The sequence below is a fragment of the Rhinoderma darwinii genome, chromosome 3, assembly GCF_050947455.1.
Source record: "Rhinoderma darwinii isolate aRhiDar2 chromosome 3, aRhiDar2.hap1, whole genome shotgun sequence".
NCBI classification, from domain to species: Eukaryota; Metazoa; Chordata; class Amphibia; order Anura; family Rhinodermatidae; genus Rhinoderma; species Rhinoderma darwinii.
In genome coordinates, this window is record NC_134689.1 from 371,317,017 (window position 1) to 371,436,717 (window position 119,701).

Here is a 119,701-nt window from a genome sequence, read left to right on the forward strand (position 1 = left end):
TAGTTTACATTTCAGAGCCTGCAAAATCTGAGTGACGATCCTTTATGGGATCTTTATTAGCGGTCATATTAGATCACACTTCCTTCCTAGGAACAGATATGCTATATGGTCAAAAGTATGTGGACTCCCCTTCTAATTATTGGGTACAGGTATTTTAACCACACCCATTGCAAACAGGTGTAGAAAATCAAGCACACGGCCATGTAATCTCCATAGATAAACATTGGTAATAGTATGAGTTGTACTGTAGAGCTCAGGGACTTTAAAGAGGCTCTGTCACCAGATTTTGCAACCCCTATCTCCTATTGCAGCAGATCGGCGCTGCAATGTAGATTACAGTAACGTTTTTATTTTTAAAAAACGAGCATTTTTGGCCAAGTTATGACCATTTTCGTATTTATGCAAATGAGGCTTGCAAAAGTACAACTGGGCGTGTTGAAAAGTAAAAGTCCAAGTGGGCGTGTATTATGTGCGTACATCGGGGCGTGTTTGTTGGGGATTTGAAAATCTGTAGCAAATCTGAAAAATCCACTACATGTGAATAGAGTTTTGAGAAACCCTGTTCACATGTATTGTACTGTACTTTTTTGGAGCTTTTCATTACAGGAGGGCACGCCGAAGATATGAAAGAATCCACCGCTATCTGACTGTGGCGTTAAATAGGTTGCCCAGCCCCTTGAAACCTTTTACAAACAGCTGACAATGACATAAAATAACAAAAGGAGTAATACTCACCTTACCCTGTCGCTCCCGTGCCGACGCTTCCCTGGTACCCCACCGGCCTTTGTTTACCTGGCTCCAGCAATAACGAGTTGACGTGACCGCTGCAGCCTATCATGGGCTATAACAATGGTGTGTCGACCACACTGATGTCACTTCAACGTCCAGTAATTGTTTGGAAAACCCCTTTAAGGAGCTTCCACATAACATAGCTGATAATAATGTATATTCTACATGTTTTATGACTGTGTGTACGCAGAATGACAATGAGATCTCACAGAAAGAAACGCTTGGACAATTAAGAAGCTTACAAGGTTCCCAGAAGTTTATTCTCTTTTAAGTTTATGCTGTAAGTTATTGACCTAAGTCTCTTTCAGAAAGTTAAAGGGTAACTAAATGTTCAACAAACTTCTGACTTGTCATAGTGACATGTCAGAAGTTTGGATTTGTGGGGGTCCAAGCACTGAGACCCCCCACCAATCGCTAAAACGAAGCAGCAGAAGTGCTCGTGCGAGTGCTCAGCCGCTTCGTTTCTGTTCGGCTTTTTCCGGAAAGCCGATGTATCAGAGTACGGGCTCATAGACTTCCTATTGAGCCCGTACACCGCTGCATCGATTGATGGAGCATGCCACAACTTTTTTCTTGCAGAATCCATCAAAAAAAAAAAACTACTTCATTTTTTGTGTAAAATCAGAGGCACAGGGCCCATAGGAGGATATGGGCGCTGTATTACTCATTCGTGGCAAACAAATCTGTAATACCACCATTTGCACAAGTCCTTATGTGCATAGGGGAAGTATCATCACACAATGAATGTATTTTCTATCTGACGGTCCCTTATTTTAGATGTCAATTTGTACAAGGTTTAGATTACATAATAAATTACATTTAATATAGTGTTTTGTTTTGTGTTTGCTTTTCAGAGAAAACGATCTTGAGATCCATATTCTAGTTCCAGGATATATTTACTGGGTGTGAATCCATCTATAGTGGAATTTCATAATACATACTTTCCAAATTCCATATCTATACTGTGTTACAGTTAAGTCTATAAGTGCCGACCTTAGTGGCTCGTGGGGAGGGCGGGGGGGGGGGGTGTGACTGCAGCGGATTGTTTGTACTGTATGTCGTGGTCATACTGATTGTTGGGATACATACATCACTCTGCATGAATGTATCCCACCTATATAGCAACCTGTATGTATGAGATGTATGGAAAACTGCAATACTCTCCCACAGCCACAGGCCTGTTTTTATGGGGTGTAGGAGGTGATATAGGCAAAATACCAGAGAAACCCTATAAGACAATATGACATTTAATGGGGTTGATGGTTGTGTTTCGGATCATTGTTCCACGTAACCTTATAAATTCAGAAAGGGCTCCAACCTTATTGGCTGTATTAGCAGTCTGCAAGGTTTTAATAGCTGTCAGAATGCCCTGTGTGTGGGTGCAGAGATCGCCCACAGATTCACACTAACCACAAAGAAAGTAATGGCTAAACTGATGAATTGTTATAAATACTTTATGTATAACAAATTGTGAGAATACTAATATAATCCCAGAACACATATCTATAAATAAGAAAGGGAACATAGAATAAAACACTATTACACTAGTGCACTATTACCACTTTAGTACATTATTATCACTACTTTCCAGTAAAGGGCGCAGTATCATGTAAAAAATGGTTGTCGCCAATGCTTTCCGCCTCGGAGTGCCCATGTTATCTTCTGTAGTTGGGTTTTGCAGCCTGAAATAAGATCAATAACGTGTCATGTCATTGGATAAAATTAGATAAAAATAAAAATCTAATAACCTGATGTTTGTGGGGATTTTAGGAAATTAAAGGGGTTGTTTCAAAAAGATCCACATTAAGGTGTATAGATGTCCCAGACATGTGTCCCATGCTTCGACTTGTAACATTTGCAATATGAAGCTTAGACACCGAGGAATGCACAAGGAAAACCCAAGAAAGCTGTTTAGCTCTTGTTTCCACAGTTACTCCAATGGGGAAACCCACATAATTGAAATGAGATGTAAAAAAGAAAACCCTACACTGTGGTTCAGTGGCTACTGTTTTGCTATAAAAGCTATTTATCTATCTATCTATCTATCTATCTATCTATCTATCTATCTATCTATCTATCTATCTATCTATCTATCTATCTAATTGTCACGTACTCCCTTCCTGCGGTTCCCTCGGTCTCCAGGATGTCGAGAGTCACTCGCTCAGACGTCGGCCGGCCTGGCAGACTGAGGCAGTCTGCAGCCAATAGGAGTTCAGGAGCGTCAGGCCAATCAAAGCCTGGCTGATGTTCCTGAGCTCCCGCCCTCTCCTTATTTAGTGCAGCATGGGATAGTTAGCCTTTGCCTGTAATTAGAGTTTCCTTGCCTGGTGCTTTAACTTGCTTCAGACTCCCCTGAGCGAATTGCATTTTGACTCCTTTGTGACCCCTGACCCCGGCTGGACTCCTGAGTTTTCTTTGCCTTCTGACTTTTTGTTTTTCCGCACTCTCCCGGTTTGACCCTGCCTGCCTGACTTCGCCTTTTGCGCCCGGACATTTCCGTGGTGCAATTGCTTTGCCACTCCCTCCGTGTACTTCCCAGGTGACCCTTTGTTATTTCGTACTGTCTCTGTCTTATCCGTTTGTCAGTTTCACTTGTACTAGTATAGGGAACGCCGCCCAGTTGTGCGCCGTCGTTTAGGTCGGGTTGTACAAGTAGGTAGGGACAGAGGTTTGGGAAGAACAGGGATCTCACTGTTTACCACGTATTTGTCCGCGACAGAATTACAGGCCGTTTACCTGCTCTTCCCTGTTGTCTGGCATTGTTTCCCATGGACCCCATGGTAGTGTTAACAGAGCAAATGCAGGGTCTCACCCAATTGGTGCAGGATCTGGCCCAGAGAGTCTACCAAAAGGAGCATGCCCCGCAGGTGGCCGCCCCTGTGTTTTGTTTAAAGATTGGTTCAATTCACTTTGAGGAATGTACTATGTTTATACTTAAGGGTCTACCCACCGAGATTTTATTAGGTCTCCCCTGGTTGTGCAAGCATAACCCCGTCTTTGATTGGGTGACAGGGGAACTTGTTACTTGGGGTAAGAAGTGTTTGTCATTTTGTATGTCCACCTTAAGGGTCAGTCTCGTTGGGGAGGGGAACACTCTTCTTGAATTTATTCAGGACTTCAGTGACGTCTTTTCTAAAAAAGCCTCTGAAGAGTTACCTCCTCATCGAGTACACGATTGCGTAATCGACCTGGTACCTGGACCAAGCTCCCCAAAGGTAGAATCTTTAATCTATCTTGCCCTGAGCATGAAGCAATGAGGGAGTATATCCAGGCCAAGGGGTACAGCCCCTCTTCATCACCTGTAGGTGCTGGTTTCTTCTTTGTGGGGAAGAAAGACGGGGGGCTCCGATCCTGTATCGACTACCGTCAGCTTAACAATATTACCATAAAGAACCAACACCCACTTCCGCTCATCCCCGATCTCTTTAATCAGGTTCAGGGGGCCTAAAGGTTCTGTAAGTTTGACCTGCGGGGGGCCTATAACCTGATTAGAGTTCGTAAGGGGGATGAGTGGAAGACTGCCTTTAACACCCCCGAAGGTCACTTTGAGTACCTGGTGATGCCCTTCGGTCTATGTAATGCGCTAGCTGTGTTCCAGACTTTCGTAAATTATATTTTTAGAGACTATCTGGGGCTCTTCTTGGTGGTATACTTGGATGACATTTTGGTGTTTTCCAAAGACTGGGGCTCACGCGTCAAACATGTCAGGACTGTCCTCCACATTCTCAGGGAGAATAATTTGTTTGCTAAATTTGAAAAATTTATTTTTGATATTCAAGAGATGCCTTTCTTGGGACACATCCTTACCCCTGAGGATTTCCGCATGGATCCTGCCAAGGTCCAGGCGGTATCTGAATGGGTCCGTCCTGCTTCCCTGAAAGCCCTCCAAAGGTTTTTAGGGTTCGCAAATTACTACAGACGTTTTATCCCAAATTTTACAGTAACCTTACTGACCTCACCCGCAAAGGTGCGGATCTCCGCCACTGGTCTCTGGAGGCAGTCTGAGCCTTTGAGCTCCTTAAGGGGTGCTTTTCCTCCGCCCTGGTACTAATCCAACTGCATCAAACTGAACCCTTTATTGTGGAGGTGGATGCTTCCGAGGTGGGTGTGGGAGCAGTATTGTCTCAGGGTCCCACTTCTCACACTCCCCTCCGACCCTGTGCCTTCTTTTCCCATAAGTTCTCTCCCACTGAGCAAAACTACGATGTGGGTAATCGGGAACTGCTGGCCATCAAATGTGCTTTAGAGGAATGGTGCCATTTTCTCGAAGGTGCAAGACATTGGGTCACGGTCCTCACTGACCATGAAAATTTGGTCTTTTTAGAAGATGGGCTCTATTTTTTACCAGGTTCAATTTTGTTGTTACCTACAGGCCTGGTTCAAAGAATATTAAAGTGGATGCTCTGTCCCGTAGTTTTCTGGCCACCCCTCCGCCTGAGACCAAACCCGAAGGAGTATTGCTTCCTGGTGCGGTAGTGGCAACTGAAGACTCTGACCTGACCACAGAGGTCACGGCTAGCCAGGACTCTGCCCCTGAAGCCCTTCCAGAAGGCAAACTGTTTGTACTCTTACACCTCCGGCTGAGGCTCCTCCAGGAGTGTCATGATTCAGTCCTGTCAGGTCACCCAGGCATCTCTGGTACCAGTGATCTTGTCACCCATGGTTTCTGATGGCCAGGGCTGCTACGGGATGTCCAAGCCTACGTGGTCTCATGTGAGACCTGCGCCCAGTCTAAAACTCCCAGATCCCGACCTGCATGCTTGCTGTGTCCTTTGCTGGTGCCCCAAGCACCCTGGACACATCTAGCCATGGATTTTATCACCAATCTCCCTTCGTCCCAGGGCAGGTCGGTGATCTGGGTAGTGGTAGACCGGTTTATGTAAAATGGCCCACTTCATTCCGCTGAAGAAATTGCCCAATACTAAAGAACTAGTTAACCTCTTAATTAAACATATTTTACGTTTGCACGGGGTACCTGTTAACATCGTCTCTGACAGGGGGGTCCAATTTGTATCATTGTTTTGGAGGGCGTTCTGCAAGCAATTAGGACTAGACTTGTCTTTTTCATCGGCCTTCCATCCAGAAACTAATGGCCAGACTGAGAGGACCAATCAGTCTCTGGAACAGTATCTCAGATGCTTCGTGGCTGACGTTCAGGATAAATGGTGCCGGTTTTTGACGCTTGCGGAATTTGCCCTCAATAATCACATCAGCACATCTTCAGGAGTTTCTTCATTCTTTGCTAAATATGGTTTTAATCCCCGGTTTTCTTCATTTTCCCCATGTGTATCAGATAACCCTGAAGTGGAGCTTCTCCCTGGGAACTTGAGGGTCATTTGGGACCAGGTCCAGAGTAATCTCAGGCAGCCCAGGACCGCTAGCGGTTTCGAGCCAATAAAAGGCGTTCGGCCAATCCTTATTTCTTGGTGGGAGATCGGATTTGGTTATCTTCCAAGAACCTCCGCCTGAGGGTACCCTCCAGAAATTTCGCCCCGAGGTACATCGGTCCTTATGAGGTCAAGGAGAGGATCAACCCGGTCTCCTTCCGCTTAAAATTGCCCCCCTCCTTCCGCATCCATGATGTGTTTCATTCCTCCCTTCTGAAGAGATTTGTTCCCCCCATCCTTCCCATAGGGAAACCTCCCGTCCCAGTATTGACACCCGAGGGACAGGAGTTCCAGGTAGCCAGGTTGCTGGACAGTAGAAAGTTTCAGGGGTCTATCCAGTACCTGGTCCATTGGAAAGGATATGGTCAAGAGGAGAGGACTTGGGTCCCAGTCCGAGACATCCACGCTCGGACCCTTATAAATAACTTTCATAATTTTTTTTAGAATAAACCTAGTGGCCCCTCGTAAAAGAGGGGGTACTGTCATGTACTCCCTTCCTGCAGCTCCCTCTGTCTCCAGGACGTTGAGAGTCACTCGCTCGGGCGTCGCCCGGCCTGGCAGACTGAGGCAGTCTGCAGCCAATAGGAGCTCAGGAGCATCAGGCCAATCAAAGCCTGGCTGATGTTCCTGAGCTCCCGCCCTCTCCTTATTTAGTTCAGCCTGGGGTAGAAGGCCTTTGTCTGTAATTAGACTTACCTAGCCTGGTGCTTTCCCTTGTTTCAGACTCCCCTGAGCGACTTGCATTTTAACTCCTTTGTGACCCCAGCTGGACTCCTGAGTTTTCTTTGCCTTCTGACTTTTTGTTTTCCCGCACTCTCCCTGTTTGACCCTGTCTGCCTGATTTGTCCATGGCGCAATTGCCCTGCCTCTCCCTCCGTGTAATTCCCAGGTGACCCTTTGTTATTTCGTACTGTCTCTGTCTTATCCGTTTGTCAGTTTCACTTGTACTAGTATAGGGTACGTAGCCCAGTTGTGCACCGTCATTTAGGTCGGATCGTACAAGTAGGTAGGGACAGAGGTTTGGGAAGAACAGAGACCTCACTGTTTACCGTTTATTTGCCTGTGACACTAATCTATCTATCTATCTATCTATCTATCTATCTATCTATCTATCTATCTATCTATCTATCTATCTATCTATCTATCTAATCTATTTCATGCTTTCTAGCCATTACTTTTTGTATTAATATTACTCATATTATTTATATCTAACTTTCAGGAAAGTGAACTATGTCAATAAGTAAGTATACACTGTGGCATATATATGAGAAAGAAAGAGTCATAAGCTATATATAAAGTACAAAAAAACAATTTTATTACATATAATTACATATAATTTACATGAGTAATTTGATAAAAACATGGCGAGGTTTCTAAAAAGAAGAAATATGCCTGTGGGTCACATTTGGAAAGTATACGACCATGGGCACACTAGTATAGTAGAATATGGGTGACACAGGAGCATACAAATATATAGTATAATGGTAAGTATTTATAAGAAGTAAACTGCTATTTTTCAAGTTTGTAGCTCACATTAATGTGTCACCATCATCCCAAAAGAGGGAAGATAGATCATCCAGGGAAAATCACTCATTGCTCAAATGCACAGCTAGCAATTTAATCAGCACTTTAATCAGCAATTTAAACAGCCAGGGGTGGCCTTTCACTGTCTGTGGATCACGACTCTTATGTTTTCAACCATGGGTGAGTGTACGCTCTCTGGCTCTATCTGGTGACTCCGGAGTAATAGCCGTGCATATTATGCATATTTTGCACACAGAGTGCAGTCAGGACAACAAGTCTTTGGACTCTTTAGATTGGATGGCACTTTGTACTATTATTGGGGATCTTCCTGCACGGCACATTCATTTTTTTGACATCAAGATCTTCTTTCCCCTGAACATCAGTAGTGCTGATTAAATTGCTAGCTGTGCATTTGAGCAATGAGTGATTTTCCCTGGATGATCTATCTTCCCTCTTTTGGGATGATGGTGACACATTAATGTGAGCTACAAACTTGAAAAATAGCAGTTTACTTCTTATAAATACTTACCATTATACTATATATTTGTATGCTCCTGTGTCACCCATATTCTACTATACTAGTGTGCCCATGGTCGTATACTTTCCAAATGTGACCCACAGGCATATTTCTTCTTTTTAGAAACCTCGCCATGTTTTTATCAAATTACTCATGTAAATTATATGTAATTATATGTAATAAAATTGTTTTTTTGTACTTTATATATAGCTTATGACTCTTTCTTTCTCATATATATGCCATGCTATCAGTGAGTTTGCTATCTCATGACATTGTGGGGGTACTTTATACCAATGTGGGTTGTACCCAACCATTTACCTGTCCCTGTGAGACATCTGTTTATAATAAGTATACACTGTACCTGTGGTGGGATCGGGGGATACATTGGTCTGTGAGGAGGGGTGGCAACTGCCTGAAATTAAACAAAAACACAATAAAATCAGAGCAGGGCACTAAGATTTGTTTGCATTCTCATGCTGTTCCTCTAACCAAATTTATTAAAGACATGCACCATTTTGTAAGACACATTTTTTTGTGTACATGAACATGAAATGTGTGTAACTGATCACGAGTTGTGCCAAATATATTATACTGATAAATTTGGCGTCATTTTTGCTGACATGTAAATTCATGCACTGTACATCACTCTTGATCGATTTCCTTATACTGACTATACAGGTTAGCAATGTAAAAAAAAAAAAACACAAGCTAAGACGGTAAATGTAATCTGTTCTAGAGAGAGGTGTAACTATAGGGGTTCTGCTTTGTACAATACAGCTTGTATGTGTCATTTATACATAGAAACGATATCGTTCTCTCTAATAAAAGTCAATTTGAACATTGCTTAACAACACATAACACATTGATTTAAGGGGGGATTCACACGAGCGTGTATTGGGTCCGTGCCACGCACAGACCAATACAAGTTTATGGGGCAGTACAGACAATCCGTGCTTTTTGCGCAGCGTTTGTCAGCTGCGCAAAAAGAGCGACATGCTCAATATCTCCGCGTATTTCGTGCATCACGCACCCATTGAAGTCAATGGGTGCGTGAAAACCACGCAGGTCGCACGGAAGCACTTCCGTGCGAACCGACTGAAACAGCGCACCAGCTGTCAAAAGGATGAATGTAAACAGAAAAGCACCACGTGCTTTTCTGTTTCCAAACATCCAAACGGAGTGTCTTTGAGATGAGCGAACCCGGACAACCGAACCGAACTTCACCGGGTTCGGCCGAACTCGTTTTGGCCGAACCCGGCAAAAAAATTTCCGGTACGCGACGTCAGGAGATAGTCACTGTCCAGGGTGCTGAAAGAGTTAAACTGTTTCAGCACCATGGACAGTGACTTCAGATCCCAATATACATGAACCTGCAAAAAAAAAACGAAGTTCTGACTTACCGATAACTCCCGGCTTCTTCCTCCAGTCTGACCTCCCGGGATGACAATTCAGTCCAAGTGACAGCTCCAGCCAATCACAGGCCAAGCACAGGCTGCAGCGGTCACATGGACTGCCGCGTCATCCAGGGAGGTGGGGCCCGATGTCAAGAGAGGCGCGTCACCAAGGACGCGTCACCAAGGCAACGGCCGGGAGGGAAGTTCTCGGTAAGTACGAACTTTTTCTTTTTTTTTAACAGGTTTCTCGATATTGTGTTCGGCATTCACTGTCGAGGGTGCTGTAAGAGTTACTGCCGATCAGTTAGCTCTTTCAGCACCTTGGACAGTGACGGGCGTCGACTAGCCTCATCTCTATGATGGCGGCTGCGCGAAAATCACGCAGCCGCGCATCATACACGGATGACACACGCAGCTGTCAAGTGGTTTTTGCGCGCTCAAAACGCCGCGTTTTTTGCGCGCGCAAAAACGCAACGTTCGTCTGAATCTGCCCTAATAGTAAATAAAATCCTTCCAAAGTTTATTTTTACCTGCAGAAGATACTCAACCCTCTAAAAAAAGAAGATAGCGCCCCCTACTATAGATTTGTAACTTACAAAACTTTCTGTTCTGTCTGTAGCCTACAACGATAGTAAAATACAACAGTACTTATTTGATATTAAAGTTTTGGTTTTATTTTGTTGTATATGTGTTTATACAACAAAAATAACACCTACAATAGTACAACACCTACTATAAATATTTTTTATTAGTTTATATCAGTGGTAAATACTTAGTATTAAGTTCCTGTTATGTATCAACAGTCTCCAGAAAACTGTTAGCTCTTGGGTGCACTATTTTCTGCCCCGTACTTACATGCGGGAACTTTGGTTTCTGAGCCTGGGGAGGAGGGTAAGGGGGTTGTGCTGCATTTCCATAATACATCTGTGTTCAAAAACAATAAAGCAGAAAGTTATTGCTATGTATAAAACATAATAAACAACATTATTGCTGGTAGCAATCAATGTTTCCAATAAGCCTTTGTAGCCAGTGAGTGAATTTAAAGCAGAGCCCAGATAAATATTGCCATACTGTGCCAATATAATTAGTGCCTTACAACACCCAAATTGTTATTAGTACAGCAGCCAGATGCAGAATGCCACTCATCATCCACATCAAAGCGTATATAGGGTTGAATTAAATAGTGTCATACAGCATACAGATAGTGTCATACAGCATCCAGATAAATAGTGTCATACAGCATCCAGATAAATAGTGTCATACAGCATCCAGATAAATAGTGTCATACAGCATCCAGATAAATAGTGCAGCGTGCAGAAAAAAATGGATCATATAGCATACAGATAAATCATCATCTAGATAATGTCCTACAGTATCCAAATAAATAAACTGATAATACATTCCTATGGTCAGAATTAAGAAAAAATTTGTGATGGGTTCCAGATGATATGATATATTTTTTTCCAACGTAGACTCTTAAGCATTGCCCATTAGAAGCTCTTTGCTCAGGTCTTCTATTCTGATATATCTACTGAAATTCATGCCATGGTGTCATGAATACATTTTGTCTGCACTATGCCCTTCGCTGTCTCTCTCGCTTTGCTATACCCTGCGTTGTCTCTCTCTGCACCCTCTCCTGCACTTTTTCTACCTGCATTATACCTTGTCTGTCCCTGCACTATGCCCTCCAGTGACCATGCTTGTGCTATGCCCAGTGCTGTCCTTCACTGCATTATGCCCTGTACTAATGGCCATCCTTAGCGTTGTGGGAATGATTAGAATTACCCCTGACTAACTTAATAGAATCATAATGCAAGACGACTGGCCAGATGGATTGTCTTTCTTCATTTATGGGAGCTCACAGAAGTAGGACCACATACTGTAATTGATAAATCATTAGTGAAAGCTGGTGAGAACAACAACAATAATACCTGAGGCTTCTGCGACTGAGCTGGTGGTTGTGGTGGATACATTGGTTTTCTAGGGTAATACTGCAAGTGTAAGAAAAGAAGGTGACGTCATGTTATATATAAGAACCTGTACTTGAAAGAGTGATAAGAGAATGATGAGAGAATCAGTCAGTCCAATGGAACCTACAAAAGCTCATGGGCCACTTACCAACCACTATAGCCATGGTACACTTGGTTTGGGACAATAAATTGCATTGGAGGAGCATTTATCACACACATTTATTTTAGGCAGACAAAGTTCCTCTCAAATGGTCATTCTGCCTCTGATTGAATGGGTTGATTTAATGAAAAAGTACCAAAAACTTAGTAGTACATTGGTCCAGAGTATACTAATGGCAAAGAAGATATTGTAATCTAGTTAACTGTCTTACTTGTGGATTGTAGGGATGAGAATTCGGTTGCTGAGGAGTCTGATTTTGGATGTTGAATGTAGGGTTGGTTACTCCTGAGCCAGTTTCGGCAGATCTACTGCGACAAGAGAAGAATGTGATATGTCATATTTATATCATATTAAATAACTGCAAACCATGTACTTTCCAGGATCTTCTTCCATATAGAACCCTTTTCAAGCATTTTCTACATGGTCTTCCAAAGTGATAATCTCCCTCTACCTGTTCTCAAACAGTCCACAATATTAGAAGGCCACCCATTGACTTCCTACTTTGAAGGCGTATATTGATTGAAAACACTCAGTAAAAAGTGGTGAGAACCATTTATGCATAGGGAACCCCTTTAACCACCCTAACAATCAAAACTTCAGGGGAACGCTTAGTGGATGCACCTACTAGAGCAACCCTTGTAGAGTATCTTGCCTAATTTAGGGTCTTAGGCTGCCTTCACATCTGTGTCGGGACTCCGATCATAGGTTCCGTCTGACCTTTCCGTCAGGGGAAACCATGAACGGAATCCAAACTGAAACAAACGGAAACCATAGGTTTCCGTTTGCATCACCATTGATTTCAATGGTGACGGATCCGGCGCAAATTGTTTATGTTGTGTAAGGGTTCCGTTGTTTTGACGGAATCAATAGCGCAGTCAACTACGGTATTGATTCTGTCAAAACAACGGAACCCTTACATAACAGTGAAAAACGGAAACCATTTGCACCGGATCCGTCACCATTGAAATCAATGGTGATGCAAAAGAAAACCTATGGAAAGGTCAGACGGAACCCATGAACAGAGTTCCGACGCAGATGTGAACGCAGCCTTATAAAGTCCTAATGACAGATGCCCTATGAAGCAGAGCCTATGAACACATTAGATTATATATGTTGACACCACACATTATGCTCTACAAGCCTTGCTCCCAAAGATGTGGCCCGGAAATCGCTAGAAAGACAGAGTTTTCTAATTTCCTTGAGACATCCACTGGACACTCGACACTTGATACTTGGTACAACAGCTAATATATTACTGGTGCGTCTATATAAATGACATGCCCGTTTCTTTTTTAGTCCCTGTGTCCCACACTTTCTCTTTGTTACAGCCTGTATTAACCCAGTATGTTCTCCATTTTCCCCTTCGCTTCCACTGCTGGTCATACCTCTGCTTCTTCCTCTGAGACCTCTTATAGAGCACAAAAACACCAACAACCAATATGAGGACCACGATAACGACGATGACAGCAATTGCAATTGAGCCGTAGTCTGTAGGGGCAGAAAGTAGGCGAACAAAGTTAAAGAATGTACAGTACAAGAACTTATATGAAATGTTTGGCTTTAAAAGTGAAGTTGTCTGTAGCAGCCAATCAGAATCCAGATCTCATTTTTCTAATCTCTGCTAGAAAATTATAACAATGACCTGATTTCAGTTTACACCAGTTTTGATGAATCTCTCCCAATTTGCCTCATATATAAAACTAGTGCAGACAAAAAGTGACAGTGTTGCCCATGGCCACCAATCCGACCACTGATATTAATATCTAACCTGTACTGGAAAGTTAAAAGTGGCCAACACTGACCGGGAGGGAGTGACTAAGGAACTTGCATAGGAATAGAGCAAGAATGATGAGTTTTGATTAACAGGAAGCCAGTTTGGAAATCGGACAGTGCCCAGTGCGCTCGCCCTGTTCTCCTCCATTTATTCAATGGGCTGCAGGGGGGGGGGGTTTCTGGTCAATCTGCTAAGTATCTTACCACAACCATAGCGGCTCTACTAGTTTCAATCCGGAGGCCACGGTGCTATTAGTCTACCCCTGTATGGCAGTGCCATATGGGTCAGATGTAAGTTTCCATTGATTTTTTTAGTATGGTTTTTATGAGATCCTCATATTTTTTATATATATTTATCAATTTTGTACTTACTATAGTCAACTCTGGCATCACAGTTGGGCGGTGCCCAGCCTTCGTCACACTGACACAGCAGCTCATGGTCACAAACCTGTAACAGAAATAATTTTAAATATACATTTCTGATTTTATTAAGATCGGGGCCATATCAGTGCCATGCAAAAATGGGTAGATACCAGGGCCCACATGGTGATCTTGGTAGGTTTGCTCTACGTTTATCAACCCAAGAGTAAAGTAGACAGGAGGCCCACTGGGACCATGTTCCACATACACCTGGAACCAGCACTGACAAAGTTAATAAAGAAGTAAAGTGTGTTCAAATTGAAATAAATAATTGAGATGGGGAAACCCATACAGAAATATCTGCACAAACCTAGTCCTGCCCACACAACTGCAGTTTGTTGCAATGTATAGTGTAGGTAAGAGCTTTCAACTTGGAGCTAGAAACCAAGATATTCTATTTGGGAGAATTCATTTGATTCAATTCACTAACATCAAGCAAAGATATTTTAAATGGTAAATAATTAAAACACAAAGTATATCAGAAAGATGCATAACTTTCCATTCTATAATGATTAAGCTTTATGTTTATTTGCATATAGCCTTTTGTTCACATTTTGGGTGAATTAGGTTACTATTTTTTTCTATTATTACATCAAAATTATAATGCTTATTATGCTTTGTGTAAAAATTGGATGACAGCCAATATAGCTGCCATTTCAAATCCCACGGGGGCTATGACCTGGCTATCCCAGATTTCTGAATGATTTTAATCTGTCCAGTTATACCGTGATACATAGGCAGGTTTGTTTTATCGGAATCTGGGGAAGCCAGAAAAATAGTAGCCATATTAGTTGCCACCTAGATAAAAATAAAAACTGATAAATCTATTATTTTATTCTTTATTTTAGGCTGAAATGTTCTGTTCTAAATTCATACATAATCTGAGTAACATGAGATAAATAAAGAACAAGCACATTACAATACACGTCCATACAGAACCGATAAAAACACAGGGACATATACAAAAACACCGAAAAAGGCCATACTTACAAATGGACACAGCCAGGCCAGAAATGCTGATGAAAGGGCGAGCAGGTGCTTTAAATAATAATAGCCACTCCCACTAGTCTTGAGGGGAGTGGTGTGTGGTGCATGGGAGGTGTAGTAAGAAATAATAAATGAATAGTGTGTGTGCAAGTGTAATACACGTCCATACAACCGGGCCTCACCGAATGTCCGGGGCACTTGGCGGAGCATTCTGCAGATAGGATGAAATTTGGAATTTCACGGCATCGCCCATTTATACAAATCTAGAAAATGACAATTTGTTCTGTGTTAGAGATAGAAAAAAATCATCCAAACAAACAAGATCCATTAGAGGAACTGTCAGCCCTAACTTTATATAACCTACACCTACTAAAATTCCATATTTTGGGCGAGAAAACTGAAAAATAAACATATTGCAAGTGTTGACATTATGTATTTCTGCACCTTAATTTGGGAGCGTTTTTAATTAAATGTCATCCCATGACCCTTTGCTCAGCACTAGTGACCACTACTGTTCCAGTGGATGATATAGGTATTACGGTAGTCACCCGTGCATCATGGGGAGGTGTTATGGGGCAGGTTATTATTACAGCCGATGTACAACCGCCAAGTTGTTTGGAGTCATTTTATACAGAGGTATCAGTTATTTCTGCTGGATTCCATATGAATCAGGCAAAAAAAAAAGGCATTCTCCATCAGAGTATATTTTCATAAAAACATTGCTTCTAGTGGAGAAAAATTTGGAAATACGACGCTGCTTGGAGCCCGATACGAGGTATGTCTGTAGAACGGAGCTGCATGGACTCCGTGTGCTGCTGTACAGCCTCCTGTACTCGGTTCTGATGTGTGTATGAGACTAAGGAACGTCTGCTCCTCAAGGTCAATATGTTCCTTTGAGCCTATCAGCTGCATACATAAGATTAATTTTCTATTGTTTCTGGTTATCTGGCCTACATTTTGCACTGCCTGATTTCCACCTGCATTATTGACTTTCTTGGTACATCATTACATGAGCGTGACATATCCTGACTTCTGTCTGATACTCAACCTTGAGAAAACTTTGCAAGTCTTGACTACATATCCACCTGTTGATTTGGTACCATGCTTTGAATCCCAATGGCAGGAGCGTTCACACCTCCATTCGGGGCTTAAAGTTATAGTGCACCCTTGAACGCCATTTTTAAAAAAAAAATTAAATAGTGGCAGATTAATTTCTCAATTTACCATTATAGCAGATAAAAATTTTTGATACAGAGCCCCATATGCGCAAAAAGGCATATCATTAGTGTATAATGATACGCCCAGTGCATTGCACGGGCACATCCGCAGTGGGTGCCAGCTATAACATATTTCAATGGTGACAGTGGCATCAAAGTGGCTATAAAAAGAGGGGGCTCCCTCGGTCACCCCATCGGTGCCCGGCGACACGACCAAGGGGTGCAGATGGGTTGCAGTGGCAACTGGGTGCCTATTAAAGGCTCCCAAACTTGCCCTGGCTATATGCCTATTAGACTGTGCCTAAGTCACGTTCTAATAAATTGCCTGTCGGTTTTACACTGACAGGCAATAATGCTTTGGTATACTGAGTATACCAAAGCATTATATAAGCGATCAGTAGATCACATTTTAAGGTCCCCTAGTGGGAGTTTAAGGCCTAGTTCACATGGGTTCTGGCACTGTTTTTGACGCAGAAACCGCGTCGGAAAGCGTGCCAAAAAACAGCCGAAATTGGCTCCCATTGATTTCAATGGGAGGCGGAGAAAGCGTTTTTTGCGGCATATTTTGCCAGCGCCGCTCTATGGCTGCGGCCAAAAAACGCTGTGAAAACGCTGCAAAAAATGCGGCAAAGAGAGTGCAGGCAGATCAAATTCTGCCTCAAAATTCCTGAAGAAATTTTGAGCCAGATTTTTCTGCCTGCAAAAAACATACCCTAATGAAGTTTATTAGGAAAAAAAATGTTCATAGTGAAAATACAATAAATCCATTATTTCCATAATAACTGGCTTATTTTAGCAAGTCACATATATGGTATTGCCGGGATCGTAACGACCCGTATCAACACATTTTTTAAACCAAAGGATGAGCGGTGTAAAAGAAAAACACAAAAAGCAAAAGAAAAACAGCGGAATGGCTTTTTTTCAATCCCCCCAAAAAAGTATAAAAATGAATCAATAAATTATATGTACCTAAAAATAATTCCATTAAAAAAAATATGACTCGTCCAGCAAAAAACAGGCCCTCATACGGCCACATTGATGAAAAAATAAAAAAGTTATGGCTCTTGAAATGCGGCGACATAAAAACATTTTTGTTTCCTATGAAATGTGCTGTTATTGTGCCAAAGTAGTAAAACATTAAAAAAAACTATACATATTTGGTAGCTTTTTAATCGTAAGGACCTATATAATAAAGGTAATACGTTATTTATCCCCCTCAAAAAAGGTTTATAAAAGTTAATCTAGGTTACCATTAAGAAATACAACTGGTCCTGCAGAAAACAGGCCGTCATATCTACGTCAATGGAAAAATGAAAAGTTATGGCCCTCGGAAAGGAGTGATGAGAAAACAAAAATAATCGCTGAGTCCTCAAGGTGTCAAATGATAATATTCAAGATCCCTATAGTCACCACTAGAAGGGGCTCAGGAGCTTATTCAATACTGTTTACACAGTATGCAGTAAACTCCTTACCTCCCCCTAGTGGCGGATACAGGTGGCCAGAAATGTGACATTGAGCTACCCAAAACTGGTGATTTGGAGTTATGTATCAGAAACATGCAGCACTGATGGCTTCCTCATACTTTATCACTATGGATATCTATAAAACTTACTCTTTCATCTTCACATTTTGTTCCACTTTCCACCAACACTTCTGGTTTAAGAGTCTTACATTCTGAGTAACTGCAGTAACCAAACGTCCGAATGACGGGTTGTCTGTTTCCTTGAGAACAGTACAAAACACCACATGACCCGTACCTGAAAATTTTAAGAGAAATAAAAAATTAGACATGCTTTACCATAAGAAACAGAATGATTTAAAGGCTATGAACACCTTTGAGGGCTTTTTTTTTTTTTTTTTTTATAAATAGATTAGTCAGTGTGTTATGTAACTTTGTAAATACTTTTTATTAAAAAAAATCGTTTTACTTTTGGAGATACAGCTGTTCTGTGTTCTCTTTGCAGAACAACTGTATCACTCGTTTTACACTGAATCCATCAGTCCCGCGGACCAGACTTAGATGTGATTGTTTACAAGTGGATCCTGTGTGTCAGAGACAAGCAGGACCTGCTGACACTGAACCCGACAGGTCCGCGAGACTGACGGAATCAGTGTAAAGCGAACGATATAGCTGTTCTGTATAGAGAATACAGAACAGCTGTATCTCCAAAAGTAAGGAGCTTGAAAAAGGTCCTGTGAGAGGACTGAAACGTAGCTTGTCTTTGAAACATGGAATAATAAACCACATCTTTGTTTGACATCAACTTTTGGAGTGCTGCGGTCATTTCTACATATACCTATAGGACCGTTGGATCGAGGTCAGGATCGCATAGCACCAACATATACAAATACGAAGTGCTGCTTTTTTCTTCTACCTTGCTATATATATATATATATATATATATATATATATATATATATATATATTTAAAAAAAAGCCCTCAAAGGTGTACATAGCCTTTAACATACCTTAGTAATCCGCAGGCAATACTTACCTAGGCTGGGGGCAATAATTTCGGCTGGTATCATAGCAGGAACTCTCTGCTGCCTTAGACCCTAGTACATGGACAAGATATAAGCTTTTAAAAAGTGAACATTTCTTAAAGGCAAATACAAAAATCCCGGGAGTTAAAAAGGAAACAAGACCCTCTAAAAAGACATATGCACACCTATACCCTTCTAATTTATAGTATGAAGGAACAACCATTTATAAGGAGTTAAAATATAAGGGTATGTGCACACGATAACTGCATTTATGTCTGAAATTACGGAGCTGTTTTCAGGAGAAAACAGCTCCGTAATTTGAGACGTAATTGCGTGTACTCGCGTTTTGTGAGGCGTCAATTACGGCCGTAATTTGGAGCTGTTCTTCATTGGAATCAATGAAAACGGCTCAAATTACGTCTCAAGAAGTGTCCTGCACTTCTTTTGACGAGCCCTCTTTTTTACGCGTCGTCGTTTGACAGCGACGCGTAAATGACAGGTCGTCGGCACAGTACGTCGGCAAACCCTTTCAAATGAATGGGCAGATGTTTGCCGACGTATTGGAGCCGTACTTTCAGACGTAAATCGAGGCGTAAAACGCCTCGTTTACGTCTGAAAATAGGTCGTGTGAACCCAGCCTAATAGATTTCCTATAATTATGTCATATAAAAGTGGACTTCTAAAGGGTTGTGGGCCTTAGATGGGGGCTGTGTACAACTCCTAAGCATTGGTCTTAGAAGCTTTATAAGGTGATCAGGGTTAGATGACCTGAGCTCAGCTTTTAAATCCCAGTTAAGCTGCTAGTAGTAGACGTCTCTGCAGCAAATAACCACTCTAAGGCCTTGTTTACACTGTACAGATTTTATGCAGATTTTGCATGTATTTTTAACCCAAAACCAGGAACGGAGCCTAAACAGAAGAAATATATAAAGGAAGGCCTTAAAGTGTCTATTTTCTGGATCCAATTCTAGTTTAGGCTTAAAAAATGCATGCAAAATCTGTATCAAATCTACACTGTGTGAACAAGGCCTAAAGAAACTTTGTAAGCAAGGCCTCAGTCAGAAAACTGGGAAGCTTAAGTTGAACACCATATCATTTTAAAAGGCCTCTTCTAGGACAGAATTGAGCTTAAAATGCCTATTTCCTTAAAGGACTATGCACTTTCCTCTACAATATCTATGTCAGACCATTTTGAAGTTGAGATTGTATGATTTACCTGCTCCCCAGTAAGTTTCACACTGGTTCTTAAGGGTGGGACATTTCCCATTATAGCAATAACCCTCTCCATCCTTGCAAGGAGATCCATTCACCCGGAAGCGATCAGAGGGACATGTGGCAGATTTTCCATCACACATATCAGACAAATCACAGTCGTCTTTGGCACTTCTACACACAGAACCTGCTGTTTTCAGCTGTAGGTGGAAAACAATAATTAAGCCGAAGATTATTATAATATTCACTCAGCTTTAATGAACATTTCCTTTTATCTACTTTTTATTATAATTTTCTATTATATATCTTTTTCTTTTGCATTGAAATTTTTCTTAACAAAATCAGAGTCAGAAATATTTCATAAATGAGGTCATCCCCTACTCAGGGACCACTTTATTATCTCACAACAACAATCCCTGGCAAACCTGGCCAATCTATACATTACATAGTTGGCATGTAATTCTAAATTTCCCCTGTAGTGGCCAGTGCAGGAGAAATATATGGTTGGATGTGGCTGACCCCAACGATCAGCTGTGATGGCTGGGGGTAGCCACATCCAACCATACATTTCCCCTGCAAGGGCCACTACAGGGGACGTTAGAGAATTTAGATCTGCGGTGAAGCCCTTATTGCAGGGCTGGCTTCTATTTAAAAAGGGTACTTCTTCATAAACGTATAAGGATATCATTAGTAGTAATTTATGTGTACATATATACGTTCTTACTTTCATGGAACTCAAAGTTCTGATGGTAATTTTCCCTCATTAGACAAATGTGAAATCCTAATTAAAGGCTATGACTACAAATCAAGTCTGATGTAGCCCTACCTGGAGGTACTGCAATAGTTAATGTCCATCTTTTAGCATCATGTAATTTGTGGTTTGAACATTTTGTGATGATGGGTTTGTTAATGTAGACTTTATGGACAAAAGTATGTGGACTCCCCTTCTAATTGTTGAATTCAGGTGTTTCAGCCATACCCATTGCAAACAGGAGCATAAACTCAAGCACACAGCCATGCAATCTCCATAGACAAACATTGGTAATAGTATGTGTCTAACTCAGGAACAGTAACCATGACACTGTCATAGGATGCCACCTTTACCACGAGCCAGTTTGTGAAATTTCTGATCTGCCTGGTCACATGTAAGTGCTATTATTGTAAAGTGGAAGCATTTAGGAATAACAACAGCTCAGCCATGAAGTGGTAGACCACACAAACTCATAGAGCGGGGCAGCCGAATGATGAAGTGCATGTCTTGTAAAAATCACCAATACATCTGTTATAATACTCACTACAGAGATCCACACTGCCTCTAGAAGTGACATCAGGACAAGAACTGTGCGTTCGAAGCTTCATGAGATAGGTTTCGATAGTAGCTGCGCACAAGCCTAAGATCACCAAGCCCAATGCCAAGCGTTAGCTGGAGTGATATAAAGCACGCGACACTGGATTCTGGAGCATTGGGTTCTTGATGATATAAATTACGGTTCAGTATCTGTCGGTCTGATGGATGATCTGGGTTTGGTGGATGTCAGGGGAACGCTGTCTGACGGAATGTATAGTGAGTATTCTAGAATTTAGTGGAGGAGGGATAAGCGTCTTGAAATGTTTTTGTTTTTTTTCTTGTTTTGGCCCCTTTTCCTAGTGAAGGGTTATGTTAATTCTTCAGCATACAAAAACATTTTACACAAGTGTAGCTTCCAGCCTTGTGACAAAGTTTGGAGAAGGCCCTTTCCTGTTGCCGCATGAATGTGCCCTAGTATGCAAAGTTGGGTTCATCAAGATATGGTGTGAGGAGTATAATAAGGTGGAACTTGACTGGCCCGCACAGAGCCCTGACCCTAACCCCAACAAACATCTTTGGGATGAACTAGAACGGAGATTGCGAGCCAGACCCTCTTGTCCCACATCAGTTCCTTCCCAGGAGAGTAAAGTCTCACCATTTGGAATGGGATGTCCAACGTGCTCATATAGGTGTGATGGTCAGGTGTCCACATACTTTTGGCCACATAGAGAATTTCTATAGCGGTCAGAGCTCTTTACTTTGAAACAGAGACCCAAATGTCCTGCAATAAAGCAATAAAATAGAATACCTCCGCAATGTCACTCACCTGACAGTTTGAACAGCATTCACCCTCTGAGCACTGGGCACGTTGTTTAAGTTTGCAGGTGGCAGCATCACAGCATTTGTCAGTACATTCCTGCAATGAAGAGGAGATAGAGTGTGTAAACAAGGCAACGATCAGACGATACACGAGCAAACGCTCATTCATCGGCTGATGTGCACATTTATTCAGCAAATAAAATGGTCGTTAGTCGGCAGCACATCTCCCTATGTAAACGGGTAGATGTGCTGCCAACATAATTTAAATGAGCGATCATTGCAAATGAGCGCCGATCAATGAGCTGTCTCATTGAGTGGTGCTCGTTTTCACAGCTCGATCATCTGCTGGTTGTATCGTTTTAAAAAAGGGAAATATTATCGTTTTCGGCAGCACATCTCCCTGTAAACAGGGAGACGCGCTGCCGACATGATTATAATGTATGGGGACGAGCGATCGGAGTAACGACCGCTCGTCCCCATCCATAGCTCCTTGTGACATGAGCAAACGAGCGCCGATCAGCGATATCTCGTTGATCGGCGGTCACTGCACTGGCCGCCTATCGGCCGGTGTAAAAGGGCTTTAACTCACATAACCAACTATTTACTCAACTAAGATAAATGGTTGCTGACAATGGGGGGGGGGGGGGGGGGTAAGTTACCTCCACAGTGCCACAGTCACATTCTTCTCCTCTTTCTGTGAATTTATTGCCACACACAGAATTCGACTGGATTTCATCCATATTTGGCTTGTCCTTCATGCATAGAGGCATATGTTGCAGGATAAAGTTCTGATAGTCCTGCCGACTACAGGAACTGAAGGTTCTCGGGGGGATTTGACTGTGTGGATAGAGCAGAAACAGAAGGGAGATACTTACTATCTGTTGGACTGTATTACTTTGTGGAGCCCATACACAACGACGGCCGATGTTTACAGTGTCAAATTTCTTTACTTCATTTTATATATATATATAGTTCAGACAGTGGCGGATTAAGTAGACCATAGGCCCTGGGCTATTCCACAAACTTGGGCCCCCCTTCCCCACCGCCGCTCTGCTGTGTCTATAGTGAACACCACCTTTCTGTGCGAGCATTGACAAATTGTTGTTATGATTCCCCTTGTAAAAGGGCTGTGTCCCTACATACTGACAGTCTCCAACCATCGCTGACAGTATCACACTGTGTAGGGAGACATCCTCCTGACAATGAGAATGGTAACATGCATTTGTCTATTAGTCCTGGGTATAGAAAGACTTTATGTGGAATACAAGGATTTCCTACAACAGACAGAGGGGACAGATCCTCTATAGATCCAGTGACTCACAAGTGACGTCTTCTCTGATGGGAATCGTTCTCTTTTCTTCTACATCTGACACAGACCGGTATGGTGACTTCTCCTGGTGAGACATATTTGCTCCTCGCTTCTGCAGCCATTTCCAGCCTCTATAGAAACACACAAATTCAGACACCAAGGCCCAGGCCCATACATTAAAGGGGTTGTCCGGGCACGGACCGGTTTTTATTCTGATGACCTATCGATGTGCCCGGACAACCCCTTTTACTCAGACTAATAAATTCGGATCCCAGACTAGATCATAGTATACATACAGACCCCAGACCTTCTAAACTATTGCATTCCCCAGATCAGACCCCCCTAAGCAAATACAGACTGCAGAACAAGCACCCTTAATAAATACAGACCTCAGACCGTACCCCTAAATACAGACCCCAGACCCGACCCCTACACTAATAATGACCCCAGACCTTACTCCCTTAAGTAATACAGACCCCAAGACCAGACCCCCTAAACTAATACAGACCCCTAAATACAGACCCCTAAATAAAGACCCCCTAAACTAATACAGACCCTAGACCAGGCCCCAACATACAGACCCCATAAACTAATACAGACACCAGACCCTTAAATACAGACCCCAGACCAGACCCCCTAAATACAGACCTCAAACTAATACAGACTCCAAACATGACCCCCTCCACTAATAATGACCGCAGACCTGTCTTCTTTAAAGGGAAGGTGTCATGATTATTATTTTTTTGCAATTATATTGCTTTTTATATAATGTCAACAAAAATGTTATTTATTTATGTTGTCACTTTCAACTTTTTAATGTATTCATACTTTTACTTCTCTATGGGGGCTGCCATTTTTTTTCCATCTCTGTATGTGTCGATTAATGACACATACTATCTATACGGCACATACAATCCCATAGAGAATGCGAACGGGAGCCGTTCCCACACAGACCAGAATGAAGCTCGTTCGTAGAGCGAAATCCGGCGCCATTTTCATGTGGAACGGAAGCCGCTGCCGGACAGTAAGATGACGACTGCCCGCCGCGGCTTCCGGCCATATGTTCAATGAAGCGAAGGCACAAGGAAGAGGAGTGTAGGCGGCAAGAACTTGTGTGTGTGTGTAGCAGAGCTGAGTGTGTGTCTGTATGTAGCAGAGCTGAGTATGTGTCTGTCTGTAGCAGTGCTGTGTGTGTGGGTGTGTGTGCAGCAGAGCTGAGTGTGTCTGTATGTAGCAGAGCTGAGTATGTGTCTGTATGTAGCAGTGCTGTGTGCGTGTGTGCAGCAGAGCTGAGTGTGTGTGTGCAGCAGAACTGAGTGTGCGTCTATGTAGCAGAGCTGAGTGTCTGTATGTAGCAAAGCTGAGAGTGTGTGTGTGTGTAGCAGAGCTGAGTGTGTGCATCAGAGCTGAGTGTGTGTCTGTATGTAGCAGCGCTGAGTGTGTGTGTAGCAGAGCTGAGTGTGTGTCTGTATGTAGCAGATCTGAGTGTGTGTGTGTGTGTGTGTGTGTGTGTGTGCGCAGCAGAGCTGAGTGTGTGTCTGTGTGTAGCAGTTCTGAGTTTGTGTGTGTAGCAGAGCTGAGTGTGTGTTTGTATGTAGCAGTGCTTTGTGTGTGTGCGCACGTGCAGCAGGCCTGTGTGTGTAGTGTGCGCAGCAGAGCTGTGTCCTATTTATGTGCAGCGGAGTATGCACGGGCGCTGGTGATCCTTCATAGCCGCTTATCAGCTGTTTTGAAGAATCAGCGGCAAGCACCCCCCCACACACACACAAATACCCCCAAACATGCAAAATCAAGCGTAATCAAGCGTTTTTTGTTGCGGTTTTTGGCACGCAAAATGCGCAAAAAAAACTTGTCAAATATGCCGTGTGAACCTGTCAACTGAAAATTCATTCACTTCACTTTCATCATTCTAAGGGTATGTTCACACAAAGTGTTTTCAGTCGTTTTTCATGCCGTAAACGTCCCGAAAAATGGCAGAAAAATCGGAAGCAGAACGCCTACAAACATCTACCCATTTGGGAAATACATCGTTCTGTTCCAAAAACGGCACGTAAAGAGACGCCCGCCAAAAAAAAGTGCATATCACTTCTTGGGACGTTTTTGGAGCCGTTTTTCATTGACTCTATAGAAAAACAGCTCCAAAAACGGCCGTAAAAAAACGCCACCAAAAACGTGAGTTTGATTAAAAAATGGCTGAAAATCAGGAGCTGTTTTCCCTTTGTTTAGTAAGCGTGTGAACATACCCTTAGCCTTTTGGTGTGTCCTATAGCTTCTGCCAGCTACATTTGTACTATCAAAATGGCAGCCGGACTGTAAAGGATCTGCCAGGCACAGCTTCTGTATCAACGCCCATAGGTAATCAGTCTGCACCAGCTTCTATGTCTGTGAGACTGACTCCATCTTCCACCACTCAGGATGGCAGGCTTAGGAGTGGGAGAGCCTATCACAGCCTGGCCAGACGTAGCTAGCTCCCGCCCTCTGTCTATTTATACCTGCCTTTCCTGTTCCTCCTTGCTTGTGATTCTTCTCTGTTGGTTTCCTGGCCCTGCTGCAGCTTCTTGAACTATTTTTCCCTGCTTCATATTGACCCTGGCTTACTGACTACTCTCCTGCTCTGTGTTTGGTACCTCGTACACTCCTGGTTTGACTCGACTTGTTCACTACTCTCCTGCTCTGCGTTTGGTACCTCGTACACTCCTGGTTTGACTCTGCTCGTTCACTACTCTTGTTGCTCACGGTGTTGCCGTGGGCAGCTGCCCCATTTCCCTTAGCTTCTGTGTACCCTTGTCTGTTGGTCTGTCGTGCAATTATCGAGCGCGGGGACCGTCGCCCAGTTGTGCCCCGTCGCCTTGGGCGGGTCGTTGCAGGTGGGCAGGGACTGAGTGGTGGGTAGATTGGGGCTCACTTGTCTGTTTCCCTACCCCCATCATTACACGGACACTGCTTAGCAATTTGAAGACACCTTTTCCTGGCTTGTAGGAGGGGGGGGGGGTGATATTCCCTCCCACATTTACAGCAGCTGTGAGTCAGGTTGCTTTGCCTTATTCGCCTTGCTGTAATTCTGGGAAGAGCTCCCTCTGGTGGCCAACATAGGAAAACATGTCAAATTATTATTTTAAAATACATCAAAAAACGTAAAAAATATAATAGAAATAAGTAACTTACTTAAAAAAATATTTAATTTGCGACACATTCCCTTTAAGTAATGCAGAACCCAGACCTCAAACTAATACAGACCCCCTAAATACAGACCCCAGACCTGACCCTCTACACTAATAATGACCCCAGACTTGACTCCCTTAAGTAATACAGACCCTAGCCCAGGCCCCCTAAATACAGACCCCATAAATTAATACATGCCCCAGAGCAGACCCCCTAAATACAGACCCCAGACCTGACCCTCTACACTAATAATGACCCCAGACCAGACCCCTTAAACTAATGCAGACCCTAGACCAGGCCCTCTAAATACAGACCTCATAAACTGATAAAGACCCCAGACCACACCCCCTAAATACAGACCCCAGACATCAAACTAATACAGACCCCCTAAATACAGACCCCAGACCCCTTAAACTAATACAGACCCCAGACCAGACCCCTAAATATACAGATCCTAAACCACTTAAACTGATACAGACACCTGACCCCTTAAACTAATACAGACACCAGACCTCATAAATACTGTCCCCAAACCAGACCCCCCACATCAGACCCTTTAAACATAGACCCCCTAAATACAGACCCCCTAAAACAGACCCCTTAATCAAATCCATCCCTTTTTACTTACATAGCAGCTCACCTCAGTCTTCTCTGTGGAATTTTGCTGCTGTTCAAGGGCATGCGGTCATGTGACCAGCAGGTCTCTAAACAGTAGTTAGGCCTCGTGCACACTTCCAACACCGTTTTCACGGCCGTCTTTGACGGATCCGTGTGCCCGTTTTAGCGGCCGTGTGCCCTCCGTGTTTCCGAGAGCCGAGCATGGTACTGTCCAGGGTGCTGAAAGAGTTAATGGGCTGCACTGATCGGCAGCACCCTGGACAGTACCATGATCGGCGCTTGGAAAATAAAATTTTAATGAAATAAAAAATAAAAAAAATACGTTCATACTTACTTTCCTCCTGTCCGGCCTCCAGGGATGACGTTTCATCCCATGTCACCGCTGCAGCCAATCACAGGCTGTAGTGGCGGTCACGCACGTCAGGATGACGTCAGAAGGCCGACCTCTAGGGATGACGCTTCATCCCACGTGACCGCCTCTGCAGCCAATCACAGGCTGCAGCGGCCTCTGCAGCCAATCACAGGCTGCCGCATCATACAGGAAGGTCAGACTGGAGGAAGAAGAGGGACTCGTCACCAAGACAACGACCGGGTACGTATGAACTGCTTTTTATTTTATTTTTAATCAGCAGCCTCTTTTCTCTATCAGTGATTGATAGAGACAAGTGGCTGCCGATTAGTGTAGGCAACGGCTCCGTCACACACGGACGGCACACGGATGCCTTCCGTGTGCCTTAAGTTTTTTTGAGGGCCCCATTGACTTGCATGGGCCTCACGGTCACGGAATCTCGGACCAAAGTAGGACATGCTCTACTTTGGATCGGAACGGAGCTACGGGACCGTCAAAAAAACTGAAGTGTGCATGGCCCTATTGAAATGAATGGGTCAGGGTGCTAGCCGTCAGAAAAACGGCTAGCACCCTGAAGAAAAAGACTGAAGTGGGCATGAGGCCTAAGAATTTCAGAGATAAGGTCATGTGACCTTATGTCTAAAGGTCCCTTTGCAGGACATACACAATGCAGTTTTGTCGCGGTTTTTGCCGCGATTCGCGGCAATAACGCGACAAAACTACATTGTACTTTGGGCGGCTATGGACCCCCCGGGAGCCTCGGGCCCCGGGCAGCCGCCCAAAATGCCCTATGATGATCTGCCATTGAGTCCAGGGTCAATGCAGCTCTCTACCAGGACATTTTCGAGCACTTCATGCTTCCCTCTGCTGACAAGCTTTATGGAGATGCTGATTTCATTTTCCAGCAGGACTTGGCACCTGCCCAAACTGCCAATAGTACCAATACATGGTTTACTAACCACAGTATCACTGCGCTTGATTGGCCAGCAAACTCACCTGACCTAAACCCCATAGAGAATCTATGGGGTATTGTCAAGAGGAAGATGAGAGACTCCAGACCCAATAATGCAGAAGATGCTGAAGGCCACTATCAAAGCAACCTGGGCTTCCATAACACCTCAGCAGTGCCACAGACTGATCGCCTCTGTGCCACGCCGCATTGATAACACCTCAGCAGTGCCACAGGCTGACCACCTCCATGCCACGCCGCATTGATAAAACCTCAGCAGTGCCACAGGCTGATCGCCTCCATGCCACGCCGCATTGATAACACCTCAGCAGTGCCACAGGCTGATCGCCTCCATGCCACGCCGCATTGATAACACCTCAGCAGTGCCACAGGCTGATCGCCTCCATGCCACGCCGCATTGATGCAGTAATTCATGCAAAAGGAGCCCCGACCAAGTATTGAGTGCAAATACTGTACATACATTTCAGTAGGCCAACATTTCGGTATTAAAAATAATTTCTGAAATTGGGCTTATATAACATTCTAGTTTTCTGAGATACTAAATTTTGGGTTTTCATTAACTGTTACCATAATCATCAACATTAAAAGAAAAAACATGCTGGAAATAGATCCCTCTGTGTGTAATGAATCTATATAATATACGAGTCTCGCTTTTTGAATTAAATTACTGAAATAAATAAATTTTTTGATGATGTTTCAATTCATTGAGTGGGACTAGTATATATATGTGTGTGAGTGTGAGAGTGAGTGTGTGTGTGTGTGTGTGTGTGTTGTTTTTTTACACAGCTCCCATTTACTTCTTACTCCTAGAAACAGCTCCTGATTTTCAGACGTTTTTGCAGCAACTCGCATTTTTCGCAGCGTTTTTTTACGGCCGTTATTGGAGCTGTTTTTCAATGGAGTCAATGAAAAACAGGTCCAAAAACGTCCCAAGAAGTCTGTGGGCGTCTTTTTACGCCCCATATTTGACAGCGACGCGTAAAATTACACCTTGTGGGAACAGAACACCGTAAAACCCATTGTAAGCAATGGGCAGATGTTTGTAGGAGCCGTTTTTTTCAGGCATAATTCGAGGCGTAATACGTCCAAAATACTTCTGAAAACACTGCGTGTGAACATACCCTAAGGGCTACATCCTAACCTGTACTTTAACCCTAATCTACAAAGCACTGTCCAACTTTGCTGCATTTCTTTACTAATCTACCCAGTGTTGGACTAAGGTACATTGGGTCCACCAGAGGAAATCATTTTTAGGGCCCACACCATTTTAAAAAAAAATGTGCAAGTCACTGTCAACATTATGGTTTTCTTTGTTGTTATTATTGCACACTTAAGATCTAATAGTGATCTTCTGCTGGACCTTAAAGGTCCTGTTGTATTAGGGTGTACATTTTTGTGCCTGAGCCTTGGCCCACCGGAGGATGCTCTGGTACTCTAGTGGGCCTACTGGAAGATAGTACTGTCAGTCTGGTGAGCCAGTCCAGCTTTATCTGAGCCCACTGTATAAACTTCTGGTACTCTGTAGGTCAGTCCAACCCTACCCACTACTACATGTCGAACCTTGGTTCTGTCCATTCCTACCTTTTCTCTGCTTCTCTAATGACCTTCTCACTCTTGTATGTAGGACATTTTGTCTTACCTCTTCCTTGGAATTCCCTTCCGCAAGCAATTCACCTCTCAAGCCCCCAAACCCTCAAAAACAACTTGAAAACCTGCAACCTTCAGACAAGCCTATTATCTATCTCAAGGTGTCCCCTCAATAACTCTCCCAAAAAAAGTGAGAACACTAACTTATCTCTATCTCCTGTATTTACTTATGTTGTAAGATTTTAAATAATCAACAGGAAACAATATATAAATGGATAAAAAAAGATAATGTAGAAATTTGTTTTCTCATTTGTTTACATTCACCCACCTTAAAACTGGTGCCATGATACAAGATGTGGTACTACAGGAGCAATCATTATCGTGATTCATTCCCAAGTTGTGTCCTAATTCATGAGCAAGAGTTGCGGCAACAGGAAAATATTCAGCACTGTGGTCCTGAGAACATAATATTATAACCTGATGATCTGAAGTTTACACTTATTGTAACATTTTATAACAGGGATTACTAAAAGTAAAGTTACTGTCACCTCTGGACACCAGGAAGTGCAACCTTCACACGAGCGCAGCCCACCCGTTTTCCACGTCCGAGGTGGATCCGTGCGGGACGCGTTGTCACGGATGCCCCACAGACTACAGTCTATGGAGGGATGCGTGACACGCAGTAAAATAGGACATGTGTGCATGCTCTGTTGAAACAACGGTCGTGTGCACGGCCCCATTGAAATGCATGAATCCGTGTGACGGCCGTTGTTTTAACGGCTGTCACACGGACGTTATTCACACTCGTGTGAATGAAGCCTAATACTCCCCCACCGGACACCAAGGAATGTAGCATCCATCTCTTCGTCATTGGACACCACAGACAAAAACGTTCTGCTCCCATTCGACATGAGAGGAGAATAACCTTCCAACACCATTAGCCACCAGGGAGCATAAACTCTCCTCCCACTGGACACCAGAGAGCATAACCTCTCCTCCCACTAGAGAACAGAGTGCATAACTTCTCCTCCCACTGGACACCAGGAAATATAACTACTCCTACCCAGAACACCAGGGGGATAGACATGCTTTTTTTTGTTTTTATATATATAATTGATGTAAGCTGTAATATATTTACTACAGATTTATTGGGACCATGTATTGTTCTCTTTACAATTTGACTAATATACTTGACACCAAATGTTTTTGACTGATAGAATTCACATGAAGACTAAATTGTCGGTGACTTTCCAAAGGAGTAGATCCCCATCAAAATGAGTGGATCACTAGAGATGATGGCAACCCCCCTCACATCAGCACACACGTACGCACACACTAGTCCACTAAGGATCACAAGTTCACTCTGCTGCACCACCAGGACTTAGAAATCCTTACAGTGGATCAATGGGATTTACATGGTTCTCACTGCACTACAAGGAAATACAACCTCCAAACTACAACAGTAGAACTTTAGGCATTACAACCCCCCCCCCCTCATTAATTCTCAGACACCGGCCCTCTGCTGAAGCTCCCCCACTGGACCATCAGGGATTACAATGTTTCCCACAAAAGACCACAAGGAATTATACATGAATTATACATCTACTAAATATATTTTTTATACTATCACTCGTTTGGGTTTATTGGGTGTAGGCCATGAAAAAAAATATTTATAAAGTAATGTATGTCACTACATGGTGTTTTTGTTTTTTTTTGGTCTCTCCTAATAATATATGTCTTACCTGTACAATTCCTGCAGAATTGGTATTACTACAAAGTGTGCCGATCCATGCAAGTCCCACAGTGCTGCCATCGAAATCAATGCTCCTGAGAAACACAAGGTGGACAGCTGTCACAGACTACAATAAATGACTTAAAAAGGAAAAAAAGAAAGACTTTGTATTTGAACATTTGAATAGTTTTGCAAATCATTTGGTTTTTTAAATTTTTTTGAGTTACAAGATGTTTTTTTTTACTGTTCATCTCTACAGCTAAATTCATACTCAATCTCTGCTGGTTTCCTTTTAGCAGGGAGCAGTGCATTGTGGGAGTTCAGGTGACAGTTACACAGCGCTAAGCTGTTCAGTCACATGACTGAAAGTGTGCAAATAAATTGTTGTCAGTTTCCAAGGGCAGCTAGCTGATTTTTGAAAGCCGCTATATAAATATGAATGGAGAATACAATCAGAAATAACTCAAAATCACTACAAAAACAGTATAGAAAAGGATTTGCACATTTACTACATTTTTTTACATAGCTTATATCTGAGAAATATAACAGTTATATTTTTTATATATTCTTCATGAAGAAACCTTATGTTGTTTGGTGTTATGGTTACAGTACTAGTATGTAACCCGTTGGGTAGTCTTTATGCATGCCACTAATGATTGGTGTTTATCCAAGTTTTTTTCTACACTAATATTATATATTTTATTTACTTTTCTCTAATTCTTTTCTTCTATAATTTTTATACATGATGGTAACAGTAAAATAATGCACAAATAATTCAGAATAATTCAGAATGTTCTTGGCAGACGCAGCTTTCCTCTGGTGGGTGTGTGCATGTGCAACTACCAGACTTTTAAAGGACCAGTGCTCCCTAACTGCACCTGTCTTCAGACTATGCCCTTTCACACCATATTTTTAAGGACCCATCCCCACCTCTCCTTGCTTGAACAACAGGTTTTGTTTCTTCCAGTTCTGTGCTGAAGCATATCGTCTGTTGTGAATACTTGTTATTGACCTAGCTTATACCCGACTACATCTTTGTCTGCCGCCAGCCTTGACTCATGCCCGACTTCTGTTTACGACTGAACTCTCCCTGTCCTGACCTGTGCCCATCTGACTACTGTCTAGGTCCCACATCATGGTAACTTCTTTCTCTGCTACATCAGCTGTTGATATGAGAGACTACTCCTGGGGTAGTGACCTGGGAATTTCCGACAGCAAAGTCCAGAACCCTATATAGGGGCTAAAGGGTAACAAACAGGAATTTCCTTAGACTCCATTATCGGGTTTAGCCCAAAGTCAGATCCAAAGCAACCCAGTGAATCTACATCCACTACTACAGGTGCGTAATGCCCAACTCTTAAACATAATCAGAAAATTGCAAAATAAACATTTCTTCTTTTATCTCTTACATGTTAACATGGTAAACACCATTATACATTCTGGATTTTTACAGGAGCAACCTACGTTAGGAGCTGAGCGTTGTCATTAGGTTTTCGGGGCAGTAAGTCTTTCGCCCTCCAGTCTGAGAAGCGCCTCAGATTGATGTCAGCGGAGGTCTCCACTTGAAATTGGTCTTTAATGTCCCAAATTTCCAATCCAGTTAGAGCCACAAAAACTTTTAAGGGCTTATACACCTAAGAATGAGGTTAGATATAATCCCATGGAGGATGAGGGACATTGTCATAAAATACAGATATTAAAATCACCAGATTTAGATTCATTATTCGAGTAAAATGACATCGACCGTCCACTGTGAGCTGGTGAGCGCTCCTGTAACTTACTGCTCCTGAACTTAGAGCAGCCTTCTTAACAAAGGTGGGAACGGACAACATTCCGACCCCAGCTGTTAAACCCTTTGATCGCCGTGGTCTATGACCGCGGCATGAATAAAGGGAACTCCCCTCTTCGATCACATCACTGGAAACCCGGTGACGTGATCGAAGACCGAGGAATCTCTCTGCAATCAGCCCTGGGGACGTAGAAAGGACCCCTGGACTGTCTGTTTAGTTTGCCTGCTGTTAGGGCACACTATATGCTGCCTTAACAAAAGCCTGTGTCATAGTGATACTGTGACAGTGTAATGTATTAGCATACAAGGGTATGATAATACATTATAAGTAAAAAATAAAGTTGTACATAAAGCTATCTCTTAGGGGGATAAAAAAAAAATGAACAAAAAAATAAATAAACAAAAAAAAATGTCCCAAAAAAAGTTCTTTTTTTGCATAAAATATATTTTATCGCCCACATAAACACGAATAAAACCTACACATTAAGTATCTGCAGAACCGTAATAACCTGAAGAATTAATTTAACGGGTTATTTAGCTATAACAAGTAAACAAAAAAAAAACATTTCAGGGAATTGCTTTTTCCTATATTCACTAAACCATATAACATACACAGTGAATTTTTTCTACCCCCAAACCGCGCAAAAAAAATAAATTATTTCTTCCGCATAAAATAAGGCCGCATACAGCCAGGTCAATAAAAAATAAAAAAGTTATGGCTGCTGAAAGGCAGAGAGGCAAAAACTTAAAAATGTAGCTGGTCATTAAGGCCTTTTCAGGCCCGGTCGTTGAGGGATTAACATCAGGTAACGGTAATCATCTGTGAAAAGGGCCAGCCCATGTAGACAAGGTATTCACTTAGATTTCCCATTACCATTAAAATAATTTGCTTATGTAGAAAGTACCAATATGAAGGTTCCTAAAATACAGGACACCTATAGATGAAGATAACCCCATTATAAATAGGAACTGGCCTGGCTAGCCTGGCCATACACTCATGTTGCCCACTCAAACACGCACGCGCGCACGCGCGCACACACACACACACACACACACACACATACCTCACTGCATTAACTCACCTGGTTGACAAAATTAACAATGCCATATACCCTTTGCCTGATTTCATCTTTATTTCGGTTAAATCTTTTGTACTGGAAGAAAGGAGATCACTGATAAGATTTCTCAGCTTTAGGCCTCGTTTACACGAGCGTGATATACGTCCGTGCGACGCGCGTGCTTTTCACGCGTGTCGTACGCGCCTGTATTAGTCTATGGGGCAGTGCAGACAGTCTGTGAGTTTTGCTCAGCGTGAGTCCACTGGAAAAAACTCACGACATGTCCTATCTTTGTGCGCTGTTCGCGCATCACGCACCCATTGAAGTCAATGGGTGCGTGAAAACCACGCATGCCGCACGGAAGCACTTCCGTGCGAACAGCGTGATTCGCGCAACAGCTGTCAAACTCTGAATGAAAACAGAAAAGCACCACGTGCTTTTCTGTTTACAAACATCCAAACGGAGTGTCATAATGATGGCGGCTGTGAGAAAATCACGCAGCCGCGCATCATACACTGATGACACACGGAGCTGCTAAGTGCCTTTTGCGCATGCAAAACGCCGCGTTTTTTGCGTGCCCAAAATGCACACGCTCGTGTAAATCAGGCCTTATTTTCAATAATAATCATATGAATAGAATACAAACATCTACAGATATGGTTCATGTATAAAGAAATAATATGAATAAATATAATATGTCAATGTCTTAGAGCTATAGCCTTAGGGTATGTTCACACGCAGAGTCACAAACGTCTCAAAATACGGAGCTGTTTTCAAGAGAAAACAGCTCCTGATTTTCAGACGTTTTTTGTGCCGTCTTTGGAGCTTTTTTCAATAGAGTCTACACACCAGTGGAAATTTGGATCGTTCTTTCTGCATGCTAGCTGAGGGGAAGGTCAAACCCTTGATGGACACTTCAGACTTTACATCTACAACTGTCTGAGCGGTAAAAAACTATCATTTTGTCTATGGAAAACGGCTCCATAAACTTCCCAAGAAGTGTCCTGCACTTCCTTTTTGCTGCCGTTTTTTTACACGTAAACGGAACAGAACGCCGTTTTCCCATTGAAATCAATGGGCAGATGTTTGGAGGCGTTCTGCTTCCGATTTTTCTGCCGTTTTTCGGGCGTTTACGGCCTGAAAAACGGCTGAAAATAGGTAGTGTGAACATACCCTTACCTTGCATTCTGTAGTTCGATGTTATATGGCCAGCAAATATGGCTATTATTAAAGATAATGTTAAGTATCCTAATAGTCACTATATTGCTAGTTGCTATTAGATTTAGTAATGAGCTTTCCAATAACCCGCATGCATTTTAGGCTGGGTTCACACGACCTATTTTCAGGCGTAATGGAGGAGTTTTACACCTCGAATTACGCCTGAAAACACGGCTCCAATACGTTGGCAAACATCTGCCCATTCATTTCAATGGGTTTGCCGATGTACTGTACTGACGACCTGTAATTTTACGCGTCGCTGTCAAAAGACGGCGCGTAAAATAACAGCCTCGTCAAAGAAGTGCAGGACACTTCTTGGGACATAATTGGAGCCGTTTTTTATTGATTCCAATGAACAGCTCTAAATTACGTCCGTAATGGACGCCCCGCAAAACGCGAGTGCGAGCAATTACGTCTGAAATTCAGGAGCTGTTTTCTCCTGAAAACAGCTCCGTAAATTCAGACGTAAATGCAGTTAGGGTATGTGCACACGATTAAATACCTGTAATGTCTTTACTACATACCATAGATGTTAAGAATATTTTTAGCCTAGAATCACTACAATCTTACCATAGAATTATCTGCGACTATATAGAGCTGGATATATTTCCTTGCCTGCAGGAACTCTTCTTTCTGTGGAGATAAAGCAGAAGAGCGTCAACAGTCAGTAATAAATATACACCATAGTCAGGAGAGTGGCTATAGAGGGGGCAGAGCTAGCAGATGCCCGAGGGAGCCTAAAGATACATAAGAAGAAACCAGTATTATAAATGGAAGGTGGGGAGCCCTGTTACAGATTTTTCCCAAGTCACGCCTCTGTTTACTTCATAGTCAGTAAAACCGTTATTGGATAGGATGCTGGGAATAATTGATCTACATTGATTCCATTTGATCCTAATCCCAATCATACAGGTTTATGTCTAAACAAATGATGCAGTTTAAAGAGGCTCTGCCACTAGTTTAGTAATGCCCTATCTCCTAGCTAATGCAATAGGCGCTGTCACACTGATAAAGATAGTGAAAATTCTGTCCCAAAACGTTTATTATTTTAAAAGTTATGAGCTTTTTTCTAAATATGCAAATGAGGCTATACTAGCCAAGTGGGCATCAACACCAGCGAGTCTTCTGGGTTGGGGCTATCTCATAGCCTCTCACCATTGTTCTAGGTGGTCCAAAGCCAGAGATATGGCTATTAGAAGTGATCCCCCCTCCTTCCATCCTCAGTCTCTCACACTGTGTGAAGCAGCTTCATGCTGATAGGACAGTGTCAGAGGCTGTGAGGTAGCTCCACCTCAGGAGAATCACAGGCGTTGACGCCCACTTGGCTAGTATAGCCTCATTTGCATATTTAGAAAACATAAACCTGTATGATTGCGATTAGGATGAAATGGAATCCATGTCAATCATTTATTCCCAGCATGTGGACGTTACTCAACTAGTGATAGATCCTCTTTAAAGAGGATCTGTCACCACATTATAAGTGCCCTATCTCCTATATAAGGAGATGGGCGCTGTAATGTAGATGACAGCAATGCTTTTTATTTAAAAAAACGATCTTTTTTCACAAAGTTAGGAGCGATTTAAGTTTATGCTAATGAGCTTTCTTAATGCCCAAGTGGGCGTACTTTTACTTTCGACCAAGTGGGCATCATGCACTCCTCTCCATTCATTTACACAGCACTAGCGATATAGATATATCGCTATGTGCAGCCTCATACACAAGCCCTAACATTACTACAGTGTCCTGATAATGAATACACATGAAATCCAGCCTGGACGTCATGTGTACTCAGAATCCTGACATTTCTGACTCTTTTCTGTGAGATTCCAGCAACGGATACGAAATCTCGCGAGATCTCGGAGCTAAACGAGATTTGGTTTCACTTGCCGGAATCTCACAAAAAAAAGAGTCAGAAGTGTCAGGATTCTGAGTACACATGACGTCCAGGCTGGATGGTCATGTGTATTCATTATCAGGACACTGTAGTAATGTTAGTGTGTGTGTATGTAGCTGCACATTGTGATATATCTATATCGCTAGTGCAGTGTAAATGAATGGAGAGGAGTGCATGATGCCGATTGGTCAGCGTCATGCACTCCTCTGTACAACGCCCACTTGGTCGAAAGTAAAAGTACGCCCACTTGGGCATTAAGAAAGCTCATTAGCATAAACTTAAATCGCTCCTAACTTTGTGAAAAAAGATCGTTTTTTTAAATAAAAAGCATTACTGTCACCTACATTATAGCGCTGATCTCCTTATGTAGGAGACAGAGCACTTATAATGTGGTGACAGAGTCTCTTTAATGACTGTCAAAGTGAGAGGGAAAGTATGTCAGACAAGGTCCTTGTAGGAGAAGTAAAGCAGCAAAACAACAAGTATTTTCAATATTAATACATGCTGACATCTTTATATCTGGACAGATGGAATTAACAAAATCAAATAAATTGATTTGTTCTTAGTTGTAGATAGATAGACAGACAGACAGACAGACAGACAGATAGATAGACAGATAGATAGACAGATAGATAGACAGACAGATAGATAGATAGATAGATAGATAGATAGATAGATAGATAGATAGATAGATAGATAGATAGATAGATAGATAGATAGATAGATAGATAGATAGATAGATAGATAGATAGATAGATACATGGCCGGCCTTAGATATGTTCGACCAGTGCGGTCACACAGTGCGCCAGCCGCCACACTGCAAGAGGGGCGCCAGCGGGTGTGTGTATCCCCGCGCCGTTGCAACTACCAGCGGTTCAGGTGCCACTCGCTAACTGCACCCAGGGCCGGCCTTAGGCAGTCGCCTTTCTGCCCGGGCGCTTCTTCACTTAGTGGCCATCACTACCGCTGTAGCAGCCACAGTGGCTGCTAGCAGCGACACCGGGCATGAGGGCGGTGGGGCCGCTACCAGCCGCTGCGGCTGCTATAGCGGTAGCGACGGCACTATAGCAGAGCAGGGAGGTATCTCCCTGCTCTGCTATCTACTAGCGCCACTGTAGCTCCCTGAAAGAGTGGAATCTCCATGTGGCCGGGGATTCTGCTCCTGGAGCGCTCCTTGATGTCTCTGGATGTATATGGACAGTGACATCAGGGAAAACTCCTGAAGCGGAATGCCCAGTCACAGCGTTGCCGACGCTGTGACCGGGGATTCCACTCCAGGAGAAGCAAATTACGTCATGGACACAGACAACAGGAGCTTCTCCTGGAGTAGAATCGACGGTCACAGCGTCGGCAACGCTGTGGATGGGGATTCCGCTTCAGGAGTTTCCCCTGATATCACTGTCCATATATGGACAGAGACATCAAGGAGTGCTCCAGGAGTGGAATCCCCGACCACACGGGGATTCCGCTCCTTCAGGGAGCTACAGTGGCGCTATCCACACTCGAAGGGGGGGGGGTTCTATTTACAAGGGGGCTGTGGGCTGTGTGGCACTAGCTACAAAAAAGGACAACTGTGCAGGAGCACACAAAATACCCAGCTTTCCTGGCTATCAAATAAATGTGTCGAAATAAACTAAGATCTAACTTTTATTTAATCTACATAAAATGATTAATCTTTTAGCAAGTCTAAATAAAGGTTATATCTTAGTTTATTTCCACACATTTATTTGATAGCCAGGAAAGCTGGGTATTTTGTGTGCTCCTGCACAGTTGTCTTTTTTTGAATGTCTATTGCCCGCCAGCTATCAGGGTAATTTCGTAGTACCTAGAAGGGGGCTGTGGGCAGTGTGGCAATACCTACCAGGGGGCTGTGGGCTGTGTGGCACTACCAATGAGGGGGCTGTGGGCTGTGTGGCACTACCAACCAGGGGGCTGTGGGCTGTGTGGCACTACCAACCAGCGGGCGGTGGGCTGTGTGGCACTACCAACCAGGGGGCTGTGTGGCACTCCCTACCAGAGGGCTGTGGGATGTGTGGCACTCCCTACCAGGGGGCTGTGCGGCACTCCCTACCAGGGGACTGTGCGGCACTCCCTACCAGGGGGCTGTGCAGCATTCCATAGCAGGGGGCTGTGCGTCCCTCCCTACCAGGGCGCTACCTACAAGGGGGATATCTGGCGCTACCTACAAGGGGACTGTATGGTGCTACCTACAAGGGGGCTGTCCGGCACTACCTACAAGTGGGCTGTGTGGTGCTACCTACAAGGGGCTGTGTGGTGCTACCCACAAGGGGGCTGTGTGGCGCTACCCACAAGGGGCTGTGTGGCGCTACCTACATGGGGCTGTGTGGCGCAACCTACAGGAGGAATCTGTGAGTGGTGGTCTGATGGTCATTTCACTGTGAGTGGTGGGCTGATGGTCATTTTACTGTGAGTTGGGGTCTGATGGTCATTTTACTGTGAGTGGGGACTGATGGTCTTCAAGAAAATACCTGCGGCGCCCGTTTGGAGCTTTTTTTTCCTGCGTCTTTTGCATTCGCTTCAACGGCTTTATAAAAAGCACAAAAAAAAGGTCACACAACGCTGTCAGTTGCTGAAGGAATTTTGAGGCAGATTTTTTTTGCCTTACAAAAAAAGTGTGTGAACATACCCTATGAGTGTAGTGCTTGTTCTTAGCCGTTTTCTGTCTTTCTTGAAACAATTTTTGGTAGGGGGGCCCTGAGGAAATTTTATTTTTCCAGTGCTGCCTCGAGTCCCGAAAAGGTTGGGAAACTTTGTACTAGGCTACAGGATGACGCCGTGGAGCATCTCAGTTCGTCAATTTTTGTTTTTGTTTGGGGGCACTGTCTACAAGGGGGAGGTGGGAGACTGTATGGCACTGTCTACAAGAGAGAGGTGGGTGCACTGTATAGCACGATCTACAAAAAGGAGATGGGGATTATGGCACTGTCTACAGGGAGGCTATATGGCAAAATCTACAGGGGGGCACTATACTGTGCGGGGGCCACTAAGCGGACATTATATTGTGTAGGGGTACTACAGGTGGCATAATACTGTGGGCACAATTAGAGGACAAAATACTGTGTCCTTGAAGGGGTTGTAATATATTATTAAATATTAATATTATTATTATACTGATTACACTAAAGGGGCATTATAATTTTTTTATGGGGAATTTTTTTTTAATGATGCGGTGGGGCGCCGAAAGATCATTTCGCACAGGGCGCCATCTATCCTAGGGCCGGCCTTGGATAGATAGATAGATAGATAGATAGATAGATAGATAGATATGAGATAAAGGGACTAGAGAGATAGAAGCTGGGAAGCACTAGCAGAATATAGTGAAGAGATATCCTGCATGACCAATTCCTTAAAAAATTAAGCTTTATTCCAAATTGAATAAAATCTAGCGGAGGGGTGAAGTAGATTGTTTTGAAGCAGATTTGTGCTTTAATTTACGCCAATTTCTGCCCCGTCTCTTTTGCTAAGCCCCACACCAGGGGCGTAGCTAGGTGGGGCAGGCGGGGCAACCTGAAGGATACGGATAGGGGGTCGCCAAAGAGCAGCTGATCGCTTCTGACAGGTGCCCCGTATTACGGTGTTCTGACTGGGCTCTGTGACGGCCAGGGAGTGGACCAGTCCAGTCACCTGACCTCACGTCAGTGACAAGAGGTCAGATGACTCAGGTCAGGGGGCAGGTCCACTCCCGTGCTGCAGCCTTCCTGCATGTGCTCTGTGCTCTGCCGAGAAGCAGAGAGGAAGCTCCGCACACAACCCGTCCTGAACTGTCAGCAAGGAGACATGGTGAGTGTGTGTGTATATGTGTGTGTAATGTGTGTCTCTGTGTTTGTATGTGCATATGTTACAGTGTGTGTGTGTGTGTGTATGCGTGTGTGTGTGTGTGTGTGTGTGTGTGTGTGTGTGTCTGTGTCTCTGCATGTGTTTGTCTCTTACATCTACTACATTATCTGTACTCTGAGAGTTATCTCTGTGTTATCTGTGGTGTTACATAGGACTGCAGGTAACACTACTATCTGTATTTAGAGAGTTATCACTGTGTTATCTGTGGTGTTACAAGGGACTGCAGATAACACTACTACATTATCTGTACTCAGAGAGATATGACTGTGTTATCTGTGGTGTTACATAGGACTGCAGGGAACATCTACTACATTATCTGTACTGTGTGCTAAATTACAATCTCAGCTCTGCTACACAGTACAGATAATGTAGTAGATGTTACCTGCAGTCCTATGTTACACCACAGATAACAGTGATATCTCTCTGAGTACAGATAATGCAGTAGTGTTACCTGCAGTCCTATGTAACACCACAGATAACACAGTGATAACGCTCTGAGTACAGATAATGTAGTAGATGTTATCTTCAGTCCTATGTAACACCACAGATAACAGTGATATCTCTCTGAGAACAGATAATGTAGTAGTGTTACCTGCAGTCCTATGTAACACCACAGATAACACAGTGATAACTCTTTAAATACAGATAGTAGTGTTACCTGCAGTCCTACGTAACACCACAGATAACACAGTGATAACTCTCTGAGTACAGATAATGTAGTAGTTGTTGCCTGCAGTCCTATGTAACACCACAGATAACACATTGTGCTAAATTACAATCTCAGCTCTGCTACAATGTGTTATCTGTGGTGTTACATAGGACTGCAGGCAACAGCTACTACATTATCTGTACTCAGAGAGTTATCACTGTGTTATCTGTGGTGTTACATAGGACTGCAGGTAACACTACTATCTGTAAGGAAGGGGGTAGGGAAACAGACAAGTGAGCCCTAATCTACCCGCCACTCAGTCCCTGCCTACTTGCAACTACCTGCCCTAGGCGACGGGGTACAACTGGGCGACGGTCCCTACGCTCAGTAAGTGCACGACAGACAAACAGACAAGGGTACACAAAACTAAGGGAAATGGGGCAGTTGCCCACGGCAACACCGTGAGCAACAAGAGTGGTGAACGAGCCGAGTCAAACCAAGAGTGTACGAGGTACCAAACGCAGAGCAGGAGAGTAGTGAACAAGCCGAGTCAAACCAAGAGTGTACGAGGTACCAAACGCAGAGCAGGAGAGTAGTCCGTAAGCCAGGGTCAGTATGAAGCAGGGTCAAATAGTTCAGAAGCTGCAGCAGGGCCAGGAAACCAAACGAGAAGAATCACAAGCAAGGAGGAACAGGAAAGGCAGGTATAAATAGACAGAGGGCGGGAGCTAGCTCCGTCTGGCCAGGCTGTGATAGGCTCTCCCACTCCTAAGCCTGCCATCCTGAGTGGTGGAAGATGGAGTCAGTCTCACAGACATAGAAGCAGGTGCAGACTGATTACCTATGGGCCTTGACACAGAAGCTCTGCCTGGCAGATCCTTTACACTATCTGTATTTTGAGAGTTATCACTGTGTTATCTGTGTTGTTACATAGGACTGCAGGTAACATCTACTACATTATCTGTGCTGTGTACATATGTGCCTGTGTGCGTATATATGAGTCTGTTTGTAAATGTGTCTTTGTGCTTGTATATTTGTGCCTTTTATGTATTTGCATATGTTCCTGTCTGTGTATTTATCTGCCGGTGTCTGTGTATATGTGTCTGTACGTCTATATATTTACCTGTTTGTATATATTCCAGAATGTGTGTATGTATATTTGCCTGTATGTCTAAATATCTGTCTTTATGTATGTACAGTATATATGTTCCAGCGTGTCCATATATGTGGTTCATTTTTGGTTTGTGTAGGGGGCGGCAATAGAGAGACCCGCACAAGGCGCCATCCAAGCTAAGGCCGGCCCTGGCTGTCACCAACCCTAGTCAGAAGAAATTCCGCCGCTGCCTGCGCCGAATGACCTCCTCGGCTCCTCCGGTAAGTCACACCAGGCAGAGCGGAGAGTGGTAGCGGTAGGCTACTGCCCACCGGTCTGTTCACAGTGTGGCACTATTTAAAAGGGGTGGGAGTGTGGCGCTATTTAAAAGAGGTGGGAGTATGGCGCTATTTAAAAGGGGGGGAGTGTGGCGCTATTTGCAAAGGGGCAGCGGGCTGTGTGTGGCACTATCTACAAGGGCGGCTGTGTGTGGCACTATTTAGAAGGGGGGCTTTGTGTGGCACTATCTACTGGGGGCTGTGTGTGGCACTATCTACTGGGGGCTGTGTGTGGCACTATCTACAGGGGGCTGTGTGTGGCCTCTTTAATTTATTTTCTTTTAATTTATTTTTATGTTAATTACATTATAGAACTATATCGCTTGTAAAATGTAGAAATGCTTTTATACTCAAGTTACATTAAAAAAATTGTGAACAAAAAATTACATCTCATTGATTGGTAGGGAAAGAAAACATGGCGAGGGGGAAGGAGATGTCGGGAAATAAGTTGGGGGGGTGGGCGCCAATCTGAATCTTTGCCCCGGGTGCAGGAGAACCTAGCTACGCCTCTGCCCACACAGTTTTTGGTAAAGTGACATGAGCGACGCCAAAAGCGTAATATACTGTGTTAATGGAGACTTTTGTGGCATTTGCTCCTTTTCTACACCAGAAAACTGGCATAGAACGATTAATAAATTCCTCCCGCTCACCTCTTTACTGCTGATTGAGAAATCGATCTTGGTCATGATTGTCTCATTGGCACTTGTGTCATCCACACCACAGGTTTTTGGGGTCTCCTGGGCTTGATACTGGTAAACAGCATGTTCTCCAGTCTCCGACATCTTCAGAGGTTGAATCAAGAATTTATTTTCTTGTGTCGTAATAATGCCCCTAAAAGAAAATATTCATATATCTTTTGAGTCATTTGCCATATTCACCTCGGACCATGGCATGAACGTTCCTAGTGGCATGTAAAGTTATTGCTTCCCATGTAATAAAGCACTTCAGAATATTCTACTGCTTTATAAATAAAGATCATGATTATTGTCTCACCTTAATCCATTGCATGTGCTCAGGCTGACCTGTGAACTGTTGTCATTCTTCACATACCCTTGATAAAAGCAGTGATCCTACAAGATGCAAAAATAAGTAATCATCACCTGCATTAAAAACTTAAGCTGGTCATACTCATATAATGAGAAAAGTCGTCAGAATCCGCCTATATTGATGGGCTTGGCCAATGAGTTTATGTGTATGGTGGCCTCCTGTCATATCAGACGTCGAGGGAAAGAAGGGTCACGCCTGTTGGAGATAAGCCCCTGCCAGAGGGATCTGGTAGCAGCCCTTTCCCCTCTGCCCATTGAAATAACAAATCTGCTTGGTCCAACCAAGCGTGCATATTTATGAGAGAGTCGGGTGAAATAACTCTCACCAAAATGAGTGTTTAAGGCTAGGGCTAGATGGCAAATTTGGCTGCGTCTAAAGGGAGCACAACCAAAGATTGCTATGGCACTCCGCGTACATCGAAGTAATGTAAGTAAATATGGCCGTGTTGCGACCCGCAAGTTACCGTGACCAGTCGCAAGTAATACAAAAAGTTAGGATTTCTTGTGACAGTCGCGGCAACTTGCGGGTCACAATAAGGCCACATTGACTTACATTACTTAAATGTACACAGTGCAACACATCGATCTTTAGATTCGTAGCTTGTGTTTTGGCCAAAGTTGCCATGTAGCTCTAGCTATGGCTGGCTTTAGGACTATATCTTCCAAACCTGTGTCATAGATCTGGGGAGCACAGTAGCACCCCTGCTGACTAGTAGGACTAGGGCCATGGGTTCAAACCCAGTAAGAGACCCATTTCTCTAGAGTTTGCAGAACCTGATCAAGGTTGGTGGAGGCCCCTGCCTGAAAAATGTGGTGGGTGGCCCCTGTTCAGTAACAATGTCATATAATACATAGCTAACATACACATTAGATAATTTTTGGCAGAGCCCCTTAAATTTAAAATGCTTTATCTTTTCTTCATCCAGCATGTCATGCTGCTGGGAAAGGTTTTGTCACGAAACGGGTTAGTGGACCCACTAGGCCGTACCGCCGCAGCGGGGAGGTAGCTGGCCAAACAACAGGACACCCCAGAAATACAATGTCCCGCACAAGGGTACATGAATAGTCCAGATGGTGGCCGCAGCTCTGGCACAGATGAGATGGGTGCAGCAGATGGCGCCAAACGTGGCGGATGACACAGGAGCCGCAAGTTGCGCGAGACGTGGCGGATTCCTCCGGATGTGGCAGATAACACAGGACGTGGTGGATTCCTCCGGACGTGGCGGATTCCTCCGGACGTGGCAGATGACACAGGACGTGGTGGATTCCTCCGGACGTGGCAGATGACACAGGACGTGGCGGATTCCTCCGGACGTGGCAGATGACACAGAAAGTAGCGGATTCCTCCAGACGTGGCAGATGACACGGGATGTGGCAGATGACACGGGACGTGGCAGATTCCTCTGGACGTGGCAGATGACACAGGACGTGGCACGACTAGATACTAGGGCAAAGCACGGGAAACAGGAACGGGGAACAAGGTACGGGTAACAACAGGAACGGGAAACACTAAGGGACCATTTGCAAGACAGACTGGGAAAACTAACAACGCTCAGGCATCGAACTAGGGGGCTGGACCCCTCTTATAGCCCAGGGTACTCACGGGTCAAAGGTCGTTCAAGATGTCCGGTGCGCGCGCTGCCCCTTTAAGAACAGGGACGAGCGTGCGCGCGCACCCTGCGGGCTCCGGCGGAGGTGAGTGGATGCAAGCGCTGGCGTCTCCTGAGGAGGAGGCTGGGGCCAGCGCTTGCCGACTTGTGGCTACGGCTGTCAGCGGGAGGCTGGAGCTGACAGCCCGCAGCCACGGACATTACAGTATCCCCCCTCTTACGCCCCCTCTTCTTGGGACCGGAGCGAGAGAGAAACTTCTTTAGAAGAGTAGGGACATTGAGGTTCCCCTCTGGCTCCCAGGACCTCTCTTCGGGACCAAACCCCCTCCAATCCACCAAATACAAGGTCTTTCCTCTCACTCTCTTGGTGTCCAAGATCTCCTTTACCTCAAAGATGTCCGAGGAGCCGCTGGGAGCAACCGCAGGGCTGGGAGTCTTGGAATAGCGGTTTAGCATCACAGGCTTCAGGAGGGAGACGTGGAAGGAGTTGGGAATCCTGAGGGTAGGAGGAAGCCGAAGCTTGTAGGCGACAGGGTTGATCTGCTGCAGGACCTCGAATGGTCCAAGGAACCTGGGAGCGAACTTGTATGAGGGCATCTTCAAGTGAATGTTCCGAGAGGACAGCCAGACTTTAGTCCCCGGAAGATACTGAGGCGGCTCTCTTCTCTTAGTATCTGCCTTTCGCTTCATGCAATCTACTGCCAGCAAAATAGAGGACCGGGTCTGTTGCCAGATTTGCAGGAAGTCCCCATATGCAGAGTCAGCAGCGGGAACCTGGGATGAAGTCGACACAGGAAGAGGGACTCTGGGATGTTGACTGTAGACAATGTGAAATGGAGAGGAAGTGGTGGACTCACTTGTGTGGTTGTTGTAAGAAAATTCGGCCCATGGTAGAAGCTGTACCCAGTTATCGTGCTGTGAAGAGATGAAATGGCGGAGATAATTTTCCATGATCTGGTTGATCCTCTCAACTTGCCCATTGGACTGGGGGTGATAGGCAGAGGAAAAGTCCAATCTCACATCCAGGAGTTTACAGAGGGCTCTCCAGAACTTAGAGGTAAACTGAACCCCCCGGTCGGACACAATGTGAAGAGGCAAGCCATGCAAGCGGAAGATGTGCTGGATGAAGAGACTTGCCAGACGAGGAGCAGAAGGTAGGCCGGTCAACGGGATAAAATGAGCCATCTTAGAGAACCGGTCCACCACCACCCAGACAGTGTTACATCCTGCTGAGGGGGGAAGGTCAGTGACGAAGTCCATCGCAATGTGCTGCCAGGGGGCATTGGGCACAGGCAGAGGTTGAAGCAGGCCGGCAGGCTTGCTGTGAGTCACTTTGTTATAGGCACACACCGTGCAAGAAAAGACAAAGTCCAGAACATCCTTATGTAGCGTGGGCCACCAAAAGTGACGAGCGATCAGGTCTCGGGTTTTACAGACACCGGCGTGCCCAGCAAGTTTAGAACTATGTCCCCAGCGGCGAATTCTTCTCCTGTCCGCCAACCTAACAAAAGTCCTCCCAGGAGTGATGTCTCTAACCTGCAGAGGATTAGCAGTGACGATGCAGGACGGGTCTATGATGGTCTGGAGGGACTCCACCGTGTCTACCGTCTCAAACGATCTGGACAGGGCATCTGCCCTCACATTCTTGTCCGCGGGACGGTAGTGGAGCGCAAACAGAAAACGGGTGAAGAACAGCGACCACCTGGCTTGACAAGGATTAAGTCTTTGAGCGGACTGAAGGTAAGTGAGGTTCTTGTGGTCGGTGAAGATCAGGATGGGGTGAGCAGCGCCCTCCAGAAGATGTCTCCACTCCTCCAGAGCCAATTTGATGGCCAGCAGCTCCCGATCTCCAATGGAGTAATTGCGCTCAGCAGAGGAAAACAGTCTAGAGTAGTAGCCACATACTACAGCCTTTCCTTTGGAGCTCATCTGGAACAGAAGTGCACCTGCACCGACAGAGGAAGCGTCCACTTCCAGTGAGAACTGCCGAGATACGTCAGGGTGATGGAGGATCGAGGCTGAAGTGAAGGCACTCTTCAGGCTATTAAATGCAGACTCTGCCTCTAGAGTCCACACTTTGGCGTTCACACCCTTCTTGGTAAGGGTCGAGATGGGAGACGTCAGAGAAGAGAAGTTAGGAATAAACTGCCGGTAGAAATTGGCGAATCCCAGGAACCGCTGTATGGCCCTTAAGCCTTGGGGACGTGGCCACTCCAGGACAGCCTTCACTTTCTCAGGATCTATCTTGAGGCCTTGATCCGAGATGATGTAGCCCAGGAAGGGCAGAGAACTCTTCTCAAAGACGCACTTCTCCAGCTTGGCGTATAAATGATTCTCCCTCAATCGTAGTAGAACCTGACGAACATGCCTCCGATGAGTCGTCTGATCTGGGGAGAAAATCAAAATATCATGGAGATAAACAACAACACAGACATAGAGTAGATCTCGGAAGATGTCGTTAACGAACTCCTGAAACACTGCTGGAGCGTTACACAGTCCGAAGGGCATCACCAGGTATTCGTAGTGCCCGTCCCGGGTGTTAAATGCCGTCTTCCATTCGTCACCCCGGCGAATCCGGACTAGATTGTAAGCCCCATGCAGGTCTAGCTTAGAAAAAATTTTGGCCCCACGTATGCGATCAAATAGCTCAGAGATGAGTGGCAACGGGTATTTGTTCTTGACTGTGATCAGGTTGAGGCCTCTGTAGTCAATGCAGGGACTAAGGGATCCATCCTTCTTTTTAACGAAGAAGAATCCAGCCCCGGCCGGGGAGGAAGATTTTCGTATAAAACCCCTCTCCAGATTCTCCTTTATATAGGCCGACATGGATAGAGACTCAGGCAAGGAGAGAGGATATACCCGTCCACGGGGAAGAGAGGCATTAGGAACCAGTTCAATGGGGCAGTTATAGGTGCGATGTGGAGGCAGCGTCTCAGCCTCCTTTTTGCTGAAAACATCTGCATACTGAGCAAAATGGGGAGGCAGTCCCGACAGCGACTGAGGCAGAGAAGGCTTGACAGGATGGATCTGCAACAGACAACGACCATGGCACTTGGAGCCCCATTGGAGAACCTCTCCAGAATTCCAGTCCAGGACTGGGGCATGAAGTCGAAGCCAAGGCAGGCCCAGCAGAACAGGATTGATGGCCTTGGGCAAAACAAGGAACGAAATAAATTCAGAGTGAAGTACTCCAACCTGGAGCTTCAACGACTTGGTTTTAGAGATAATGGGATCAGGCAGAGGCAGTCCATTAACTGAGGCCACAGCCAAAGATGTCTCCAGGGAAACTGTGGGCAGCTGAAGATGGTCCACAAGCTCTTTCTGGATGAAATTTGCAGCAGAGCCAGAGTCAAGATAGGCAGAGACTTGATGCGTCCTGTCGCCGGATACCAGGGTCACAGGAATAGTCAGTTTGGAAGCGAATCCTCTGTTAGATTCTGTTCCACCTAGTGTTGTCTCTCCAACCAATCCTAGGCAATGGGGTCTCTCCGGCCTCTGGGGGCACAGACGCACAATATGGCCTCCATGGCCGCAATACAAACAAAGTCCAGAAGTGCGTCTGTCTTGTTTCTCCTGGGTAGACAATTTAACATAATTACTCTGCATCGGGTACTCTGGTGGGACGACTGAGGAGGATTGCGGGATTGCCGAATCCAGCCTAGGAAGTTCTCTCTCCCGGAGAACCTCTTGGAAACGTTCCCAGATCCTCATGTCGACGCGGGAGGCGAGTAGGATAAGATCGTCCAGGATAGATGGCAGATCGCGAGCAGCCAGCTCGTCCTTGATCCCTGAAGACAGTCCCTGCCAGAATGTAGCCACCAAAGCCTCGTTGTTCCAGGTCAATTCAGCAGCCAGGATACGGAACTGAATGGCATACTCGCCCACGGAGAGGTCTCCCTGGTGTAGGGTTAGCAGGGATGCAGCAGCAGAAGAAACTCTTCCGGGCTCCTCAAAGATGGAGCGGAAGGTCCGTAAGAAGCACTGCAAGTCCCGGGTCTCAGGTCCCTGATGTTCCCACAGAGGATTGGCCCATGCCAGGACTTTGCCGGTAAGGAGAGAGATGATAAAGGCGATCCGGACGTCATCCGAGCAGAAGGACCTGGCATGTAGTCTGAAATGGATCAGGCACTGATTCAAAAATCCCCTGCAGGACCTCGGATCTCCGTCATAGCGTGGAGGTAGCGGCAAGAAACACAGGGGGTTGGTACCGGTACAGACAGGAGGTGTAGCAGGCGGAACCGCAGGAACGGGTGCAGTGATGACTGTGGACGGAGCAAGCAGCCGATGGGCTTAGGCGTTCACCGACAGGAGGAGCTGGTCTTGTCGCGACTGGAGATCCTCCATCTCAGCCAGCATGGCTTGTGTAGTCAACGTCTCAGGTTGACCAGCGGGGTCCATGGCCTGAGCATACTGTCACGAAGCGGGTTAGTGGACCCACTAGGCCGTACCGCCGCAGCGGGGAGGTAGCTGGCCAAACATCAGGACACCCCAGAAATACAATGTCCCGCACAAGGGTACCTGAATAGTCCAGATGGTGGCCGCAGCTCTGGCACAGATGAGATGGGTGCAGCAGATGGCGCCAAACGTGGCGGATGACACAGGAGCCGCAATTTGCGCCAGACGTGGCGGATTCCTCCGGATGTGGCAGATAACACAGGACGTGGTGGATTCCTCCGGACGTGGCGGATTCCTCCGGACGTGGCAGATGACACAGGACGTGGCGGATTCCTCCGGACGTGGCAGGTGACACAGGACGTGGCGGATTCCTCCGGACATGGCAGATGACACAGAAAGTAGCGGATTCCTCCGGACGTGGCAGATGACACGGGACGTGGCAGATGACACGGGACGTGGAAGATTCCTCTGGACGTGGCAGATGACACAGGACGTGGCACGACTAGATACTAGGGCAAAGCACGGGAAACAGGAACGGGGAACAAGGTACGGGTAACAACAGGAACGGGAAACACTAAGGGACCATTTGCAAGACAGACTGGGAAAACTAACAACGCTCAGGCATCGAACTAGGGGGCTGGACCCCTCTTATAGCCCAGGGTACTCACGGGTCAAAGGTCGTTCAAGATGTCCGGTGCGCGCGCTGCCCTTTTAAGAGCGGGGACGAGCGTGCGCGCGCACCCTGCGGGCTCCGGCGGAGGTGAGTGGATGCAAGCGCTGGCGTCTCCTGAGGAGGAGGCTGGGGCCAGCGCTTGCCGACTTGTGACTGCGGCTGTCAGCGGGAGGCTGGAGCTGACAGCCCGCAGCCACGGACATTACAGGTTTGATGGACAAGAGGAAACTGGGTTGTTTAGAAGGCCCCTAAGTGGTGAAGGCCCCAGGGCATTTGCCCCTTTTGACCTCCCTATGTTCTGGCCCTGGGGATTTGTATGCCAATGTTTTTTTCATAGAAGATTTTTAGAACCGAACCAAATGAATGTAAATACATACAACATAGATTTTTCAAGATGCCTCAACACTGTATGTTTATAGACCTTACAGAAGAGATGAGGGCTTTGATATGGAATTAGTATATTCTCCCTGTGCTCATGTTGGTATCTCAGGTTTCCTCCCACACTCTTATGAAAATTGTCTATAACATGTGTGTATATTTGGCATACAGGGAGAATATTTCCGAAGACCCTCTTAGTGATAGGAAAGACCTTACCTTCATCTCAGGACTGGTGGTAACTGGGGAACCATCTTTCAGGTAATGAGTCTCTGTGTAATTCTCAGATATTAAGTCTCTGTAAGAAGAGCAGGAAATGTATTAGAATACATCGCAGAGTAACAGGCCAGGGACCAAGTCTAAGGCCGAGGGGTCAACTAATTATCTCCTTTGATTTTTTATCTCATGCAATGGGTTGCTTTTAGGTTATGTGTCAAGGGGAGGGATAATACAGCACAGGGTAAATGCTGGGAAAATTTTGATAGTATCAAGGGAAGGCGGTAGTTTAATACGCCTAACAGAATATTAAAATAATTTATAAAACTTTTTATAATGGCCTTTTTATATAGGACATATTGGACCAGCAGCGAACACTCACTCATTCTTTTCTAGATGAAGAACCATTGGTTTACCATTCACTTCTAGCCCGTACTGCACCAGGTCTGGATATTCACTCTGTTAAGAGAAGCACATTTACAATATACTTACTAATATGGAAGTGGCAGGTAAAGAGAGGACATGTTTTGAAGGGTTTACCAAAAACATATTGATCTGAACACATTAAAAACGTTGTCAGAACAGTGAGTGGCTACAAAGAGTGTCTCTTGCGCTGGAGGACGTGTAATGTCCATGTATCTCACAGACAGACAGTGTAAGGTTTAATTTCCCCAGTGGTGGCGCTGCAGGGAAATTGAACATTGCTGCCAGGTTCCTCCACAGACATTGGCTGATTGCTGAGGACAGCAGCAGATGACCCTGTGATCTGCTTATAGTTGGGTATTTTTTTTTTTTTAACAAAAAAGGACATCACTTTTAAGCTGGGCAAAAAGGAAAATTTTTTCTCTTCTCAGTTTTCTCATATTTTTCATGATTGAATACAGCTATTCTTACATGAATGCCCATAATTTTATCTAAATTGGTCTAATATATATGGGTCAGCACTACATTTTGTGGTTGCAGAATCAAAATTCCTTGAGTGGTCATGCTCAATGACAAAAATCAGGCTACATACAGCTACCACCAGGGGGAGTTCACTACATACTTATTGCTCCCATTCGATTCTATAATAAAACCTTATGCAGTAAGCTCCCCCTAGTGGTGGGAGTCAGTATGTTACCATATTAACTCAATGACGGTAAAACAGGAAGCAGGGGACGAGCTCTGAAACAAAATAACTGAATGTATGCAAGTAACCAAAAAAGCATTTTGGACCTAAAAATGAAATTATTTTAATAAGTAGAAATTCACTTTAAACAGAAAACGTATTAACAATATTTCCCTACATTGGGAATGATCTCCCTATAAAAAATCCTTTCCTTGCATTGCTCCACAATGTTAATTCTTGATCAATTGTAGATAAACTATTGCACCTTCATTAATGACAAATGTCAGATAAATATTGTAACTGTTTTGGTAATATAGACATGCTGTTATTATCAGTCATAGTGGGGGAAAATAGCGCCATCCATTGCCACTTTTAGACATGACTTTCCTATAAACATTCATTTACTTGTGAAAGAGTACTACATTGAAGAACACAAAGTATAAACCAGTCAGGCATTACCAGGAAATGGAGGTACGTCTCAAATATAACCACACCAGCAGTAACTGAGCACAGAATACACCACAACTATAGAAATATCCAGATCAGTGGTTCTGCACAAAACATATTTACCTGTCATAGCAAAGCATCAAAACGTAGGCATAAAGTCAGCCTATATATACAGACTATACATGGAATACATGCAAAAGGTAATATCAATTGGTAATTGGTAGAGAGATATAAAATAGATATGAGATAGATCCGATAGAAATAGAAGATAGAGATAGATGATAGATAGATAGATAGATAGATAGATAGATAGATAGATAGATAGATAGATAGATAGATAGATAGATAGATAGATAGATAGATAGATAGATAGATAGATGATAGAGAGAGAGATAGATAGATAGATAGATAGATAGATAGATAGATAGATAGATAGATAGATAGATAGATAGATAGATAGATAGATAGACATAGAAAATAGAGAGAGATAGAAGATAGAGAGAGAGAGAGACACTGTGTGCACAATTATTAGGCAAGTTGTATTTTTGAGGATTAGTTTTATTATTGAACAACTCTAGTGCTGTCGGTCAATCCAAAATGTTAATAAACCTCAAACCTGAATATTTCTAAGTAAAAGTGAGGTTTTGGCTTTCTTAGGAGAATATCTATGTGTGTAGAATTATTATGTAACTAAATGAAAAAGGAACATTTTCCCATCTCACTTCTTTATTTTCATCTATCTGCAAAGTGAGAATAATAAACAAATAACTCAAAATTTACAAATAAACATTTCTGACATTTAAAAAAATAAAAAAACCCAGTGCCCAATATAGCCCCCCTTCTTTTGAATAACAGTCATAAGCCGTCCATCCATGGCGTCTGTCAGTTTCTTAATCTGTAGATGATCAACTTTTTGTGCAGCAGCAACCACAGCCCCCCAGACAATGATCAGAGGGGTGTCCTGTTCTCCATCACCGTAAATCTGCCGTGTAAGAAGGGCCCACAAGTTCTCAATAGGGTTTAGGTCCAGTGAGGGAGGGGGCCATGTCATTATTCTTTAATCTTTAAAGAGGCTCTGTCACCGGTTTAATACTTCTCTATCTCCTACCTAATCTAATAAACGCTTTGATGTAGATAACTACTGTTTTTTTTTGTTTTTTTTTAAAAACGTTTATTATTGACAAAGTTCTGATCATTTTTAGATTTATTTTTAAAATCAATTTTTTTTTAAATGCCCTACTGGGCGTTTTTTTTTTAGTTTCACCAAGTGGGCGTTGTAAAGCAAAGTGTATGACGCTGACCAATCAGCGTCATACACTTCTCTTCATTCATGCCCAGCTTTATTCACAGCACAGCGTGATCTCGCAAGATATTCCCGTCACTCCAGTGAAGGACCTGCAGGAGTAAGTGACGTCACAACTTGATCTCGTGAGATCACGCTCTGCTGTGAATAAAGCTGGGCATGAATGAAGAGAACTGCATGATGCTGATTGGTCAGCGTAATACACTTTGATTTACATCGCCCACTTGGTAAAACGAAAAAAAAAAACCGCCCATTTGGGCATTTAGAAAAATTTCGAATAAATCTAAAAATGATCAGAACATTGTCAATAATAAATGTTTTAAAAAAACAAATTCAGCATCAAAGCGTTTATTAGATGAGGTAGAAGATAGAGAAGATTTAAACTGGTGACAGAGCCTCTTTAAACCCTTTATTGGCTAGCCATGTAGTGGAGTACTTCGATGCATGCGATGGAGCATTGTCCTGCATAAAAATCATGGTTTTCTTGAAAGATGCAGACTTTTTCCTGTACCACTGCTTGATGAAAGTGTCTTCTAAAAACTGGCAGTAGGTTTGGGAGTTGATTTTTTGTCCATCTTCAACATGAAAAAGGTCCAACTAGCTCATCGTTAATAATACCAGCCCATAGCAGTACCCCACCTCCACATTGCTGGCGTCTGAGTCAAAGTGGGGCTCTCTGCCCGTTACTGATCCAGCCACGGGTCCATGCATCTGGTCCTTCAAGAGTCACTCATCTCATCAGTCCATAAAACCTTTGAAAAAAATGTGTCTTCAGATATTCCTTGGTCCAGTCTTGACATTTCATCTTCTGTGTCTTGTTCAGTGGTGGTCGGGTTTCAGGCTTCCTTACCTTGGCCAGGTCTCTGAGCACTGAACACCTTTTACTTCTGGGCACTCCAGGGAGGTTGCAGCTCTGGAATATGACAGCACTGGAGGACAATGGGTTCCTGGTCGCTTCACGTTTGAGTCTACTCAAATCTTTGGTAGTTCATTAGCATTTTTTTTCCTCAATACTTTTATTCCGACCATGTTGACTATTTGCAACAAAACCTTTGATGGTTCTGTGATCACGCCCCAATATCTCAGCAATTTCAAGAGTGCGGCAACCCTCTGAAAGACTTAACAATTTTTGACTTTTCAGAGTCAGTTAAATCTCTTTTATTGGCCCATTTTGCCAGAAGAAAACAAGCGCCCTAATAATTCTGCACACCTTGATGTAGGGTCCTGATCTCCTTAGGCCATATTCACACGACAGGGTTTCCCGGCCGTGTGACAGCTGTTCACAAAACGTCCGTCACACGGCCGCAGTAGGAACAATAGACCCCAAATGGAGCTATTCACACGACCAATTTTTTGACGGCCCGGGAAACGCGGCTGTCAAAAAATGGGACATGCCCTATTTTCGGCCACTCTCCCGGCCGCCCGGCTCCCATAGAAGTCTATGGGGCCGGGTAATACATGGTCATCACTGGAATGTGTCCCGAGTGACGGTCGTGTCTTCCATCGCTCTCTCTCCTTCTCCTCCTCACAGTGCGAAGTGCATGTGAGGAGGAGGAGGGTATTTTTTTGCTCCCTGTAGAAGCGGAATCCCCAATCCCCGGCCACAGCTTCGGCAACGCTGTGGCTGAGGATTGGGGATTCAGCTTCAGGAGAAGTCCCTGACTTCACTGTCGATATATGGACACAGTGACTTTAGGCACTTCTGAAGCGGAATCCCCGACCCTGTTGCCGGTGTTTCCGCTCCAGGAGAAGTCCCTGAGTTCACTGTCCATATATGGACACAGTGACGTCAGGCACTTCTGAAGCGGAATCCTGTGGCCGGTGTTTCCGCTCCAGGAGAAGTCCCTGACTTCACAGTCTATACATGGACAGTGAAGTTAGTAACTTCTCCTGGAAGGGGGGGGTGGGGGTGCTATGTAAAAGGTCCCTGTGTATAACTACCTACAGGGGGCTGTGTGGCATTACCTTCAGGGGGCTGTGTGGCATTACCTACAGGGGGTTGTGTCGCACGACTTACAGGGGTGTTGTGTGGCACTACCAACAAGGGGGGCTGTGTGTCACTACCTACAGGGGAGCTGTGGCAGTATCTACAGAGGGCAGTGTGTGGCATTATCTACAGAGGGCAGTGCATGGCAAAAATGTTACAAATTAAATTCATCCGATTTTAAAACGGACAGGGAAAAAAACGGATGCAAAACAGGTCAAAATCGGCCGTTAAAAATGGCAACACGGCCTTGAACGGGATCGGAACGGATGCAAAATAGATGCAAAACGTCCGTTTTTATCGGCCGACACTCGGACCCTGTCGTGTGAATAGAGCCTTAGGCTGCGCCGTCCCTCATTACACAAATACACATCACCTGATATGCTTCATCCAATAAGCAGTCAAGTTTATACAGCTTGGAGTTGGAAAATATGCATAAAAATGATGATATGGTCAAAATACTCACTTGCCTAATAATTGTGTACACAGTGTAGAAGAGAAAAAGATAGAGATAGATAGATAGATAGATAGATAGATAGATAGATAGATAGATAGATAGATAGATAGATAGATAGATAGATAGATAGATAGATAGATAGATAGATAGATAGATAGATAGATATGAGATACATGGATAGATAGATAGATAGATAGATAGATAGATAGATAGATAGATAGATAGATAGATAGATAGATAGATAGATTCAATAATGATGATGATGATGATGATGATGAAGATTGACAGATATATATTAATAATGATGATGATGATGATCAGGGCCGCCATCAGGAATTTCAGGGCCCCCTACAGCTAAATTTTCTGGGCCCCCCTACCGTGGCACCGCCTGTTAACGGTACTCCGTCCAGCACTATATCATGGTACCCAGGGCCGCCATCAGGGGGGGTATTAGGGGTACTGATGTGAGAGGCCCGGCCAAACCTAATTGAAAGGGGGGCCCGGCAAACTGCCGCGACTTGCCTTTGGTAGAAAAAAAACAGGCCCCTGCAATGGGGCCCGTTTTTTTCACCAAAAGAATGTCATGAGCTGCGGGCCCCCCTTTCAATTAGGTTTGGCCAGGCCTCTCACATCAGTACCCCTAATACCCCCCCTGATGGCGGCCCTGGGTAGCATGGGGGCCGTCAAACACCGCCGCCCGTGCGACCGATCGCGCGCACCCGCAAACTCCCGCGCATGCGCTCCGGCGACCGCCTGGAACCGCGCACCGAATTTTGAGGCAGATTTTGACCTGCCCACACTATCTTGCCGCGTTTTTTGCCTGCAGCGATTGAGGACAGCAGACAGAAAACGCAGCGAAAAATGCATTTTCTGCCTCCCATTGATTTCGATGGCAGGTCAGAGGCGGAACCGCGGCAAGAAAGGACGTGCTGCTTTTTCTTTTTTCCGCGACTGGCTCCCATTGATTTCAGATTAAATCAATGGGAGGCGGTTTTGGAAGTTGTTTGGTGCTGATTCTGACGCAGTGTCCGAGTCAATATCAAGGGCCAAAAACTCTGTGAACTGGGCCTTATTGTTAGGGCTTATTCAGACGATCGTGTAATACGTCCGTGCAACGCGCGTGATTTTCACGCGCCTCGCACGGACCTGTTACTCTATGGGGCCGTGCAGACTGTCAGTGATTTTCATGCAGCGTGAGTCCGCTGCGTAAAACTCACGACATGTCCGATATTTGTGCATTGTTCGCGCATCACGCACCCATTGAAGTCAATGGGTGCGTGAAAATCCCGCCCAGCACTTCCGCAGCCATATAAACTATGAATGAAAACAGAAAAGCACCACGTGCTACAAACATACAAACAGAGTGTCATAATGATGGCGGCTGCGGGAAAATCACGCAGCCGCGCATCATACGCTGCTGCCACACAGAGCTGTTATGGACCTTTTGCAAGCGCAAAACGCCACGTTTTTGCGCGCGCAAAAAGCACACGCTTGTGTGAATCCGGCCTTAGGGTAGGAACACACTAGGCATGAACACTGCGGATTTTATGCAACACATTTTATTGTGGAAAATCCGCAGTGTATTACAGTCGCAGCAGAGGGGATGAGATTTAAACAAATCTCATCCGCACGCTGAAATTTTTTTTTACATGCTGCGGCTTTTTGGCTTTTTAAGCCGCAGCATGTCAATGTATTCTGCAGAATCGCTGCTCCTCTGTTGCGGAAATGCTGCGGTTCTGCCGCAAAAATCACACATGAGAAGAAAAAAAAAAGGCACTTTTTTAAATTTATAAAAAAGTTTAGACTTACCCCGGCCGTAGTCCTGGTGACGCGATTCTCTATTCTTAGCGCAGCCCCGCCTCCTGTCATGACGTTTCATCCCATGTGACCGCTGCAGCAGTCACATGGTCTACAGCGTCATCCCAGGAGGCGGGGCTACGTTCAGAAGAGAGAGATGCGTCACCTAAACTACAGCCGGGGTAAGTCTAAACTTTTTTTCCCTGCAGGATTTCCGCAGCGGACACGCCTCACCAAACCTGCGCCACTATTTGGTGCGGTTTTGCTGGCGGAATTCCCTGCGGCTACCAGGGCGGATAAGCTGTGGAGTTTTACTCAGCATATCCGCCTAGTGTGTCCCTTATGATGTCGCTCCTGGAGCTGCTGCCGCTCTCTAAATAGGCAGTTGGTCCAGTAGAATTTGGAATTATTTTTTTTTGTGAACCAGCTTAAAAAAATACAAAACTTTTGTGTTAGGGCCTGTTCACATCACCGTTCGCTTCCGTTCCGGGGTTCCGTCTGAGGTTTCTGTCGGGTGAACCCCGCAACGGAAAGTGATAGTGATAGCACAGCTTCCGTTTCCATCACCATTAGCGCAGTCGACTGCGCTATTGATTCCGTCCGAAAACCAGCCGGAATGGTGACGAACGGAAACCATTAGCGATATTTCCGTCACTATTGAGATCAATGGTGACTGAAACGGAAGCTGTGCTGTCACTTTCACTTGCGGGGTTCACCCGACGGAAACCTCAGACGGAGCCCCGGAACGGAAGCGAACGGTGATGTGAACAGGCCCTAACACAAAAGTTTTGTATTTTTTTAAGCTGGTTCACAAAAGAAAATAATTCCAAATTCTACTGGACCAACTGCCTATTTAGAGACCGGCAGCAGCTCCAGGAGCGACATCATAAGGGACACACTAGGCGGATATGCTGAGTAAGTCTACACAGCTTATCCGCCCTGGTAGCCACAGGGAATTCTGCCAGCAAAACCGCACCAAATAGTGGCGCAGGTTTCGGGAGGCATGTCCGCTGCGGGAATCCTGTAGAGAAAAAAAAGTTTAGACTTGCCCCGGCCGTAGTTTAGGTGACGCATCTCTCTCTTCTGAACGTAGCCCCGCCTCCTGGGATGACGCTGTAGACCATGTGACCGCTGCAGCAGTCACATGGGATGAAACGTCATGACAGGAGGCGGGGCTGCGCTAAGAATAGAGGATCGCGTCACCAGGACTACGGCCGGGGTAAGTCTAAACTTTATCAATTTAAAAAAGTACCTTTTTTTTTTTCTCATGTGTGATTTTTGCGGCAGAACCGCAGCATTTCCGCAACAGAGGAGCGGCGATTCCACAGAATACATTGACATGCTGCGGCTTAAAAAGCCAAAAACCACACTGCAGGTCCATTTTTTTTGCAGCGTGTGGATGAGATTTGTTAAAATCTCATCCGCTCTGCTGCGACTGTAATACGCTGCGGATTATCCGCAATAAAATGTGTTGCATAAAATCCGCAGTGTTCATGCCTAGTGTGTTCCTACCCTAAGGCCAGATTTACACGAGCGTGTGCTTTTTGCACGCGCAAAAAACGTGGCGTTTAGCGCATGCAAAAGGTCCATAACAGCTCCGTGTGTCAGCTGCGTATGATGCGTGGCTGTGTGATTTTCGCGCAGCCGCCATCATTATGACACTCTGTTTGTATGTTTGTAGCACGTGGTGCTTTTCTGTTTTCATTCATAGTTTATACGGCTGCGGAAGTGCTGGGCGTGATTTTCACCCACCCATTGACTTCAATGGGTGCGTGATGCGCGAACAATGCACAAATATCGGACATGTCGTGAGTTTTACGCAGCGGACACACGGACACACGCTGCGTGAAAATCACTGACAGTCTGAACGGCCCCATAGAGTAACATAGGTCCGTGCGAGGCGCGTGAAAATCACGCGCGTTGCACGGATGTATTACACGTTCGTCTGAATAAGCCCTAACATTAAGGCCCAGTTCACAGAGTTTTTGGCCTTGATATTGACTCGGACACTGCGTCAGAATCAGCACCAAAAAACTTCCAAAACCGCATCCCATTGATTTAATCTGAAATCAATGGGAGCCAGTCGCGGAAAAAAGAAAAAGCAGCATGTCCTTTCTTGCCGCGGTTCCGCCTCTGACCTCCCATCGAAATCAATGGGAGGCAGAAAATGCATTTTTCGCTGCGTTTTTTGTCTGCTGTCCTCAATCGCCGCGGGCAAAAAACGCAGCAAAAAAACGCGGCAAGATAGTGTGGGCAGGTCAAAATCTGCCTCAAAATTCTTTTGAGGCAGATTTTTTTTTGCCTGCAAAATACTGTGTGAACAGGGCCATAAATGATCAGCACTTTGAGATAATTTACTCACTGTGTCAGAAGAGCTGCTGCTCCCACTCCAGTCCTCTTCCGGCGATGTCTTCCAGGCGAGGTCTTCGGTCCAGACGTCCAGTCCTTCACCTCCAGCCAGGCTCCAGGTAAGTTTTGTCCATGTGTGTCCGCGGCTGCGCGCGCTTCGTTCGCGGGTGCGCGCGCGGCCGATCGCGGGTGCGCGCGCGGGCGGTCTCCAGTGCGGGCGTTCGTGGGTGCGCGCTCTGGAGTTTCCTTGGGCGAGCGATCGGGTGCGCGCGCGCGGGCGGACGGTTTGACGGCCCCCCATGACGAGGGGAGGGGGCCCGCAGCAGCAGCAGCAGCTCACGACATTCTTTTAGTGAAAAAAACGGGCCCCATTGCAGGGGCCCGTTTTTTCCTACCAAAAGAATGTCGCGGCAGTTGCCGGGCCCCCCTTTCAATTAGGTTTCGCCGGGCCCCTCACACTACTACCCCTAATACCCCCCTGATGGCGGCCCTGATGATGATAGATAGATAGATAGATAGATAGATAGATAGATAGATAGATAGATAGATAGATAGATAGATAGATAGATAGATAGATAGATAGATAGATAGATAGATAGATAGATAGATAGATAGATAGATAGATAGATAGATAGATTTAATACTTCCCTTTCTGCTCTGATCTACGTTTGCAACAACATATCAATAGTCAGTGAAATATTTTCTTTACCATGTGAGGAGTACTGTACCTGAGTGTCTCTCTTGTGATGTGCATGAAGTTTTCGAGGGAAGACCACCTCATATTTCTGTCCCACTGGTATTTTATTAAAGCCTGCAGGAAATCACCATCGTATTATTGATATTTGAAGATTAGACTTTGAAATGGTTTCTGGTTTCATGTAACTATTATTAGCTTTGCACCATTCTCACCAAACGCACAATGAGCTGTCAATCAAAAGTTAGGAGCTGTGGGTAACTCGGAAAGACTTGAGGAATAAAGATACGACTCTTTTCAAACGAAGATATGACTCGTTTATGCTCTTTAGCATACGATGCCGGAACACTAAAAGACGGAATACTAAAGCTACAGAGCCGACTAAGAAGACAATTATAGGTTACAGATGTAGCTATCTTTACCTTCACTCTGATAACTTGCTGCAGCGTGATATCACACAACAAAAGCCCAATGTCATTGAAAAAGTCAAGATAAGAGATCTAGCCACTGTTGATTTAATGCGTTAAAAGTCAAGGTAAAGATGGCTACATCTGTACATAAAAATGATTTTTCACCCACTTCCACCAGGTATTGCTGGTTTAATAGGTGAAATGCTGGTGGGAGGTTCCCTTTAAGCTTTCTGAGAATTGTTTAAAGGGATCATATCATGAACACGTAAGTGATGGAAGCCTGGTATATAGTCGTGGGTCCGGATTCACAAACCCCTAGTGATCAGCTTTTATTGCTGGGTCACGCTCCCCTGCAGTGCATTCCAGAATTATATGGCGGCCATTAAATAAATGCAACCCCTTTTAAGTTGATTTCATACAGCCATGCAGATGTAGCCAAGTTTATCTTGACTCTGACGCAGCGTGATATTACACAACAAAAGCCGTTGAAAAGTCATTGAAAAAGTTAAGTTAAAGTTTCTTGACAAATCAAAAGTCAAGATAAAGACGGCTACATCTGTATAACAGACACATTTTAAGGGTGCATATTATGGCCCCAACAACCACCCAGTTTCTAGGGAACCAAACTTAAATCAAAATAGGCTACTACAGTGATCTGAAATTTGTTCAGTAGAACAGTGGGGGTCCAGGTGTTGGGCCTTATTACCTGTGAAACAAGCTTTTGGCTTCATTCTCACAGTTCAGATTTGGTCAGTATTTTGCATCTGTATTTTTAAAAATCGCTTGCATATATCTTGCGATTGACTTTAATGGTAAGAAGCTGTGTAGTGCATGCAAGATACACCTCTTTATAAAGAAACACTTCAAAAATACTTGGCAAATCTGTCTCCAAAACGCCTCGTATTTTTTTGGCCTCATGCATATACCGTGTGAACATGCCCTTAGACTGGATACAATTGTAAGCACAGTTGCACACGACCGACATCAGGCCGTGAAAAACGTTCCGAATGTTGGCTGGATTTCCCAGCCCGACCACAGTACGGGCCAGATCACACGTTGCGTAAAACGCTTGGCATAATAGACATATTATGATGCTAGGACTCAACAGCGATTCCGTAAGGAGGCAGAAACTCCTAGCATCATAAATGTCTATGATGCCAGGAGTCCAGTTCACCTGTGCTGTGGTCGGGCCGGGAAATCCGTCAGACACACGGACCGTTTTTCACCCCCCGAACTCGTTCGTGCGCAAGAGGTGTAAGTGATTAAAAAGGATGAAGCAATATTCTGGTAATGAGCAAGTAGCTGTGTCTGTGACACGATATGTGGAGATATTGAGGAAGAAACTGGCTGTGAAGAGTTTTCCTCTTCAGATTCATCACTTCCTATTTTACACTCGGTGGTTTGTCATGTCATGAGTTACTAGTTGGGTGAAATGTCTTCTGAGAAACTCAGTCCCACAAAAAAGTTCTGAAGAGCAAAAATTCTGAGATATAAACTTCTTTTAGTTTCCAGTTTACTTTACACTTGGCCATTTAAAACATGTGGCTTTTTTTGCAGCAATTTTTACGAAGAACATGAAAAAAATACCATGTGTGACATACCCTAATACACTCAGGGTCAGACTGTCCCACCAAAGTATCAAGCGATCCTTCGGTAGACCCAGACTCTGGCACAATAATGGGCCCAAAGGTCCAGCAAAAAGGAACCACATTTGGAGGTGACGTTGGAGCTGACCTTACTTGCCACTAAAGTCTATTTCTTATGGGATAAGTCACAAAAAAAAACAATAAACCTTATCGATGTGTCCAGCGTGTGCGAAGACCCCCAGGTCTGCCTCTAGTTAATGCCTGTTAGGTCATGGCCTAACCGATTGTGGCGGAACGGGTGACGGTTACAGGCATTGTACCCGCCATCCGGGTGCCATAGCTTAGATGGCGCCCGGTGCTAGATGGGGATATGTCCCCTCAAACTGCATTACGTTATGTTTGATAACCAGTTGATTTATATTATATTGTATTCAGTGCTGCTTCACTGTCCTCCCCTCTAGGGTTAATCTTATACTGTAGGAGAGTGAGTCACAGGCTGCAAGCGGGAACTTGTCTGAATGTAAATAAGAAAAAGGAGGGGGCAAGAGCAGAAAGCACATGGCCTGATTCCTGAGGGAGGGGTGAGTGAGGGAGATAGTGGTGCTGTGTGAGATCTCAGTTAGTTCCTGTCCAGGAAAGGATGAGATAGCAGTGTGAGCTGCAGGCAGGAGCTATCTACCTCAGAGATGGTACCTGACCTAGGGACAGTAATAGAGGGCAAGTGCTGGAGTCCCATCTAACTAAGGAGGATATGGAGACACCCCAAAGGATGAAAGGTACAGTGGAGAGACCCCATAGTGAGGTAGCCTGTCCCATCCAGCCCAGAGGGGAGAAGCAGCGGTGCCTTGTTTCTGTGTGTGTCTGTCCCTGTTAATAAACGCGCCTCTGTGGCTTGTCCCCTGTTAATCTGTGTCGCCTGAATCTATCGCCCACATTCTCTAGGCGTAAACCGACCCCCACTGACCCGGTTTCGCCACATTTGGTGGCAGCGGTGGGATAGATTCAGCCCGTTCTAGGGGAAGCGGCAGGGGATAGGTACCCTGGTACCATCCGGCGCTTCGCGGCCAGACCTCAAGGGCGGACTGCCACACGTGCTGCAGTACAGGGGGACCACAGGCACCTAAATCCCCAGTCATGGAGTCTGACTCTATGGATCCTCCCGGCGGAGCAGAGGCTGTCCCCTATGGCAGCTACCTCCGAATTACACTCCAAGAGCTGTGCCGGTTCCGGCGCATTGCCTTCTCGTCCCGCGACATCAAGGATCGGCTGATTGAGAAGCTCCAGGCCTGGGACCTGGCGAACCCGGCCAAGATGGGAGAGATGGCCGAGGGTGACGTTGACTACTGCCCCGAAGAACCGGCCAGTCGCCAGGGAACCGGCCGTAGCGCCATCTCGGACGCCCAGGCCCTGCGGATGGGGGATCTGCTGACCGCTCTGGGGCCTCAAAGCTCCGAGGCTGAGCGCCTGATCATCTTTGGGGCCGTGGCCCGTGCAGTGGCACCCCCAGAACCAACAACCCCAATCCCTGCCGGGCCCCGAAGACCCCAACTACGATACAACGATCTCCCCAAGTTGGATCCTTCGTCCACGGACATCGATGCGCACCTAACCATGCTGGAGACACAGCTACAGGTGCATGACATCCCCACCACCGAATGGGCTCGCTACGTGGGGCCCAGCCTGCAAGGGAGGGCCCTTGAAGTCTACCGGAGCCTAGGTCCAGAGGACGGACGGGACTACGGTTGCCTCCGGGACGCCCTGCTGAAGAGGTATGCGATCACCCCAGAGACTTACAGAGAGCGGTTCCGTAATTTGACGCTCGCCGGCCAGGGTACCCATGTGGAACTGGCAGCCCAGCTCCGCTTAAGCTGCTCCAGGTGGGCCGAGGGGAAGAAGGCCTTCAGTCGGGAGGCCCTGGAGGACCTCGTCATTTTGGAGCAACTCCTCTCCAGGATGGAGGTCCCCGTTCGTGCCTGGGTCGCGGACCGCCACCCCAGCACCCCTGAAGATGCCGCCACCCTGGCCGACGAGTTCTTGGCCCACCGACCCCAGTGGAGAAGCCTTCCGCGCCAGGACCAACGCCGAGAGCTCCGAGCCCCTACCAAAATAGCGGAACCACCCCGGCCAACTTCGATGAGACCCCAGCCAGAGCCTACGGACTCCCGCCAGTGTTATGGGTGCCACCAGCCAGGGCACATCCGACGGGACTGCCCCCTGGCCCAATCAACGGTGCCCTTTCCCAGACCAACCCCAACCTGGGTCGCCTTTTGCCCGGAGGCGGGCGACCCCGATGAGTGTGACCACCTCCTAGATGCACCAGAGGTGGAGGAGGGGGTCTACCACATAGAGCTTACGAGACTCGTGACGAACCAGGTCCCTGCCAACATGCAGGGCCACCGACAGCCCGTGGTGCTGGGACGCCGCACCGTCCAGGGACTCCGTGACTCGGGGGCAACCCTCACCCTGGTAAGAGCGGACCTGGTTCCCCAGTCTAAGGTTCTTCCCCAGCGATTAGCCCGGATTGCCCTGGCGGACGAACAGCAGCGGTCCATTCCCCGCGCGAGAGTCTACCTGGACTGGGGCCCCGGAAAAGGGGAGGTCGAAGTCGGGCTCATGCCGGATCTCCCCGCCGATGTCTTATTGGGGAACGACCTTGGGAACGGTCTCACCAGTCAGTTCGCTGGGGCCGTGACCCGCAGCCAAGCCCGGGAGAACCTTTACCGGCCTCCACCACCGACCAGTGTAACCACCGAGGCTCCTCTCCCGGAAGCCCCGCTCCCCGAACCGCCGGTGGTAAGTACCCAAGCCCCTGACGCCTCACAACTGACCGACCCGACGAACCCCCCGACAGACCTGGGGAGGTGGATAGGGTCGCTTTTAGTGAGGCCCAGCATACGGATCCTTCCCTGTCCTCTGCCCGTAGCCTGGCCGATCGACCACCCAGTGGAGGGGCCCAGGCAGGGTTCCAGTGGGACAACGGGCTGTTGTACCGGGTCGAAGCCCCGACCAAGCCCGATTTGCCCTGGACCGCCTCCAAACAGCTGCTTGTTCCCCAAGCCTATCGTGCACGACTGTTAGCCCTGGCCCACGATATACCCGCGGCGGGTCACACTGGGACCAGGTCCACCAGGGCCCGGCTCTCGAAGGCTTTCTTTTGGCCAGGGCTGACTGAGGACGTGCGGCGGTACCGAGCTTCGTGCCCTGTCTGCCAACGGGTGGCGGGGGCCCCGCGCAAGGTGCCGCTCAAGCAGCTGCTCCTCATCTGAGAGCCCTTCCAGCGGGTGGCCATAGATCTAGTTGGCCCCATTAATCCCCCCAGCCGAGGGGGAAAGCGTTACATCCTAACCCTGGTAGACTTCGCTACCAGATACCCGGACGCAGTGGCTCTGTCCTCCATAGATGCCGAGCACGTCGCCCAGGGACTCATGGACATCTTCAGCCGGGTGGGGTTCCCGCGTGAGGTACTCACAGACCAGGGATCTAAATTCCAGGGAGAACTCATGCAGGATTTCTGGAATCGGCACGGGGTGAGTTCTCTAAGAACCACCACCTACCACCCCCAAACGAACGGACTGTGTGAAAGGTTCAACGGTACCCTCAAGCAGTTGCTACTCCGATACGTCCACTCGGAGGGGACAGACTGGGATCGCTCCTTGCAGCAGCTTCTCTTTGCCTATCGAGAGGTGCCGCAGGAGTCTACCGGGCACTCCCCATTCGAGTTGCTGTTTGCGAGGCGGGTCCGGGGACCCTTGGACTTAGTCCGGGAAGGTTGGGAAGGGAAGTTTGCAAACCCGGAGATCCCGGTAGTAGACTATGTGAGCCAAATGCGGGAGCGCCTAGCACGGCTGATGGATTTGGCCCATCAGCGATTGGAAGTAGCTCGAAGCCGTCAACGGGACGAGTACAACCGTAGTGCCCGACCCCGAGAGCTGGGGGTGGGGTAGAAGGTACTGGTCCTCGCGCCAGTACGAGCTAACAAGTTGCAGGCCAATTGGGCTGGACCGTACACTGTAGTGGGGCGACAGGGGACGACGAACTACCTAGTAGCCCACGACAAGGCAGAAAAGCGGGTACGGAACTACCACATAAACCGGCTCAAGGCCTATGTGGTAAGGGAGGTAGGAGCGGTCGCGATATGCTGCCCGCCCATGGACAACCCTGACGTGGACCATATCCCTGACCTACTGACAGAGGCCCGACGCCAGACAGGGCTGGCAGATGTGCAGCTTGAAGTCCAGCTATCGCGCTTGCAGAGTAGGGAGATGGGGGAGGTGTTAGCAGCCCAGGAGGCCCTGTTCACCGCGTCCCCCGGACGTACCTCCCTAGTCGCTCGCGAGGTCGACACTGGCGGAGCCCGACCCCTGAGGCAGCCCGCGTTCCGAGTGGCTCCCTCAGTGCTGACCGCGATGAGAAAAGAAGTAGGAGAAATGCTGGAGATGGGGGTCATTGTACCATCTCACAGTCCTTGGGCCGCCGGCGTTGTGTTGGTCCCTAAAAAGGACAAAACCACGAGGTTCTGTGTAGACTACCGGCGGCTGAACGAGGTAACCGTTACGGATGCCTATCCGATGCCCCGGATTGATGAGCTGCTCGATAGGCTGGGAGGGGAACGCTTCGTGTCCACTCTGGATCTCAGCAAGGGCTACTGGCAGATTCCTCTGACCAAGGAAGCCCAAGAGCGCTCGGCGTTCATCACCCCGTTCGGCCTGTTTGAATTTACGTGCATGCCGTTCGGGATGAAGAAAGCCCCCGCGACCTTCCAGAGGGTGGTCGACCGGATCCTCGTGGGGTATCAGGAGTTTGCCCAGGCCTACCTCGACGATATCGCTATCTTTAGCGAGACATGGGTGGAACACTTGGGGCACGTGGCGCAGATCCTGGAGCGCATCCGGTACGCCGGCCTCACCATCCGCCCCGACAAGTGCCAGATGGGGATGGCAGAAGTCGCCTACCTGGGGCGCCGAGTGGGCAGCGGACAGATCCGCCCCGAGCCGGCCAAGGTGGAGGCCATTCTCCAATGGCCCCGGCCGGCCAACCAGAAGCAGGTTAGGGCCTTTCTGGGAGTCACAGGGTACTACCGAAAATTCATCCCACAGTATAGTACCCTGGCCAAGCCCTTGACCGACTTGACGTCCAAAAGGTTCAGTCGACTGATGCCCTGGTCCCCTGACTGTGAGGCGGCCTTCGGGAGCCTTAAGACTGCCCTCTCCACCTCCCCTGTCCTGGCTGCCCCTGACTTCCACCGGCGGTTCATAGTCCAAACCGATGCCTCAGATGTCGGGCTGGGAGCGGTACTGAGCCAAGTGGACCAGGCGGGCCACGAACAACCGGTCGCGTACCTCTCCCGGAAGCTGCTGGACCGATAGAGGGCATACGCAACCATTGAGAAGGAGTGCCTGCCTGTCGTGTGGGCTCTAAAGAAGCTCCAGCCCTACGTTTATGGGAGGGAGTTCACAATAGTCACAGACCACAGTCCTCTCAGTTGGTTGAACCGAACCGCCGGGGACAATGGGCGTTTACTACGGTGGAGCCTGGCCTTACAATCCTATAACTTTACCATCTCTCATAAAAAGGGCCGGGACCACGGGAATGCTGATGGACTCTCTCGGCAGCAGGACACTGATGGGCGGAGACTGACAGCACCGGGCCCAGATCTCATCACTGACCCGACAGAGGGTCAGCAGGACTGATTCTGGATCTAAGCTGGGGGAGGTCTGTGGCGGAACGGGTGACGGTTACAGGCATTGTACCCAAATAAAGGTTAAGCCTGCCGCAAACCGTCGCACTCCCGCCATCCGGGTGCCATAGCTTAGATGGCGCCCGGTGCTAGATGGGGATATGTCCCCTCAAACTGCATTACGTTATGTTTGATAACCAGTTGATTTATATTATATTGTATTCAGTGCTGCTTCACTGTCCTCCCCTCTAGGGTTAATCTTATACTGTAGGAGAGTGAGTCACAGGCGGCAAGCGGGAACTTGTCTGAATGTAAATAAGAAAAAGGCGGGGGCAAGAGCAGAAAGCACATGGCCTGATTCCTGAGGGAGGGGTGAGTGAGGGAGATAGTGGTGCTGTATGAGATCTCAGTTAGTTCCTGTCCAGGAGAGGATGAGATAGCAGTGTGAGCTGCAGGCAGGAGCTATCTACCTCAGAGATGGTACCTGACCTAGGGACAGTAATAGAGGGCAAGTGCTGGAGTCCCATCTAACTAAGGAGGATCTGGAGACACCCCAAAGGATGAAAGGTACAGTGGAGAGACCCCATAGTGAGGTAGCCTGTCCCATCCAGCCCAGAGGGGAGAAGCAGCGGTGCCTTGTTTCTGTGTGTGTCTGTCCCTGTTAATAAACGCGCCTCTGTGGCTTGTTCCCTGTTAATCTGTGTCGCCTGAATCTATCGCCCACATTCTCTAGGCGTAAACCGACCCCCACTGACCCGGTTTCGCCACACCGATGTCTGCCAGTTTTACACAGGGAGTAATACACTGCAATACAGATAAAAGTGATCAAATAATCACATAGTGAAGTCCCCTAATGAAGTTTATAATAAATAAATAAAAATAACAAGTAAAAAAAATGAAAAACCCACTTTTTCCCCTTACAAAATGCTTTATTATGAAAAAAAAAGAAGTAAAAAACGTACACATATTTGGTATCGCCGCGTCCGTAACAAACCCAACTATAAAGCTATTACATTATTTAACCTGCATGGTTAACGCCTTAAAGGGAATGTGTTGCCAGAAAAACATGTGTTTTTTTTTTTAATTAAACATTTAGTGTGTAGGTGATTAAACATTGTTCAAATTTTTTTTATTTTTTTCACGAGTCAGGAAATATTATAAATTAGATTCTAATTTATAATATTTCCCATTGCTGGTCACTAGATGGAGCTATTCCCAAAATTGCAGCATTGCAAAATTGGGTAAAAAGCCCTCGCTCTAGTGAGCTCTCAGCATCCCCCCCTCCTTTATCCTGGCTAGTGCCGGGATAAACGAGGGGTTTGAACGGTCTATCCTCCTACACTGTGTGTCGCCATTTTTTGAGCTAACACACAGTGTAGTAGGTTTACATACAGTAGTAAACGTACACAAACACGAACATACATTGAAATCTCTTACCTGCTCCTGCCGCCGCGGCTCCCTCCGGCCCGTCCGCTCCGTCTGCTGCCGCTGGTCCAAGTGCACAAGTCCGGAAGCCGCGACCGGAAGTAGTAATCTTACTGTCCGGCCGCGACTTCCGGTCCACAGGAAAATGGCGCCGGACGGCGCCAATTTCAAATTGGACTGTGTGGGAGCGGCGCATGCGCAGTTCCCACACAGACGGCGTACACAGAAGTGGATGGGACGGGAGCCGTTCGCAGTCCCTATGGGACTGTGGCTGCCGTATTCCATGTCTGTATGTGTCGTTAATCGACACATACAGAAATGGAACAAAAAATGGCAGCCCCCATAGGGAAGAAAAAGTGTAAAAATAAGAAAAAGTAAAACACAAACACACAAATAAATATAAACGTTTTTAATAAAGCACTAACATCTTTAACATATGAAAAAAAAAATTGTGATGACACTGTTCCTTTAAAAAATAAAATAAAAAAACAATGCCAGAATTGTTTTCTGTTCATCCTGCCTTCAAAAAGTTTTGCTAAAGAGTGACTTCAAAAGTGACTCTAAAATAGTACCAATAAAAACGACAAGTGTTCCCGCAAAAAAAAAAGCCCTCGTACAGCTGCATCGGTGAAAAAATAGAAAAGATATGACTCCTAAAATATGGTGACACAAAAGCAAATAATTAAAAAGTGTTTTTACTGTGTAAAAGTAGTAAAACATAAGAAAACCATATACATTTGATATTGTTGCAATAATAAAGACCCGCTGAATAAAGTTATGTTATCTATACCACACGGTAAACGGCGTAAATTTAGGGTGCAAAAAAGTGTGGCGAAATTGCTGGGTCTTTTTCTGTTCTCCCTACAAAAAAGTTAAACAAGTTATACAACTTATACAACTTGTCCCGCAAAAAAGCTGTTGACGCAAAAATAAAAGTTATAGCTCTTTGAATGCGTCAATGGCAAAACATAAAAAATCGCTTGGTCATTAAAGCCTAAAATAGGCTGGACACTAAGGGGTTAAAGCAGGGGCGTAGCTAGGGGGGGCAGGCCGGGTGCAACTGGGAGGGAAGGAATGAGGGTGCGCTTGGTGGAACTGGCATAGTTGCGAACAGTCCTGAATTTTCCGGGACTGTTCCGAATTTACAGAAACAGTCCTGACAAATTACTCTCCCGGACATCACCCGGCAACTGTCATATTCAATTGTTCCCAGGACATGGATACAATGGAATGCTATGGCAGAGCGGGAAACTATCCGCTCTCCCTGCCATGACATTCACTACTTGTGCGGAATCCCTGGCCACAGCATTGCTGACAAGGGGGTGTGTAGAACTATCTACAAGGGGGGGGGGGGCTGTGCGGTAGTATCTACAAGAGGGAGATGTGTGGCTGTATCTACAAGCGGGGTGTGTGGCACTGTCTACAGGGGGCTGTGTGGCACTATCTACTAGGAGGGATGTGGCACTGCTTGCAACTATATACAAGTGGGGGGTGTGGCACTATTTACAAGCGGGGTGTGTGGCACTATCTACAGGGGGGCTCTGTGGCACTATCTACAAGGGGTCTGTGCGGTAGGATCTACAAGAGGAGGCGGTTTATTATCTCACCATAAAGTTTCATTAACCTCACTTATACAATCTGTTTTAATCGGGCACTGACCACTTTAATTTATTTTCTTTTAATTTATTGTTATGGTAACTCCCTTATAGAACTATATCGCTTGTAAAATGTATAAATGGTTTTATGCTCGAGTTACATAATAAAAATTTGAAAAAAAAATTACATCTCATTGATTTCTAGAGAAAGCAAACATGGCGAGGGGGAAAGAGATGTCGGGAAAGAAGTGGAGGGGGGGGGGGACTAAATCTATTCCCCGGGTGCAGGAGAACCTAGCTACACCTATGCTTAACACCCTAAACGCTCGATGACCTACTATTAGGTCATGCTAACTATAGCGTTCGCGCTCAGTGACCTAATAGTAGGTCACTGTCCTTTATTTTTAAATATAAATAAATAAACAAATAAACTATACATAATTGGTATCGCCGCGTCCGTAACGGCCTGAACTACAAAATGATGTCGTTATTTATCCCGCACGGTGAACGCCGTAAAAGAAAATAATAATAAACCGTACCACAATCACAATTGTTTGGTCACTTCACCTCCCAAAAAATGGAATAAAAAGAGATCAAAAAGTCGCATGTACCTAAAAATGGTACTGATCAAAACTGCAGTTCATTACGCAAAAAATAAGTCCTCGCACGGCTTTATTGATGGAAAAATAAAAAAGTTCTGGCTCTTAGAATAAGGTAACACAAAAAGTGAATGATTTTTTACAAAACGTATTTTATTGTGCAAACGCCATAAGACCTAAAAAAAAACTATAAACATCTGGTATCGCCGTAATCGTATCGCCCCGCAGAATAAAGTGAATATGTCATTTATAGCGCACGGTGAACGTTGTAAAAAAAATCGAACAAAGAAACAATAGTAGAATTGCTGTTTTTTAGTCACCATGCCTCTTAAAAATAGAATAAAAACTGATCAAAAAGCCGCATGCATCCCAAGAAAACTACAATGAAATCCTCAAGGGGTCTAGTTTCCAAAATGGGGTCACTTTTGGGGGGTTTTCACTGTTTTGGCACCACAAGACCTCTTCAAACCGGACATGGTGCCTAATAAAAAAGAGGCCTCAAAATCCACTAGGTGCTCCTTTGCTTCGGAGGCCGGTGCTTCCGTCCATTATCGCACTAGGGCCACATGTGGGATATTTCTCAAAACTGCAGAATCTGGGCAATAAGTATTGAGCTGAGTTTCTCTGATAAAACTTTTTGTGTTATAAAAAAAATGGTATAAAGAGGATTTTCTGACAAAAAAAAAAATGTAAATTTCACCTCTACTTTGCTCTAAATTTCTGTGAAACACCTAAAGGGTTAATAAACTTTCTAAATGCTGTTGTGAATACTTTGAGGGGTCTAGTTTCTAAAATGGGGTGTTTGATAGGTGTTTCTAATATATGGGCCCCTCAAAGCAACTTCAGAACTGAACTGGAACCTAAAAAAATAAATAAATTAGACAATACTTCGCTTCTTACATTATACTGATAATGAGCCGTGCCCACCCCGAGATGACCCCAGTTTTGACCGTTTGTATAAACAGAGACCCCTATTAGACCGTTTCAGTGCCCGGTTTTCCCAAGCATACTCCCCCCGAGAAGTGTATTTCTATTGATGAGTCCTTGGTAGATTTTAAAGGGAGGGTTCAATTCCACGAGTACCTGCCGGGTAAGAGGGCAAGGTATGGCGTGAAGATGTATAAGCTGTGCGAGAGTGCATCAGGGTATACCTACAGATCTAGGATATATGAAGGGAAGGACACAAGTATTCAGCCCCCAGAATGCCCACCCTTACTGGAGATAATGCAAAAATTGTGTGGGATTTGGTGCTGCTGGACCAGGGTTACCACCTCTACCTGGATAATTGTTATACCAGCGTCCCACTCTTCAACTGCCTCGCTTCCAGAAGTCCTGCGGCATGCGGCACTGCTAGAAGAAATCTGAGAGGCCTCCCTAAGACACTGCTTGGGCAAACACTCAGAAGGGGTGAGAGCAGGGCACAATCCAGCAGCAACATATTGTGTGTCAAGTACAAGGACAAGAGAGATGCCACACCAGTACCCATGTACCTGTACGAGGTCCGAGTACAGAGACCCCCAAACCAGACTGCATCCTGGACTACAATAGGTACATGGGAGGGGTGGACTTGTCAGATCAAGTCCTGAAGCCCTGCAGCGCCATGCGGTGTGGTATAAGAAGCTGGCCGTGCACATCATACAGATGGCTTTGTACAATGTGTACGTGCTACGTCGATGTGCAGGCCAGAGGGGAACGTTCCTGGAATTTCAAGAGGTGATTATCAAGAACCTAATCTTTAGGGACCAAGAAGGGGGGGGCACCCAGTACTTCTGGAAGAGGGGGCACCTAGTACTTCTGGAAGCGGGGCCACACGCATCGTACCAGGGCGGCAACACTTTCCAGGAGAAGTTCCCCAAACTGGCAAGAAGAGAAAAAGTCAAGAGGTACAAAGTCTGCTATAAGAGGGGGATAAGGGAGGACACAATATATCAATGTGACACGTGTCCCGAAAAACCAGAGCTCTGTATGAAAGAGTGTTTTAAAATTTATCATACATCCCTTGGTTTATAATTGACCCCAATTTTACTTACCCTGATGTACTCCGCACAGCTTACCCCCCCCTCGTCTTTCCCCTCTGGGCCCTGCTGTGTGCCCAGGCAGCTGATAACAGCCACATGTAGGGTATTGCCATACCCAGGAGAACCCACATTACAGTTTATGGGGTGTATGTCTCCTGTCAAAATGCTCACTACACCTCTAGATGAATGCCTTAAGGGTGTAGTTTTTAAAACGGGGTCACTTCTTGCGGGTTTCAACTGTACTGGTACCTCAGGGGCTTCTGCATACATGACTTCGCACCAGAAAATCCCCAGTAGGCCAAATGGTGGTCCTTTCCTTCTGAGCCCTCCCATGGGCCCAAACCATAGTTTATCACCACAAATGGGGTATTGCCGCATTCAGGACAAATTGGGCAACAAAATGGAGTATTTTATTTCTTGTAAAAATAAAAAATTTTGAGCCAATACCACATATTATTGGAAAAAATATATTATTTTTTAATTCCCAGCCCAATTCAAATAAGTTCTGTGAATAAACGATGGGGTCAAAATGGTCACAACACCCATAAATGAATTCCTTGAGGGGTGTAGTTTCCAAAATGGGGTCATTTCTGATTGGTTTCCATTGCTTCAATACCTCTGGGGCTCTGCAAATGCGACATGGCACCCGAAAACCAATCCAGCTAATCTGGACTCCAACAAACACATAGCGCTCCTTTCCTTCTGAGCCCTCCCATGGGCCCAAACGGCAGTTTATCACCACAAATGGGGTATTGCCGCACTAAGGACAAATTGGGCAACAAAATGGGGTATTTTGTTCCCTGTGAAAATAAGAAATTTTGATCACAAATGACATCTTATTGGAAAAAATGAAATTTTTTAATTTCACAGCCCAATTCAAATAGGTGCTGTGAAAAAACTGTGTGTTCAAAATGGTAACAACAACCATAAATGAATTCCTTGAGGGGTGTAGTTTCCAAAATGGGGTCACTATTGGGGTATTCCTACTGTTTTGGCACCTCAACACCTTTTCAAACCTGGCATGCTGCCTAAAATATATTCTAATAAAAAAGAGGCCTCAAAATGCACTAGGTGCTTCCTTGCTTCTAGGGCTTGTGTTTTATTCCACGAGTACACTAGAGCCACATGTGGGACATTTCTAAAAACTGCAGAATCTGGACAATACATATTTAGTAGTGTTTCTCTGGTAAAACCTTCTGTGTTACAGAATTTTTTTTAATAAAATTGAAATTCAGCAAGAAAAATTAAATTTGCAAATTTCACCTCCACTTTGCTTTAATTCCTGTGAAATGCCTGAAGGGTTAAAAAACTTTCAAAATGCTGTTTTGAATACTTTGAGGGGTCTAGTTATTAAAATGGGGTGTTTTATCAGGGTTTCTAATACATAGGCCCCTCAAAGCCACTTCAGAACTGAAGAGGTACCTTAAAAAAAAGGCTTTTGACATTTTCTTATAAATATGAGAAATTGCTGTTTATGTTCTAAGCCTTGTAACGTCTAAGAAAAATAAAATAATGCTCAAAAAACGATGCCAATCTAAAGTAGACATATGGGAAATGTGAACTAGTAACTATTTTGGGTGGTATAACCGTCTGTTTTAGAAGCAGATGCATTTAAATTCTGAAAAATGCTATTTTTTCAAAATTTTCTCTAAATTTTGCAATTTTTCACCAATAAACACTGAATATATCGACCAAATTTTACCACGAACATGAAACCCAATGTGTCACGAGAAAACAATCTCAGAATCGCTTGGATAGGTTTAAGCATTCCGACGTTATGTCAGATTTGAAAAATGGGCTCTGAGCCTTAAGGCCCAAACTAGGCTGCGTCCTTAACCCCTTAAGGACGCAGCCTAGTTTGGGCCTTAAGGCTCAGAGCCCATTTTTCAAATCTGACATATTTCACTTTATGTGGTAATAACGTCGGAATGCTTAAACCTATCCAAGCGATTCTGAGATTGTTTTCTCGTGACACTTTGGGCTTCATGTTCGTGGTAAAATTTGGTCGATATATTCAGTCTTTATTTGTGAAAAATTGCAAAATTTAGAGAAAATTTACAAAAAATAGCATTTTTCAGAATTTAAATGCATCTGCTTGAAAAACAGACGGTTATACCACCCAAAATAGTTACTAGTTCACATTTCCCATATGTCTACTTTTGATTGGCATCGTTTTTTGAACATTCTTTTATTTTTCTTGGACGTTACAAGGCTTAGAACATAAACAGCAATTTCTCATATTCTTAAGAAAATTTCAAAAGCCTTTTTTTGAAGGTGCCAGTTCAGTTCTGAAGTGGATTTGAGGGGACTATGTGTTAGAAACCCCCATAAAACACCCCATTTTAAAAACTAGACCCCTCAAAGTATTCAAAACAGCATATAGAAAGTTTTTTAACCCTTCAGGCATTTCACAGGAATTAAAGCAAAGTGGAAATTAAATTTGCAAATTTCATTTTTTCTGCTGAATTTCAATTTTATTCAATTTTTTTTTAGTAACAGAGAAGGTTTTACCAGAGAAACACTACTAAATATGTATTGTCCAGATTCTGCAGTTTTTAGAAATGTCCCACATGTGGCCCTACTGCGCTCGTGGACTAAAACACAAGCCCTAGAAGCAAAGAAGCACCTAGTGCATTTTGAGGCCTCTTTTTTATTAGAATATATTTTAGGCAGCATGCCAGGTTTGAAGAGGCGTTGAGGTATCAAAACAATGGAAACCCACCAGAAGTGACCCCATTTTGGAAATTACACCCCTCAAGGAATTCATTTATGGTTTTTGTTATCATTTTGACCGCACAGTTTTTTCACAGCACCTATTTGAATTGGGCTGTGAAATGAAAAAAATGATATTTTTTCCAATAAAATGTCATTTTTGATCAAATTTTCTTATTTTCACAGGGAACAACATACCCCATTTTGTTGCCCAATTTGTCCTTAGTGCGGCAATACCCCATTTGTGGTGATAAACTGCCGTTTGGGCCCATGGGAGGGCTCAGAAGGAAAGGAGCGCTATGTGTTTGTTGGAGTCCAGATTTTGCTGGATTGGTTTTCGGGTGCCATGTCGCATTTGCAGAGCCCCAGAGGTATCAAAGCAATGGAAACCCACCAGAAGTGACCCCATTTTGGAAACTACACCCCTCAAGGAATTCATTTATGGTTTTTGTTATCATTTTGACCGCACAGGTTTTTCACAGCACCTATTTGAATTGGGCTGTGAAATGAAAAAAATTATATTTTTTCCAATAAGATGTCATTTTTGATCAAAATTTCTTATTTTCACAGGGAACAACATACCCCATTTTGTTGCCCAATTTGTCCTTAGTGCGGCAATACCCCATTTGTGGTGATAAACTGCCGTTTGGGCCCATGGGAGGGCTCAGACGGAAAGGAGCGCTATGTGTTTGTTGGAGTCCAGATTTTGCTGGATTGGTTTTCGGGTGCCATGTTGCATTTGCAGAGCCCCAGAGGTATCAAAGCAATGGAAACCCACCAGAAGTGACCCCATTTTGGAAACTACACCCCTCAAGGAATTCATTTATGGTTTTTGTTATCATTTTGACCGCACAGTTTTTTCACAGCACCTATTTGAATTGGGCTGTGAAATGAAAAAAATGATATTTTTTCCAATAAGATGTCATTTTTGATCAAAATTTCTTATTTTCACAAGGAACAACATACCCCATTTTGTTGCCCAATTTGTCCTTAGTGCGGCAATACCCCATTTGTGGTGATAAACTGCCCTTTGGGCCCATGGGAGGGCTCAGAAGGAAAGGACCACCATTTGGCCTACTGGAGCTTTTCTGGTGCTAAGTCATGTGTGCAGAAGCCCCTGAGGTACCAGTACAGTTGAAACCCCCGAGAAGTGACCCCATTTTAAAAACTACACCCCTTAAGACATTCATCTAGAGGTGTAGTGAGCATTTTGACCCCACAGGTACTGTGTAAAAGATAATGCGCAGCAGATGGTGCAGTGTGAGATTTGCAATTTTATATATGTATATGCCATTTCAGTGTCCAATATAGTGTGCCCAGCATGCGCCACCGGAGATATACACCCCTTAAATTGTAATGTGGGTTCTCCTGGGTACGACAATACCCTACATGTGGCTGTTATGAGCTGCCTGGGCATACGGCAGGGCTCAGAAGGGAAAGATGAGGGGGGTAAGCTGTGCGGAGTGCATCAGGGTAAATTGAAAATCAAGGGATGTATGATACATTTTAAAACAATCTTTTATACAGAGCCCTGGTTTTTCGGGACACGTGTCACATTGGTATATTGTGTTCTTCCTTATCCCCCTCTTATAGCAGACTCTGCACCTCTTTTGACTCTTTCCCTTTCCACCGGTTTGGGGACCTTCTCCTGGAAAGTGTTGCCCTGGTACGATGCGCCCCCCCTTCCTGGTCCCTAAAGATTAGATCTTGAAATTCCAGGAAAGTTCCCCTCTGGCCTGCACATCGACGTAGCACATACGCATTGTACAAAGCCATCTGTATGATGTGCCCGGCCAGCTTCTTATACCTCACCGCATGGCGCTGTAGGGCTTCAGGACTTGATTTGACAAGTCCATCCCTCCCATGTACCTATTGTAGTCCAGGATGCAGTCTGGTTTGGGGGTGGCCTTTCATTCATATATCCTAAACCTGTAGGTATACCCTGATGCACTCTCGCAGCTTATACATCTTCACGCCATACCTTGCCCTCTTACCTGGCAGGTACTGGCGGAATTGAACCCTCCCTTTAAAATGTACCAGGGACTCATCAATAGAAAAACACTTCTCGGGGGTGTATGCTTGGGAAAACCGGGCACTGGAACGGTCTAATAGGGGTCTCCGTTTATACAAACGGTCAAAACTGGGGTCATCTCGGAGTGGGCACGGCTCATTATCAGTATAATGTAAGAAGCGAAGTATTGCCTCATTTATTTATTTTTTTAGGTTCCAGTTCATTTCTGAAGTTGCTTTGAGGGGCCCATATATTAGAAACCCCTATCAAACACCCCATTTTAGAAACTAGACCCCTCAAAGTATTCACAACAGCATTTAGAAAGTTTATGAACCCTTTAGGTGTTTCACAGAAATTTAGAGCAAAGTAGAGGTGACATTTACTCTTTTTATACCATTTTTTTTATAACACAAAAGGATTTATCAGAGAAACGCAACTCAATACTTATTGCCCAGATTCTGCAGTTTAGAGAAATATCCCACATGTGGCCCTCGGGCGGTAATGGACTGAAGCACCGGCCTCCGAAGCAAAGGAGCACCTAGCGGATTTTGAGCCCTCTTTTTTATTAGGCACCATGTCCGGTTTGAAGAGGTCTTGTGGTGCCAAAACATTGGAAACCCCCCAAAAGTGACCCCAATTTGGAAACTAGACCCCTTGAGGAATCCATTGTAGTTTTCATGGGGTGCATGCGGCTTTTTGATCAGTTTTTATTCCATTTTTAGGTGGCGTGGTGACTAATAAACAGCAATTGTACTATTGTTTTTGTATACTTTTTTTTTTACAGCGTTCACCGTGCGCTATAAATGATATATTAACTTTATTCTGCGGGGCGATACGATCACGGCGATACCAGATGTTTATAGTTTTTTTTTATGTCTTATGGCGTTTGCACAATAAAGTACGTTTTGTAAACAATCATTCACTTTTTGTGTTACCTTATTCTAAGAGCCATAACGTTTTTATTTTTCAATCAATAAAGCCGTGCGAGGACTTATTTTTTGCGTAACGAACTGTATTTTCCATCAGTACCATTTTTAGGTACATGCGACTTTTTGATCTCTTTTTATTCCATTTTTTGGGAGGTGAAGTGACCAAACAATTGTGATTGTGGTACGGTTTCTTAATATTTTTTTTTACGGCGTTCACCGTGCGGGATAAATAACAAAATAATTTTGTAGTTCAGGCCGTTACGGACGCGGCGATACCAATTATGTATAGTTTATTTGTTTGTTTATATATTTTTATTAATAATAAAGGCCTGATAAGGGAAAAAGTGGGACTTTTACTTTTATTACTTTTAAAACTTTTATTTTCTTATTTTTACACATCTTTTTTTAACTTTTTTTTTACTTTATTACTTTGTCCCACTAGGGGACATGAGGGCAGGAGGCCCTGATCGCTATTCTAATACACTGCACTACATGCGTAGTGCAGTGTATTAGAACTGTCAGCTACTCACTGACAGCAAGCATAGTGGGTCCTGACGTTGTCAGGACCCACTAGGCTTCCGTCTATGGCATAGCCGGACGCCATTATTTGGTGTCCGGTTGCCATAGTCACCATCGCCGGCCGCTATCGCGTAGCAGGCCGGCGATGGCAGCTTAACCCCTAAAAAGCCGCGATCTCTATAGAACGCGGCTTTTAAGGGGTTAATCAGCGGGGACACAGCGATCGGTCCCCGCTGTAGGAGCTGTGACAGCTGCTGAACAAGGCAGCAGCGTCACAGCTCCTGTATGTGTCGGGAGGACGGCCGAAACGGCCGTTACTCCCGAGACGTACTATTACGGCATGGAGCGCGAACGATACAGCTGCCATGACGTAATAGTACGTCAAGGAGCGGGAAGGGGTTAAGGGGTTAAAGTTTAGATCCACTTTTACTAAAATTTTTCCGGCGATATTGCTGTATGAGGGCTTGTTTTTTGCGGGACGAGTCGTCGTTTTTCACGGCACCATTTATTGTACCATATAATGTACTGGGAAACTCGAAAAAAAATATCTGGAGTGGAATGGAAAAAAACCAGCGATTCCATCCTTTCGTTGTTTTTTGGGTTTCGTTTTTACGGCATTCACTGTGTTATAAAAATGACATGTCAGTTTTATTCCACGTGTCTATACGATTATGGCAATACCAAATGTATATTGTTGTTTTTAATGTTTTACTACATTTACAAGGAAAAAACAAATTGTTTAAAAACAAAGTTATTTTGAGTGCCATAACTGTTTCCGTCGATGGAGCAGTGTGAGAGCTTGTTTTTTGCGGAGTCACCTGTAGCTTTCATTGGTAGCATTTTTAGGGAAAATACATTTTTAAATCCCCTTTTATTCAATTTTTTGTGGGAGATGACGTGATCGAAAAACAGTGATTCTGGCGGTTTAATTTTTTTTACGCCATTTAACGTAAGGGATAAATAATGTTATATATTTAGTATGGCCATAATCATATCGACTTATAGAATGAAGTTCTAACATACAGTGCATTGCATAAAGAAACCTGCAAAAAACAGTGGCAAAATTGCATTTTCTTTCCACTCTCCCTCCCCCAATTTTTTTTTAATAAAAGTTATTCAATAAATTAAATATACCACGAAATGGTACCAATAGAAACTACTTGTCCAGCAAAAAACAAGCTCTCATACAGTTTTGTCGATGGAAAAATAAAAATTTTATGGGTCTTGGACTATAGCTGCAGAAATTTTTATTTTTTTAAAAAAACATTAAAAAACTATATAGATTTAGTATTGTCATAATCATACCGACCCATAGAATAAATTAAATATGCCACAAAATGGTGCCAATAAAAACTACAAGCCCACGAACAGCTTTGTTGATGGAAAACTAAAAAAGTTATAGGAATGCGTCAAAGAAAAAAAAAAGAAAAAATATCTCAGTCCAGAAGGCCCAAAATAGGCTGGTCCATAAAGGGTTTAATTTTTTTTTTAAACTAAAAAGATTCATATTCTCTACAGCTCACTGCTGGTTACAAATTCATAACAATTTTGTTTATTATCAAGGTTTTAGACTAATATTGGGTGACAACATTTTTGGTCAATACCCTAAATATCACGTCAACATAAGTTTTATGTCTATGGCTAGATTTAATTTGAGAAAGGAGCATAATAAAGGTCCACCAGGCACCAGCATAGAGGGTATATGCACAAGTAGGACATACTGTGTGACCTGCGGGTTGGCACTTCACTGGTAATACATTCACTAGTATAACTTTATTAAGGTACATTGATAAAGAAAAGGGTTCTCCAGGACTTTAACATTAACGGCCTATCCTTAGGCAAGGCCATCAATGTTTTATCAGTGGGGGTCCGAACTCTGGGACCCCTGCTGATCAACACAATGGGGCTGTGGTGCTCCCTCCTTCTTCATTGTTTACACAGTGGCTTGGGGGTACAGGGCCCTGTGCCTAGTACTGCAGCTCGTATTATTCCTTTGAACGGGACCAGCTGCAGTACCATGCACAGCCGCCTGTACAGAAGATCATTGTAGGAAGATCATTGTCCCATCATTGTGCTGATCAGTGGTGGTCCCAGGGGTCCTAGTGATAGGCCATCAATGTTAAAGTCCTGCTGGAGAATTCCGTTAAATTTAAAGAGGTGAATGTCCACCCTTGAACAAAGGCTCTGGCTGCCTGCAGCCACCACTAGGAGGCGCTTACTGAACTCCATAATAAAACAGTATATGGTGAGCTCCTAAGCACCCCCCCCCCCCTCCCCCCTAGTGGCAGCAGAAGACAGACAGAATTATATCATTTAATTCTATGGTGTTGCAGGAAATCTGAAGCTCTGTATCAGAAAAATGGAGCCCTGGCAGATAATGTTGGATCTAAAAATAACATGGTGTTAAAAGGTAGACTTTACCCCTTTATTATTTTTTCGCCTATTTTTCTGTTATGTATGTATAACATGATATGAGATGTAATATGATGTATACCTACTTGTTCAGACATATGTCTTTTTGTTTTGTTGAAAAATTTTAAATAAAAAATAAAAATTTAAAAAAGGTAGACTTTAACTTTAAAGGGTGTCCCGGATTTATGTCAATAAAGCGTAATTCACTTTATAAATGAAAACCCCTTTAAGGTCTATTGAACCTTTTGATAAAACTTACATTCTGTAAAAAGTATCCCGTGGATATGCCTTAAAGGGGTTTTCCCCTTGATCTTCCAGCAATAAATTATAATCTAGATAAAAGATGTAAATCACTTATAGATCTGTTGTTCTTGTTAGAGGAACGAGTATATTCCGAAAATATAGTTATAAAGAATACCCCAATATACAGGCAGTGTGACACATGAGGGTGGAGGATATGAGGGAACTTAGAGGTAGAATGAGGTATATGGTCAACATAGTGTTTGCAATAAATGTTGTTATGTAGTAACAGTGTTCTGAATATGTCTATGTTTTAACCTTTAGTTATGTGTATCTCATTGTATATTTAAAAAAAAAAAAAAAAAAAAAGGGGTTTTCCCATGAAGGACATTTATGACATATCCATAGGATATGTCATACATGCAGATAGACTAGCTCTAGAACGGGGCCCCCTAATCACCGTTCTAGCTTTTTGTGCTCACGTTGACTCCCGGCCACTTCTTGATTACATGGTCGGGACATGGTTGGGAGTTACGAAAATAGCATATCTCGCTGAGCTACGCTGTTCCCATAACTCCCATAGTAGTGAATGGCAGTTACGGAAGCAGGCATACGAGCTATGCTGTTTCCGTAAATACTATTGTGCTGTTCAAACTTTTGTGTTGTTTATGTGATTCATATATGTGGGGTTCCTACCATCCCCAGATATATGTACAGTGGAGGAAATAAGTATTTGATCCCTTGCTGATTTTGTAAGTTTGCCCACTGTCAAAGTCATGAACAGTCTAGAATTTTTAGGCTAGGTTAATTTTACCAGTGAGAGATAGATTATATATATAAAAAAAAAAGAAAATCACATTGTCAAAATGATATATATTTATTTGCATTGTGCACAGAGAAATAAGTATTTGATCCCCTACCAACCATTAAGAGTTCAGCCTCCTCCAGACCAGTTACACGCTCCAAATCAACTTGGTGCCTGCAGTAAAGACAGCTGTCTTACATGGTCACCTGTATAAAAGACTCCTGTCCACAGACTCAATTAATCAGTCTGACTCTAACCTCTACAACATGGGCAAGACCAAAGAGCTTTCTAATGATGTCAGGGACAAGATCATAGACCTGCACAAGGCTGGAATGGGCTACAAAACCATAAGTAAGACGCTGGGTGAGAAGGAGACAACTGTTGGTGCAATAGTAAGAAAATGGAAGACATACAAAATGACTGTCAATCGACATCGATCTGGGGCTCCATGCAAAATCTCACCTCGTGGGGTATCCTTGATCCTGAGGAAGGTGAGAGCTCAGCCGAAAACTACACGGGGGGAAATTGTTAATGATCTCAAGGCAGCTGGGACCACAGTCACCAAGAAAACCATTGGTAACACATTACGCCGTAATGGATTAAAATCCTGCAGTGCCCGCAAGGTCCCCCTGCTCAAGAAGGCACATGTACAGGCCCGTCTGAAGTTTGCAAATGAACATCTGGATGATTTTGAGAGTGATTGGGAGAAGGTGCTGTGGTCAGATGAGACTAAAATTGAGCTCTTTGGCATTAACTCAACTCGCCGTTTTTGGAGGAAGAGAAATGCTGCCTATGACCCAAAGAACACCGTCCCCACTGTCAAGCATGGAGGTGGAAACATTATGTTTTGGGGGTGTTTCTCTGCTAAGGGCACAGGACTACTTCACCGCATCAATGGGAGAATGGATGGAGCCATGTACCGTCAAATCTTGAGTGACAATCTCCTTCCCTTCACCAGGACATTAAAAATGGCTCGTGGCTGGGTCTTCCAGCACGACAATGACCCGAAACATACAGCCAAGGCAACAAAGGAGTGGCTCAAAAAGAAGCACATTAAGGTCATGGAGTGGCCTAGCCAGTCTCCAGACCTTAATCCCATCGAAAATTTATGGAGGGAGCTGAAGATCCGAGTTGCCAAGCGACAGCCTCGAAATCTTAACGATTTACAGATGATCTGCAAAGAGGAGTGGGCCAAAATTCCATCTAACATGTGTGCAAACCTCATCATCAACTACTAAAAATGTCTGACTGCTGTGCTTGCCAACAAGGGTTTTGCCACCAAGTATTAAGTCTTGTTTGCCAAAGGGATCAAATACTTATTTCTCTGTGCACAATGCAAATAAATATATATAATTTTGACAATGTTATTTTTTTTATTTTTTTTATATAATCTATCTCTCACTGGTAAAATTAACCTAGCCTAAAAATTCTAGACTGTTCATGTCTTTGACAGTGGGCAAACTTACAAAATCAGCAAGGGATCAAATACTTATTTCCTTCACTGTAGGTTTAGGCCCAGTTCTGGCTGTATGTGCAGAGTAGTTTCCCACCTATAGAGTACTTGTCGTGGCAGGTGGGCTCACACAATTTGATCAGAATGTGCGCTAAGAACCTCCCTATTGTAAGTATATTTAGCGGCTTAGGCGGCATTAGCGTTCGCAGTGTGCTGTCGCCATTTTCTTGTGTGCTGTATAAATTTGCAGTCACAGGCGTGCTTGCACCTGTATACACGTTTTGTTTCATTTTGTTGGAATGTGCTGTTTAAACGTTTGTGTTGTTTATGTGATTCATATATGAATTTTTTGTTCTTGCACTCCTCCCATTCTGCCCTGGGTGATTTAAATTAGTTTAATGCTGGTTCCTACCATCCCCAGATATATGTAGGCTTAGTCCCAGTTCTGGGTGTATGTGCAGAGGACGCCTTGTGTGCTGTCGCCATTTTCTTGTATGCTGCATAAATTTGCAGTCACGGGCGTTCTTGCACCTGTATACACGTTTTGTTTCATTTTGTCAGAATGTGCTCTTCAAACTTTTGTGTTGTTTATTTGATATCCTGTGGAACTGTCATAAATGTCCTTCATGTGAAAACCCCTTTAAATTTCTAAGATGGGCATACCCCTTTGATGATCTATTCACACAGTGCAGTTAAACCGTGATTTGAAGGCAACATGTGCTTATACCCTTATACTTTACTATTACATGCCATTTATAGCACTGTCATATGGGACAAAGGGAACTTTTGTGTCACCTCAAGCTCCAGAGCCAGGGTGTGACTCTCTGCATCCCTATAGTTATGCACCCCTGGACAGTCCTGAAAAGTTAGGCACCACTGGAAATCATGGACATCAATTCAAAAAGTTGCTTAGAGGTCATAGGAAAAATATTATTCACTTTCAACCAGAGTCCCTAATTGCTAGTTTTAGTGATATACTGAAAATATAGTCAACGTGATAATATACAGTAGGTAAAAAAGAGGAAGTCTGAACAGTCATATGACTTCACAAAATTAGTGAAAAAACGTATACCTCCCTTTCCAAAAAAAAAATCACAAATATCACAACCACACACCATGAGAAGAAATCTCATCAAACCTTATAAGACACTTATATTATGGTAAGGACTCACCTTGACTCTGGCAACTCAGCAGCACGAGGAGGGACAGTGCAGCCCTCAGCATTGTTGCTGTGTTGTTCGGTCTCGTGTCTCAGATGAAATGGTGGCAGAGGAAGTGTGTGCAAGTGTTACAATTCTGCAAGTGGATTTCTCAATAGTTCTGAGGATATCGAGATCACATCAACTCAACTTCCCGAAAGCCATATTAGGAGCCAAAATTGGCACAACAATTGGTAAATTTGGTGTGTTGTAATTTGTGCTTGTAGCTCCTTTGCACCTACCGTATATACAGTCATTTACAGCTGTTTTCTACGTAGATGTGTATGACATACAATAACCACAAACAACTATATTTATATTGCTTGCTTCTGTGATTGTTATCTCGAACACATCAAAATAAATACAGGAATAGAATGGAAAACATCAGACAAGTCCTCCAAACTATAACACAAGACGCATCATCATAGACAGGGATTCTTTACTGTAAGAGTAGTGAGACTTTGGAATTCTCTGCCACAGGATGTTGTGATTGATTGACTCATTCAGAAAGTTCAAGAGGGGTCTGGATGACTCTCTTGAAAATTATAATATTTAGAAGTTATGGGTACTAGATTTTGGAGATGGGACGTTGATCCAGAGATTTATTCTGATTGACATATTTGGAGTCAGGGAGGAATTTTGGCCTAATAAAGGAAATTGGCGTCAACCTCATGGGAACATAGGCACCATATATACACTTAACCATAAATAAATAAAATAATAAATAAGAGACAAGAAATAATTTAATTGGATAAAACATGGCCGCAGCACTGTATTCTGGGTTACCCTAAAATTAACATTACTCAATAAACAACAATAAATAAGCAATAAACATAAGGCTTAGTCCTAACGACTCAAGCCAAATGACCATAAATAAACATAGTCCACCCAAATTTAACTGGGTGACAACACCACTGTAAAATACAGCGACAAGTATTAAACTTCTTTATATTATCATTTATTTTATTTTTTTTTACATTTCTAGGGAGGGAGGGTGGGACGCTCCTCTTGAATGCCTCAGGCTGAGGAGACACTGAACAGCAGATGCAGGAGATTATAAAGGTACCGTTGCTTTCCGCCTAAAAGCTGCCGGCCAATGAAGTAACAGGCGACAGATAACCTCACGCTGCTTCTAGAAAGATCACAGTTTTCCCCCCAGTAACAGGATGGTAACAGGAAGCTAAAATTGGAAACCACAAGGACCCCCACCACAGGGGGGGGGGGGCACAAACTGGAGGAAACCAAATAAAATAAAATAGCCACCACGTTCCCATGTGGCCCTGTTGCTATGGGCCCGCTGGCCCATACATGGGAGTTTTGTCTTTATCTGGATACAACACAGTAGGGTTAAAGGTTGGACTTGATGGACCTGTAGATGCAGAAGGAGTAGGAAAAAACAAAAAAACATTTTTTTCTGGATCTGGCGCAAACCTCAAGAAAGACCACACTGGATATGGTTGCGGGTCGATATGTTGTTTATGTAATTAACTATGTAACTATGCTTATAAGCTACAGATTCACTGCTTTTCCTTTCAATTATTCAATGTGCCTTATGCACATGGCCATTATATGGATATGATGTCTGTAGCCTGCTATGGGTTTACACTGGGACACCGTCTCTGATTTTACATGGAGGGACGTGCGTTTTTTTTTATGACATGTTGCAACATATGCTGTATAATATACCTTTTGGGGAGAATATGGTATCTCACGGCAGACACCACTTGTCTGCACACGTAGAGTTGTCACCAGCCAAGCTCGTATTTACACCAGTAAAACGAAAATATTTTTGCCGGCAATAGCAAGTGCAGATAAGTGTGTAGTCAGGTTACTTCTTTTTTGGATCAGATTCTACTCCTTTGCTAGACCGCCCCACCCTAGGAATGTCAGCAGCATCAGGACCAGGCAAGTGTGAGATTGGCATCGAGGAGATTGCAGTAAGCCAAGCAGCATAGAGCCAGAGAGCTCCATATTCAGCAGCCGGATATGCGCACACTGCCCCGAGAGTCAAGAGCGGAGGAGGATACTGAGTTACAGGGAGTCATTGTCCGTCTGTCTGTCTGTCTAAGTGGCAAATCACACTCAGTGTGAAGACACGTCCATAAAACCACACTCACTTTTTACCCATGTGGTTTTTGCTTTTTTTTTTTTGGACATTTTGGTTTTGTTTGTTTACAATGCATTTGGAACGTCTCCAGACCCTTTCAGTTTTTACACATTTTGTTATGTTGAGACCTTGTGGTAAAATAAAAAAATAATGTTTCCCCTTCATTCTGCACTACATACCCCATAATGACAAAGTGAAAACAGAATGTTAGTTCTTTGCTAATTTATTGAAAAGAAAAACCTAACATATTGCATTGACATAAGTATTCAGACCTTTACTCAGTACTTAGTTGAAGCACCTTTGGCAGCGATAACAACCTCCAGTCTTCTTGGGTATGATGCTACAAGGTACGCACACCTGGATTTGGGGATTTTCTGCCATTCTTCTCTGCAGATCCTCTCAAGCTCTGTCAGGATGGACGGGACCGTCGGTGGACAGACATTTTCAGGTCTCTCCAGAGATGTTCGATTGGGTTCAACTCAGGGCTCTGGCTGGGCCACTCAAGGTCATTCACAGAGTAGTCCCTAAGCCAGTCCTGTGTTGTCTTGGCTGTGTGCTTAGAGTCATTGTCTTGTTTGAAGATGAACCTTGGGCCCACTCAGAGGTCCAGACCACTCTACATCGAGTTTTCATTAAGAATATCTCTGTACTTTGCTTCATTAATCTTTCCCTCAACCCTGACTAGTCTCCCTGTCCCAGCTGCTGAAAAACACCCCCACAGCATGATGCTGTCACCACAATAATTCACTGTAGGGATGGTAGTTGGCAGGTGTGAGCAATGCCTGGTTTCCTCCAGACTTGATGCTTAGAATTAAGGCCAAAAAGTAAAATCTCGGTTTCATCAGACCACAGAATCTGGTTTCTCACAGTCTGAGAGTCCTCCAGACGGGCTTTCATGCGTCTTTTACTCAGGAGAGGCTTCTTTCTGGACACTCTGCCATAAAGCCCAGATTGGTGGAGGGCTGCAGTGATGGTTGACCTCCTGGAAGTTTCTCCCATCTGCACACAGGACATTTGGATCTCAGCCAGAGTGATAATTGGATTCTTGGTCACCTCTCTTACCAAGGCCCTTCTCCCCGATTACTTAGTTTGGTGGGGTGGCCAGCTCTAGGAAGAGTGCTGGTTGTTCCAAACTTCTTCCATTTAAGAATTATGGAGACGACTGTGCTCTTGGGTACTCTCATTGCAGCAGAATTTTTTTGTACCCTTCTCCAGATCTGTGCCTCCACACAATCCTGTCTCTGAGCTCTACAAGCAGTTCTTTACTCCTCATGGCATGGTTTTTGCTCTGATATGCATTGTCAACTGTGAGACTTTATAAAGACAGGGGTGTGTCTTTCCAAAACATGTCCAATCAAATGAATTTACCACAGGTGTACTCCAATCAAGTGTAGACACATTTCAAGATGATCTAGAGAAATATGAGGCCCCCAGAGCAAAAATGTAAGTGTCATAGCAAAGGGTCTGAATAATTCTGTCCATTCAAAATGTGAGTTTTTGATTTGTAATAAATTTGCAAAAATTTCTAAAATTCTGTTTTCATTTTGTCATTATGGGGTATTGAGTGCAGAATGATGGGGAAAAACAAGACCTTAACATAAAGAAAAGGGAAAGAGTCTGAAGTCTTTCTGAATGCACTGTATTTTGTGCCACATTTTGCATAAAATCGTGTACAAAAACGCTACATAACTGTCTTGTGTAAATAAACCCTGAACCTGGCAAGCATTTTTGGGTGGAGAAGGTGGCAACTCTAAGCTGACAGCATAGACCTATAGGAACTCTGTGTGCCATCATAAGTTTGTGTGTAAGAGCCCTTACCCACAACCTGAGCTGGAAAGTGCACACCAGAAAACCCTTTTAAATACTGTGTCTGACAATGGCAGATTTTTAAGAAAAGCATAGTTCAAAGTAAGGATTGTACGATAAAAAATGTATTACTGTAATTTATTACTGTCATTTTTTGGTAGGATTGCAGGTGATTCAGATGGAAACCACTCTGGGACACTGGACTGTAGGGCCGGAGAGCAGTTTATTAGATTTTTTTTTCCCATGGCTCTGTATGTAGCATTTGCCCCAACTTGGTCTGCTCCTCCTCTATGATATCACACTATTTTTATGTAGAACATGCAAATGAATGAACAGGTAACACCCTTGCAGAACAGTTTTAACAGCATCACATTCCTCCCCTACTCACAATAAAAAAATATTGCAAACATTTGAATGAAGTTTTACTGAAGAATATAACATAAGGGGATTTGGCAGATTTCAACCTGTTAGTTTTGGATAGTGTTGAGCCCTCTGAAGTGGTTGTTGTTGGAGTTGCTGAACCAGGAGCAGAATTCAACCCAGTGGATGAATTTGAGACCAAATTTATATCTGGTACGAGGTTGTCTTCATCTAACACTTCTGCGTTGGTTACTTAAAGTGTAGCTAAATGTTCGACAAACTTCTGACATGTCATAGTGACATGTCAGATGTTTGCATTGGTGGGGGTGCGAGCATGGAGACCCCCACCAATCGCTAGAACGAAGCAGCTGAACTGTTCGTGCGAACGCTCAGCTGCTTCGTTTCTGTTCGGCTTTTTCCGGAAAGCCATTGTATCGGAGTACGGGCTCATATACTTTCTATTGAGTCCATGCACCGATATATTTATTTCCGGAAAAAGCCAAACAGACACGAAGCAGCTGAGCGCTCACACGAACGCTTCAGCTGCTTCGGTCTAGCAATTGGTGGGGATATCAGGCTTGGACCCCCAAAATACAAACTTCTGACATGTCACTATGACATGTCAGAAGAATGTCGAACGTTTAGCTACACTTTAAGGATTATAGACACAAAACTTCTTGAAATTCGACACATTTTGAGAATACAATACGCAGAAGAGTTCTTGTCCAAATTTGGTAGAACGGGCCGGCAGAAGTTCTTAAAACAGGTTATGTATGAGGAAACCTAGAAAAGCCATCCATGACAACTAATAGATAGGAATGAACGGGTAAAGAGCAGAAATCAACAGCAGTCCATATACTTTGAGGCAAGGGTGTCATTTGTAATGGTGAACGTCTATGGTCGACAACTGTGTTAGGAAAATTCAGGTTGCCATTGAGTGGGGATGATGTGCAATACCAAATATCGGCCATGCAAATAGTGGCGCTGTTTCTTATCCAGGACAACCACATAAAGTCCTCTGGTAAATTAATAATTTGCATAGAAACCTACAGAACTAACAGATGGCAGAATACAAAAAAAATCAACAAAGTTGGGCAAGAAAAGGTGTTGTAAGTTGTTACATAGCATATAGGAAGAACGGTGAAATATCCGCATTTTTATGTCGTTGTATATCACTAGGCACAATCATAAATGAAATTAAAGTAATTACAGAAGTTGTTATTGCAGCAAAGAATTTTAAAAGGAATGATGTATGACTACACAACTCAAGTGTGGGAATTGTCTGTGTCTCAGTAAAGAAGAACTGACCGCTCTCCTGACATGTCTGATATAGTAAATACTTGTACTCCCCATAAAATAACAGTGTTGGAGCTTTTTTTTCTTCTTAGAACTTTGCAATGTGCCATTCTTCTATTATTCCTCCTGAAAATGTTTGAATATATTGACAACTGGACGTTACCCATTTTTTGTCCATAGCATGTCATCTCAACGTCTCGACCAGGTTTACAAAAATATTACAATGACACAAAGGTAATGTTTCATAGACACTATTTATTTTTGTTTTTTTTCCATATTTCCCAATTTAATTTATTTTTGCAGACCCACAAGGTCACATGGTCTGGTCCATCACCTTTGACTACTAATTCACATGATCAAAAAAAGCCTAGCAAGAAAACTGAGGATAATAATAGACATGTTTCGAAATCAGGGACAAATATAGATGGAATGTCATAAAATATTGATGAATATATTTGTTATAAAGAACAACATGCCTCAAACTGTTTTGCAAAACCACAGGATAGGAATGGTAAGTTGTTGGATAATAGTTCGATAATCTTTACACATGATTTTTAATATTTGGTTAAAAATAATCAAATTTGTTAGATATTTATATATATGCAATTTAACTTTTTTTGTCAGTGTTGAAATAAAAAAACTTATGATGCCTTCTGCACAACAGTTGGACTGTGTAGTCTGGAGTGCACCCTATGGCTGCAGTCTGGCTGTCTAGTCTGGAGTGCCCCCAACAACAGCCGTCTGGCTGTGTAGTCTAGAGCACCCCCTAATACAGCAGTCGGCCTGTGTAGTGTAGAGCACCGCCTATAACTGCAATCTGGTTGTATAGTCTGGAGCGCCCCCTATAACAGCCATCTGGCAGTCTAGACTAGAGCCACCCCTATAACAACAGTATGGCAGTGTAGCATGGAGCGCCCCCTAAAACAGCAGTCTGGCTGTGTAGTCGGTAGCGCCCCCCTATAACAGCAGTATGGCAGTGTAGTCTACAGTGCAACCTATAACAGCAGCCTGGATGTGTAGTCTGGAGCCCCCCTATAACTACAGTCTAGATCTGTAGTCTGGAGCGCCCCCTATAACAGCGGTATGGCTGTGTAGTCTGGAGCCCCCCCATATAACAGCAGTCTGACTGTGTAGTCTGGAGCGCCCCCTATAACAACAGTCTGGCTGGGTAGTCTGGAGCTCCCCCATAACAGCAGTGTGGTTGAGTAGTATAAAGCACCCCCTATAACAGCAGTCTGACAGTGTATTCTGAAGCCCCCTATAACAACAGTATGGCAGTGTAGCATGGAGCGCCCCCTAAAACAGCAGTCTGGCTGTGTAGTCTGTAGCGCCCCCCTATAACAGCAGTCTGGCTGTGTTGTATGGAGCCCCCTATAATAGCAGTCTGGCTGTGTAGTATGGAGCCCCCTATATCAGCAGTCTAGCTGTGTAGTCTGGAGCCCGCTATAACAGCAGTCTGGCTGTGTAGTCTGGAGCTTCCCTATAACAGCAGTCTGGACCTCCCCTTATAACAGCAGTCTGGCTGTGTAGTCTGGTGCCCCCCTATATCAGCAGTCTGGATGTGTAGTTTAGACCTCCTCTTATAACAGCAGTCTGGCTGTGTTTTCTGGAGCCCCCCTATAAAAGCAGTCTAGCTGTGTAGCCTGGAGTCCCCTATAACAGCAGCAGGGGCGCAGCTAAAGGCTCATGGGCCCCGATGCAAAAATTCTTACTGGGCCCCCCCCCCCCGCAAACTTCTCATGGCCGACGGTCCGCAGCTTTCAGCTGCATCGCTGGGTCTCCTAAGTGACCCAACAATGCAGCACTAGCAGCCGGGGCGTCACTAAGGCTGGGTTCACACACCCTATTTAGGGACGGAATTCGGGCGTTTTAGCATTGAATTACGTCCGAAAATGCGGCTCAAAAGCGTTGGCAAACATCTGCCCATTCATTTGAATGGGTCTTACGATGTTCTGTACCGACGGTCATTTTTTTTTACGCGCCGCTGTCATAAGGCGGCGCGTAAAAAAGATGCCCACGTCAAAGAAGTGCCTGTCACTTCTTCAGACATAAATGGAGCCGTTTTCCATGGACTCCATAGAAAAACAGCTCCAATTACGTCCGTAATGGACGCAGCGAAAGACGCCTGCACATGCCATTACGGCTGAAATTACGGTGCTGTTTTCTCCTGTAAACAGCACCGTAATTTCAGCCATAACAGACGCTGCCGTGTGAACATACCCTCAGGGCTTAAAATGTCCGGGAAACAGCCCCAATACATATGTGTCCGCCCCAAAAAAAGTGTCTATATGAGACAGCATAGCATATCTATAGCACTACGACCCTATAAACTATGGATAGGATTAGATACAGTGGCTCAGCAGACAGTATCACACATCATAGGATTAGATACAGTGGCTCAGCAGACAGTATCACACATGATAGGCTTAGATACAGTGGCTCAGCAGACAGTATCACACATGATAGGCTTAGATACAGTGGCTGAGCAGACAGTATCACACATGATAGGATTAGATACAGTGGCCCAGCAGACGGTATCACGCATGATAGGATTAGATACAGCGGATCAGCAGACAGTATCACACATGATAGGATTAGATACAGTGGCTGAGCAGACAGTATCACACATGATAGGATTAGATACAGTGGCTCAGCAGACAGTATCACACATGATAGGATTAGATACAGTGGCTCAGCAGACAGTATCACACATGATAGGATTAGATACAGTGGCCCAGCAGACAGTATCACACATGATAGGATTAGATACAGTGGCTCAGCAGACAGTATCACACATGATAGGATTAGATACAATGACTCAGCAGACAGTATCACACATGATAGGATTAGATACAGCGGCTCAGCAGACAGTATCACACATGATAGGATTAGATACAGTGGCTCAGCAGACAGTACCACACATGATAGGATTAGATACAGTGGCTCAGAAGGCAGTATCACACATGATAGGATTAGATACAGTGGCTCAGCAGACAGTATCACACATGATCGGATTACATATAGGGCCCAGCAGACAGTATCACACAAGATACGATTAGATACAGTGGCCCAGCAGACAGTATCACACATGATTGGATTAGATACACAGCTCAGCAGACAGTATCACACATGATTGGATTAGATACACAGCTCAGCAGACCGTATCACACATGATTGGATTAGATACAGGGCCCAGCACGCTGACATTGCGGCTCCAGCGCTGGACCCAGGATAGGTAAGAATAATAATTTTGCTTCTTTATGTGTTACTGATTATTTTTGTGTGTTTGTGCTTTTTTACAGGTTCGGTTGTTGGACTTCGGATACGAGGACTTCAATGACGGCGTTTTTTTTATTCTCAATAAAATGGTTAATGAGGGTTGTGATTTTTTATTTCAATAAAACATTTTTTCTATGTGCTTGTATCTTTTTAAACTTTATTATCACCGCCTTAGTAATGGCCGCTGGCTGATTGACAACCTCCATTACTAAGGCGGGGCTTAATGTTAGCCGGTGCAGAGGCTACTCTAACCCCCATTATTACCCCGGTACCCACCGCCACCAGGAGTACTGGGAAGAGCCGGGTACGAACCAGTACCCGACCATCTGTAGTGATGGTCGGCCACTGGGGTGGTGGCAGGGTGGTATTATCAGGAGGGGAAAGGCCAAAAACAGTGGCCCTTCCTACCCTGATGATGCTAGGCTGCTCCTGCTTTATTGTATCTGGCTGGTTATGAAAAATGGGGGGGACCCCACATCGTTCTTTCCAATTATTTTTTTTTTTTTTAAGATGACGTGGGGTCCCCCCCATTTTTCATAACCAGCCAGATACAATAAAGCAACAGCAGCAGCCTAGCATTACCAGGGTAGGAAGGGCCACTGTTTTTGGCCTTTCCCCTCCTGATAATACCAGCCTGCCACCACCCCAGTAGCCGACCATCACTACAGATGGTCAGGTACTGGATCGTACCCGGCTCTTCCCAGCACCCCTGGTGTTGGTGGGTACCGAGGTAATAATGGGGGTTAGTGTTAGCCTCTGCACCGGCTAACACTAAGCCCCGCCTTAGCAATGGATGCTGTCAATCAGCCGGCGGCCATTACTAAGGCGGTAGTAATATAGTTTAAAAAAAAACACAAAGACATAGAAAAAATATTTTATTGAAATAAAAAAAAACCCACACAACCCTCATTAACCATTTTATTGATAATAAAAAAAAAAGCCGTAGTCTGAAGTAGTCCTGGAATCCGACGTAGTCCAACGACCGAACCTGTAAGAAAACACACAAAAAATGATTAGTAACACGTGTTAGGCTTAGATACAGGGCCCATGTGTGATCCTGTCTGTGGGACCCTGTATCTAAGCCTACCACAACGTAGGCTTAAATACAGGGTCCAGCAGACAGTAATCTTATACAGTATAAGATTACTGTGTGCTGGGGCCCTGTATCTAAACCTACAGTGTGGTAGGCTTAGATACAGGGCCCAGCAGACAGGATCACATATGGGCCATGTATCTAAGCCTACCATGTGATTGGCTTAGATACAGGGCCCAGCAGACAGGATCACGCATGGGCCATGTATCTAAGCCTATCATGTGATTGGCTTAGATATAGGGCCCAGCAGACAGGATCACGCATGGGCCATGTATCTAAGCCTACCATGTAATTGGCTTAGATACAGGGCCCAGCAGACAGGATCACACATGGGCCATGTATCTAAGCCTACCATGTGATTGGCTTAGATACAGGGCCCAGCAGACAGGATCACGCATGGGCCATGTATCTGAGCCTACCATGTGATTGGCTTAGATACAGGGCCCAGCAGACAGGATCACACAATCTGTGATCCTGTCTCATGGGCCCCCTAAGCCTGCTACATCGTAGGCTTAGGGGTTGTGCAGTCCCTAAACATTGATGGCCTATCCACAGAATAGGCCATCAATAGCTGATGTATCGGGGTCCGTCTCCCGGCACCCGCAATCAGCTGTTTTGAAGGGGCCGCAGCACTCGTACGACAGCTGCTTCCCCCTTCATTTCACTACTCGCTCACACTGTGAATCGCCGACACGGATTCACAGTGTGACCGGAATGAAGGGGAGCAGCTCTCGTACGAGTGCTGCGGCCCCTTCAAAACAGCTGATTGGCGGGTCCCGGGAGTCGGTCCCCGCCAGTCAGGGCTATCTTACCTTCCTCTTCGGGCGCGGCGGGAGTTCTGTCGTCTCGATGCTGTGCGCGGCGCATAGCGTGGTGACGTCATGCGCTGCGCACAGCGCTTGAAGTCAAGACCTCCGCTGCGATCCGGAACCAGGAAGGTAAGTAAAGTATGTTACTATAGTAACAGGGGCCCGTGGCCCGAGTTACTATAGTAACTTTTTATTGATGTGGTGCGGGGGGCCGTGGGCCCCCCTGGCTTCGGGGCCCGGTCGCAATTGCGACCGCTGCGACCCCTATAGCTACGCCAGTGAACAGCAGTCTGGCTGTGTAGTCTGGAGCCCCCTATAACAGCATTCTGGCTGGGTAGTCTGGAGCTACTCTATAAGAGCAGTCTAGCCGTGTAGTCTTGAGCCCCATATAACAGCAGTCTAGCTGTGTAGCCTGGAGTCCCCTATAACAGCAGTCTGGCTGTGTAGTCTGGAGCCCCCTGTAACAGCAGTCTGACTAAGTAGTCTGGAGCGCCCCCTATAACAGCAGTCTAACTGTGTAGTCTGGAGCTCCCCTATAACAGCAGTCTAGCTGTGTAGTCTGGAGCCCCCTATAACAGCAGTCTGGCTGTGTAGTATAGAGCGCCCCCTATTACAGCAGTATGGATGTGTAGTCTAGAGCGCCCCCTATAACAGCAGTCTGGCAGTGTGGTCTAGAGCGCCCCCTATAACAGCCGTCTGGCTGTGTAGTATGGAGCCCCCTATAATAGCAGTCTAGATGTGTAGTCTGGAGCTCCCTATATCAGCAGTCTGGCTGTGTAGTCTGGAGCTCCCTCATAACAGCAGTCTGGATGTTTAGTCTGGAGCCCCCCTAAAACAGCAGTCCAGATGTGAAGTCTGGACCTCCCCCTATAACAGCAGTATCACTGTGTAGTCTGAAACCCCCCCTATAACAGCAGTCTGGATGTGTAGTCTGGATCTCCCCCTATAACAGCAGTCTGGATGTGTAGTCTGGAGCCCCCCTATAACAGCAGTCTGGCTGTGTAGTCTGGAGCCCCCCTATAACAGCAGTCTGGCTGTGTAGTCTGGAGCTCCCCCATAATAACAGTCTGGATGTGTAGTCAGGAGCCCCTCTATAACAGCAGTCCGGATGTGTAGTGTGGACCTCCCCCTTTAACAGCAATCTGGCTGTGTAGTATGGAGCCCCCTATAACAGCAGTCTGGATGTTTAGTCTGGAGCCCCCTTATAACAGCAGTCTGGATGTGTAGTCTGGAGCACCCCCTATAGCAGCAGTCTGGCTGTGTAGTCTGGAGCCCCCTATAACATCAGTCTGGATGTGTAGTCTGAAGCGCTCCCCTATAACATCAGTCTGGCTGTGTAGTCTGGAGCCCCCTATATCAGCAGTCTGGCTGTGTAGTCTGGAGCTCCCCTATAACAGCAGTCTGGCTGTGTAGTCTGGAGCCCCCCTATAACAGCAGTCTGGCTGTGTAGTCTGGAGCCCCCCTATAACAGCAGTCTGGATGTGTAGTCTGGACCTCCTTCTATAACAGCAGTCTGGCAGTGTAGTCTGGAGCCCCCCTATAACAGTTGTCTGGCAGTGCAGTCTGGAGTCCACCTATAAAAGCAATCTGGATCTGATCTCTATAACAGCATATTTGGTAGTTGAACTTAAAGAGGCTCTGTCACCAGATTATCAAATCCCTATCTCCTATTGCATGTGATCGGCGCTGCAATTTAGATAACAGTAACATTTGATTTTTTTTTAAAATGATAATTTTTGGCCAAGTTATGATCAATTTTATATTTATGCAAATGAGCCTTTCTAATGGACAACTGGGCGTGTTTTCTCTTATTTCCAACTGGGCGTGTCTTGTGTTAATACATCTGGGCGTGTTTACTTGTTTTACTAGCTGGACGTTGTGAATGGAAGTGTATGATGCTGACAAACACTTCTATTCACAACGCCCAGCTAGTGAAAAAAGTAAACACGCGCAGATGTTACAAACACAATACACGCCCAGATGGAAATAAGAGAAAACACGCCCAGTTGTCCATTAGAAAGGCTCATTTGCATAAATATAAAATTGCTCATAACTTGGCCAAAAATGATTGTTTAAAAAAAAATAAAACTGTTATTGTTACTGTTATCTACATTGCAGCGCCGACCACATGCAATAGGAGATAGGGATTTGAGAATCTGGTGACAGAGCCTCTTTAAAATCTTGTGTTTCTTCTTTAATATTTAATTAATGGTGAAGATAAGATCAAAGAAATGAAGATTATTTTAACAGATGCACAAACTCAAAGGCCCAGTTCACACAGAGTTTTTGGTGCTAATTTTGACGCAGAATCTCATCGAAATCAGCATTTTAATGTTAGAGGCGTTTTTTTTCCCAAGTATTTTTTGACTGCTTGCAAAAAAAACAAACGGCATGCCTTATCTTGAAGCGATTTCTGCCACTGAATCTCCATTGAAATCAATGGGAGGCATAAAAAAATATGTGACGCTTATTTGGAGCGTTTTTTTGTTCATTTAATTCATTAAAAAAGGCCTTAAAAAAGCAGCACAAAAAGCCTCAAAAAAAGCCTCAAAAGTAAAGACAAATATTTCCAACAAGCAGAAGTGTATCAGCGGTATAGATTTAATAAACAACCATATCTCTAGGAATTCATCTTTCCTGATATAATAAACGTATTTTTCTGTCTTACAAACCGTTGTTGTGGGGTCCGATATATTCTGTCAATTCTATATTTTTGTGTTTTTACTATTGACTGTTGTTTCTTCATCTTGAGGTTTTCTGGTGAAGAAGGAACTTGATGAAGTCATTTAAATAGAACGTCCTGTTACTAAATATTCCCTCAGCAAAACTAAATGTGTGCTCACCAGCATATAGGTGGATAATCGCACAGGATGTAGGGTCGTGCTCAAATGTATGTAGGAGGAGAAGTCAATTGTGTGGCATCTGGATTAAGATCATCAACATGCTGTGCCCATGCAATAAGGAGCGGGAAAACAGCTGTAGTACACAGCGGAGATCAGTGTCTTTGGGCCTATTTAGGTCTTGTTCACACAGTGCAGAATTTCCATGCATTTTTGAAAGCCAAAATCCAAATTCGATCCAAAAGAGCAGACCTGTAAGGCCTTCCTTCATATATTTCTTCTATTTAGATTCCGTTTTGACTTAAAAAACATACATGAAAAATCTGCAGCAAAGTTGCACTGTGTGAACATGGCCTCAAAGAGGCTCTGTCACCAGATTCTCAAATCCCTATCTCCTATTGCGATCGGCGCTACAATGTGGATAACAGTAACGTTTTTTTTTTTAAAAAAACGTTCATTTTTGGCCAAGTTATAAGCTATTTTATATATATGCAAATGAGGTTTGAAATGGACAACTGGGCGTTTTTTTTTGTTAAGTCCAACTGGGCGTGTATTGTGTTTTTAACTGGGCGTGTTTACGTGTATGACGCTGACCAATCAGTGACCAGTCAGCATCATACACTCATCTCCATTGATTTACACAGCAGCGATGTGCAGCCACATAAACAGAGATTAAGTCTTTCCTATACTACATAGTTTAAGGCTATTTCCAAATTTACAGTAATCTTTTTCTTACATAATTGTTTACCTCATCCAGTGTGTCATCCTCAGAAAAGTCCCTAAAATCAGTAGTACAGGAAACGTATCTGTCTGGGTTTATATTTGTGAGTGTAGATTGTAATAAAAAAGATTCACTTACCAACAGCGCAATACTGCTCTATATCACATAGGCCTCCACAGAAATTATATAAATATATACAGGGGTGCTTGAAACTTTGTGAACCCTTTAGAATTTTCGATATTTCTGCATAAATTTGACCTAAATATAGATAAAGAGAATCAAATCAAACAACTGAGTCAAAAATATTAGACTTGGTCATTTATCTATTGAGGAAAATGATCCAATATCACATATCTGTGAGTGGCAAAAATATGAACTTTTGCTTTTAGTATCTGGTGTGACCCCCTTGTTCAGCAATAACTGCATTTAAACGTTTCCGGTAATTGTTGGTTAGTCCTGCACATCGGCTTGGAGGAATTTTAGCCCATTCCCCTATACAAACAGCTCGAACTCTGGTATGTTGGTTGGATTCCTGCGGTTTTTGCTGGGTTTTTTGCTGCGTTTTTTTAAAAACTTTTTCTGCCTCCCTTTTATTTGAAAGGGGATGTCAAAGGCGGAACCACGCAAAAAAAATGCAGCGCAAAAAAACCGCCTCCTCCAAGGCGGTTTCGGACATTTTCTGGCACTTATTCTGACAAACTATGCGTGAACTAGGCCCAAAGGTTCACCCACTTTTCCCACTCACAGAAAAGAAATACATGACCAAGTCTAATATTCTTTGCTCATTTGTTTTATCTGGATCTCTTTATTTACTTTTAGTACTTATGTGAAAATCTAATGTAGTTTTAGGTGAAATTTATGCAGAAATATAGAAAATTCTGAAGGGTTCACAAACTTTTAACTTCTTTCTGCCTCAAATTCTCTTAAAAATCCATATTGGATTTGCCAATGGCAAATCCTGAACGTGGGAACATAGCCTTATAAGACTCAGTAAGAACAGGCTAAGGCCGGCCATACATGTCACATGCTCGTTCTCCCAACAACTATACGTCTCGACTTCCCCATAAACACGCATGTTTATCTCAAAAGGGAGAAGAGAATAAGCTGCTGCCAGAAACGCCTGGCACCTGCCTATCTCTGGGAGGATTTTTTTCCCATGGAAATTTTTTTCCTGTTAAGCCATGCCTCTAATCCTATCCAGTATCACACTTCCATAGTTTGACACCACAGTATAATGCCCTCATAGAGCCCCCCATACAGTATAATGCTCCATAGGGCCCACACACAGTATAATGCCCCCATAGCACCCCCACACAGTATAATCCCCTATAGTGCCCATCTTACAGTATAATGCCACCTTAGTGCTTATCACACAGTATTATACCCCCATAGCTGCCCACACACAGTATAATGCACCCGGAGTGCCCTCCACACAGTATAATGCCCCATAGCTGCTCACACACACTAAAATGCCCCCATAGTGCCCATCACAAAGTATAATGCCCCCATTGTGCATCCCACACACAGTATAATTCCCCATAGTGCCTCCCGCACAGTATAATTCTCCCATGCTGTCCCCACACAGTATAATACCTCATAGTGCCCCCACACAGTATAATGCCCCAAAGTTGCCCAGCACACAGTTTAATGCCCCTATAGTGCCCACCACACAGCATAATGCCCTCATTGCTGCCCCTCACAGTATAATGCCCCATAGCTGCCCCCACAAAGTATAATGCCCCTATAGCTGCCCGCCACACAGTATAATGCCCAAATTGTGCCCCCACATAGCATAATGCCCCCATAGCTGCCCCCCAAAGATCAATGCCCCTATAGTTCCCCAACACAGTTTAATGCCTCCACAGCTGCCCCCCATATTCAGTAAAATGCCCCCATAGTGCTTAATAAAAAATAATAACGTAAATACTCACCTATCCTCATTCCCACGACGAGTGGAGGAGATCGTCACTGCACCGCGCCTGTCTGCGTCAAGACGCTTACAGCTGTGGTTGCATAGTGAATGGTGGAGCAGGGAGCTAACCGCTCCCTGCTCCACCATTAGATTCAACTGTATCTTCGTCCTAAGTACATAGAGGCAGGTTAAACTGGGACATACCATTGGCTGCTCGGGGCAGCAGTACAACCACCACAATCTTGGACTGTCCCGCTGGACCGGGGACAGTTGGGATGGCATGCTGTCAGTCTGGATACATTTTGTAGGCCTAGGCGAGAAAGAGATGTAAGTCTCCTGTATGAGGTCACTTGTTGTGGCAGATGGGCCCACACAATTTGACAAATGTGCGCTAAGAACCTGACATAAGTATAATAAATATAGCAGTAATACAATTTAAACTAATGAAAATATTAAACGTTTGCTCACATCTTAGCGCCCACAGGGTGCTGCTGCATTGTTGTGTCTGTAGGCAGTCACTATATACATTAGACTCTGTTCACATCTGCTTGGTTAAATTTAATAAAGCAGACTTACTATTAAAGTACGCCACATTTATTAACTGTTTTAGATAACTTTTGCGCCTTGCTTAACAAGGGGGCGTGGTGTAGTGAGAAATAGGTGTCGTCTAATAGATAGGGCGTGGCTTTAAATGCGTAGGTGTTGTGTTTTGGTCTTTGTTGATGTGGGCTGTACCCGGACTGGGGTTAAAATTCAGCCATGGCATTAGAAAGCACAAAGGCCCACTTGCTGAGTGGTGAATGTAAAATAGGTTTGTTCGTTTGTAGGTTATGTGAAGGTATGGTGAGTGCAGCATGACTATACAGTATATAATTTACATATAAATTATAGTCATATACAGTATAGTCACGGCTGTGCCGGGTATTACAACTCAGTGTCATGCGCTTGAATGGGACTGAGCTGCTCTTAAATGTAATACAAGGCACAGCGGCTTTTAAAAGTCTGGAGCTGTGCCTGGCAAACAATGAAGGGGACATGGTGCTTATTTAGCCCTCTGCCGTCTCCACTGTTTTTCCATGCACAGCGGCCTTTGGACTGCGCTGATGTTCACTGCACAGCCAGGTGGACGGGGCCCCTGTGCGGTGAAGACTGCAAGGACCCATTACCGACCTTACCTGCCCAGGACCTTACACCATCACTTAATTTATGATAAAAACACCAACACCTTCTTTGTGGAAATGTGGAAGTGGCCACAGCTTTATTAATTATACACCAATCAGCATGAAGACATATTTTTCTCATTCCTCCTTCTCCTGAAATGCCGATGCTCCCGGTACTCCATCAGGCATGTAGGGTTCTAAATCCGTCTTCATAGCCGTAATTTCCGCCAGCTGCGACATCTACAAAAGAAACCCAGAAAAGCGCCAGAACAAGCACAAAAACTTCTGACACCTGCAAAATTGAAAAAACCACAAGGGGAGGGAGGGCGGGTGTTCCTCACGCTGCAGCTTGAAGGTAAGAGGGCGTTCTGCCCCAAGACCCACACTTATATCACCTTTACCATGCCCCTCTTACCCCTTGTCCACCAATCCTGGTCCTGGGCATTATTTAAAACGTTCACTCCTTTATTTAACCCTCGCAGTCCTTGACACTTTCCCTAAGCGGTTCAGTGTCTACAAGACTGCAAGGGCCCATTACCGACCTTACCTGCCCATGACCTTACACCATCACTTAATTTATAATAAAAACACCAACACCTTCTTTGTGGAAATGTGGAAGTGGACACAGCTTTATTAATTATACACCAATCGGCATGAAGACATATTTTTCTCATTCCTCCTTCTCCTGAAATGCTGATGCTCCCTGAACTCCATCAGGTATGTAGGGTTCTAAATCCGTCTTCATAGCCGTACTTTCCGCCAAGGAGGGGAACTGACTAACCTACTCAGTCCCCCGACCACCCCCACCAAGCAACGCCAGTCCTCTCTTGGCACCATCCAGCAAGTCCAAAAGGAAGATATCGAGCCATATATCATTTAAATGTACACCGTCCAGCGCCAGCAAATCCGCATTGTCCCCCTCCAAGGACTGATGCCGCAGTCCCACTCCACCTATAGAGCGAACGAAGCGCGACACCCGCACATTAAGCAGCCGACGCACTCTATCAAAAGCAGCCAAATTCCTGGCTCCCCGCCAAACAGTCCGCGCTACCATCTCGGACCATACCACCACGCAGCGAGAAAACAGCTGCTGAAAACGTGCCAAATCGGTCCGAATCAAGGATAACAACTCAGCCATCTTAACTTGACCGATATCATTACCCCCAGCATGAACGATCAGGATAACTGGTCCATCAGTGTGCCTAGTAACCGCCACTACTTCAGGCAGTAACTGCACCCACCGTAGTCCCCGGACACCTCTCCAGTGGACGTCGGCCTGGGAGAGGCCTAAATTCGGGCCAAGTGGCCTCCGTACTGCATGGACCATCGCCCAGTGCACATAGGAATGCCCCAAAATCCATACCTGGGGGCGGCAAGACCCTGATAAAAAGAAAAATCGCACTAAATATCTGGTCAAACTGAAAGAAAGGGGACACAGTCGGAGATAGGAATAAGCCGAAACAAAGAAAAACGGTGTGGGGGGGGAGAGGGCTCAACAAGTGGAAAGAAGATAAAGAAGAAATATAAAACTATAAGAAAACGTATTACACATCACAAACCAAATCCGGTCGCACATAAGACTTGTAGCTATTTGAGCTCCATCTACCCAACCGCATAATAGCTTCCGAATCCAAGCCTAAGGCATCCGCCTCCGTGGCAGTGCCAATCCTAAAGGAATGAGTACTAAACTCACCGGGCGGCAGACCCAAGTATTTTAGACCAGCCTTAAAAACCGCTTCAAATTGAAAACGTGACATAGAAGACCTATTTTTGTGTATCAAAAATTGTACTCCGGCCGCCCGGACGACCAAAAATTTCTTAACCAACTTCACAGGACAATACTGGCCCCCAATATTCCCTACCGACAACCAAGAACCCCTCCCAGCAGTATCAGTCTTAGATCGTCGAACACAAATCCGAAGGGTATCACCCAAAACCACTACATCAGATCCAAGAAGACCACCACGTTTGTTCACACTAGGTGAAACCAGCTCACTAACTCGTAACGCAACAAAGAAAGCCAATGAAAACAAAGCGCCAAACAAAGACACCTCATATTTGTCCCGGCAAACATAACATAAAATAAATAAAAGCCGTCCCAGGAGCGCAAAAGACACTGGCTGCCTCGTGTCACGGGAAACCAACTCCTTCTTCCAACCCTTCAGTGTCTGCTTAACTACAAAATCTTTAGTAACATCCTTACAGCCCCACAATTTTAACATAAAGGCCACCCCTGCTAAATGTTTACATGCAGTGGCCGCACTACAACCATCTTGACGCAATCGAACCAAAGAATTAAGGGTGATATCAAGATGACAATGATCCTGTGACGGAAAATTACCCCCCGCCGTTTCCAACCACCAGTCCCACGCTCTGCAATGACTCCGCCAAGTCGCTGGTACCACCGAGCCCCTCAACAGACTCATAAGTTCTCCTCGACCAGGGCCCATAAGTGAAGAGGAGGGAACTCCCCATCTGCCAAAGCTGCTGGGTGCAATTCCCGAAACAAAGACATAGGCGAACGAGACAAAGCATCAGCCATCACATTACAGACTCCCGGAACATGTTTTGCTCGAAACCAAACATTCAGTTCCAAACATTTCAAAACCAAGAATCGTAATAAAGCTAGCACAGGCAATGAACTAGACAACAAGCCGTTCACCGCATGCACAACCGCCATATTGTCTGTCCAGAATACAATCCGCTTATTCATCATCCTGCTACCTCACAAATCTACCGCAACTCCAATAGGAAACAACTCTAACAACGTCAAATTACGTACTAACCCTAAATCACCCCAATGAGAGGGCCAAGGGGACCTACACCAACTCCGGCCCAAAATTACTCCAAAACCATCGCTCCCGGCCGCATCAGTGAAAATTTGCCATTCAACATTAGACATCTCGTCGTCCTGCCAAACAGACCACCCATGAAAAGAACTCAAAAAGGAATGCCAGACAGACAAATCCTTCTTCATACAAGACGTTACCCAAATAAAATGATCCAGTTTCTGTATACCCTTAGTGACTAACGACAAACGCTGAGAAAAAAACATGACCCATGGGAATAATCCGACAGGCAAAAACAAGCAAGCCCAATAACGACTGTAACTGCTTCAACGTCACTTTTTTAGACCCCATGACCTGGTAGATTTGGGACACCAAACTCGCCAATTTATCATCGGGCAAACGAAAAATCATCAGCACGGTATCTATTTCAATACCCAAAAACGACAAAACGGTTACCGGGCCTTCAGTCTCTTCTTCCGAAATAGGTACCCCAAAACGAGCCATCATCTGACGAAAAACCCGCATCAACGTATAGCACAACCCGGAGCCCCTAGGGCCTACAAAAAGAAAATCATCCAGATAATGAATGACCGAGGAAAACCCAGACTCAAAGCGTACTACCCACTCCAAAAATGAACCAAACATTTCAAAATAACAGCAAGATATAGAACAACCCATAGGAAGGCACATATCAACATAAAAGGCACCGTCCAAACAGCAACCTAGCAAGTGAAAACATTCAGGATGAACTGGCAACAACGGATCGCCGCCTCAATGTCAGACTTAGCTAAAAGCGCGCCCTGGCCTGCTGCCTGCACTAACCTAACCGCAACATCAAAAGAAGTGTACGAAACCGCCGCATCCTCCCTAGAAATCCCATCATTGACCAATCCCCCACAGGGAAAAGAAAGGTGATGAATCAGCCTAAACTTCCCCCGCTCCTTTTTAGGAACTAGGCCAAGGGGGGATACCCGCAAATTGGGATAAGACGGCTCACAGAATGGACCTGCCATTCTCCCCAATTCAACTTCCTTAGCTAATTTCAGACGTGCGACTCCAACGTTCTCATTGATCGACTTCAAATTGTCGGCCAATAACAATGTTGCGGAATATTCAAACGGAATCACAAAACCATATGAAAACCCACTAGTGAGTGCCTCTGCCTCCCGCTTCATGTGGTAACGCTCTAACCACGGGCCTATCTCGAGAACGTTCACCGGCGTTCTCCGTTGCGCCGGAAGGAGGTGCCTTGGTAGGCTGCTTACCTCTCCGGAAACACCTGAGCGCCGAATGAGCGCCCCTACAGATGGAGCATTCATGTTGGAATTTGCACGTGGCAAAGAACTGACAATGACCCTCGTTGTAGAGCCAACAGCCTCCCGTGGGTCTAGCGGCAGCAGCTCCAGGGGCGGGTCCTGGCGCCGCGGCCGCACTGGGAAAGGGGCGGTGCTGTCTACTGCCTTGCGCTAAAATGAGCTTCAACCAGACATCAGTTGCCTTCGACGCCCAACTCATATCAGGCGACAAAGCCAAACGACCCTGAAATTCCTTATCGTAACGCCACCAAGCTGCACCACCGTGCAACCTGTGGGCGCTGAAAATCGTATCAAAGTACACAAATAATTCCGCCCCCTTTTCAGGATAGTGCTGGCAAATAACATGAGCCAGGGTAGAATACCCCTGCACCCAGTTGCCAAAAGTCTTCGCAACCCTAACATTCTTATCTGAACCTCTCTCAAATACTCGCTCCTTATCGACAGTCACTTGCTCCACAGAGACCAAAGACCAAATATCCACAAATTCATTCCTCCAAATTTTTTCCTTGGTCTCTGCTGACAAGTGAGTCCCGAGAAGAGCGACCTCACAGAACAACGAATCCCTAAACGTTAGACTAGACAAGTTAACTTCTCTCTCAGACGGGGGCTTAGCCCCGCCTAGTGGCCCAGAAGGAACTGACATGGCTTTTAAAACAGACATCAAATCATCCCCAGATAAGGTAGATTTTTTTAAGCCATGCGTCACCGCATGCTCACTCACCGCTCCCAGAGGGCCCACCGACTCCAGAGGGTAATTAGGCCACTTGCAGAGGCATTGGAACCACGGCTTGAACCTCACCAACCGAACCGGCAGGAGGAACAACCTAGGACAGCTGATCGCGCTCCTCCGACAAGGGATGCACCTCCTGACGTCGACTGCGTCTCTGCGGCCCTGACGATTGTCGTGAAGTACCCCGCCGCATCTCTGATGAGGAGGATGAGGACGAGGAGGAGAGTCCATCTCTGGATGAAGAGGAAGACCGCCGACCACGCCTCTTCTCACCACCGGATCTGCGACATCTGCGATGGCCATGGCGACGGTGTCTTCCAGAACGACGTTTCCTCCCCCGTCTGGAACGCTCCCTCACCGAACCTGCGGAAGAAAAATGAGACACGGCAGGAGAAGGGCAAACATTAACAGCACATCCCCTGACCCCGTGTGCGTCAGAACCATCTCTACTCGGCAGCAACCCCTGCAGGAATGAAACCGGAGGACCTGCCCGCAGTGTGGTAGAAGCAGAAGGTGCAGCAGAAGCCCCTGCACAATGGCTGGGCTAAACACTCACCGCTCGCTTCTGTGTGGCATCATCCATCTTCCTTGTATGGGCGCCGCCATCTTGATTCCTGGCCGACCTGCGCCGAACCGGAAGTCCCGCCTCTGCCCCCTCTCCAACCACTTCCGGTCGAACAGAGGACAGCACAGGGAGCGATGACGTCATCGCCGGCCGTTCGCGTGAGCCGGAAGCAAGCCCCAGCTCCCACGAACATGCCTCGTGGTAGGCAACCATGGCGGACCAGTCCCCTGGACCCGCCATACTCACCCCACTGTCCCGGAAGCTGCACGCCTCATCCCACCCCGCAGCAGCGGATCGAGGTAGGTTGTGCCGGGCAGGCGCCGGCTTAACTGCAGCCCTCTTCCCGCTCAGTGCCGCATCTGCCATGAGGCCAGGTGAGCCGACGGCCTCAGGCGGCACCACCTACCCAAACGGGGGGGGGGCGGCATTTTCAGCCCGGGACGGACTGGACCGGGGAGAGACATGCCTAACGTCTGTAATATACTCCTCCTCCTCTCTGATGCTGCACACAGCACATGCAGGCAGAGAGGAGCAAGTCTGCAGGAGGAGCGACAAGCAGCAGAGGTAAGTTCCTGCCTTGCTGGGACCGGGATCCGTGACGTGAGTATACTGCAAGGGGGGGTCTGGGCGTTTTACCGACAGCAGAGGGCTCTATGGGGCTGGAATAATCCACCCCTTAGTGCCCCCACATCACTATAATGAAAGGATTAGTGTGGGTGGGGGAGGGTCTGAGCGTCTGACTTACTGCAGAGAGCTCTATAGGGGGGGATTCGGCCCCCCCCCCTTTAGAGCAGTCAGTCAGATGCTCAGACCCCCCTAACCTTTCAATATAGTAACTAGTCAGGGCTCTATGGTGGGGGGATAATTCCCCCCTATAGAGCCCTCTGCTGTCAGTAAAATGCCCCCCCCCCCTTGCAGTATACTCCTGGCTTTGTAGCTTTCCTGTGCTTAATTAGCGTGGGAAAGCTACAAACTTAGCTGTGACTGGTGAGTCTCACAGTCACTCACAGTGCACATGCGGCAGCTGCGGCAGCCAGTCTGACTGTGAGTCTCTGACTAGTCACCACCCACACGCAGCAGAGACAGGAGAGACTAATAGTAAACCATTGATTTCAATGGTGACTGAAACGGAAGCTGTGGTTTCAGTTTGACTTTCAGTTGCGGGGTTCACCCGACGGAAACCTCCCACGGTACCCCGGAACGGAAAGCCAATGCTGATGTGAACAGGTCCTAATCCTTCCCCATAAACCTGCCCCCGCTAATTAAAATAAATATATTATATAATGTATATAGCGCTGTATCCTGTATCCGTCAGGTCAGCGGGTCCTGCAGGATCGAGCTGTTACCAATCACATCTAAGTTCATAACTTAGATGTGATCGGTAATAGGCGACCTAATGGATTCAGGTCTCAGCGCTATATACAGCTGCTCTGTATACAGGATACAAAGCAGCTGTATCTCAAAAAGTACAAATCATTTTCAATAAAAAGTAATTAAAACTTGTATCAATCGCATTAATAGATATCTTTATATATCATAGTGACATGTCCGAAGTTTTTATCGGTGGGGGACCGAGCACTGAGGCCCCCACCGATCGCTAAAACGAAGCAGCAGAAGTGCTCGGGTGAGCGCTGTGCCGCTTCATTTATGATCGACTTTCAGCCGAGTGAGCGGTGTACGGACTCCTAGACTTTCTATTGAGCCCGTACACTGCTCCAAGGAAAGCCAAACAGAATTGAAGCGGCACACCGCTCACCAGAGCACTTCTGTTGCTTCGTTTTAGCGACTAGTGGGGGTCTGTGTTCGGACCCCACTGATCAAAACTTCTGACATGTCAAAAGTTTTAAAAAAAGTTGTTACACTTTAAAGAGAATCTTTCACCTGCCCACAGATTTGCATTTGAGTGCAGCATGTAATGGTCAGGGCTGCACAAACTCTGGGGCACTTTACTTTTTTTTTTCCTACCCTCTTTCCTTACTTAGATATCGGTGCCGTAATGTTTGGCGCCGATATTTAAATAACTCCATGAACTGCCAATGGGGCGGTAATTGGCAAGGGGGCGTGTAACATCGCTGTGACACTGTCCAATCAGCTACGGACAATGTCAACAGCAAGAGCTGGAGAGAGGAGAGCATGTGCGCACGCACGCTCTCACTCTTCAGCTCTCGGCAGGCAAGTACAAGACTGATCTCAGGTGAGAGATCAGTCTTGTGGTCCTTGTCTGCCGAGAGCTAAAGAGTGAGAGCGTACGTGCGCGCACAGCTCTGATGCCATGAAACAGAAGAAGAAGAATTCACACTCTTCTTCTGTTCCTTAGTGGTGGCAGAACTGCGCGCTCGCGCGCACGCGCTCTCTGTCCAGCTCTTGCTCTGAAACTGTCTGTAGTGATTGCACAGTGTCACAGCGATGTTACACGCCCCCTTGCCAATTACCTCCCCATTGACGGTTCAGGGGGTTATTTAAATATCGGGCACCAAATATTACAGCACCGATATCTAAATAACGAAGGAGGCTAGGAATAAAATGTAAAGTGCCCCATTGTTTGTGCGGCCCTCCCCATTACCTGCTGCACTCAGCTGCACATGTATGGGGAGGTGAAAGGTTCTCTTTAAAAGAAAGGTGTTATCATTTATTTTTTTTTATTTGATATGTTTTATTTTATGGGCCTAATTTTTCTAATTATTTTAATATGTTCCCGAAGGGAGCTATTTATTCATATGTCTGTGGGGGCAGCCAACTTTATTTTTATTTTTCGTACTGCTAATTTTTGTTTTGCAGGTTCTGCTGGACCATTTGGACTACGTCGTAGATTTGTTGGACTACTTCGCTGATGTAAGCTTTTTTTCTTTTTTTTTTAATAAAATGGTTAAAGTGGATTGTGTGGAAGATTTGTCATTTCAATAAAATAAATTACTTTATGTCTCTGTTTTTTAATACTTCATTACCGCCTTAGTAATGGCTGCTGTCTGATTGAGAGCGTCCATTACTAAGAAGGGGCTTAGTGTTAGCCAGTAATAAGGCCGTCACTAACCCCTATTATTACCCCGGTACCCACCGCCACCAGGAGTACCGGGAAGAGCTGGGTACGATCCAGCACCCGACCATCTGAAGTGAAGGGTACTTGGGTGGCCACAGGCTGGTACTATCAGGCTAGGAAGGGACAAAAACCATGTCCCTTCCCACCCTGGTGATGCTTGGCTGCTGCTGCTTTATTGTATCTGGCTGGCTATGAAAAATGGAGGGGATCTCACGTAATTTTTTTTTCAATCTATTTTTAAAAAATGACGAGGGGTTTCCCCAATTTTTCATAACCAGCCAGATACAATAAAGCAGCTGCAGCCTAGCATCCCCAGGGTGGGAAGGGCCACTTTTTTGGCCCTTCCCAGCCTGATAATACCAGCCTGCGGCCTAACAGTCGTTTCAGATGGCCAGGTACTGAATCGTACTCGACTCTTCCCGGTATCCCTGGCGGCAGTGGGAACCGGGGTAATAATAGGGGTTAGTGATAGCCTTTTTACTGGCTAATGCTAAGCCCCAGCCTTAGTAATTGAACGCTGTCAATCAGACAGCTGCCATTACTAAGGCCATAATAAAGTATTAAAAAAAAACAGACATAAGAATTTTTTTTTATTGAAATCAAAACTCCCCCATGCAACCTTCTTTCACAATTTTTTTTTTTAAAGTAGATCATTGAAGTAGTCTAATGAATCTACGACGTAGTCCAAACGGTCCAGCGGAACCCACCAAAAAAAAGTTAGCAGTATAAAATTAAAAAAAAATAATAATTTGCCACAATAGAAACCCCTGCTCCGCCGTTTGCTCTTATAGGCCACAGCCTGGTTTAGGCCTGAGGCCTACAAGAGATCGGGAGCACGCTGATGACGTCAACTGCCCGGTACGATGACATCACTGCATCATGCCGACCACGCCGGGCCACTGAAATCGGTTAAAAATCATAAGTCAATTAGGTAATAAAAAGGGGGCATAGAAGATGTTAAACCATTTTCAGTGTTAATGCTGCGTTGCTGATCTATACTAAAGTAATACAGTAAAAAGAGTTCTTTAAATCTTCTCTATACATTAAACAGCACTTTACAAATAAACAACAAATGTTTTCCTATTTTTTATTTTTTTATATATTGCGTGTTTGATGTGTAAAGGTAGTAATGAGAAAACTCTGATAGATTGGGGGGGGGGCGCCTTTTTATAGTTCGCCTCAGGCAGCAGAGGGGCTAGGTTCACCCCTGCATAAGAGGTGCAAAATGTATGCAGCTCATTATTTACGGTCAGAGGAGGAATTTAGGAAAGGGGATAGGGGCAATGAACTATTGACCGCAGCGGACAGCAAGGGGTGAGGAGAGTTCAATAGGTAAAATACTGGTGAAAGGTTCCCTTTAACATTGTTACACACAACATTGGCTGTGGTGGCTATTTATTTCACCCTCTCTGGTCAATATGTCTGAATTTTCCTAGCAGTCGCATTCTGCAACTGCGGCAATAGAGAGAGTCTCTTTCCAAGTGTGGGTAATTTGGTTCCTCCCTCCCGGATGCCTCATTAAATAATGCAAGTAAATAGAAAAAATTCCCTGTGCTATGGTACACACTACATATTGAAGATAACAATGCATATAGTAATATATATTTATGACATAAAAACAATATAATAAAACAATGACAGCTTATGGGTAGAAGTACCAATGCCTGCTGTCCAGTTTACACTTGGGATGACTATAGCCACATTGCATGCTACAGAAACATAGACTCTCATGTGGGACGCTCACGTGGAGCACCTCTCAGATAGTACTGGGCCATGCCATTGATGAGCAAGGCTTTAAGTTCCTTATGCTTCTCTATGCGGCACACTATAGCACAGTTCTCTGTATTAGACAGGGTCGGACTGCCCATCTGGAAATTTTGGCAAATGCCAAATGGACTGATGTCCGCAATGGGCCACTCACCACTTCCTCCCTGGTGTAACGTCTATGGCCGCGGACCGTTGTCCTGACTTATCCTCTGACGGCCGCGGCCATGGGCAAGTGAGTTCCGGGCGGTATCCCCCTCCTGGGAGACGCCGGCACTCACTTCCTCGTTTGGACACTGTCTCCCGCAGGGTGCACGTGCCCGTGCATGCTCAGCCTTAAAAGACCAGTATGCGCACATTTGCAGAATAGCTGCAATTATCCCAGAATGCCTCTGGACTATAAAAGGGGCTCTACCCTCTCAATCATTGCCTGAGCGTTGTTGTGTTACCCTAGTTTGTCCTTGAAAATGGTCTCCTAAATGTTTTCCAGTTCCCAGTGTTTCCTGTTCCTGCCGCCTGTACCTTGTATCCAGTGCTACCGTGCCTTCAAGAGTGGGCATCGTGTTGTGTCCTCCGCTGCCTCTACTGTGCCGCACCAAGCCGAGTGTCTGTCTACTGCCGGAGCCCCATCTTAGCCTGAAACCACCGCTACTGTCTACATTGCCTCAGGTACCCTTTTAGAATTATAGAAATTGCATATATACCTGTTTGGCCAGCTGCTATGCCGCTACGTGGTACGGCTCAGTGGGTCCACACCCCGCGCCATGACACCTGGCAGCCGGTTTCCCCTGAGCAGCACGTAGTGCACTCTCTGCACTATACAAACTACTACAGTCACTGACTTTGGCAGCTGTTATTACCGATGCAGGTTATGAATGGTGTGCTGGTGCATCTCCCCTATGCAGCAAGTAACAGATTTAGGGAACTTCCTGTTGATGAATCTCGCTTAAAGGTAATGTGTTGCCAGAAAAACATGTTTTGTTTTTTTTAATTAAACATTTAGTGTGTAGGTGATTAAACATTGTTCAAATTTTTTTTATTTTTTTCACGAGTCAGGAAATATTATAAATTAATTCTAATTTATAATATTTCCCATTGCTGGTCACTAGATGGAGCTATTCCCAAAATTGCAGCATTGCAAAATTGGGTAAAAAGCCCTCGCTCTAGTGAGCTCTCAGCACCCCCCCCTCTCCTTTATCCTGGCTAGTGCCGGGATAAACGAGGGGTTTGAACGGTCTAACCTCCTACACTGTGTGTCGCCGTTTTTTGAGCTAACACACAGTGTAGTAGGTTTACATACAGTAGTAAACACACACAAACACGAACATACATTGAAATCTCTTACCTGCTCCTGCCGCCGCGGCTCCCTCCGGCCCGTCCGCTCCGTCTGCTGCCGCTGGTCCAAGTGCACAAGTCCGGAAGCCGCGACCGGAAGTAGTAATATTACTGTCAGGCCGCGACTTCCGGTCCACAGGAAAATGGCGCCGGACGGCGCCAATTTCAAGTTGGACTGTGTGGGAGCGGCGCATGCGCAGTTCCCACACAGACGGCGTACACAGAAGTGGATGGGACGGGACCCGTTCGCAGTCTCTATGGGACTGTGGCTGCCGTATTCCATGTCTGTATGTGTCGTTAATCGACACATACAGAAATGGAACAAAAAATGGCAGCCCCCATAGAGAAGAAAAAGTGTAAAAATAAGAAAAAGTAAAACACAAACACACAAATAAATATAAACGTTTTTAATAAAGCACTAACATCTTTAACATATTAAAAAAAAAATTGTGATGACACTGTTCCTTTAAGCTACAAAAGTCAGGTAGTAGCTTTTCCAACACTTTTCTAAGTAGAAAATAAACAAGTCGCGCTTTGCACATCTCTGAAGCCTCGCCAACATTTTAACGATTCGTATGTTGGAAATAGTGAAATAGGTGTTTCTTAAATATAGCGTTCAGGCTGAACACCATCATTTTCAATGTATTTATACCAGACAACTGGCATACTGTAAATACATTGATAAATGCCCCATACAGCTCTAAATCCCTTGCTTTCCTTTCAGAGTACATGCTAAAACTGGCTGTCTGAATCCACCACTAGGGGGTGCTCAGTGAATATGAAATTATACAGCTACCATTTAACTAAACAGAAGCTGTAAAAACCTCTATTCACTCAGCTCCCCTACTGGTGACTGAAAAAAAACACTATGGGCAAAATTTACCTACCCTTCTACACCAGTTATTGGGCGTAAAAAAAAATATCACAAAAGGGCCCAAAAGACGCAATTTGCATAGAAAATGTGCAACTTTTCGGAACTTTACACAGTCCTCGCCATTTTTTGGAAAAGGGGATGTGACTTACCAAAAGAAGACAAAGCCACATCACCCCAACAAATTTATTATAATTTACTCCAGAAATCTGGGGTATATTATAGCAGAAATCTAGGACAGCTCCTAGGTGGTGTAGATTTCCCTCAATGGGGCATAGTAAGCTAGATGGCCATTGAAGGCCCAGTACTACCCCAACCTTCCCCATTTCCATCGGACAACTTAAAAAAAAAAGTAGTATGCTTACCTCACCACTCCTCTTTGCTTTTCCCCTCCAAATCCTCTCAGGCTCCCTCAGCATGCTGCGGCTCATACAATTTCCTGATGCCGGGCTTCAGCTCTGCTTTAGTACTGTGTGAATTTTACTGTTTTTGTAGACACTAAACCGCTTAGGGAAAGTGTCAGGGACTGCGAGGGTTAAATAAAGTAGTGAACGTTTTAAATAATGCCCAGGACGAGTTGAAAAGGGGTAAGAGGGGCGTGGTAAAAGTGATATAAGTGTGGGTCTTGGGGCAGAACGCCCTCTTACCTTCCAGCTGCAGCGTGAGGAACATCTTTCAGTTGGAGCTGGAAGATCTTGAGCTTTTCCTGTCAGTTTTTGTGGATGTTCCTTTTACGGATGGCTGAGGACCTTTTGCAGCAGGTGGCACAGCGGGTGGCCTTGGAGGCAGTGCCGCATCTGCCATGAGGCCAGGTGAGCCGATGGCCTCAGGCGGCACCACCTACCCAAAGGGGGGGGCGGCATTTTCAGCCCAGGACGGACTGGACCGGGGGGAGGGGCCATGCAGACGCACATAGCAGACGTGCCGAACGTCTGTAATACTCCTCCTCCTCTCCGACGCTGCACACAGCACATGCAGCCAGAGAGGAGCAAGTCTGCAGGAGGAGCGACGAGCAGCACCAGAAGCACGAGGTAAGTTCCTGCCTTGCTGGGACCAGGACCCGTGACGTGAGTATACTGCAAGGGGGTGTCTGGGCATTTTACCGACAGCAGAGGGCTCTATGGGGCTGGAATAATCCACCCCATAGAGCCCTCACATCACTATAATGCAACGATTAGTGTGGGTGGGGGAGGGTCTGAGCGTCTGACTTACTGCAGAGAGCTCTATAGGGGGGTATTCTGCCCCCCCCCCTTTAGAGCAGTCAGTGAGATGCTCAGACCCCCCTAACCTTTCAGTATAGTAACTAGTCAGGGCTCTATGGTGGGGGGATAATCCCCCCCTATAGAGCCCTCTGCTGTCAGTAAAACGCCCCCCCCCCTGGGGTGATCATGTAATGCATAGTCATGGTGAATCCGCTAGAGTAGGAGCATCTCTTTCCCGCTGCTCTCCACTACGCTATGTCTCTATACAATTTATCAGACTAAACGGTTTGTCCGAAGCAGGTGTTTTTCTAACTACTGTATGTCTTTTTGTTCATTAGGATTTTAATAAAAAAAATACAGATGGGATTGGAAAAAACATCTGTTTACAAAAACACCTAGAAAAACTTTCCTGTCATCGAATATTTTTCTCGTTCATTTATTTCTGCAAAGAAATTAGCTTTTACTGTCCCTTATTTTATATTTTTCTCATTTGTACAAAGCTGATTACATATACAGTGTTATCTATAAATACATTTGAATATAACATTGTGAAATTATTTATGGCAGGTTCTGGGACATTGATTTTGTAATTTAAAGGGGTTTTTCACCTATTGACAGGAAGGGTGCTAAACGCACAGTATGATTCATACACTGGGACCCCCACTGAGTATCCCGTTCCTCTCGCATGACCATAAATCGCTTACTGATGTTCTTGGCTGTTTTCGTTAGTCTTATAGATTTTGAATGGAGTGGTGTCCACTGCAATCATTCATTTACTGTGTATATTTTGTGGGAAAACCCCTGAAATTGGGGGCTTGTAACTCTGTATCACAACCACCGGCCCTCCAAGCCCTATAAATATATAATCAGATTATTATGTACTGCCTTACTTTCTTCTGGCAATAAAACAAAAGAGAAGGATATAAGTTCCAGGATTCAGGGCCGATTCTAGCTTTTCTGAGGCGAAAATTTAAATGGCGCCCCCCAGATTTTGATTGACATACCCCTAGCTGTTCTACATCACTAGCAGCCTCACAAAGAAAAAAAAAATCATACCACCTATTATCTCATTGCAGATCATACAGTGAGTACAGTACTG

The 119,701-nt window shown here is 45.0% G+C and overlaps 1 protein-coding gene and 1 long non-coding RNA gene across 4 annotated transcripts; one reads left to right on the plus strand and one right to left on the minus strand.

The window, feature by feature from the left end:
- Positions 1–2,227: 2,227 nt before the first annotated feature.
- On the minus strand, positions 2,228–87,653 carry LOC142748279 (zinc metalloproteinase-disintegrin-like MTP4). Of its 3 annotated transcripts, none has more exons than XM_075855380.1 (24): positions 87,584–87,653; positions 62,055–62,137; positions 52,264–52,340; positions 51,885–51,963; positions 44,560–44,636; positions 44,217–44,397; positions 36,304–36,366; positions 34,540–34,611; positions 33,133–33,302; positions 31,679–31,763; positions 30,265–30,392; positions 22,601–22,778; positions 21,949–22,038; positions 19,839–20,034; positions 18,634–18,694; positions 17,751–17,895; positions 15,104–15,184; positions 13,887–13,962; positions 13,127–13,229; positions 11,953–12,046; positions 11,543–11,602; positions 10,467–10,535; positions 8,579–8,629; positions 2,228–2,471 (listed from the first exon to the last, which is right to left on the minus strand). In XM_075855380.1, exons 1-24 carry the CDS (start codon positions 87,633–87,635, stop codon positions 2,445–2,447), a joined length of 2,298 nt encoding a protein of 765 aa, XP_075711495.1. In that variant the 5' UTR covers positions 87,636–87,653; the 3' UTR covers positions 2,228–2,444. The 3 variants fall into 3 exon arrangements, with proteins under 3 accessions (XP_075711495.1, XP_075711493.1, XP_075711496.1); XM_075855378.1 differs by having other exon boundaries at positions 11,953–12,049; XM_075855381.1 differs by lacking the exons at positions 62,055–62,137; positions 87,584–87,653 and adding an exon at positions 58,990–59,073 and having other exon boundaries at positions 11,953–12,049.
- LOC142748280 (uncharacterized) lies at positions 51,840–115,854 on the plus strand. Its single transcript, XR_012882214.1, has 3 exons — positions 51,840–51,926; positions 83,835–83,911; positions 115,685–115,854. It is a non-coding gene; the product is annotated as an uncharacterized LOC142748280 (long non-coding RNA).
- The last annotated feature ends 3,847 nt before the right edge of the window (positions 115,855–119,701 follow it).

What these genes read in the sequence shown, in the direction of transcription:
- LOC142748279 (XM_075855378.1), bottom strand. Translation starts at nt 87,635, where the DNA reads ATGCTGAGGGCTGCACTGTCCCTCCTCGTGCTGCTGAGTTGCCAGAGT. An exon ending in AGCACATGCAATGGATTAAG is followed by an intron (nt 44,398 to 44,559) that starts GTGAGACAATAA and finishes ATTTTCTTTTAG; the next exon opens with GGGCATTATTACGACACAAG. An exon ending in TCTCAATCAGCAGTAAAGAG is followed by an intron (nt 36,367 to 44,216) that starts GTGAGCGGGAGG and finishes TTATCTCCACAG; the next exon opens with AAAGAAGAGTTCCTGCAGGC.